General features: G+C 40.9%; 1 protein-coding gene and 1 long non-coding RNA gene across 2 annotated transcripts; one reads left to right on the forward strand and one right to left on the reverse strand.

Annotated features, from left to right (window-relative positions):
* The first annotated feature begins 12,959 nt into the window (after positions 1–12,959).
* Positions 12,960–95,467, forward strand: LOC126190953 (tubulin beta chain). Its single transcript, XM_049931613.1, has 6 exons — positions 12,960–13,016; positions 13,095–13,203; positions 13,808–14,163; positions 14,416–14,615; positions 68,649–68,901; positions 95,099–95,467. Exons 1-6 carry the CDS (start codon positions 12,960–12,962, stop codon positions 95,465–95,467), a joined length of 1,344 nt encoding a protein of 447 aa, XP_049787570.1.
* Positions 59,745–118,718, reverse strand: LOC126190955 (uncharacterized). Its single transcript, XR_007538301.1, has 3 exons — positions 118,473–118,718; positions 93,637–93,748; positions 59,745–59,873 (listed from the first exon to the last, which is right to left on the reverse strand). It is a non-coding gene; the product is annotated as an uncharacterized LOC126190955 (long non-coding RNA).
* Positions 118,719–121,896: the final 3,178 nt, after the last annotated feature.

Consider the following 121,896-nt stretch of genomic DNA (forward strand, 5'->3'; position numbering starts at 1 on the left):
CCAAAGCTTAACAATATCTGATTATTGCTACTTGTTTAAGCATCGCTTCACTGGATTGTCGTAAAAACTTACAAATTTAGTCGGTTGTGGTTGCTTTGGAAACTGGAATTTGGAATTTTGGTGGATTATTGTCGAAACAAGTAACCAACGAATTCCAGACTTAAATTTATCTTGCCTAGAATACTGAACAGTTAATGAGAAACACTTCATTACAATTTTGCGTTTTTGACACGTTCAGATGTAGCAACATAACAAGGATGGATGGGACAAGTGAGTAGGTTGTGGATTAAAGAAAAGAGAAAAAAGTTGTCTGATGTCGGCAGGGTGCGGCTGGGCGTGTCGGGAGGAGGGTGGGTAAGGGGAGGGAGCGACGAAGTCGAAGTTCGCCCCAGACGCTAGCTACGCGCCCCGTTTAAGTTGGACACCAGTAAGAGCCACTACCCTTCCCTTCCGTTCTGATAATCAACTATGGCCTCAGGTGTAAACTATGAATACTTGTTTAAATATTACTGTGACATTTCTTTACTCCGAAGAGATTAGGCTAGTATCATTTTTACGATTATTTGACAATATTATTGTTCTCAGTGAATCATGGTTGTAATTCTCTACTTTTTTTCTCTGTGATGCTGTGGTTGATCAGTCTTCTTGTTCCTTCATCCGAGAATACAGAAATTAAATGTGTCCAAAGATCAGGAAATCCTAACGATTCAAATGTATCAGAAAATAGATTGTAGTTTGATGATATTGGGTATCAAGTAAAATTTGTGACTAGACAGGGCATTTCTTGGTAAAGAGGGCACGCCACTTTATCGTCAGTGGATATTCAATAACAAAAGTAGAAAGTAACTTCAGGCGTGCCCCAAGGTAGTAGTACTGGAACCTTTCCGTTAATGTTGTATACTCTAATTGCTGACTTTGCACGCGACGATAATATCGCAAGAGGTGATGCACGATTGATGTGAGCACTGAGGCAATCATTCCATCGACACACCAGATGGACGACATCCGGCTGGTAAAACAGCATGTCCTTCAGCGAGGAGAAGTTCGTAACTGCCTGCTGTACATTGTCATCCGACAGGAATCGTCGACCCTTGAAGGCCTACTTTGAGGGACCGAGGGCGCGATAATCAGATGAGACGATATCATCGCCATAGGGCGGGTGCTCGGCTGTCTCACTCGTAACTTCTGTGTTACGACATTTGCGATATGCGGGCTTGCGTTACCACGAAGCAGCAGCTCCCCTTGTCACAGAACTAGCCGAACTATTTCACAACGGTGATTTTCGATACACATGATGCCCCGTATACACTACTGGCCATTAAAATTGCTACACCACGAAGATGACGTGATACAGACGCGAAACTAAACCGACAGGAAAAACATGCTGTGATATGCAAATGATTAGCTTTTCAGAGCATTCACACAAGGTTGGCGCCGGTGGCGACACCTACAATGTGCTGACATGAGGAAAGTTTCCAACCGATTTCTCAAATGGTTCTGGCTCTGAGCAATATGGGACTTAACAGCTGTGTTCATCAGTCCGCTAGAACTTAGAACTACTTAAACCAAACTAACCTAAGGACATCACACACATCCATGCCCGAGGCAGGATTCGAACTTGCGACCGTAGCAGTCGCGCGGTTCCGGCCTGCGCGCCTAGAACCGCGAGACCACCCCGGCCGGCCCGATTTCTCATACACAGACAGCAGTTGACCGGTGTTGCCTGTTGAAACGTTGTTGTGATGCCTCGTGTAAGGAGGAGAAATGCGTACCATCATGTTTCCGACTTTGATAGAGGTCGGATTGTAGCCTATCGCCATTGCGGTTTATCGTATCGCGACACTGCCGCTCGCGTTGGTCGAGATCCAATGACTGTTAGCAGAACGTGGAATCGGTGGGTTCAGGAGGTTAATACGGAACGCCGTGCTGGATCCCAACGGCCTCGTATCACTTGCAGTCGAGATGACAGGCATCTTATCCGCATGGCTGTAACGGATCGTGCAGCCACGTCTCGATCCCTGAGTGAATAGATGGGGACGTTTGCAAGACAACAACCATCTGCACGAACAGTTCGACGACGTTTGCAGCAGTATGGACTATCAGCTCGGAGACCATGGCTGCGGTTACCCTTGACGCTGCATCACAGACAGGAGCGCCTGCGACGGTGTACTCAACGACGAACCTGGGTGCACGAATGGCAAAACGTCATTTTTTCGGATGAATCCAGGTTCTGCTTACAGCATCATGAGGGTCGCATCCGCGTTTGGCGACAACGCGATGAACGCACATTGGAAGCGTGTATTCGTCCATCGCCGTACTGGCGTATCACCCGGCGTGATGGTATGGGGTGCCATTGGTTACACGTCTCGGTCACCTCTTGTTCGCATTGATGGCACTTTGAACAGTGGACGTTACATTTCAGATGTGTTACGAACCATGGCTCTACCCTTCATTCGATCCCTGCGAAACCCGACATTTCAGCAGAGTAATGCCCGACTGCATGTTGCCGCTCTTGTACGGGCCTTTCTGGATACAGAAAATGTTCGACTGCTGCCCTGGCCAGCACATTCTCCGGATCTCTCACCAATTGAAAACGTCTGATCAATGCTGACCGAGTGACTGGCTCGTCACAATACTCCAGTTGCTTCTCTTGATGAATTGTAGTATCGTGTTGAAGCTGCATGGGCAGCTGTACCTGTACACGCCATCCAAGCTCTGTTTGACTCAATGCCCAGGCGTATCAAGGCCGTTATTACGGCCAGAGGTGGTTGTTGTGGGTACTGATTTATCAGGGTCTATGCACCCAAACTGTGTGAAAATGTAATCACATTTCAGTTCTATTATAATATATTTGTCCAATGAATACCCGTTTATCATCTACATTTCTTCTTGATGTAGCAATTTTAATGGCCAGTAGTGTACATTCTTCATTCTCCGTCGGATGACTACCGGTGTTTGTCCTTCGGCACCCAAAAAAGGAATAACAGCACGTTGGTCCCGTTTGGACACTTATGGTAGTAACGTCGCCATAGTTCACGTTTCCGCATTTATCGCCTACACGTAGAAAGATACGAATGCCGCCCTAATCCCTTACCCATATGTCAGTGCTTATATACTCGCCTCAGTGTGGCGTTACGTTGCCTATACGCTGTAGCAATGCTCATAGACGGTAACTTTTTGGTCGCCCCTTATAACTTCAGACCTTTTGCAGATAATGCAGTTATCTATAACGAAGTAATGCGTGAAAAAGCTGCCCAAATACCATATCAGATATTAATAAGTTAATAAAGTGAAGCAAAGATCGTCGACTTGTTTTAAATGTTCTGAAATGTAAAATCGTCCACTTCACAAAACGTAGATATGAGGCGCAACTGGAATCAGTTAACTTACACATTTTATGGATATTAAATGGAATAATCACGTTGACTAGAAAATAACTGAGGTAGGTGACGGACTTCGGTTCATTGACACGATACGGCGAAAACGCAGTCAGTATACAAATGAGACTGCTTACGAAACACATATGCGCCTCATCTCAGAATATTGCTCATTTGCGCGGCACACATACCAAACAGGAGTAACGGGGAATATTGAAGGTATGTAAAGAAGGGCAGCGTGAATGGTGAGGGTTTGTTTGAACCCCCCCCCCCCCCCTGGAGAGCGCCAGATTTGCCTAAAAACCAGAAGTGCTAGACGCTTGAAGATAAATCTCAATTATTCCACAAAAACCTAGCTACAGTTTCAACAACCAGTGTACAGTGAATAATCGAGAAATACGCTTCGAATCCTTACGTATTGGACAAATTATGAGGCGTATTCAAAAGAAAACGAGACAGATGGAAAAAAGTAATTAAACTTCTTACTATTTCAAAAATAATCACCATAACTGCTAATACATGAAAAAACGTGTGCAACTGCCATGGAACCACATAATATGCAACACGTACAAGAACCAAGAGGAAACAATGAGACTGGAAACCAAGAACGAAGTCCTCGGATTAAACGGCTGTAACGCAGGGATATAGTCTTTCGACCCTTGTGTTCAATCCTCACATCAAAGAATCAATGACGGAAATAAAAGAAAGGTTCAACGGAAAAGATATCAACGATAAGATTCGTTGATGACATTCCTATTCTGAGTGAAAGCGAAAAAGAATTACAGGATCTGTTGAACGGAATGAATAGTCTAAGGGATAATCGATGAAAGACGAAAGTAATGAGAAGTAACAGAAATGAGACAAGCGAGAAACTTAACATCTGAATAGGCGATCACGAAGTAGGCGACGTCAAGAAATTCTGCTACCTAGGCAGCAAAATAACTCGTCATGGTCGCAGCAAGGAGGACATAAAAATCAGACTAGTACTAGCGAAAAGGGCATTCCTGGCCAAGAGAAGTCTACTGGTATCAAACATAGGCCTTAATTTGAGGAAGAAATTTCTGATAATGTACATTTGGAGTACAGCATTGTATGGCAGTGAATCATTGACTATGGGCAAACCGAAACAGAAGGGAATCGAAGCTACAGAAGAATATTGAAAATTAGCTAAGGAATGAGGAGGTAGCATCGCTAGCAAAGTCGGCTGTACAACTGGGGCGAGTGCTAGGAAGTGTCTCTCGACCTGCCGTGTGGCGGCGCTCGGTCTGCAATCACTGACAGTGGCGACACGCAGCTTTTTCACACGTCACTGCCGAACGCTGGCGGCATATAGAACGGCTCGTCATAAAAGAAGAGAAAATGCTGCGCCTGGTTGGCTTCGCGGATTCTCTTATTGATAGGCTCGTTATCAATGTAGCAGGTGACACTTCCAGAACTGAAATGTATTTCTCGGATTCGGATAAGGAAGGAGGTAAGAGATTACCAGACGACTGACTGTAAGTAATACCTTCAATGGCTTCAATATTTAACTATACGGCTAAATCCTTGAATACTCTCTTACGTAACGCACGGCTTATGCAGAAAAATTACACTGTGGTTAAGTCAGGAATTTTCATCGTTCTTGTTTTTAGTCACAATAGTACGTTAGCTAAAAACGATAACATCTACATCTACATCTACATTTATACTCCGCAAGCCACCCAACGGTGTGTGGCGGAGGGCACTTTACGTGCCACTGTCATTACCTCCCTTTCCTGTTCCAGTCGCGTATGGTTCGCGGGAAGAACGACTGTCTGAAAGCCTCTGTGCGCGCTCTAATCTCTCTAATTTTACATTCGTGATCTCCTCGGGAGGTATAAGTAGGGGGAAGCAATATATTCGATACCTCATCCAGAAACGCACGCTCTCGAAACCTGGCGAGCAAGCTACACCGCGATGCAGAGCGCCTCTCTCGCAGAGTCTGCCACTTGAGTTTGTTAAACATCTCCGTAACGCTATCACGGTTACCAAATGACCCTGTGACGAAACGCGCCGCTCTTCTTTGGATCTTCTCTATCTCCTCCGTCAACCCGATCTGGTACGGATCCCACACTGATGAGCAATACTCAAGTATAGGTCGAACGAGTGTTTTGTAAGCCACCTCCTTTGTTGATGGACTACATTTTCTAAGGACTCTCCCAATGAATCTCAACCTGGTACCCGCCTTACCAACAATTAATTTTATATGATCATTCCACTTCAAATCGTTCCGCACGCATACTCCCAGATATTTTACAGAAGTAACTGCTACCAGTGTCTGTTCCGCTATCATATAATCATACAATAAAGGATCCTTCTTTCTATGTATTCGCAATACATTACATTTGTCTATGTTAAGGGTCAGTTGCCACTCCCTGCACCAAGTGCCTATCCGGTGCAGATCTTCCTGCATTTCGCTACAATTTTCTAATGCTGCAACTTCTCTGTATACTACAGCATCATCCGCGAAAAGCCGCATGGAACTTCCGACACTATCTACTAGGTCATTTATATATATTGTGAAAAGCAATGGTCCCATAACACTCCCCTGTGGCACGCCAGACGTTACTTTAATATCTGTAGACGTCTCTCCGTTGATAACAACATGCTGTGTTCTGTTTGCTAAAAACTCTTCAATCCAGCCACACAGCTGGTCTGATATTCCGTAGGCTCTTACTTTCTTTATCAGGCGACAGTGCGGAACTGTATCGAACGCCTTCCGGAAGTCAAGAAAAATAGCATCCACCTGGGAGCCTGTATCTAATATTTTCTGGGTCTCATGAACAAATAAAGCGAGTTGGGTCTCACACGATCGCTGTTTCCGGAATCCATGTTGATTCCTACATAGTAGATTCTGAGTTTCCAAAAACGACATGATACTCGAGCAAAACACATGTTCTAAAATTCTACAACAGATCGACGTCAGAGATATAGGTCTATAGTTTTGCGCATCTGCTCGACGACCCTTCTTGAAGACTGGGACTACCTGTGCTCTTTTCCAATCATTTGGAACCTTCCGTTCCTCTAGAGACTTGCGGTACACGGCTGTTAGAAGGGGGGCAAGTTCTTTCGCGTACTCTGTGTAGAATCGAATTGGTATCCCGTCAGGTCCAGTGGACTTTCCTCTGTTGAGTGATTCCAGTTGCTTTTCTATTCCTTGTACACTTATTTCGATGTCAGCCATTTTTTCGTTTGTGCGGTTTTCTTCTAGTCGTCTAAGAAGCGTATTGTGGGAGATTTGCAGTGTATTATTTCATGCTGCTTAAAAATTAAATGACATTCGAACCTGTATTGCTCCTCTGTTCGTCTCGTTTCTCGTGTGAACTGCAGCTGGCCATGTCACTGAGGCTAGCTGTATCAGCTGACCTGCCAGTACGAAGTTAAATGCGCGGTAAAGCTGTTGTCCCGTATTATCGCGAGGTCGATGTGCCCATAACGCACAGCACAAAACGTACCATTATTATCGTACTTGACAGTACATGCGACAGATTGGCTGCAGTCCCACTTGAATATGAAATCCAATGAGGTTCCAGAAAACGCTGAAGAATACATAGTGCAATTTTTAAATCAGGTTTATTCTTATGATGAACGGATTATAGTCAGAAGACGGATGCAAACTAATAATAATAATACCCAGGCCTTTACCTCATCGTCTGAAGCACGGCGACGAACATCGTAGTGCCATGCTCTTCAGGGTGATTTGCAAGTATGAAGATGTCGATGTAAACGGTGTCTATAAAATATGTCATTACTTTCTACCTCCTTCGGAGGGATGTAGTTAATACAGATTGCTTTCGTGCAGGCCTAATATTGTTCCAGATTCTTCCTTAAGCACATGTTGGTATTGCTTTCACAAGGGGGGCATTCTTCCCTGAACAGTAATACTGTAAAATACAGAAAAATTTGTACTTCTAATGATTAGAAACACTCATATGCACCAACGGCGTCCCCTCTTTACCGGCCTCAGGAAGTAACAATTGTATAGTCTGTGATTCTGTACGAAGACCTGCCCCAAGAAACCTGCAGTCAGGGAGAAAATTCAGATCCAGATGCAGGAAAGTTTAGATATGTTAAAATAAAGACTATCTAGCAAGAATAAAACTCAGTTAAAGTTATCCTCTTCAATTTTTTAAATTTTTTGCATTGCTCACACTGTTAAAAAAACGTTAACAGTGAAGCTCTACAACCAAACTTAAAACTAAAACCACACGCTCAATGTTGATATATGTTGCAATGATTCTGATAGTACGTATCCTCCATGGAGGTGTAATAGTATTTTCTTGGTTACTTTAACGCTAATTATCGCTGACGAAGCCTACTTTATTGTAAGTAACCGGTGGCGTACAAAGATACTTTATTCTCGACTGCTGGCACAGAACCGAAGGCTTGACTCATGGGAGGCCTTCTGCTGGCAAACTATATCATTAGTGACAGTGTCCTAATACATAGTGCAATTTTTAAATCAGGTTTATTCTTATGATGAACGGATTATAGTCAGAAGACGGATGCAAACTAATAATAATAATACCCAGGCCTTTACCTCATCGTCTGAAGCACGGCGACGAACATCGTAGTGCCATGCTCTTCAGGGTGATTTGCAAGTATGAAGATGTCGATGTAAACGGTGTCTATAAAATATGTCATTACTTTCTACCTCCTTCGGAGGGATGTAGTTAATACAGATTGCTTTCGTGCAGGCCTAATATTGTTCCAGATTCTTCCTTAAGCACATGTTGGTATTGCTTTCACAAGGGGGGCATTCTTCCCTGAACAGTAATACTGTAAAATACAGAAAAATTTGTACTTCTAATGATTAGAAACACTCATATGCACCAACGGCGTCCCCTCTTTACCGGCCTCAGGAAGTAACAATTGTATAGTCTGTGATTCTGTACGAAGACCTGCCCCAAGAAACCTGCAGTCAGGGAGAAAATTCAGATCCAGATGCAGGAAAGTTTAGATATGTTAAAATAAAGACTATCTAGCAAGAATAAAACTCAGTTAAAGTTATCCTCTTCAATTTTTTAAATTTTTTGCATTGCTCACACTGTTAAAAAAACGTTAACAGTGAAGCTCTACAACCAAACTTAAAACTAAAACCACACGCTCAATGTTGATATATGTTGCAATGATTCTGATAGTACGTATCCTCCATGGAGGTGTAATAGTATTTTCTTGGTTACTTTAACGCTAATTATCGCTGACGAAGCCTACTTTATTGTAAGTAACCGGTGGCGTACAAAGATACTTTATTCTCGACTGCTGGCACAGAACCGAAGGCTTGACTCATGGGAGACCTTCCGCTGGCAAACTATATCATTAGTGACAGTGTCCTAATACATAGTGCAATTTTTAAATCAGGTTTATTCTTATGATGAACGGATTATAGTCAGAAGACGGATGCAAACTAATAATAATAATACCCAGGCCTTTACCTCATCGTCTGAAGCACGGCGACGAACATCGTAGTGCCATGCTCTTCAGGGTGATTTGCAAGTATGAAGATGTCGATGTAAACGGTGTCTATAAAATATGTCATTACTTTCTACCTCCTTCGGAGGGATGTAGTTAATACAGATTGCTTTCGTGTAGGCCTAATATTGTTCCAGATTCTTCCTTAAGCACATGTTGGTATTGCTTTCACAAGGGGGGCATTCTTCCCTGAACAGTAATACTGTAAAATACAGAAAAATTTGTACTTCTAATGATTAGAAACACTCATATGCACCAATGGCGTCCCCTCTTTACCGGCCTCAGGAAGTAACAATTGTATAGTCTGTGATTCTGTACGAAGACCTGCCCCAAGAAACCTGCAGTCAGGGAGAAAATTCAGATCCAGATGCAGGAAAGTTTAGATATGTTAAAATAAAGACTATCTAGCAAGAATAAAACTCAGTTAAAGTTATCCTCTTCAATTTTTTAAATTTTTTGCATTGCTCACACTGTTAAAAAAACGTTAACAGTGAAGCTCTACAACCAAACTTAAAACTAAAACCACACGCTCAATGTTGATATATGTTGCAATGATTCTGATAGTACGTATCCTCCATGGAGGTGTAATAGTATTTTCTTGGTTACTTTAACGCTAATTATCGCTGACGAAGCCTACTTTATTGTAAGTAACCGGTGGCGTACAAAGATACTTTATTCTCGACTGCTGGCACAGAACCGAAGGCTTGACTCATGGGAGACCTTCTGCTGGCAAACTATATCATTAGTGACAGTGTCCTGCTGTCGCATATGTGAGGCGCCTTAAAGGGACTACTCGCGTAACTGCATGCTTGACGAGCACGAATGATCTAACGTTTTACGCCAAGTTTGCTTGAGCATGTAGACGATAAATTTGCGTAAATTCAGGCCTTGTAGAAGATGTTTGGTGGTAGGTTTGACTCCTAGTAGCTATTAAATAATCACGTAAAGCAAGGGTTGCTTTTATTACTTTGTCAATGGGCCCTAGTTCCAAATGTAGAGCGATCTGAAAAATCCTAAAGATAATTGTAAATATCCCAAAAACCTTCTCAATAATAAGCCTCAAATGAAAAGCATCATCTCCTATGCCTACACAGTTTTCGTGAACTTTTGACGACTTCTGTCTCTCTGAAATGTTCAATGACACAAATGTCACCTAAAAAATTCTGTATTCTGAAAAGCACGTCCATCCGGTATCCTGTCATTTATACCGAAATTGAAAACACTAAGTCTATCATTTACGTCTACAATTACTAGTAGAGCCGTACTGCAACACGTGTGTAATTAAAATAAAATGAGCCACTAGCAGCTGGAGGAACTCATCATCATCATCATTAGTCGATTTATCAGGACCGAATGACGTGATCTCATTTCTTCATTTATTTCTTAACTAACTGAACCTTCGAACAGACGTCTCCATCCACAGGGATCTTCAGTTCATCTACTTGCTGCTCTTCCTTGTGGCCTTCTGTTTTCAACTTCATCTTGCAAGTTGGTCTTTCCTAAACTATCCCCTTCTCTTCTCAAAATGTGCCCAAGTTACTGGAAGTAGCTTTGACTGACACGGGAAGATAAATTGTGGTGCTACGTTATTCTACAACTGAAGCATTGGTTCTTCTTGCTGACCATGGTACACGTAACATCTTCCTCCAAGACCACATCTCAATGACATCAATTCTGTTCTTGTCAGTGGCTTTCATCGTCCAGGTCTGGCTGCCATATAAGAACACCGGGAACACCAGTGACTCCACCGAGCGCGTCATCCGTCGTTTTGGCTGTTGCCCACTTCTGTCAAATCTTACTGAGCTTAACCATTGCAACTCGGCCAAGGACGATTCGTCGTTCTTTTTTTTTTCTTTATCGCAATGTCCTTTTTCAATGATCAGAGAGCCTAGATATACACAATCATTCGCTACCTTCAGATTCTTTAAGCATTTTGTAAGTTGGATTTGAACTAAACCCTGTCAATCAATAGCCATTAGTTTGGTCGTTCTTTTTCATGCTTATACCTAGACCGAAATTTAAACTAGTAATTCTTCACTGTGGAGAACACATTACTAAGTTCGCCCTCAGTTCTTGCAATGAGAGGTAACATCAGCAAAACGTAAACTGCTGTTTTTCCTGCCGTCGATTGAAATTCTACCATTCCAACAGTTCAATGTGGAATGATGAGATACACCGCATAGATGTTGCAGAGCTGAGGTGACAGTACATTGACTCCGTTTGTCACATCGAAAACTCCTAGTATTCATCATCCATCTTTATGGTTGCAATATGACTGTATTTAAGGCCCTTCAGTAATGATGCTGGGTGTTTCGGAACGCAGACACATTGACCACAAGACACAGTCAAAGGACTTTTCATAATATAGGAAACAAATGAAGGCACGGACACAGATTTTACGATCTTTTTCAGACATCTACCTCAAATACATGATTGTCTCTCGAGTATCTTTACCTATCTCAAAACCTGTCTGTTCCATAGAAATCGCAGAATACAGGAATTTCTTTAGGCGTTGATTAATTATGTGCAAGAGAACTTTGCTTGCATGCGATACTAATGCTGTAGTCCGATAACTGGAGCAGTTCGTAATTGACCGTTTTTTGTGATGAAGAATTAGAACATACGTAACTCTTACATATTAAATGTAAAGCACGCATACATTCCTCTCCTATCACAGTCAGCATTTCTATGGAAATATCATCTATAGATAGGACTTCGTTGTTTTTCAAATTCTTGATGACATTCTCTTGAGGGACTCTCTATGTGTAGTTTCTATCAATACGGCTACCACAGGACGGAAAAGTAAAACTCTTCGCAAAATCTATAGCTATCTTAGATCAGTAATGTGAACGCATTGTGGTATGAACTGCACATATTTCAGGTACGTAATGGTGCTTGTACAAGCATACTTGAGCCATGTGGAAGCATGAAGGATTTGTGCATGCTTGTGCAGAACGCTTGCTCAGGCCTGCTTGTCAAGCATGGAGTTACGTGAGTAGCCACCTTACCGCATAATAGCGCTGGAAGCAACAGTCCGGAAGAAGCTACTCTGCACGCACTAGTCCAATTTCCGATAAAAAGACGAAAACGTTTAACTAACACTTTTAAGTTGTGGCGCCTTTTTCTGTTGTGTGAGGTCAACCAGTACTAATCGAGAGCTACTAGGCAATGGACACTGCAACTGTAATTTTTCCCATGGAGAGAAATCACTATTCAATCAGCGGACACAGAATTTTGTGTTTCTTCGTGTGAACTTAAAATCGGAAATCAATGCCCCAATATGCACTATATATCATAAGTTCGTGGCCTGCTCGACTGCACGCGCTCTTGGAGGTAACATTTCTGACAAGGGTATCCCCATAAACATACTTTTCTAGCCGGTTTCCATTCATCTGTCCCTATGAAATAAACACTGAATTAACAGTTTAAAACAGTAAAGAAAAATACAGTAAAATGTCTTCAAAGACCTAAAATGGCTCTTTCATTGTATCTGTGTTTGTAGGAAGCAGATAAAAGGGGAGAGCCGACATAAATGTTTGCATAAAAAAATTCTATTTGGTAGTGTGATTATAGTGTAGAAAATGCCAAGAAGGGGACAGATGTCTCGCAAAATAAAAACAAAACTAAGAATTCGTAGCTTGAATGTTCCTTCGTTGTATATTTTTATAAAAACTAATGTAAAAAAATCACAAAAAGTTACAAAGCTGTGTTCCTGATTTTAGATTCTTCTTAGATGGATATTCTTTGCTTTTTCAACAAAGCACCAAATAAACCTTATTTAACCGCGTTTTATAGCTACAGAAAGTAGTTCCGATACCATTTAGGTAAATAAACGTCAGTTGCGGCTTTGTAATGGTAAAATGACAGTAGACGCTTTCAGAACAGGATAAAGTACGTTCTGGCGGTGTAATTTCCGCAAGAAAAGTTTTTAACTTCATATCGGATTTTCCTGTTTACTAACTATTCCGCAGTCTATTGTTGTAACACGCACATTTCTAAATTTCGTACAGCAGTCAACACATACTCCAACGCTAAAAGATAGGGAATGCGAGTGGTTTGCGATAGCAAGTGGTAATTTAAGACCGATTAAATATGCGCGAGATAGCACATATTCAAGCTGGACAATGTGGAAATCAAATAGGGGCGAAGGTATTCAAGTAGTTTTATTGCAAGTTATCCCATAAGCTTCGCATTTTAGTGATACAAATAATAATATTCTTTTTTCAGTTCTGGGAGGTAATTTCCGATGAACATGGAATAGATCCGACTGGAACGTACCATGGCGATTCTGATTTACAACTGGAGCGCATAAATGTGTACTACAACGAAGCAACAGGTAATTCACTGTAAATTATAGTTATTTGTGACACTTTACTTGTAGTATACCTTATTAATTACTGAAAATTTTACATCGATGAATATATGGCTATTTACGCAGATAACATACCTCATTTGAGATTACCATCGACTATGAGACTGTTTCATTTCTTTCGTTGTTTCTACTTGCTTATAAATTTGTTCTGTTAACTGTGGGAAACAGTTGCTCTAAATATTTAAACAAATCATTTTTATCGAATTTTGAGCGTTACCATAACAAGACCTGGGGTAAATTTATTTAGGTTTTATTCGACTGATTTTTGTGGAGGGAGATGCATAATCCTTTGCGACAAAATTCATAGTTCGAAAAGCCATCAGAATATCTTGATTTAGAGTTTTAAAATTGTGACAAGCTAAATTCACGGTATTTCTTTCCAAAGGCATTTCTTTCCACAGTACTATAGAGAACATTGCATTTAATGGTCATTCCGGCTGTCTTCTGAAATAAAATAAACATGCATGTGATGAAGATCTCATACTTCAAATACTTGACCGTTTCGGTTTTAGTTACTGACAGCTATGTTTCCAATTCTGAATACCAACAGTCAATTTTTTTCTCATAGGAGGGAAATATGTGCCACGAGCCATTCTCGTGGACCTGGAGCCTGGTACTATGGACTCAGTCAGGTCTGGGCCATTTGGACAACTGTTTCGCCCCGATAATTTCGTTTTTGGGCAGAGTGGAGCAGGCAACAATTGGGCGAAGGGACACTACACGGAAGGAGCTGAATTGATGGATTCGGTGCTTGATGTTGTGAGGAAAGAAGCAGAAAGTTGTGACTGTCTTCAGGGATTCCAGCTAACTCACTCGCTGGGCGGTGGAACTGGTTCTGGCATGGGAACGCTGCTGATATCGAAAATAAGGGAGGAGTACCCTGACCGCATTATGAACACCTTCAGTGTTGTGCCATCACCTAAGGTAAGGGCGGAAGTTGTATTAATGTTGACATGTACTGAGTTAAATACGCTGCAAGCAATGGAGATGTGTGCCAATTAACGTTTGTGCCAGGTTTGGAGGCGAGCTCACGTTACCTAGTGGTTAAGACGATTGCTCGTAATAATCAGGAATTCCCGGTTCGAGTCTTGGCCTGGCACAACCTTTCAGTTGTCACTACATATCCTTTAACATGTACTGTTGTGCCATTCAGTGATTGATGATATTATTTCACAGGTCTCTGACACAGTTGTTGAACCATATAATGCCACTCTCTCCGTCCATCAGCTAGTTGAGAACTCCGACGAGACATACTGCATCGACAATGAAGCTCTGTATGATATCTGCTTCCGCACATTAAAACTCACTACTCCAACTTACGGAGATCTGAATCACCTAGTGTCTGCAGCAATGTCTGGAGTAACAACATGTCTCAGGTACGTGTTCTATTGAAGAAAATGAATGTCGTTAACGCCAACAGCGGTTGCCTAAGTTGCGGAGCTGGTGTTATGCTTAGACCGTTCAAATGTAAATATGAACGTGTAGGCGTACATCAATTTCGCTAGGAAAGGAGGCTAAGAATTTTTGAGCTGCTTGTTGGAGTCATGTACTGTTGTCACACGTTTTGTGATAATTAGATTTTCATTTACAAATGTTTATTTCGCTTTTAACATTGAGAATATTAATAGTGATGTACTAAGCACTTTCGATACAATGATTCTCAAACACAGTTCTTCTAGCAATACGTCTGCGGCCTGACACTACATGTAAACATAAAAGCAAATACTGCATGTGTTTTTATTTGGCCACTTTTAATTTCATTACTGTATTTATTCGAATACCTATCACAATACAATTGCTTGTGAGAAGTCTAGTTTGGTGTGTTGGTTAAAGATGAGTGCCAATGTGCTACCGATGGGTAAAATTGCATCTGAATGCGTTCATTAACATCCTTCTTTTGCTTTTGGAGCATCCACCACACTTTTTTCCGGGTTCCATAAAGGTCTCGTTCCGTACATTTTGTATATCGTTCCTGATGATACTCTTTTATTTTTCGAACATCCGAGTTCGCCCGATTACAAATGACCTTACACTCGCTATAATCGTCTCGAATTTGACTGCCTTTGTATTTTAAAATGCTTTCTTCTTGTGAACAGCCAATTCCGAAACATCTTGATAAAACCATGCTGCTCTGTTCGTAGTAATGCCTCCTGTCAGATTTACTCTTTTCATATCTAAAGCTTCTCTTGTATATTCTATCCACGAGTAGCTCGCCAAGCTACTACATCTGGTTCTTTAAGACAGTGACTGAAATTTAGATCGAACTAACTCAAATACCTTCACAACTTGGATTTTTCAACTAAATAGGTTTGGTGACCGGAGACATCGTTGTTCGTTTATGTGGAGTGGGTTGTCAACGTAATGACGGAATTTTTGTAGTTTCAGAACTGATGTAATTTTAGTTTTTTACGATAAAATAACACACGTAAAGTTAAAAACTATTAGATGGTTTTTATTAAACTGAAAGGCGTAACAGAACAACTGAACAAAAACGCCTGTTTTACTCTTTGATGGTACAGCACCTAAGTCACATAGAGAATCATTAAAATTGCAATCTTAAAACCCCATCTCAGTTTAATGATTTTACATTTAACGTTAACAAAAATTAAAATAAACCCAAAAAGCTCCTCAAAGCAATATCTGCAATCTGGTCCTCCGAACGTACATGCTCGGCCGTGATGACACTGCGGTGGTGAAGTTGACGCACAAAATTATAATTAACATTGACGTGTTTCAACCGTCGATGTTCCCATGTTTTCAGTAACCGTATACAGGACTGATTATCCTCAAATATACGAATTGGTAGCTGGAGTGGAATTTGAATATCGTCCAGCAAATATTTCACCCAGAGTAACTCAGCTGCAGCTGTCGCCAGAGCTACATATTCTGCCTCTGAAGAAGACAAAGCAACACTAGTCTGTTTCTTTGTTGCCCAACAAACGGTGTTTCCAAAACATTTTAATAGATAACCAGAGGTAGATCTTGCGTCTTCTTTTCTATTCCAGTTTGTATCAGCATAGGCCAGAAGAACTGCTTGATTCCCCTTTCGATAATGTAGTCTCATATTGACGGTTCCTTTGATACATCTCAAAATTCTTTTTAAGCTTTTCCAGAGTTGTTACGATGGATTGTTTTGGTATCTGCTCAAGACGTTGACCACAGCACACAAATCAGGCCTTGTTGCTGTCATTACGTACATCAAACATGAACTCTTGGAGGGCTTATCGATCATTTTTCCTTCCTTGATTTTCAGTTTAACTTCCATGGGCGTCTTGAACGGACTACAATCTTGCATGTTGAATCGTTGTAGCAAATACTTCAAATATTATGTTTGGCTCAGATGCATTTCTCCGTTGTTCATAGAAATCTCGATTCCCAAGTATGATTGTGGTTCTCCCAGTTCCTTTATTTTGAACTTCTGCTTTAACTTAAATTTCACTCTGTCCATTTCCTCTCTATTACTTCCTGCCATCAAAATGTCATCAACATAGAGCACAATATAAATGACAACTTCCTTTAAAATTATATAGTAAAGACATTTATCTGCTTCTGACTGAGTGAATCGTATAGACATAAGAAAGGTATGAATAGAGTGATTCCATGCTAGTGGTGCTTGCTTTAAGCCGTATAAATATTTCTGTAATCTGCAGACCAAACCAGTAGTGTCTTTCAATTCTTCTGGAATACCCACTCCTTCGGGAATAGTCATGTATATTTCCTCCTTCAGTAATTCATGAAGAAAAGCTTTGGCGACATCAAATTGTTCCAGAACCAGTCCTAGTTAGATTGCAATAACTAGCATTATTCTAACAGTTGCAAGTCGAGACACTATTGCATATGTTTCATGATAGTCAAATCCCCTTTTCTGTGAACATCATTTTGCCACAAGTCTAGCCTTGTGTCTTATGATATTTCCATCCTTGTCCTTTTTCAATTTGAACACTCACTTACCGCCAATAGTCTTCCTTCCAGGTGGTAATTTAACAAAGATCCAAGTATTGTTTTCCTTTATAGAGTCAGTTTTATCCTGTACAGCTTTATACCATTATTTCTTATCTTCACGATTTTCAATTTCCTTGTAACTTTTCGGTACATCATCCACAAATAAATCAGCATTGAGTGCAAGAACAGCATAGTCTTTCAGATATTTAGGAGGGTTCCTCTTCCTGGTAGAACATCGAACAGCTCCTACAAATTTTCAGCTTCCTCTTCGTCACTGGTCAGTTCTGGTATGGGAATTCTTTCATGACCCCCATCACTTGGTTTGGCATCTTCTTCGACGATGTCTTCTTCATTATCATCCTTCTCTGGTGATTTCTGTACAGATTCTGGGATCCAGTCCTCAGCTGGTTTACTTTCAACGTTAAATCTTCCTTCGTAGAAAACAATGTTCCTTCCTGTGATTATTTTTCCTTCCTTTGGACACCAAAGCTTGTAGCCCTTTAGGACAGTAACCAGCGAAATAGTATTTTAAGGACTTGCCTTCATATTTCCCTGTCCTCAATTCCTTTGGTACCAGTAGATAAGCAATACATCCGAATACTCTCAGCTTACTCAAATTAGGCTTCTCGTTATACCACAAAGCTGCAAGGCACCTTTCCTTCCAAAGCTGCGGTAGGACTTCTATTAAGCAAGTACACGGCATTAAGAACAGCTTCTGACCAGAACATTTTATCTAATTTACACTGAAGTACCATACAACGAGCTTTCTCAATAAAAGTTCTGTTCATTCGCTCTGAAACACCATTTTGCTGAGGAGTATATCTGACTGTAAACTCAAACTGTATTCCTTGTTATTCAAAAAAGCTGTTTCAATTCATTTGGCATGTATTCACGACCACTGTCATCTGCTAATCTTCAAGTTGAAATGAGCTGTAGGCATGGCGTGAAACATCTTCAGATAGTGAGTTACCTCTGACTTCACTTCCAGTGCACAGGCCACTGTGAAATGTGTAAAGTCGTCGACGAACGTGAGCGCTTACTTCTTTCCGTCGAACAATTGCGGTGCAATTGGCCCACACAGATCTCTGTGGATCAACTGAAGAGGTCTGGTGGCATGTTTCCTATTGTGATTGTGTGGCAGCTGTGATTGTTTTCCCTCGACACAATTTGAACATTGTTCCGTTGGGATTGTTGAAGTATCCAGTTCCATACCATCAACTTGTGACTGGAGGCGTTTAATGTTATCATTACTCAAATGGCGTATTCTGCTACGCCACAGTTTCGCATTAGTTGCAGCTGAAGCAGCTGACAAGGCTTTTCGTTGCAAAAAATTTGGAATATATAACTGAGATTCATTCCTATTTGCAATGGCAACAGTTTCTTTCCCTTTTTTAATTAAACCTTGAGCCTTTTCAAACGTGATACTAAAACCGTTCATTTCCAGTTTTCTAACTGACAGCAAATCATACACTACTGGCCATTAAAATTGCTACACCAAGAAGAAATGCAGATGATAAACGGGTATTCATTGGTCAAATATATTATACTAGTACTGCCATGTGATTAAATTTTCACGCAATTTGGGTGCATAGATCCTGAGAAATTAGTACTCAGAACAACCACCTCTGGCCGTAATAACAGCCTTGATACGCCTCGGTATTGAGTCAAACAGAGCTTGGATGGCGTTACAGGTACAGCTGCCTATGTAGCGTCAACACGATACCACAGTTCATCAAGAGTATTGACTGGCGTATTGTGACGAGCCAGTTGCTCGGCCAACATTGACCAGACGTTTTCAATTGGTGAGAGATCTGGAGAATGTGCTGGCCAGGGCAGCAGTCGAACATTTTCTGTATCCAGAGAGGCCCGTACAGTACCTGCAGCATGCGGTCGTGCATTATCCTGCTGAAATGTAGGGTTTCGCAGGAATCCAATGGAGGGTAGAGCCACGGCTCGTAACACATCTGAAATGTAACGTCCACTGTTCAAAGTGCCGTCAATGCGAACAAGAGGTGACCGAGACGTGTAACCAATGGCACCCCATACCATCACGCTGGGTGATACGCCAGTATGGCGATGACGAATACACGCTTCCAATGTGCGCTCACCGCGATGTCGCCAAACACGGATGCGACCATTATGATGCTGTTAACAGAACCTGGATTCATCCGAAAAATGATGTTTTGCCATTCGTGCACCCAGGTTCGTCGTTGAATACACCATCGCTGGCGCTCTGTTTGTGATGCACCGTCAAGGGTAACCGCAGCCATGGTCTCCGAGCTGATAGTCCATGCTGCTACAAACATCGTCGAACTGTTCGCGCAGATGGTTGTTGTCTTGCAAACGTCCCCATCTCTTGACTCGGGGTTCGAGACGTGGCTGCACGATCCGTTACAGCCATGCGGATAAGATGCCTGTCATCTCTACTGCTAGTAATAAGAGGCCGTTGGGATCCAGCACAGCGTTCCGTATTACCCTCCTGAATCCACCGATTCCATATTCCGCTAACAGTCATTGGATCTCGACCAACGCGAGCAGCAATATCGCGATACGATAAACCGCAATCGCGATAGGCTACAATCCGACCTTTACCAAAGTCGTAAACGTGATGGTACGCATTTCTCCTCTTCACACGAGGCATCACAACGTTTCTCCAGGCAACGCCTGTCAACTGCTGTTTGTGTATGAGAAATCGGGTCGGAAACTTTCCTCATGTCAGCACGCTGTAGGTGTCGCCACCGGCGCCAACCTTGTGTGAATGCTCTCAAATGCTAAACATTTGCATATCACAGCATCTTCTTCCTGTCGGTTAAATTTCGCGTCTGTAGCACGTCATCTTCGTGGTGTAGCAATTTTAATGCCCAGCAATGTAATTAATATCAGGCACAGATAAAACATCTTTAATCGTTATCTGAATTTCCTTTTACCACACTAGTGACTTTCTTTAATTTCTTCTTTTACTTTAGCCTCAAGAAAAATGTCTGACTTACCTAATCTGACTTTGGCTGTTCCAGTTTGCTTAAATTAGTGATAGGTATCTTACTGTTAATGAGATGTTCCATTGCTCCAGAGTCCATGAACCAATTTATTTTGTTCGTTGACTGATCTTCATTTGATGCTGCAAAACAAAACCCATCTTCCTCTTTGACGTTAGCTACGATCACAGAGTTGCTGATTCCTGAGTTCTTGTTTGGTACCTTAACTCTACAATTAGCCGTTTTGTGTCCAGGCTCCCTCAACGGTGACAAGTAAAGTTGAAGGCAGTTCCTTGTTGACTTCTTGTTTTACTAGTGTCTGACGAACCCTTTTTTTAGATACCGTTGAGTCTGAAAAGCTGTAGGACGCGGTGTTTCATCAGTTTTGTTTTTTTCCGACGACTCCATTCCGCTTCGATTCTTCATCCAGTAGCCTATTTTTCACGAAACTCAGCGTCATGTCTTTCATTGAGAGCGTTTCGATTGCAGTGACCACTACGTCGTATTCCGTAGGCATCGTTAAAAGCAAATAGCACATTATGTCCGTTACTTCGACGGTAGCTCCAGTCGAACGTAAATCACGAATCAGTTTATCAAACTTCAGAAAGTAGTTAACTAGCAAATTATTTACGATCTTGTTTAGCTGAAAGCTAATCATGTTCCCTTTGGCCGGCCGCTGTAGTCGAGCGGTTCTAGGCGCTTCAGACTGGAACCGCGCGACCGCTACGGTCGCAGGTTCGAATCCTGCCTCGGGCATGGATGTGTGTGATGTCCTTAGGTTAGTTAGGTTTAAGTAGTTCTAAGTTCTAGGGGACTGATGACCTCAGAAGTTAAGTCCCATAGTGCTCAGAGCCATTTTTTTTGTTCCCTTTGCGGCAGGATGTGTGTTCTCCTCTCCATCGACAAATTCCACCTTTGTGAGATAATTCGCTTGCCCAAATGGTAATAGTTCCAATTCCTCAAGGAGAATTTCCATCCTAAATTTCAAATTGTTGAAATTCGTTCCGTCGAATAAAGGAATATGATATTTTTCCACTTCAGCTGCCATCTCGGCTTAAGTTTAGGTGAGAGTACACTTGGGGTCAGGTATTTATTGCAGATTCCGTTTATTTAAAACAAATCTGGGCCCATAACCTGATGTAATTTTGGTTTCTTACGATAAAATAAAACACGTAAAGTTAAAAACTATTAGATGGTTTTTATTAAACTGAAAGGCGTAACAGAACACCTGAACAAAAACGCCTGTTTTACTCTTTGATGGTACAGCGCTTAACGCAAGTCACACAGAGAATCATCAAAACTGCAGTCTTAACAAAAACAGTTACCAATAGTATATATACCAATAAGAGATCATTCGTTGTGTTCAGTCACTTTTTCGCATTAACTTTCGTTCCCGATAGTGTGCAGTAGCACTCAATAAAAGAGGCATTATGTGGGCCTAGCATAAGAGATACATAGAGGCATACAGGTAGTATTTTTTCCCTGGTGTCTTTTTCTAGTGGAAGGGGAAAGGGAGTTGTACTATGTAGAAGTTAGTAATCAAGATGTAGTGTCGTTTGGTAGGTCTGGTAAATCTGAGAATTTTGTCAAATTTTGTTGTTGATAAGCGTAATTCTTGTACCGATTGCAAATAAACCTTGCGTTAGAACTTCAGGAAGGTAACTGTTGGTAGCTGTCTAAAGTGGTTACTGTAACAGCTGCTACGAAACATGGGAAAAATTAACAAGGTTCGGATTACTCGGTTTTTCGATTTAAGGCTTACGCTGAAGGACTGATCAAAACAGTTTAAAATGCATGGGGTTCTACACAAATACTTTTAGATTAATGAGATTATACGTGGCAGTATAAGCTATAAGGATGAAAGATGCTCACTGCCAAGTTAAGATAACTACAACGGAGGTCGATGACAAACACATAACATTGTGATGCAGCATTGCCGAAAGTGCGCAGATAATTGGAATATATCCTGCACAAAAACTGTGTGTGACTGGTGTCAGGTTTGCCAATTGTTGACCCAGAACGCATCCAGCATAATCTTTCAACAGCGCTGTTTAGTCACAATCGATAGGACTTTTGTGTCGTTTCGGAACCGTGAGCGAAACTTGCATCTGTTATTATACATTAGTCAAGACTACACTCATGTTCAGAGAAAAAGAACATCTTGAACGAATAGAGAATGGACGTTCATCCTCACAGGATATGTACATTAATATGTTCTGCAGAAATGATTTGTCATTTCAGGCACCTCGATTCAGCATGTGTTCTGTTGCCTAGTAGGCGGAGGGTACACCATGGGCCCTGATAACTTGCTCCATGCGTGGCGGCATCGACGGGCATAAAGGCGTGAATGGCGTCCTGTGGTATTGCCATTCATGCTGCATCCACCTGGTTCCAAAATTCATCTGTGGTGACTGGCATTGGGTCACAGCACTGCACCCATCGTTTCACCATACCCACACATTGTAATTTGTGGTTGTACCCGATAGCACCCCACACCATAAAGCCTTGAGGTGGCGCTGCATGTCTCGTGTGAATGCAGTCACTAAGATGCAGCTCCACCTGTCTGTGGCTAACCAAAATGCGCCCATCGTTTACAAACAAACACAACGTAAATTCGTCCGAAAACATTATCTGGTGCCATTCCTGTTCCCAGTGACGACATTCCATAGACCATTGTCGTCTAGCATGTTTAAGCACATTAGTCAAATATAGGCGGTGAAGTGGACGACGTGCACATAATCCATGCTGCAATAAACGGCGACGGACTGTCATCCCTGATAGTGTACGGTGTGTTCCACTGTTGCGCCAGAGCCGAGGTGGACACTGAGCTGGCCTGCAGTACCATTCGGATAAGGTGTCGACCTTCTCGGGTGGTGGTCTGGTGATGTAACCTGACGTATCTCGTCGTGTTCTAACGCCTTCTGTGAACATTCTGCACACTCCCGTTTGCGCTGCCGAAATACTTCATTCCACAGAAGCAGCATTATGCGGTATGGATGCATCACATTCTCTTATGCCAATAACATGGTTCAGATAGCTCTGAGCACTATGGGACTCAACTGCTGAGGTCATCAGTCCCCTAGAACTTAGAACTACTTAAACCTAACTAACCTAAGGACATCACACACACCCATGCCCGAGGCAGGATTCGAACCTGCGACCGTCGCGGTCTCGCCGTTCCAGACTGTAGCGCCTAGAACCGCACGGCCACTCTGGCCGGCGCCAATAACATGCCCTCTTTCAAACTCACTGATTTGACAGTACGGATCGTGAGGCATCCTGCACGTCTGCTCGAAGTCACATTGATCCATTATCTTCGGCTCATAGCGACGACAGCCGCCGGTAGCATTCATCTCACGCTAGGAGAGGAGAACGCTACGTCATAATGACGTAACGCTACGTCATCGTGACGTAATTAACCCAGATCGACTAAATGAGTACGTATATCGATCTTTGCAGTTGTACCGATAACGTCAAAGCTAAATGTAAATACATGTGTACAAACGAAGTGGCAGGAGTTGTGTGATATGCTCATCCCAGCTGAATGAATTGTTAAATGTAATCCCAACGATTTGCGATGTTATTGTGTATTTCATGAACATAATTAATGTCTGAGTGAAGGAGCCATAACGAAATAAAAAAAAAGCTTGTCATTCTTTTTAAATCCGATGAATCGTGCATAAATCGTGTGGACAGAAAAGTAAAGTAATTAATTATTAAGCTGCAGTCCAAAGAATGTGGGATGTTATTGTGTGTTTCTAGAACGTAACGAATATCTGAATGAAGGAATCATAACCATAACGAAAGTTAAAAAAGTGTCTAGTCATGTTTTCAATCCGATTAATATTGAACAAATCATGTGGATAAAAACGTGAAATAGGAAGAAATTAAAGTGTTTCGTATTTTTATGAAATAAAATTAATTGTACATAATTCATGTGGGCAGAAACGTTAAACTGAGAAACTTAAGTGGTTCTGAAGATAATTCCGAATGTTGCTAGAAACATTAAACCGTCTAGTTCCAATTAATTTTGCCTTCGTGTTGTAAATCAACTAAGAAAGATAGTGAAATCTTTCAGACTATCTTCATGGATCTGCTCGAAAGTTCTCTCATCTCCGTTAGAGCCCACGTTCAGAACGACGTACACGCTAGCAACACCGGACAATAGGACAATGAAAGCACATAAACAAATAACAATGCAGATTCAAGACGCACACAACAGTCGATATATACAGAATGCACACAACAGTCGATAGGACAACTCGTGAAACTCATGATGACGCGTGCCTACGTCACTATGACGTAGGGCTCTCCTCACCTAGCGTGAGATGAATGCTACCCGACAGCCGCAGGCACATAACCGGCAGGGGAGGATGCTAAGTTCACCGGACTTGGATACGATGTGACGTCATTATGACGTAACACGCTACATCGAAAACGATAGAAACCGTGTATCAACTATTCGACTTTTGTGAACTTTCGAGAGGTTGTGACAGGGTAGCGCTGTGCTCTGCGCCATTCGTTTCGGAACAGTAGACTCCAAAGCAGAACTGAGTATATGATGACCTAACACATTCGTTCTCCGAGTAAGAGACCTTTACTGGTGCCATCTTCTGCAAGCTGCATCCAGCAAAAGTAACGAGACTTCTGCATAGTTTAAGGTATCCGCTCATGTTGTGATGCAATTCGTATTTTGCATAATCTTGTCTTAGCAAATTATACTGCTTACATAAACCACATTGACATGGCCAGGTACATGCTAAAACTATTGTGGTTGTATACAGGACATAATAAACAGTACGTCTGGTTTATCATACTACCGTGGAATGCTTTGACACTGCATTCAATCATTTCATACGTCAATCAGTACTAGACACTAACCTTTGGTTAAGATTACATTGAGAAATCCACTTCCCCTCGCATTTCATCTCCGGTCGACGATTTTTCTTCAACAATGCCTCATATTTTTCTTTTTAAGTTCGAAATTCAATCATTCTACACACCAGTCATTACTGGACACTAAGGTACCTGTCTCTGCGGTCCGAGTGTAAAATTACTTGGAATTATGGTTGATAAAAGACTATCTTGGGATGGACATATAAATTACTTAGCTAACAAACGTGCACGAGTTCTCTTTCAGCTATATAAATTAAGAAAAAAAGTCAGCAAGAGTATGCTGCTACAATCTAATATGTACTGACAAGACCAATTAAATGAAACCATACTAAAATATTGACAGTAAATAAATATTATTTTCGGCGTAAGCATTCAATACAACAATCACACAATCTAATCTGGTCGGGACATAAGAAGACTTCACTTTTTTACGAAACGTATTGTCCGTGGTGTTTTCAAGGCCACGGTCAGGAATATTTCTACTAATATCCAGCTCTTTTACTTTTATTTTGGCGAAATACATATACGCTGCCACACTGAGATGTTTTCAGAATCGCACGTGTCGAAACAAACCACTAGCTGACGACAGTTTAGAAATCTCGAACGTTCGTAAAAGTCGATAGGTGTGTTAATCGACTAAAGCGTAAAAAACGTCATCATGACGTCACATCACATCCAGGTTGGGTGAACTTAGCATCCTCCAACCGGCAGGTGGTGTTGTGCCGCAGTATCGATGTTGACCTCGAACTCGCTCTGTAGATGACGCCGTGTGTAGGTAGTGAACTATACACCTCTGAAAGTAAATAGAAAAATAAAGTAGAAAAGTGTACAAAATGCGTTAATTTTGCTATATATTGTGATGATAAGTGTATTTCATGCTTCTTTGTATCAAAAGTTACTGAAAACATTGAGGGTGAAGCAAACAGAAAAGCGAATTACTCGTGTGATGCAGGCACGTCTTCATATGAGTACAACTGCCAAGTAGTTTCTGAAAATTTAAACGCGGAACTATGCTCCAAAAAAAGAGAACAAATAAAGGTATGGTGTGTTTTAATTGTAAGACTATTTATCGTCTCAGAAATGTGAATGCTAATGTAAGTCAGAAAATATGGTTCTGCTCGAAATGTGAAAGCAAAGAATTAGGCCGACAGCTAAACGAATGCAGATCCAGTACCGAAATTATTTCAGTGCTACTTCAGGAAATACGCACTTAAAACAAATTGTAATACAGCACGAAGTATTTAGTGCATCGGAAGAACTCAATACCGATAAAACTCAAAGTAAATCGAATGAAAACGAAAATGTTTGTGCAAATCTTTGCAAAAAGTGTTCCAAAAAGACAAATGGTGTCATATGTGTGTGCTACAAAAGCACGTTTCATTATCGAGATGGCAAACTAGACGTACAAGTGTGGAAGTGTGAATTATGCACACTCGATAAGAACAGCAGTCCAGATCTCTCCGAGACTTCTGATATAAAATTCGCAAATAAGTGCTCGCCAGGCATACAAGTGAAGAACAGTTCTAAGGATTATAGTATTTAAAGTGACGAAAACCTTTCATCACAATTTATAGGTGAAGACACACTTAATCAGCGTACGACAGACATTCATGTAAGTGGTGCTAAGGTGAATAACAGCTCTGGAGATAATCAGTCCGATCAACACGCAGCTACTCCCCAACACCATCACCCACTATCTCAGAGCTCCAAGGAAGAAAAGTCAACAAGAGAACTGATGTTTAATGCCGACAGCCATGGGCGCGGAATCGCCTCTCATATACTAAATGAGGCATCTGCAACGATTGCTGCTACGGGATTCATCGAACCAGGTGCAGGTTGAGGAAACATGCAAACTCGGCGGTAATCGATAAGTTATACACAAATGGTTACGTTGTGCTAGTTGGAGGATCTAACGATATATCTTTAAAAACGAAACATCAAATGCCTGTCAGGAACTAAAGGAATGTTTGAGTCACTTAACTCATACTAATGTTGTTCTCAACATCCCACATCGTCATGATCTACCACAATGGTCAGGCGTGAATCATGAAATAAGTGCAGCAATATGAATCAATTACTAAATACTTCAAAAACGTTACTGTAATGAAATACTGGCCGCCGATTTCACACAGCTCATGGACTGCATCTAAATGGCATGGGAAAACGACTTATAGCGAATAAAGTGCTGAGTGAAATAGGAAATTAGCCTCAAGAGATAATGGCATGGTCACTATTGTTAGACAAACATCAGCAATCTGTTTCTAAAGCTTTTTTGGGCTAAACGTTAAGACTGGTGATAATCCGAGGTGTAATAATTTTACCAAACAATCCAAGTTTATGGGGAGATGCTAAGTTATTGAAGTGTAGCTACGAACCAAGAAATACCGGTAGCAGTAAACTCTGTGTGTTCCACCAAAACATCAAGTGTCTCAGAAACAAACTGGAATATCTAAAGCTCGACATTATTGATGCTGAATCTGTAAACCATGCACAAGTAATATGTCTTACAGATCACCATGTGACAAATGGAACTGAAATACCTCAAATTGATGGATACTCATTAGCAGCCAGCTATTGTAGATTCATAAAGGAGAAAGGAGTGACTGCAATCTATGTTACAGCTAATGTAAAATATAAGTCCCCAGACACAAGTATTTACAGTGCAGATTCTCACTTTGAAGCCTGTGGAACCGAAATTACTACAAATAATAAGTCAGTTATAATTTTGGCAGTTTACAGGGCCCCATATGGAACAACTTTCGAACCAAATATATTCAAAACACAAGGATTTAATTATAATATTAACTCCTTAACTACAAATAACAGCAGAAGAGAACTAGAACACCTGATGGAATCATTTAACTTAATTTCAGTAGCTAACTTTCCCACTAGAGTAACTAGTACTTGTAAGAGCCTAATTGATAATAAATTCCTGGACAGATACAGAAGCAGCAGTATTATTGTAAGTCAAATTCTCAATGGTCTGTCAGATCATGATGGTCAGCTGCTTACAGTGAATGATATCAAACTGTGTGATAAACCTAAACACTCCTTTAAAGCTGTCAGGCTAGCCAATAATGATAACTTAGAAATCTTCAACCTTCTCTTACAGCAGATCGACTGGACCCCTGTATTTATGGAGAGGAATATTAATGAAAAATTTAATCTGTCCTTTAATGAGTTTGTGTCATTATGTGAAACTGTATTTCCAAAATAATCTTGAGAAACAGTTCTCAGGCCGCAAAATGGAAATCCTGGATTACTAAAGGGATCAGAATTTCCTGTAGATAAAAAGAAATTTTTATGAATCCCTAAGGTTATCTAATGATTGATTCAGAAAGGAGGACTCTACATTGTTGTACTGTAGTATTTTAAAAAGAGTAATAAAAAAACCAAAACTATGTACATAACATCTGAAATTGATAACTCAAACAACAATCAAAAACCATCTGGCAAGTTATAAAAAGGGAGAGTGGTAAAAAAGTAGAATACATGACTCACATAGAATTGATACAGGATGTAAATATAGTAAAAAATACTGAGGAAGTTGATAATATCTTCAATAAACATTTTTTAACAGCTGCAGAAAAAATTGGCTGTGAGGACTCAGTAGATGATGTGATAGCTCTTCTGCATAAAGCTAACAATGCCAGAGTTTGCTAGATGCAGATAACTCACGCAACAGTGAGTGAGATCAATAAGACAATCAGAGAGATAAAGTGAAAAATTCTTGTAGGGTTGATAATATTTCAAGTAAGATACCTGAGCGCTGTCATGGCTACATAAATGCAGTCTTGTGTATTGTTCCTCTTAGATTAAAATAGGCCTGTATGAAACTGCTTTTCAAGAAAGGTGAAAAAACCGATGACAAACTACCATCCAATATCTCTGCTAGCAAGTTATTCAAAGGTCCTCGAGAAACTGGTATACAGGAGAATTGTTAATCACCTGAACAGCCATAACATTCTCAGTCAATGTCAGTTTGGTTTCTGGCAAGGCCTATCAATTAATGATGCTATTTTCTCTTTCACCAGTCAAATTCTGAAATTTCTTAACAGAAAATTGGCACCAACTGGAATCCTATGTGACCTATCGAAAGCATTTGTCTATGTCAACCACGAAATTCTGCTAAATAAAGCAGACTACTATAGGTTAAGTGGAATAATGGGAACATGGACTAAATCCTACCTTACAGATAGGAAATAAAGGGTAATAATTACTGACAGTAGTGGAATCCCACCTTTATCCACGTGGGGCACAGTCAACACTGGAATGCCTCAAGGCTCGTTACCCTTACTGTTTCTTATATTTATAAATGACCTCCCACACTGCACCACGTCAGTGAGTAAGTTCACCCTATTTTCCGATGATACTTCTCTTCTAGTTGACAAAGCAACAGGGAACAACTGGGAAACATCTGTGAACAATGCATTTGATGGCATTCTGAAACGGTTTAACTGTAACGGACTCTCTCTAAATATAAAAAAAACTCATTATGTACAGTTTCACATGGCGCATAAAGAACCGAGACAGCAAATAAAGCAAGTCAACTCGGCTAAGTTCCTGGGTTTGTTCATAGACTGTAAACTAAATTGGTCCAACAACACCCTAGATCTAGAAAGAAGGCTACATTCTGCAACATTTGCCTTACACATAATTGCATCAAGCAGGGCACAAGAGCTGCTTATTTCGGATATTTCCATGCACTTTTTGGCTTACGGAATCATCTTTGGGAGTGACCAGCCCTTGGCAAAAAAAGTGTTTACTGCTCAGAAGAGAGCTATACGTATTGTGAATGGTGTGCAAGCAAGGCACTCATGCAGAAATCTGTTTAGGAAATTACAGGTATTTACAATCATATCTCAGTATGTATACTCCCTTTTATGTTCCATTAATAAAAACCACTCTCTCTTCAAAACCAATAGTGAACATCATGGTCACAACACAAGGTAACAAGAGGACTTTCATAATAACCACTCAAACTATACCCTTGTACAGAAAGGAGTAAATTATACAGGCATCAAAATTTACAATGCTCTACCCAGTGTCATCAAAAGTCTTGTTCCTGAAACACCAAAGTTCAAGAGCATACTGAAGGAATACCTAATATAAAAGTGATTCTATCCAATTAGTGAATTTTTTAGTACATAGGAGCAAGTTTTTATTATACAACCGAGTTGGCCAAGCAGTGTAAGCATAAATGAAACAATTTATTGCTGTAATGTTATATTATTGCTCAAATACTTTGATACTGTTAACCTGAATATGTACTCATAAGTGTTAATTCTGATGTATGTAGTATGCTTTTATTTCTTATAGTGCCCCATGTTGTTACAATGAGTTTTGTTATGAATTAACCACATTGTTTGCTGCTATATTGTTAACATTCTAAAAATACTGACTCGTTCCATATCCTTGCAACTCCATTGCTATCAGGATCAATGGAACTCGCAATAAAATAAATAAAAGTCAATTACTAATCATTTCTGCTGAACATACTAATGTACACGTCTTGTGGATATAAACGACCTATCTCTAGCCATTCATGGTGTTCTATGTTTTTCAGAACATGAGTGTATCAACTAGGACCAGTGTAAGTGTACCGCAGAAGACGAAAACCAATTTATCAGCTAATAAGCAGAGGGCGAATGTTCTTTTTTAGATTTTCGAGGAATGACCCTGATAGATTACGTAAAAAAGGGCATATCCATAACCAGGTCCTGATAGACTTCTTTGTTGGATAGTATGGCATTTGTTGAAACTTCCTGGCAGATTAAAACTGTGTGCCAGACTGGCACTCGAACTCAGGACCTTTGCCTTTTGTGGGCAAGTGCTCTACCAACTGAGCTACCCAAGCACGACTCACGTGCCGTCCTCACAGCTTCAATTCTGCCATTACCTCGCCTCCTACCTTCCAAACATCTTTCTTCCAGGAGTGCTAGTACTGCAAGGTTCACAGAAGAGCTTCTGTGAAGTTCGGGAGGTAGGAGGCGAGGTACTGACGGAATTGAAGCTGTGAGGACGGGTCGTGAGTTGTGCTTGGGTAGCTCAATTGGTAGAGCACTTGCTCGCAAAAGGCAATGGTCCAGAGTTCGAGTCTCGGTCCAGTACACAGTTTTAATCTACCAGGAAGTTTCATATCAGCGCACATTCCACTGCAGAGTGAAAATGTCATTCTGGATAGCATACGTTGGTTGAAATACAGCTATGTTTGGCACGAAAAGACAGGACAGCACACAGTCGCACACTGCGGTGTTGACCATGAAAGTTAATAAACTGAGCGTCACATTGGAATTCGTTTCTGATTCATCCAATTGTCTGTATTTAGTTCTAAATGATTTCTTTCCATTGCCAAATTGCAATATGTCGCTTATCGGGAAGAAATTTGCTTTAAACGAGGAAGTGATTATTGCCGTCAATTGCTAAGTGTGACGAAATCAAATTTTCCAGCGATATGAAGAAATTGGAAACTGGCTGGAGAAAATGCCCAGTGTCCTTGCACTTAATCAAACGACTCTCACACTTTCAACTTTGAGATTTTCCAACTTTGGCTGACCCATTTTAAAAGAATTCAATGTATTTGCCGAAGAAAAGAGCACACGTTGCTCTTTCTGACTGGATAACATTGTATGAACACATTTTCCAATCAAAGTAATACCCGACATACGTACATTTCTTTTTTACAGCTCATTGCCAAATTTAATTCGTTTGTGCATTGCTTATCATAGATGGGGCCTATTTTTTCTAATTTTTTTTAATATGCCATGGACTTCGCAAATGGCGCGGGGGGGGGGGGGGGAGGGGGGGGCGGACGCAAGAGGAGGCACTGGTCACCACCTCCTCTCACCCTCCCTTGGAATCTGGAGTACAACTTCTTATTAACTACAGAACTCTCAGACACTTCTAGAAATGATTGTCTATTGTTCTGATAAGCCGAAGGTTTGAGAAATTTTAGCATAATGTTGACGACCACAATGAAGAAGATTGCTTTATCAAACGGTGCATAACTTATATTTGGTTGTCAGACTGTTCAAGGGATATTAGCCGTTTCCTTCGGCGAAGCTTTATTTTTGTACTGACATAAACTCAGGGCTCATGCGAACCTTTGCAGACTCCCCCATCTTTTATTTCTGTCGATCCCTTGTATCCGATGTTATTTTATACAGACGTGGCGCAATGAGATCACTCAATTTGACGCAGTGGACCGCTGCACTGGCCTCCGATGGACACGACGGAGTTCAGGGTCTGTTTAAGGCACAAACGATATAGGCCGCCGTTTGGGGCGCCAAGCTGAGAAGAGAGCGAGATGCGCCACAGCTGTCAGATTTATGTACAGGACGTATCACAATTAGTAGCGGCCGCTTGGGGCGCCAAAGTGACAGTGTCACCCAAGTACAAGATTTGTATACAGGGTGTTTCACAATTTGCAGCTAAAACTGACACGGATGAAAGAGTACGAGGGGAAGTGGATGGGAGTGCGCCAAATGATAAGTCGTTTGTGTCGGAAAATATTCTCGAAACTGCCCTGACGGTGTTATACAGTAAATATGCTTGTTTCAGTCTCAGCAAAAATCGAACACGTGAAACGTAAAACATACTTTCTGAAATACACAATTAATACACACATTTTCATTTGGCTAATACTCCATAGTATGCACAACATTGTCAATTTTGTCCAAAAACTTGTTTCTCTAGATTTTCCTAAATAGCCATCGTTAAATCTTCCTGTAATTTATTAAATTTTGTATTTGTTTTCTTTTTTCTACGGTATAATCAGTTGTCTTTTATAGGCTGTATGACATGTTGCAATTTATTTTAGCTTGTGAGAGCCAGGACCGGCTTGGCGGTGGGTCTCATCATGACTTTTGACTTGAGTATAAAACGTATGCCACACCTTCGTTAATTCTGTTAACATGGGCGTACGCTGAAATTTATCCAGAGGAAGTAGAAGGGGGAAAGACTAAAATTGCCACATTTTATACAAATGAGATGGTCAGTTTCGAGACGTGGCAAAGCACAAGAACTGAATTTTATAGGTAACAAAACTTATTAAATTTCATAGAATTTATGATGTATAATGTATGAATCAAAACTCTATACTCTAGATTACGTGGGGAAGAATGAGGTACGGAAGATTAGGAATTTAACGTCTAGTCGACATGGAGGTCATTAGCGATGGACGAAAAGATCGGATTGTTTCAAGGATGGGAAAAGAAATCGGCAGCGCCCTCTCTGAGGAACCGTCCCAGAATTTACCAGGAACGATTTAGGGAAATCACAGAAAACCAAAGTCAGGATGATTGGACGACAGTTTGAACTCTTGTCCTCCTGACTGCGAGTCACTGTGAGAACTATACTTCGCCACCTTGCTGGACGAGGGTGGGGTGGGGGTGGTGGAGAGGTAAGTGCAACATCTTGCCCCTTCCCCTGCCTCTGCGGACGTCTACGCCTGTAAATGAGCATGAAATAATAATTTCGACTAAAGAAGCTCTGCTTTTTGGATACGTTGTAATTTGAGTATAATAATATTATGTGCGATCCCCAAAAAGACACTCGGCAAGGTTATTGATGCGATTTGAATCGAACGCCGACAGTGTGTACTGCTTTCCGATCGCTACCAACTTTAGACAATAAACAACATTGTGTTCAATGAGACTAACATGTCACACTTAATACGATTCCAAAATCTGTTACATATAGCATCGTTAATTCCGCCTATCACTCCAGCTCTCACACATCTAGATGCACTGAACAGTGTTTTGCTAGTTTACGTTCGCAGCAGTCAGAAATCAACCAATACCAGATGGTGTCATTTACGTTCTCACGATTCAAATAGTCCCTTCATCTGGCTCCCACAGCAACGAACTCCCTTTATAAAAGCAAGTAGGATGTAGGACTTAGACTATATTTAAGTTGGCCGTATTTTTGAAACAAGAAAACGGGACACTTTGAAAGTGAAAAAGGCATAAAACAGAAAGCGTAAAATTGTTTCGTCATAAATACTATGGATTCGAAGTTAATTAATAAAATAAATAAAAATGTGTAACTTATACAACAGTTCTGAAGTGTAGAATTATTAGAGCAGGAATCATTCCTCGCTGATATTTTGCTGATGAGCGGATCTTCTTCAGTAAGTTCACTTTACCACTCGACGTTCTGTAAAAATTTATGCAAGTGTAATTAAAGTCCACCTTGAATGAGACTTTTCACTCTGCAGCGGAGTGTGCGTTGATATGAAACTTCCTGGCAGATTAAAACTGTGTGTAGAAAGCAGGAGACGAGGTACTGGCAGAATCAAAGCTGTGAGGACAGGACTTTGAAAGTGAAAAAGGGATAAAACAGAAAGCGTAAAATTGTTTCGTCATAAATACTATGGATTCGAAGTTAATTAATAAAATAAATAAAAATGTGTAACTTATACAACAGTTCTGAAGTGTAGAATTATTAGAGCAGGAATCATTCCTCGCTGATATTTTGCTGATGAGCGGATCTTCTTCAGTAAGTTCACTTTACCACTCGACGTTCTGTAAAAATTTATGCAAGTGTAATTAAAGTCCACCTTGAATGAGATTTTTCACTCTGCAGCGGAGTGTGCGTTGATATGAAACTTCCTGGCAGATTAAAACTGTGTGTAGAAAGCAGGAGACGAGGTACTGGCAGAATCAAAGCTGTGAGGACAGGACGTGAGTCGTGCTTGGGTGGCTCAGACGGTAGAGCACTTGCCCGTGAAAGGCAAAGGTCCCGAGTTCGAGTCTCAGTCTGCCAAACAGTTTTAAGCTGCCAGGAAGTTTCAAAGCCCACCTTATTAATCAACATAGCTTGCAAAGTCTGCACTGAAAGAGTATCCTTTTCATTTGTCCACAAACCATTCATATGAGAAAACATTCAGTCGGTGGTGGTGTTAGTCCCAGGTAAACAAAGAAGAAATTCCAATATTCTGAGAAAATTGGTATAAGGCACATTGTTCATGTTACAGTGTGAAATAATTTCTACGCAAGAGTTTCTACATGATGATTTTTCCATTTTCCACTTTTCTAAAATTTTCTAATATTTTCGGAGTTCACAGGCGCTCAACGGCGACGTTGTCAGCGCAAATATTTTCGGTGATATATATTGTTTAATATAGACATACTCGTAATACAGGTCAGTATCGTCAGTTACAGCTGAATGACATCTTCATTGGGGTACTCCTGCCTTAAGTACTACCTAATTGCTGCCTCACAATCTCTCAGTGGGTCCCAGGCACTTATTTAAATATTCAGCTGCGGTCTGATAAAATACATGGGCATATTGTTCAAAATTTGCAACGTCTGATGATAATCCCTCATTTTACAATTTACCGAGAATTGTTCTGACAACTGATGTTATGAAACAGCCTTCATCCTTGGAAACTAAATTAGCCTTTAAATCATTTAACACAGGAATTACTTCCAAAACTGTAATTGTTTCACCTCAACTCTTTGAACTGTATCGTGAAAAGTTGATGTTTGTGAATAAAGCTTTTTTTAAGAAGAATTTTTAAAGAATTTTTTAAAGGATGATTTTTATAGAATGATATAATATGAAACGGACATTTATTTTGAGATTCAAATACGATTTCAGACGAGCAAACGTTGTCAAAAGACGTCCGACTGTAGTGAGTAAAGCAAGCCACCCTGTCTTGCTACAGCCCAAAACTTTTTTATATTAGTTGTCTACAAATTCACAGTACTCTTTAAGATTTTCAGCTCATGCAGTATATACAAAGAAGTACAAATATATTTTAGAAATAATGCCTCCAATATGAAAACGAAGGACATCAGCATTCATGTGGATAGTATTGTGGATCATATGAGCAGAACCCCAACCCCAAGTAAGTTATGACTAAATTTCCTCTCAGTTTTGTGAAGACGTTGATGCCTTTTCTGGAAGCACACCACCAAAACTACATTTCGTATTACTTGCACAAAGAGCGGTTTTTTAAAGTTATTATTTTTCAAACATTCGCTCAGAAATGTGGCAATGAGCTCTGAAGTTTTTCCAGGCAAGGATTTGAGATCCAGTATTTCAACTTGAATCCTCTCAGAAGGATTAATGTACCTAACAAGCAGCGGAAATACTTTTACTTCCTTATGTTTTGATGCATCCATCGTCACTTAAATAAAATTAGCTTTGTGCAGATTAGATTCTAGTTGAGAACTGACAAATGGGGTTAACACATTTAATATAACAGCCACGGTTTTGCTACAGCTGCAAGTAAATTTTTGTTCAAAAGTACGTTGGATAAATTTAGCAATACAGTCCATTGATCTGAAAGACTGGTTTTGTTGGACAGTATGGTAACTGAACGCTCCTTCAATAGCTACTAATTTCATATTTATCACCAAAACTTTCAATTTTGAAAAAAAAAGTCAGTATCGTCCTAGAAGAAGCATTTGCATGCATCATTCTTTTATGTTTTTCACTTTTAACATCTATTGTGATGTATACGATCGCCCCCCCCCCCCCCCATGGCTTATAATGAAAGCAGCTGCACACTTATTGCACCGAATATCTGAGTCAGAAATTATTTTTTTTAACGTATGGGCATTTCTTTCATACGTCACTATTAAGAACACACTTCATTTCGAAGGTGGTATATTATAATCAAGTGTTTTAGCACTCGCAGATTACAAAAGCTCACAGTATTTTATTATTTCAAAATGCAGAACACAGTTTTGTCTCCTACCACAGTCACTACTGTAATGAATTTATTTTGACTCGCTTTTTAGTGATCTACAGCAAGGGAGATTGCATTACCCCAACAGTCAGGCCACGCTTCGTTGTCAACTTGACAACAACACACCATAGAAGGCAATAATAAAGGCGCTATGGCACAGAAGAGCGCGTATCTCCTCTTGTCTCTCCTTCCTGTGTTTGAATAGTACACGAGCAATTTCATACCATGGAAAGGGGAGACAGAATCACAAAGGAACAAGACATGGCATTTTTCGAGCCAAAACGGACAGATCTGTTAACTTACTCAATTCACTCTTCAAAAAAAGTAATAAATGCATGATGATCGGACCTAGGAGCAGTCTGAGGCTCAATGCTACTACCTATCACTTCTCTTAAGTTTTCTTTGTCTCCTATAAAAGTTAGTTCTTGTGGTACGACGCATATCGAAACTGGGCAATTGTAGAGTCTTACACTGACCCCTTCCGCCTTTTCAGCAAATTTTTTTTCAGACGCTAGCGATGTATGCACATGTATTTACACAGCAGGCAGATAATTCCTCCTACATTTACACATTTTACCGGTAAGCATTTGTATTTTCCCATTCCAAAAAAATAATAAATTAGTGACATATTTAGTAATGGAACAACACCACTGCAAACGATAGTTTTCATTGGGGTGCTTATGGTACAGTACTCGTTCGCACAATCACAATCTCCAAGTTCCCTGGCAACAGATTTTCTAAAAACTATTCTTAATATCTGTGGTCTGCAGGAACTACACTCATGATTTGGCTATCAATGATATAACACCAATCGTTTTATGTGAAACGGTGCTGACTGCAGAAGAACAAGGCCAGCTTTTGTATCATGGGCTAGCCTTTTAATTTTGGTATCCCTGTCGTGATGACGAAAAGCAGACCTGGGGATTGAAACACAGAGTAATAACCGCTAGATGTCACGAGAAGTGGACCTACCGTTATAAAAAGACGCAGGGAGTATTGCATTGTCAGTAGTGAAGTCAAGAGAGCTCAGTGACTTCGAACGTGGTCTAGTGATTGGATGTCGCCTGAGTAACAAACCCATTAGGAATGTAGGAAGGATCGCTCATAGTACAGTAAGAACTACTTCCAATCATACACGACGTGGTTAACGTAATGTGTACTTTATTCTCAAGAGCAACTTTACACACATCTTCTCAGTCTATGCACAGATCGTCCACTCTGTGCCGGCCCGAGATGTTCGAGCCTCGCGTAGAGGTCGATATCCCCACAGAGTCCACCACTGGGATCACAGAGTCCTGCGGAAAGCAGTAGTTGGCGGATGTCGGTGTGCGCAGAAGCACGCAGGGGGAGCCCAAATAGCATGCGCTGATCGCTGAACATTTTGTCGTTCTGTGGATGTCGTCATCACAGGAGCACATATGGACATGCAGCTCCATTCTGTATCGAAGCGCATAACAGAGCTGTGTTGTTTGCTTTAGTTTGTGATGTTTTGCGATGCTTGATACAAGTTTTGCCTTAAAATGCTTGGCTGTGATGTAACAGGGTGCCTGTCGTATAGTTGGAACACAAAACAGTTGGGTATAATTTATCATTCGTCCCCAAAAGACTGTCAATTGCAGGAAGTCTGGATAACAAAGTGCCACCAAAAACATTCCTTCAGTGTTATGACATAAACAGTGTGTTTGTTGCATTTCCCACTTGATGATTACATCCATGACTTACAAGCAGAACTTATTAATCTACCACATATGAAAGTACTTAAACCATATTATTGTAAATATATCAGCAAGTGTTCCCAATGTTAGTGGCAGTTCAAGTGCAGTGATGCAGTTTTTCCAAATAGGACAGAAAGGTTGCAGGCAAGGATGACAATGCAAAGTGCAGTTGAGCACCTGGTTAATGTGCCTAAAAAAATTAAAAAAACTGGGCAACAGCTACAGATGAATGTGAGATTGACAGTAAGCAAATCAATGAACTTAGTAAACCCAACACGAATTAGAATATAGGAACCGCAGTCTGAGAGCTATATGTGCAAAACCGAGGTATTATGAGAACTGCATGAAAATAAAAGTGAAAGCTTGTGTTGAGAAAATAAAACACCAGCACAAGTATCGAAAGATGTGAGTGCAGAAGACAGTGATAATTATCAGGCAAACTGTTTTCAAGAATGCAGATAAACTACTTGCTGAATGGAAAGAAACAAGTGAAATGGCAAAGAGAAGACATTTGCAGAGGAGTTATTCTTAGTGCTATACCAAGGAAGCTATTATTTATTTTTGAGAAATCAGGTTGGTTTCCCACTTCCAGGACAATCAACACTAATAAAGATGGTCATCTCTTTCAGATTCTTTCCTGGTGTGCTTTCAGACGTTTTGCAGCTAATTAAAGTTCATTATTGTCAAAAGCTGAATGTACATGTGAGCTCTCATTCGACGAAGTGACTGTAGTGTTTCATACGATTCTGTTGAAGATCGTGTTGTAGGACTGCACACTAAGGTGTTACTTGTTCTGAGATGCGTTTGTTTTCAGTGTGGAGGCAGCCAGCCTACTATGATTTTGTCTCACAGATGAAAGCTGATCAGTTAAACACTACCATCTGCGCCATACAGGATGTTGGCTACAATACTGTTGCGGCGGTGTGCGACCTCGGCGCAAGAAATCGAATTGTGTGTAAGGGTTTTAATGTAACAGATACAAATTCCTGCTTTCCAAATCCGCAGTATGAAAACAAAGAATCTGGGTGTTCGTAGAAATTCTACATTTATTTAAATGAAAGAGGAACCACATTCTAGATGATGGAATAAGGCTTCCAGGCGGGAAAATTGTTAATAAATCTGTTGTATGAAGACTGCTCGGAATAGACACGAATGAAACAAAGTTGAGTACCAAACTGTCACAGATTCACCTCACTGTGAGGGCAGAGAACTTCAAAGTGTTTATTTAGCAATGTAACTTTTTTCGAGATCACGGCTGAAGCCACTAGGTACCTGTGCCCAAAAAAGAGAATTTTTCTTAACTTATAAATGACACATTTGGCACACTCAATGCTCGTAGATTCAAAGAGCACGTTATGCTGTGGTATGGGATGCACAAAAATGTTCAGGAAAGAATATAAAGGGAACGCTGCACGTGTGACGAAAAAATGCTCATAAACAGTACAAATCGTTTGCTCCCGTTCCAGAAACACATAATGACAACTGTTCGCTCGTTATTTGGACTGTCTTCAGACCTTCAGCCACTGCAGATATAATATATTCAAACTGCATGGTTGAACCAAGATGCACTGGAAATTTTTTTTTCACACTTAAGAGGGCTTGTCATTGCCACTTGAATCGTCCTCCAACAGAAGCTAAATATCGATTATGGCTGCTACTTTTCGGGCACAATGCTCATGATATTCCTTTATCAAATGAAACTTCGGTAGAAGCAGATGACAGCGACTTTCGATGACACATCTGTTCAGAGGAATTTTGTCCGACATGAGCGAAACACTGGAAACGGTAGATGATGAAAGAGAACTGCAAGATAATAACTTTCGTCTTCAACTTACACCAGAAGAGTCAGCTGTCAGGGAGGGACCTGACTGCTTCTCAGGAGGAATCAGATACCTGGCCGGGTACAACGTGTTTTGTACAAAGAAGTATGTCGACGCACCGGGAACACCATCTAGCGATATCTTAAGATTTACTGCTACTTGAGGGTCATATCAGCTGGATTGATGTCCTATCTCGCGGTGGGCTTGGCTACATAAAGTGCCGCATTTTGAATTAATTTTTTATGAATTCACCAATTTGGAAAGTGTTTACGAAAGAAGGATATAGTGAAAACAATATGCGCTGCTTTCCAAACCACTTGTGCCGATTTTTCATTACAAATTAGCAAATTATATTTTAAAACAAGGTTTTTCATTTGCATTGGCTTCCTCAATATGAAACTGAAAATGCAAAATGCAGCAGCAACAACACAAAGACAAAAATCTCGGCAGTGGTGCTCTTCATCAATTGCCAACAGCTAAACAGATAAATTGACTGTTTTAAACAATTTCCTGATAACTTATTGCGGTTATAAATACTTATTTGTGCTTGAGAGCCGCTCGCTGCGCCAGCCACTGCCTCGCTTTGCTCCTATAGTGACGTCACTGCGCTAGCCAATCGCAGTCCGTTTCAGGCCCGATTTCCTTTTCAATAACAGTGGATGTGCGTGATTGATCGTATCACGTTGGAGGCCATTTCTCGTGGTGCTGTAAGACATGCTGCTGCTTTTCATGTGTTACTGTACCAGATGTTATGGAAGGAGTCTGACACACACGTATCATGACTCAGATGTTGCGATGGGTGGAGAACGTGGCAGTGGAAACTCGTAGAAGTCCTGCCCATCTCACATCGAATCTGAGGGCGGTGGTGATGTGAGCAGTCTATGTTAATCGTCTTTCTCGTTGACCGGGATGTTGACGTCTCAATTGGTTGAGGTGGAGTTATCCTGGAGCACCCAAGCACGTTTAAATCGAGCGAGTGAGACAGTCATAGATTTGCTGCACTCTAGAATGTCGACTATCTGTGGGCCATGTTTGAGCACCCTGTATGGGCTTGATTATGGGCTGTAGAGTTGCTCGTACAGCATCGTCTAGCAACATCACAAAGTTGCAGGAGGCAAGGTTCTTTGTGTATAAATACTTTTGGGGTCAAATGAGCTGACGGTGGCAGGACATGCATGTTCCGGATATGTTGCTGAACATGACAAACTAGTGTAGGCAAGTCCATCTCATCTTTGCTGGCTGTAGGCTAGGCAAGTCTGCAGGAAGACCATCGGCTCTGTGTAGACGACCTCTGCCTGAGACACCATTGTACGCTGAGCAAATGCCAAGCGGGACTCGTGGGAGTGCCTCAGCCCAGGAAATGCTGTGTCACATAAGGGCCACCTTAACGACCTATGCCACCTCTCGACAAGGCCATTACTTTGCAGTTGATATGTGGTAGTCCATGTGTGGGTGATCTCGCAGAGGTGGCACAGGGTGCTGAAGAGGACCAATTCAAATTGGTGGCCCTCATGAGTGGTAAATAGTTCAGGTATGCTGAAGTAGATAATCCATAGCTCAATGAATGCACATACAGCTAATTCGGCTGTAATGTGACACACAGATATGATTTCCACCTATTGTGACGTCCTGTAGATCATGGATAGGAGGTATCGAAATCCTTTTCACTCTGGCAGAGGTCCAATGATGTCGAGGTAAGCATGCTGGAATCAAGTCTAAGGATGGGGAAAAGTGTCCAAGATGAGGCTGGGTGAGGCTGCCTGTCTTGCAGTGCTGGCACATGAAGGAGCTTTCCACCAGTGACGACAGTCTCATTTGACTTTGGCCTGTACAAATCCATCCATCACCATAGCCTTCACACCAGATTCGCTCATGTTATGTAGTTGCTCAAATATTTCGTGGTGCATAGTAAGAGGCACCAGCGTTTGTGGCTCATCCTACAAAACGCCACAGAGTAGTGTTGCTTGAGACATGGGGAGAGACTGACACTGGACACAGAGTTTTGTGTAATGGTCGTTGAGGAGATCTTCGATGCTCGGGTCGTTTGTTTGTTCAACTTCAATGTGCTCGTTGTCATACTGAAGAGAAATTGCACTGTTTCTTGGAAGGTAGCTTGCAGTTATATTGTCTGCATCATGGATGTGACGTTTGTTAGTGGTGCACTGTGCAATAAGGTCCAAATGTCTGGAGCATCATAGACTGGCATCCTGAGATGGGTTCTTGATGGCATCCCCCAGAGGTTCATGATCTGTGTACACAGTCACTTGGTGGGCTCTTGATTTCCTCGCAGAAGTATTTTACTGGTGCATGTCCTCTCTCGGTCAAAATATTATGACTTAGATTGTGAGGGAGATAGTTTTTTCGAGAAGAACCAAAGTGATTGGGGCACCTTGTCCACCACCTGCTGAAGCACAGCTCCCATTGCAGTGTCACTCACGACAGTCATCTTGAGCTTCGGGTTAGGGTGTGTCATCGTAACACTTCATACAAAACAGATCTTCGCTTGATGGAATGCTTCTGTCATCTCTGTAAGCCACGTGACTTCCTTTTTTCTGTGTCAGTCTTTGCCAGCTAAGGCCTTTGTGAGAGGAGACTGCAATGCAGCTGTATGGGGAAGGTGTCGCCGAGAGAAGTTGATTCCAAGGAATCAATGCGGGTTGTGAAAAGTTTCTGATTTAGAAGGTTTTTCGTCATATCCATACATTCTGCTGTTGGTTTGATGCCTGGCGCATTGAGTGTGTGTCTTAAGAACGTCACGTGTGTTTGCCAAAGTTTCGAATTTGTTTTGTTAATGAAAACACCACCTTGTCATAGTGCAGCTAGAAATCGTTCTAGGTGATGCAAATGTTCATCATTAGCACTGCAGAAGATGAGTATGACTGTGAGATAGCTGTAGCAGTATAGAAATCGAAGGAGTAGTCCATCAATAAAACGTCGCCACGTTTGTGTAGCGTTCTTGAGGCCATACAGCATGAAGAGATACTTGTACAACCCAAATGGGGTGGCGATCGCCGTTTTCAGCTGCAACAGTATTTGTAAATACGATCTCTTACAATCGGTAACAATGAATACTATTGCACAAGCGAGCAACTGCGTAAATCTTGAGTGTTAGCTATAGGTAAACTATCATGTACAGTTCTGGAGTTGAGTATCCTATAGCCTGCACAAAGTCAGACTAAACCATCTTTCTTAAGTACAAACTTAATGCGTGAAGCCCATGCGCTGTCTGAGAGTCAGACAATGTCCACTTGCAGAAGTTCCTGTATTGCGTTTTTAGCAGTCTGTGGGTCTGAATGGCACAAGCTGCTAGGTTTGTGACGATCTGCAGGACTATCAGTGGTCAATATTCAGTGCGCTGTTCCATCTTTCACTGCACACACGTGGGTCCAAGTGCAGGAGGTAGGTAAGTCAGGTTCACTGTTCACAAACACTGTGTGCTGCAGTGCACTGACCTTGTTGTGAGTGTTGTTGGGCATTGTCAGTGCATGCTGCAGTGAGGTGACTGTTGTACGTGGAACGTGGCTGGGCATAGGGGGTGTGGTGGGAGGCAATTCCCCATGTGCTGCAGCCAGCTGTTGAGGGCATAGGACATATAAGCGTTCGTGCACCAATGTGAGTGCTGCCTGTGTCTCCATAATGCAGTGCTGGAGGTCTGTTTTGTCGATGCATAGTGCCTGTGTTTGTGTGTTGCAGTCGATGTGCCGTTGGTGGGTAGCGAAAATATCATCTATCAATCATCCGCATTCAAGGAGTGTTCCGGAAGAAGAGTCTTTGGTGGTGAGACGTGAGAGCAAATGTCACCCAGTAGGCATGCTTGTAGCAAAAAGTCCCTCGATGCTCTGCCTGGTAGTATGGCGTGTCAGTGCTACGTGTATTACATCGGGCGAGAGCTGATAGAACTGTAGAAAGTCCATGCCAACGATTAGTTCACTGATGTGTGTCACATAAAATGCACAGGTGCATTGAAGGTTTGTCGCAAGGGGTATGGTGCAAGTAGTAGCGCCGTGGACTGGTCTCTCCAAGTTCTTTGCCAAGTGAAGTAGGAGTGCTGATGTCAGTTCAAAGCCTGATGTGCTGCAGTGTGGTAAGGAGCTGATTTTGAAGCCCATGTCAACTAAAAAGTATTGTTGAGTAGTGAGGTCTGGCACAAAGAGGCATCCTTGCATCGCTGTTGTGGTGACGACACGAGCTTTCACCATACATGAGTGGGGTAGACGATTTTCCTCATAAGGTGGGATGAAGCGTCTACTTTGGTCCACCGCCATCGTTTGGGAACTTGCAGGGAACAAGACATTTGTTAGCAGTGTGTCCGAATTGACAGTGGGACCGGTGGATCAATGTCCATGGGCCAGTTGTGATGGCAGGTGTTTCGTTGCTCAGCAATGCAGGCAAGTTGGTCGTGTTATGGCGTGCTGTCAGTTGCCGGAGAGGTGTGACATCATCAAGTTGTGTCAAGCTGGCTTGAACGGGACATGGTGGTGTGCAAGACGTTGTCAGTGCAGTGCTACGTGAGGGGGCACCTGTCTACTTGTTTAGCAATCGCTGGTGACATATAACCAAGAACATGTGAACCGCTAGTGCAAGTCATTTTTCTAGAAGTGCGGACTCGAGTATGATCGTCGCCAGCTGCAACTCGGTCGGTAACTTGACGATCCGTAGGGTCCACAAGGTCGTATCCAGCATAAGCAGTAGCTGTATACAGACGATACCAAAGTTTTGTGGACGTGTTGTCGTGGAAATACTGGTCATAGATAGCGTCTTGCAGCTGTTGTTTGGTGTTTGAGGAAGTCTCTGCGCTGTATTTGTTTGCATGTGGCAGTGACAGGATAAGGTCGCTGATTAGTTCAGCCTGTCCTGTCAGATGGGAGAGCAGGTTAACGTATTTTAAACTATCGTCTAAAATTCTAGTTTCTGCGAAAATTGTTCACTGCAACAAACTACAAACCAGGATGACTTGGTCAGACTATTGCAGTTTTGGTTGCAGGATGAACCTCTGAGCTGAGGCTGAAGACATGATTGCAGCATTGCTCAGTGTAGTAGGCAACCTGGCTGCTGATTATTCATGGCACACTATTGGTTGTGATGACATGCCAAGCAGTTGCTTATATCCAATTTATGGGTCAGAAACTGCAGAAGACACGAAAGCGGCGCTAAGATTATGTTGTTGGTTGAAAGCACTGTCTGTGGCAGCATTGCTCTCTAAAGTCCAAAAGCAACTTCATTGTTGACCACCATTCTTGAGATATAGTTAGGCCAGTGAATGTCCATACGTAAGAGGCGCGAATTGTCAATGCTCTCGGTTTTCACGACTGTATTTGCACAATGACACTGCACATACTGTACTGCAATCCCGTTGGAACTGTAACCCAGGTGAGGTGTGATGGGCACTGCATTGCGCAACGGGCACACTGCCGTGATGTAATACACCATACCATCCTATATTCTTACATTGCTCAGTAATTGATGGTTCTTGAAACTTTGTATGTTGTCTATCTTCAGTTAATGGGGCAGCGAATTTATTGTGTATTTTATGACAGACACGGGGTTACCAGTGTAGGAAGGACTGGTCATGGTACAGTAGGAACTACTTCTAATCACACAAAGCACAGTTAATGTAACGTACACTTCATTCTCAAGAGCAACTTTACATACATCTGCATCAAACACTACTGCAGAATGGACTGTCTTTCCTCTAAACCCGTTCAAATATCGCTCACTCCACGCCATCCAGAGATATTTGAGCCTCATGTAGAGATCGAAATTCCGACAGGGACATTTCAGCCTTTCTAAAGCTGCCCAATCTACTTTTGAAGTGGATACATGAAGGAACAAGCGTTGCTAAATGGAGACCAGGCACTCCTCATATGTCAATGGACACAGACCATTGAGCCTTGTGAAGAATGATCTAAAAAAACCTCATGAAATCAAGGAAGGAATAACTGCTACCAGCAGTCCAGAAAGCACAAAGTACATGGGGAGTTTAAAGGAAGGGGTACAATAGTCAAGCACCTCCTCATAAGTCACATATCGCTGTAGTACTCTTTTCATTGATCCCAACAAATTTCTAAGTGCAAAGTGTCTTGCTAAAGATGGTCTACATCTGAATGGGTTGGGCTCCGTAAGATGTTTGAGATACTTGCCAGATCATAAAAAATAAGGGAAACTTATAAGTAGTGATGGGGGTTAAAAAAATGTGTAGCATTAAGAAAGACAGAACCAAACCATTATCTGAAAGGAAATGTGCGAAAGCCTGTAAGTGATAGTCAAAGTAGGTATGTTATCCACTGGAATATAAATGGGTTAAACACTGATGCTTCTAACAATAAAAGCTCCAAAATAGATGAATTCAGAATCATTCTGTCAGAATGTGCAAATATTAAAGTTGTTTGTTTACATCTACATCTACATTTATACTCCGCAAGCCACCCAATGGTGTGTGGCGGAGGGCACTTTACGTGCCACTGTCATTATCTCCCTTTCCTATTCCAGTCGCGTATGGTTCGCGGGAAGAACGACTGTCTGAAAGCCTCTGTGCGCGCTCTAATCTCTCTAATTTTATATTCGTGATCTCCTCGGGAGGTATAAGTAGGGGGAAGCAATATATTCGATACCTCATCCAGAAACGCACCCTCTCGAAACCTGGCGAGCAAGCTACACCGCGATGCAGAGCGCCTCTCTTGCAGAGTCTGCCACTTGAGTTTGTTAAACATCTCAGTAACGCTATCACGGTTACCAAATAACCCTGTGACGAAACGCGCCGCTCTTCTTTGGATCTTCTCTATCTCCTCCGTCAACCCGATCTGGTACGGATCCCACACTGATGAGCAATACTCAAGTATAGGTCGAACGAGTGTTTTGTAAGCCACCTCCTTTGTTGATGGACTACATTTTCTAAGGACTCTCCCAATGAATCTCAACCTGGTACCCGCCTTACCAACAATTAATTTTATATGATCATTCCACTTCAAATCGTTCCGCACGCATACTCCCAGATATTTTACAGAAGTAACTGCTACCAGTGTCTGTTCCGCTATCATATAATCATACAATAAAGGATCCTTCTTTCTATGTATTCGCAATACATTACATTTGTCTATGTTAAGGGTCAGTTGCCACTCCCTGCACCAAGTGCCTATCCGCTGCAGATCTTCCTGCATTTCGCTACAATTTTCTAATGCTGCAACTTCTCTGTATACTACAGCATCATCCGCGAAAAGCCGCATGGAACTTCCGACACTATCTACTAGGTCATTTATATATATTGTGAAAAGCAATGGTCCCATAACACTCCCCTGTGGCACGCCAGAGGTTACTTTAACGTCTGTAGATGTCTCTCCATTGAGAACAACATGCTGTGTTCTGTTTGCTAAAAACTCTTCAATCCAGCCACACAGCTGGTCTGATATTCCGTAGGCTCTTACTTTGTTTATCAGGCGACAGTGCGGAACTGTATCGAATGCCTGCCGGAAGTCAAGGAAAATGGCATCTACCTGGGAGCCTGTATCTAATATTTTCTGGGTCTCATGAACAAATAAAGCGAGTTGGGTTTCACACGATCGCTGTTTCCGGAATCCATGTTGATTCCTACATAGTAGATTCTGAGTTTTCAAAAACGACATGATACTCGAGCAAAAGACATGTTCTAAAATTCTACAACAGATCGACGTCAGAGAGATAGGTCTATAGTTTTGCGCATCTGCTCGACGACCCTTCTTGAAGACTGGGACTACCTGTGCTCTTTTCCAATCATTTGAACCTTCTGTTCCTCTAGAGACTTGCGGTACACGGCTGTTAGAAGGGGGGCAAGTTCTTTCGCGTACTCTGTGTAGAATCGAATTGGTATCCCGTCAGGTCCAGTGGACTTTCCTCTGTTGAGTGATTCCAGTTGCTTTTCTATTCCTTGGACACTTATTTCAATGTCAGCCATTTTTTCGTTGGTGCGAGGATTTAGAGAAGGAACTGCAGTGCGGTCTTCCTCTGTGAAACAGCTTTGGAAAAAGGTGTTTAGTATTTCAGCTTTACGCTTGTCATCCTCTGTTTCAATGCCATCATCATCCCGGAGTGTCTGGACATGATGTTTCGAGCCACTTACTGATTTAACGTAAGACCAGAACTTCCTAGGATTTTCTGTCAAGTCGGTACCTAGTATTTTACTTTCGAATTCACTGAACGCTTCACGCATAGCCCTCCTTACGCTAACTTTGACATCGTTTAGCTTCTGTTTGTCTGAGAGGTTTTGGCTGCGGTTAAACTTGGAGTGAAGCTCTCTTTGCTTTCGCAGCACTGGTTTACTGAAGACACAATTAAAATGCTAAATAAAAAAACTTCAGATTAGCAAGTAGCTTTTGCAGAAGAAAGTCATGTGGAGGCTCATGTATACGTCTACATAGTGATATAAATTATGAGACCAGAAACTGTTTTGATTATTTAAATGAAGAATGTGTGTTTGAGGGCTGTTGTGTAGAAATAGTGGACTCACTAGCAAATGTTATAATAATCTCAATATACAGAATTCCAGGGATGTCAACAACAGAACTATTCTTATCTAAACTTCAAATTATGCTAGAAGACCTTTGCAGAGAAAAAAAGAAAAGAGTTTTAATAGCTGCTGATTTTAATATTGATATCACATGTAATAGTAGTCACACTTCAAGTTTCACTGACTTAGTAAAGAAATATGGTTTCAAATTGAATTTCTTTGAATCTACCAGAGACAATAGGCTATCAGCAACATGCATTGAAAATGTCCTAAATAATTATGTATATGAAGATGTGTATAAATTTTGTCTAGATCTAGGTATTTCAGATCATTGTGCATTGTTCATTGAGCTGCCACGGACAGACAGGAACATTTCACGTATGAGAATCCATATGAGCAGGAACTTTAGCAAAGAAAATGTACTAACATTTAGTGAGAAGCTAAGAGATAAAACATGGCATTTTGATTATTGTATCTCAAGTGATGAAAACTTTGAGAAATTCCTAAATAGCTTTCTTGGAGACTTTAATGAAACATTTCCACCTAGACTCTGCAGCAGTAAAATAACAAATACAGTAAAGTGGATTACCCAGGGCATAAAAATTTCCAGTGTAAGAAAATTGCAACTGCACAGAGAACTAAAATATAATAAAGATATTTATTTCATTAAATATGTTAGACTCTATAAAACCATATTTAAAAGAGTTGTCAAAGCAGCAAAACAACTGGCAAATAACAGGTTAATTTTAAATCAAAAAATAAGACAAAGGCTGTGTGGTCAGTCATTAAATCTGAGTTAGGAGTTAAAGCCTGTAACCAAGAAATTCCAAAAGTTGACATTGAAGGAAATAACTATTGTAAATCCAACTCAAACACCAGAGTACTTTAATGAATTCTTTATAAATGTAGCAAAGTCTGATGTAGATGTAACAGATTTCACAACAAAGTAAATCCCTTTGGCCTAGGCAAAAACTCTGAAAACTTGACAAAATTCTCAAAAGTTTCTGTGGAGGATGTAGAAAATGCTATTCTAACATTAAGAAACAAAAAATCTGCAGGTTGGGATGGAATACCCACCAAAGTTATTAAAGTGGTACACAATAGAATTGCAAACTCACTAGCTCAGATAATAAATCAATGTTTTGAAGAGGGCTGTTCTGAAATATGCTGAAGTCAAACCACTCTTCAAGAAGGGATCAAGAGAGATCATGGGAAATTATCGTCCTATATCGATTCTCCCAGTCCTAACTAAAATATTTGAAAAACTTGCTGTTACAAAAATCCAAAACTTCATTGCAAAATATTCTGTTATTCTAAACAATCAATTTGGTTTTCAGCAGGGTAAAAACACCATTGATGCAGTAAACACTTTCATTGAGAAAATAAGTACATCATTAGACAAGAGAAATAAGGTGGCAGGAATTTTCTGCGACCTCACAAAGGCGTTTGATTCCGCAAACCATGCACTGGTTGTTTACAAACTTGAAAAGTATGGCATCAGCGGCAGTGCCCTACGATGGCTTAGATCCTACTTATCGAACAGAAAGCAAAGAGTTAGCATTTCTTCAAATGACACATATTATTTTCCTGACTGGAAACAATATCACAGGGTGTTCCACAAGGCTCCATATTAGGCCCAGCCCTATTTCTCTTTTACGTTAATGACTTACCATTAAATATCAGCTCCCCATCAGTTCTGTTTGCAGATGATACTTTTGTCTTAGTTGAGGATCAGGACTCGAAAAAAATTCCCAAATCTGTGATCAGTACCCTCACTACCTTAGAAACTTGGTTTCAGGTAAATGGGTTGAATCTAAACATATCTAAGACTCAGGTGATGCAGTTCAGAACCAAACAGTCAAAATGTGAGCAGATTAAGATTGTACACAACAACCAAGGTATAGAAGAAGCTGACTCAGTCAAATTCTTAAGTTTAAATGTAGATAAAAATTTGAGCTGGTAGGCACACATTGAAAACCTGGTAATCAAACTGAGCAGCTTTGCATTTGCAGTGCAAATATTATCAACTGCAACTGACATGGACACATGAAAAGTAGCATATACAAGCTACTTCTAATCCATTATCAGGTATGGTATTGTTTTTCGGGGTAACTCAACAAACATAGTGTGGATATTAAAAATATAGAAAAAAATCATATGAAATATGTGCACTGCAAATCACAAAGAACCATGTCAACCATTATTTAGAAAACTTAAAATATTAACTCTGCCATCCTTATGCATATATGAGATTATTATATTTTTGTGCACCAGACATAAATTATTTGAGGGAAACCATTTTGTTCATTCAGATGATACCAGAAACAAAGAAAATTTTATGCTCCCCACCCATCACCTCAGACTGTATGCCCACGGACCTCTCAGTACATGGGAATGAAAATTTGTAATAAATTAAAAGGGAACAAGTTGGTGCAGATGAATTTAGGTTCACTTAAAAGAGAGCTATACGAGGTACTGACACTGAAGTGTTATTACTCAGTGGATGAATTCATATGGGACAAACTGGATATTTGAGCTGGGTACAATGTGCTATCCTTATATTGTCATTATTTATTATAGTGCTATTATTTATTAATGTAAAAATCATTGTTATTGTCTTATAAATTTTTGACATGTCTCCTGTATGCTAACCAAATGGATTGCAAATGTACGTCATGAGATGTATAAAACACAATTCACAATACGCAATAAGTGATGGTGGTTTAAAGGGTGACGCCACTGGATGGTGGATGACTCGAAATGAGTCTTCTATTCACCTTTGCCACTACTGATTTTATTTGTGTATACCATTTATACTGCTTCTTAATATTACACTCAGTGCCTCTGTTAGCTTAACACTGATGGACAAAAGTCATGGGATAGCGAAATGCACATATGCAGATGGAGGTAGTATTACATACACAACATATAAAAGGGAAGTGGCCTGGTGAAGCTGTCATTTGTAATTAGCTGATTCATGTGGAAAGGTTTGTGACATGATGATAGTCACATGACAAGAATTAACAGACTCTGAATGCAAAATGGTAGCTGGAGCTCTCTTCAGACATTTTATTTGAAAAGAGGTGTAGTGGTTGAATCTCATCCCCTACAACATGTTACCTGTGTCACTGGTGTCTGTGGTAATGGGGAGCTGCGCATTTAGAATGGGATGAGCCAACATAATACCTCGCCATAGACAGTCCTTAGCAAGTTCTAATGCATTGTTCGTTTTATTCGTCAAACTACTCGTCTTTTACCGCTGCTTGTTCGGCTGAGCAAGGGTGTCAATTACTGGTGCCTGGGTTGCTGCTGCTTGCAGTAGGTGATGCTGATAGAAGTTCTCAAGTGTCGAAGCTTGTGGTAGTTTAGAGGGAGGGAGAGTTGTTTGCTGAGATCAGTTCAGTCAGCTGTAAGTCTGATTCCTGCAGCATTTACTTTATGCCCTTGGATGGTTACTTCAACCTTCCACAGCTGAGACTTCTCTTCATTAATGACCATGCCTACGTCCTGTAAGGCATTGAAAACTTTTTTGAGGAGCTGGTTGTGTTGCTGGGCTGTGGCTGAAAAAAATGAAGATAGGTCAAAGCAGGCATAGCAGAAATCAAATTTAAAAAGTATCCTGTCTATGAAATACTGCCACATTTGGGGTGGATTCATCAGATCGTATGGCGTGAGGACACATTCAAACAAGCCAAATGGTGTGATATTGCTGTTTTTGCTGTACCATCAGTGTACATGAGAATTTGGAGGTGTGCCTTTTTACAGTCCACTCTGAAGATGGTAGCACCTGCAACTGGGCAATTTAACACAAAGTGTGCTGTCTAGCCCCAGCAACCTGCATGCTATAAAGACAGCAGTCAAGAGCTGTCCACTCTTTGGACTGCTCATGGGAATCACCAATAAAACTCATGTGGAAGAAAGATTGTGTGGTGACTATAGAGCTCTCAGCTCCTGAATATGTATGATAGCTACCTGATACCAAATATCCAGAACTTCACAATCTCAGCAGACAACACTTGGCACAATCTAATGCTGGATGCAGCTCTGTCAACGTCGTGGGTAGTGAAACTTACATCACACATCTTGAGGCAGAGCCTGCTAGGGGGGGGGGGGGGGAGGGGGGGGGGAATTCTGGCTGATAGGATGTTTACCATGATGCAACACCATCGACGAATAAATGTCACAGCTAATTCCACTCCATACACCACATTGCCACAGAAGAACACCAAAATCACTGACACACTTCTTGCAACACAGGTTAGTACAGCGCATTTCATGTCAGCATGCAGCATAATGAATGTAGGCACCTCAGCCACAGCAAATTTCACGCATTCCACGGCGCAACTATACATGATCTACAATGGCACAGTGCAACCCATTTTAACAATTGCTGGATCAGTAGTTGTTAAAATGGGTTGCACTGTGCCATTGCAGATCATGTATAATTCTACCTTGGACTGTGTGAAATTTGCTGTGGCAGAGGTGCCTACGTTTTTTGTACTGCATGGCGACATGGAATGCACTGTACTAGCTAGTGTTGCAAGAAGCATCTCAGTGATTTTGGTGTTCGACTGTGACCATGTGCTGTGTGGAGTGGAATTAGCTGTGGCGTTTATTCGCTGATGGTGTTGCATCATGGTAAATGTCCTATCAGCCAGAATATTTTTTTTCAGCAGGCTCTGCCTCAAAGAGTGATAATTGCCACTTGTAACTGTGATGTAAGTTTCACCACCCACAGTGTTGACAGAGCTGCATCCAGCATTAGATTGCGTCAAGTGTTGTCTGCTGACACCTAAGCTGGGATGGCATCTTGCCAGCGAGTTCTCCTCATATATTCCTTGTTGTAACTGCTGTTCCAATGTCTGCTACAGGCCCTGCAGAAGGTCTGATTTTGCCCATTGTATTTGTTTTGAGTGGATGGTGTGAGTAAGTCATCATTGATGAGATCAACATACTCTGCCAGATGGCAAATTAGTGTCACAAATTTGGTATCATCACCCAGAATGCCTACAATACCAAAAATACATTCTTCAGTTACGAAGCAGAGAGAGGATTGTTCTCAGCAAAATTGCAGTACTTTGGGTTGAGGGCCAGTCTGTTCATGTCATGTGGTAGTGGTATAACAGTGGCTGAGTGAAATGGCCTCAGATGCAAGCTCATCTGTAGTACTCATGTCACAGTTGTGAACTGGCTAACAATAGTGTAGTGGGTGGCCAACTGTAGAGCCACGTGTGAAGTAATTGTATTTCCAACCACTATTCGTGGCACAGTTGATGTGGGTGTCTTGTGAAATGCACCACAGTTCAAAAGTTGTACTGTTAATTGCACTGGTTCACACACTGATGCACTTGGAGGCAGTTCATGTCCAAAATCTAACAGAAGTACATCTGACTCTTACCTTTGTTGAAGAGGGTTTGGGCTGGACCTGTTATGTAATACAGAATCCAGAGTCACTGTGCAAGTGTTCTAACAGAAGAATATCCAGCTGTTGTCATTGTTGAGGAGGGTTTGGGCCGGGCCTGTTATAGAAAACAGTACCCAGAGCCATTGTACTCTCAGTTCTTTAATCGTATTTTCTATGTTTTGACCACATTCACTCCAATGAAAGTGGTTGAAACATAGAAAATGTGATTAAAGAACTGAGAGGTAAACTGAGACACTCACTCTCTCCCAGTCTCACTCATGATCACCCACTCAGTCACTCTAGTTCACAACATGGAAAACGACACCACAAATGAAGAGATGTTTGAAAACTATCAAATAAAAAAACACTAAAGACTGGAATAACTAAAACAGATTCACAGCAATATGTGGCTGACTGATCATTTACCAAAAACAGGGATGAACCAGCCAGCCTAAAATTTCAGAGAAAAAGTTGGAAAATTTACAAAATTTTAAAAGTCGTACCACATTCGTTTGATTGTCAGCTAAAATAGTCGGCAAATGAGCCACCGCACTGTGGTTCAAAAATAAAACGCAGCATAATAAAATGTGGTGCACTATGAGACGTATGTCACAAGCACCACACATGGAAGGGTTGTATTGCCAGAGAAAGAAACCATGCATCATAGAGCTGTGGCCTATGTGAAGACCTATGAGGGGGACGCCATGCTGCCTGCGTGGCTGGAAGGAGGTACGCCATGGCCACATTGCTGACTTAATGAGATGCAGCATCTGTCACTTCCAGCCATTCTTCTTCCCATCAACACATGACTCTGTACCTCAACAGTGAGGTGAGAGCATGTAGAGGGGTGGCGGACTGAACTAATTGAGGATCGTGACACACCTTCTCGGTTGGTACATCTGTCCTTTAATTCCCTACAATACCCATGTGCCCTGGCACCCAGCACAAAGATATTTCCTTGCTCAGTCTTTGTAGTCGGAGGAGGGCATCCTTGATATTTTGGACCTACTTTATCTGCTGAGTCCATGTGAAGTAGAGAGTGAAGGGCATTCAAGGAATCTGAACAGACAAGGAATTTAGCACTGAAAACACATCTTATCTGTTCCCGTGCCTGCAAGATCGCATATAATTCCACATTGAGGACAGTAAAGTCTTGAGACAGTTGGATCTTGAGAATATAATCATGGAAAACAACGGAGCAATCAAAGGGGTCTGCTGTTGAAACCTATCCTGAAATACAGCTGCAGAGTTGTAGCGCTCAGTTACAACGTCATAAAACAATATACTGAAAACATATGCAGGAGTGCAATCTCTCCTTTACTGCACAAAACCTAAAATCACTCTGGGCCTCTGCAATAACCAGGATGGCAGCCAGTTAAAACCCTGGAGTTGAGGTCGTACTTGCTCCACACCAAGTGACTCCAGCACATACCGTATACAGCTCCCAAATGGCATTGTTGCTTGTGGACAACTGGAGAAAAGACGTTCCAGACACTGACAAGCAACAGTATGGTGTGCAGGTGAATTTGCAGCAGCAAGGAGCTTAACATGCCTGACACACCATGAGGAACTTTCGCTGGATGGTGAGTGGCAATTCCCCAGCCTCAGCACAGAGACTGGGTATGAGGCTGGTCCCATAAACACCCGTGACCAGCCTAATCTGCTCATAGTGGTTAGTGTCAATAATCTTTGGGTAGGAAGGCTTTGCTGACCTGTACACCATGCACCCACAGTCACACAATAAATGCACAAAAGCCCTATAAAACTGGAACAGCTGTGCCCCACCTGATCCCTAAGACCTGTGGCTAAAAGCACTTTAAGATATACGGTTTCTTCTGTGTTCTGGTTTTCAGGTCTCTCAGATGAGGTAATCATGACAATTTGGAGTAAAAAATGAGGCCCAGAAACCTCACCGAAATTTTAAAATGTAGTATGGTGTCCCTCATATGCAAGTCAGGTAAATTAAATATACAATGCGAATGATCAAAATGAGCACATACACACTTATCTGCAGAAAACTGAAAACTCATTTTTGTAGTCCATTCCTCTAACCTCAGCACTGTAAGCTGTAACTCATGAGTCACTGTGTCAACATTTGAAGAGAAACAGAAAACAGAAAAATCATCCACAAATAAGGAGCATTCTACAGGATTCTGTACGGGAGACATGATACTGTTTATGACCATGGCAAAGAGGGTAACACTTAAAACACTGCCCTGAGGGGCACCATTCTCCTGCTCAAAACGATCTGACAGCATATCACCAACTCAGGATCTAAAGCAAAAATATGAAGATGGGGAGGTTGCTGCAAAAGCCCCATTGATAGAGTTGCTCTAAAATACTGTGTCTTCAAGCAGTGTCATTTGCCTTACTGATGCCATACATTATACCAAGTCAGTGGTATTTACATAAGAAAGCCTGCTGAATAGCCACCTATAGCAGCTTCATGCTGTCGAAGGTGAACTGAAATCTCTGGGATCCACACTGAGAGTAGGTAAGGAGTTGCCTGTTCTCTAACACCAGACCAGATGATGATTAACCATTCACTTCAGGGTCTTTCCTGCACAGCTCATTAAGGTGACGCTCTGGTAACTACTACAGCAGGTCCAGGTATCAAAACTGCCTCTCTCCACAAACTGGGAAACTAGCCTGTCTGCCATATCAAATTAAAACAGTTGAGGAGGATTTCCTGTGACACTCTTGGCAAATGTTGGAAGCATGCAGTACCAGGTTTGGTCATGATGGGGTATAGTATCACGAGTCTCAGACAGTGCTGAATCCAGCTTCCACATGGAGAAAGGGTAGCTGTAAGATTCAGAATTGTTACATCTGAATTCCAACTTGCCCCTCTCAACAGTCCCACAGTAATGGCGGAACATTAGATCCTGGCTGTCACTGGCCATAGTCACTGCAAAATGCTCTGCCATCATATGAGCAATGCTTCCAGGCCATTTTAGCACTGTTTCTATTGGAAAACCACTGTGTTTACTGTAAATCCTCATGGTGGCTTACCAGACCTTCATAGAACAAGTGGAATGGTTGGTGGAATCCAGGAACAGAAGTCTGTGAGCTTGTTTTCTGTTGGGTGGTATTTAAACTGTTGAAGAGCTGCACACCTGTCATAGTTTGCTGAGCAGCACTCATCAGGTACAGGTTTCCTCCTAAGTGACCTGAGGATGGATAAGTCAGCAGCATGATGGATCACTTGTGTGATGTGGTACACCTGTTCCTGGATGCTGCCACGGTATTCAAACATGGCCAGCTCGCTGAACAATGTCCAGTTAGCTCTTGTGACATCCTGTTCGGTGTTTTCTGTTCATGTAATGCTCCAGTAGGTGCATCCAGAGTGGGAACTGTTCATTGGAATGAAGTTGATTTTCTTCCCACTGAGCAGAGTCTACAAGGGCTGGAGAGCAGAAAGAGAGGTCTTTGGCTGAGGATAATCCAGTAGCAGCCAAGAAATGAATGGGACTGCCTGTGTTGAGGATTCTGAGAAATCATGAAGTCTTCCAAGACTTGACCCCTAGGGCAAGTATAATTCAAGCCCCATAATACATTATGGGCACTGAACTCAGCCCGTAGGAGAAGGTCTGAGAGAGCCTCAGCCTTAAGCACAGGGGGCATTGCAGTGCTAAGCTTTTCAGTTCCTCCATGTGTGTCCTGAACCCATTAACATTATACTGTAGTATGGGAGACCTTTATCACAGGGGTGTACTTTCGCTCGGTCTTTCTGCTGGGAAGGGGACCTCATAGTGGGCAGAGCTTCAGTCTTGGTGTGAGACGAGTGCTCTAAGCCAATATCAGGGTCCTTTAGCTCTGAAGAAAAATCATGAGAGATGTCAGAGAGAGAGAGAGACATCCACATCATCAGACTGTTTACTTCCTGTTTCCAACAGTGACTGGTTATTTACCTTGGACTTTGATTTTTTTTTTTTTTTTTTTTCCCCTCTCGTGGAGAGGCTTTCGAGCCACAAATTTGAAGGTGGCACAGCTACTAATGCTGACACTAGCAGCCTCTGTTTGTGCAGTAGCAGCAGTCTTCTGAACTGGTTGTTTAAGAATAGAAGGAAAAGAGGTAGCAAATGTGGAGGGCTGCATAGCTTTATAGATCTTTTTGGCCTCATCATACTGGATGCACTTCTTTGTTTAAATTTCCAGTATCTTCCTTTCCTCAAGGCAGCCCCTACTCCAGACTGGATGATCCCTAGAGCAATTTACACTGTTCAGAAAAGATGAAAACCAAGTTCGTCATGGGCGGCCTGACAACATTGCTACAAATGGCTTCCGCCTTACAACCAAGAGTAGTGTGGTCAAACCACTGGCATTTAAAATAGCCACAAGCTTAGATGAAGAAAACCTTGATGTGCTCTGGAAGTTTTGTACTGTTGAAAGTCAGTAGAAATGAGTCAGATTTCACTAGATCGCTTCTCATCCTTTTCATAATGTTTTGCACATCAACAATGTCTTGTTGGGTCCACTCTGCTTTTAGTTCTTCTATGGGAATGTTAATCACATCCCTGCAATTCACACTCCTTTGTTGTAGTCCAAGACATTGTGCTGTTCAGTTTCCATTGCACATTCTCTGAGGTATTGAGCCATCTGGATGTTCTTCACATGCTGGGAACTAGATGTTTCAACCAACAGTGTCCCAATGTGCAAACAGTTGAAAGATTTTAAATGTGCAGCAATCTTCTCTAAACCCTTTTGAATGTGAGAAGGGGAAAATTTCTCGAAGCTGCTCTCTTTCCTTGTAACTATTATGAACACTTCTGATCACAAGCATTCATTCTGTTACTATTACCATAAGTACTCTGAATAATCCCTGAGTCAGGAGGAGGGACTACATGAGTGCCCTCATTGGACTAGTGGTTGTTACCCAGCAGCAGCCCACTCATTCTGCTAGGAGGAGAAGGAAAGACTTAGAGGGTTCCATCCAAGTCCCATGAGGAGCTAGGGATATAAAAATCCACCTAGACAGAGTTCTGCATGCCTAGGTAAGCCTAATATAATTGAGGTGCATTAGGTGTCCCAGAGGTTAACCCACTGATGACTGTTACACCTCAACATTGGTGTGCAGCATGCCTTGAGACTGAAGGGTTTTTATAGGGTTTTTATCATCCTCGCCAGCTGGGTGGTCAAGCCAAGATCCCCAGTCCCTGTGACAAACTATGTTCCACTGCCACACCATACAGTGGTCACTAAAGCATGCCCAGATTCTACAGTGACAAGAGGACTGGCAGCACATACCAGTCCCCAGCTCAGGAATCCAGGGGCTCCAAGCCCGTACCCATCAAATGAATGCTGAGCCCCTGAGGGCTCCATGCAGCAGATTCACAAGGGGTTGGTGAAGTGGTATGTCCAACAAAATATGCCTGCATTGTTAATGTGCATTAACTGAAATGAAAAAAACACATGCCATCATGGTATATGGTATGCCATTGACACAGGGTCACCAATATGGGAAATTTATCTATTGTGTGTAAGGAAAGTTCTGATAATGGAGACAAAATAGTTTTGAGCAGACAGTATCTTATTGCAATCAAATGACACAAAAGCATAATTGCACATGCACATGTCTCACAGCATGCTGAAGTCTTCATTTATTGCACAGATATTCCTGTTCAGTGCCCCCCCCTCTCTCTGCCCAGGGATGCTTATGACTCTGAGCAGCACTATCGATGTCAGTATTCCCTTAGCTGCATCATCTGCAAAAAGTCTGAGATTACTATTAATAATACAACACTGAAGAAGGGCACAAACACTAAAAAAAAACCTAAACAACAATTCTAGGAGGACCAATGAAAAGAGAATGAAATGGTCAATGTAGGGAAGCCAAATTGTGTCTGTAAATCAACTAAACATTGATTAAACAGTTCTAAATCTAAGTATACATATGTACCTGCAAGTCACTATACAGTGCATAGCGGAGGGTACCTTATACCACTAGTAGTCATTTCTTTTCCTGTTTCACTCGCAAATAGAGCGGGGGAAGAATGACCGTATTTGTGCCTCCATATGAGCCCTAATTTCTCTTATGTTCATGGACCTTACACAAAGCATACTTTGTCAGCAGTAGGATCATGCCTGTTTTCTAAATTTTCTCAATGAAATTCCTTTAAAAATAATGTCACCTTCCCTCCAGGGATTCCCATTTGAGTTCTCAAAGGTAATACATATGTGTTGATTGAACTACCAGTAACAAATGTAGCAGCCTGCCTCTGAATTGCTGTAATGTCTTCCTTTAATCCAACTGGCTAGGTATCCCAACACACAAGCAGTATTCAAGAATGGGTTGTACAAGTGTTCCACGTGTGGTCTCCTATGCAGATGAACCACACTTTCCGAAAAATGTCCCAGGAAACTAGAAGTCCACCTTTCACCTTCCCCATTAGGATCCTTGCATGCTCATCGATTTCATATCACTTTACAGTTTTACACCTATATATTTAATGAACCCAACTGTGGCAAGTAGCACACTGCATTTTTAACTTACATATTCCTACATTTAGAGTTAGCTGTCATTCTTGTATCTTCCTACAGTCAAGTGACACCTTCTCATTTGCCATAGTATTAACAGCAAACAGCCAGAGATTGCTGCTCACCCTTGTGTATGTGGAGAATAAGACAGTTCATATCACACTTCCCTGGGGCACTTCTAATGAGTGTGTGTGATGAAAGCTCACCATCAAGGACAATGTAAATAGGTCCTATTATTTAAGAAGTGTTGAAGTCAGTCATATATCTGGGAACCTATTCTGTATGCTTGCACCTTCATTAAAAATCTGCAATAAGGCACCTTGTGAAATGCTTCCTGGAAATCTAGGAATATGGAATCTGGATGTTGTTCTTCATCCATAGTTTGCAGGATATCATGTGAGGTAAGCACAGCCGATTCCTGTGCTGATTCATGGACAGAAGTTTTTTCCATCTCAAGGTACCATATTGCATTCACAGTGAGAACATGTTGAAAAATTCTGCAGCAAACTGATATTAAGTTAATTTTGCGGGTTCATCCTTTTATACATCTTGTGCATAGGAATCACCTGTGTTTTTTTCAGTTGCTTGGGACTTTGTGCTGGGTGAGAAATTTGTGATAAAGACAAGCTAAGTAAGGGGTCAGTGGTGTAGAACACTCCTTGTAAAACTTGTTTGGGATTCAATCCAGAACTGGCAATGTATTTGTTTTCAACTCTTTCAGTTTCTTCTCTATGCCACGGATGCCTACTACTACATCATACATACAGGAGTCTATGCGATGTTCAGTTGATGGTATGTCTGTGTGATCCTCCAGCATGAATGACTTCTTAAATGTGAGATTTAAAAATTCAGCTATTGTCATACCAGATTGGTCAATGAGTCACTGGATAGAAGACTTTGACCCACTTAGTGATTTTATGTAGGACCAGAATTTTCTTGTGTTCATGGCTAGATCCTTTGCTAAGGTATGACAGTTGTAGTTGTGTATGCTGTGCCATTGATCTTTTTAGTTGCACAGATTTCTGTTAACTTTTGTCTGTCATTTGAAAATTCTCTTTTGAACTGAGAGTGCAATAGTCTTTGCTTCTGCAGCATTTTATGAATTTAATTATTAAACCACAGTGGATCTTTTTCATCCTTAAACCTCTTCCACAGCACATATTTCTCCAGAGTGTGATTTACAATCTGTTTAAACTTTCCCCATAATTCCTCTACATCCATCATCTGGAACTAAATGCAGCTTAAAGACAGTTGACCACAGCCAAAGTACCTTCAGCTGTTTGTGAACTGTGGCCAGCACCTCCTGTATCTGTACACAGCATGCACACATCCTATCCATTCCAGCACTTGTAAGAAAACACAGAAAAGCTAAGTATGTAACTTGCTGCTCTGCAGGTGTGCAGCAGGTGACACTTGAAACCTGACTGACTGTGCTGAAGTAAATGATCGCTGGCTTCTGTGGAAGTAGATGAATAAAATGCCACAGAGTCCAAAGTGAAGATAGAATATTATTATATGAGCAGAAAGACATAGCAGAAAGAAGGGAACAACACACTGTAAATCTGTATGCAGGGAATAATGAAAATTTGGAATTGGGGAATGCTGAGGAAGTTGATCCAGGAAGAGAGGAAGATTATCTTGTGTGATGAGTTCAACCTTGCAGTCAAGCAGCTAAAACCTGGGAAAGCTGTTGGAGTTGGTGATATACCAGCAGAATTCATCAAGGCTGCTGGAGGATAGCTACATGAAGAACTGTTCTATCTTTGCAATTTATATGTGAAGCTGGTGAGCTCCAAAGAGACTTTAAAAACGTGTTACATAGCCATTTCCAAAAAAGCATCTGCAAACAGATGTGAACAATATAGGACCCTCAGTTTGATAACAAACACCTGCAGGCTCTTAACCTCTATATCATTCCAAGTTAGATCACAGGCAGGCAGGGCCTATTTCGGGCCCTAGAGACACAAGGTGCTGCTTGGGGCATCAACTGGAGAAGGGTGCCGGGGGCACCCAAGTGCAGGATTTGTGGACAGTGGATATCAAAATTGGTAGTAAAAACTGACATGGGTGAAAGTGTGTGATGGAAAAGGGAGAGAGGGAGACGCAAAATAATAAGTTGCTTGCGTAGAAAAATGTTCTTGACCTGACCTGAGTATGGTGGAGATGATGGACAGTGAAGTGATGCAGGTTAGATGGAGGGCATGGAGAGGTGGGGAGCATGGGGGGGGGGGGGGATTAATGGAAAAGGAGACAAGTAAACAGACTGAATATCATGATATGCTGTGTAGTGCTGGTATAGGAACAGGGAAGGGGCTGGATAGGTGAGGACAGTTGACTACCGAAGGTTGAAGCCAGGAGGGTTATGGGAACATAAGAGTATTGCAGGAAGAGTTCCCACCTGCGCAATTCAGAAAAGCTGGTGTTGGCGGTAAGGATCCATATGGCACAGGATGTGAAGCAGTCATTGACATGAAGGATGTTGGTTGGCAGTATGTTCAGCTACAGGGTGGTCCACTTGTTTCTTGGCCACTGTTTGTCGGTGGCCATTTATGTGAACAGACAGTTTGTTGGTTGTCATGCCCACATAGAATGCAGCACAGTGGTTGCAGTTTAGCTTGTAGATCACATGACTGGTTTCACAGTAGCCTTGCCTTTGACGGGATAGGTGATGTTCATGACTAGACTGGAATAGGTGGTGGTGGGAGGATATATGGGACAGGTTTTGCATCTAGGTCTATTACTGGGATATGAACCATGAGATGTGCTACCCAAATTAGGCAACACAAATGTAGCTGTTGTAAATCAGCCCCACAGATACGACCTTCCTCCTTGGTCATGTGTAAATAAATTAATAGAAAGAGTAAACAAAGAGATAGATACTGTATGCAAAAAATTTCTGTACGTGAACTTAATAAATGTAAGCTCGTTAGACAGGTCCATGCACACCAGCCATGGCCTTCATTTAAATCACAGTGGGAAACAATTTTTGGGTGAAGAAATCTGTCGTCTAGCAAATTGGAGTCACAGTAGGCCTAATATAGAAGCAGCCAAAAGTACTTTGGACAAATGGGTCATAAACAAAGATGTGATGCCTTATAAAAAGGGTGAAAAACATTTTTTTAGGGAAGTAGACTGTATCACAAAAAAACGTGATGCAGAATTAAATTGCAAATATAGACTGAAGATTGTACACCAGAATGTGCAGTCACTAACAAACAAAGTTGATGAAATAAATATACTCCTCAGTAGTGATTGGAAAGATGTTTCAGTGTTATGTTTTTGTGAGCATTGGTTATGAAAATGAGCATTTTCAGTACTTAAAAATATTACATTTTAACCTTGCAAACTGCTTTTGTAGAATGGAATCAAAACATGGGGGAACTTGTGTATATGTAAAAGAAAATGTAGGTTATAAGAGTATAACGTCTGTTTGCAAACTTGGTTGTGAAAGAGACTTTGAAATCTCAGCTGTTGAGTTAATGTCTGAAAACACTATTATTTTATGTGTGTATAGATCTCCTGTTAGCAACATAAGTGTTTTTTTCAAAAGCACATGTAACTAAAACTAGTGTCACTCTCCTTGACCAGGTATGTGTAAACATGGACAAGTGTACATCAGAAAACTTTGATACCAGCTATAGTGACCACCTTTCGCAATTACTGACCATACCTGTAAATCACATTTCGACCAGTATAGAAAATGTTATCCATAAAAGGATTTATAGTGGGAAAAATCTTGAATACTTCCAGTACCTAATCAGCGAACAATCTTGGAGAGAAGTATAAGATACCTCTAATACTAACGAAAAGATGGAACATTTTTTGAAAATTTTCAAGCATAATTTTGACATAGCTTTTCCACAAAGGAAAGTTATTTCCAAAAGCACAGATAGATTCAAAAACTGGATTACACCAGGCATCAGAGTATCTTGTAAAAGGAAGCGGGAACTTTTTCTGCGGTCAAAAACTCACAGCAGTCCAGAATCTATTAATTATTTCAAAAAATACAAGCTAGTTTTGAAACGCGTCATAAAGGAGGCAAAAATTATGGAAAATGACAAATATATTATGAAGTCATCCAATAAAACTAAGTCCATGTGGAAAGCTGTGCAGGATCTTACAGGGAAGAAGACAACTCACAAAAATATTGTGATATCACATGATGGCAAGAATGTCACTGACCCTAGGGAAGTTTCAAACAGTTTGAATTCTTACTATGCAACTGTTGCTGAGAAATTAGTGAAGGAATAATTTGGAAATCCACCTAATACAACTTGGAAAGAACTTTCATTTATTGAAATAAATAATATATCCATGTTTCTCAGTCCAGTAAGCCCAACAGAGCTCCTAATACCATTAATTCACTAAAGAGTAAGTACTCAACTGGTATTGATGATATTCCAGATTATATTATAAAAATAACAGCAAGACAAATACTTTCACCCTTATTGGACATTTGCAATTCATCCTATCATGTGGTGTCTTCCCTCAGCAACTGAAAATGGCAAAAGTAATACCCCTATACAAAAAAGGTGATCATCAATGTATGGATAACTATAGGCCTGTGTCTCTATTGTCAGGGTTTTCGAAAATTATTGAAAAATTGTTCCTTTCAAAACTAATTACATTCTTCGACAAGAATAATATTATTTTTGGATGTCAACATGGCTTCAGACCACAGAGATCAATTGAAACTGCCACTTTCAATCCGATAAACCATGTCTTAAATGCAGTGGACAACCACAGAAATATCTCAGGTTTATTCTTGGACCTAACAAAAGCTTTTGACATGATTGATCATTCTATACTCCTGAGGAAGCTCGAATGGTATGGTGTAAGAGGTGTGCCAAATCAGTGGATTAAATCATATTTGGAAAATCGCTCTCAGGTAACTGAAATTAAGTATGTGGAGGGAAATGAACTCCAGGTACACCTTTCAGAACCATGTGGACTAAGTCATGGTGTCCCACAGGGCTCCATTTTAGGTCCCTTTCTTTTTTGGTCTACATTAATGATTTCCCATCATATGTTAGGGATTCTTAACCAGTACTGTTTGCAGATGACACCAGTCTGTTGATTGAAGGGAATAATGGAGTAAATCTTACTGCATCTGCAAAAGATATTACAAAAGGAGTGTCTGAATGGTTTACCAGAAACAGGCTAATAGTTAATCCCCAAAAAACGGTACTCATGAATTTCCACACTGATCAAAATAAAAATCCGGCACAACCTGTAATATGTATAGATAACCAAAACATTAGTGCTGTCAATGAAACTAAATTTCTTGGGATTCATATCCAGGAAAATCTTAAATGGAACACTCATATCACAGCCCTAAATTCAAAACTAGCAAAAATGAGCTATGTGGTAAGAATTATCTGCAACAGTACTAGTGCAGAAACAGTTAGGGCTGTATACTTTGCTCGAGTACATTCAATACTGAAGTACAGTATCATTTTCTGGGGAAATATACATCAGGCCATAACAGTTTTCAGGAAACAAAAGGCAATTATAAGAATAATGAAACAAGTGAGTAGCAGAAAATCATGCAAACCTTTCTTTAAAGATCTAAAGATCCTACACCTTCACTGCATTCATATACTGGAAGTAGTCACGCATGTCAAAAAAAGCATACTGACAAAAGAAAACCTTTTTCCTCAAAACAAAAGTGTCCATGATTACAGTACCAGGTCAGACAGTGACATACATGTTAATCATTGTAACACCACATTATGCCAAAAAGGTGTATATCATGCAGGAACAAAACTTTACAACAGATTACCAAGACATATAAAATCTCTTACTGAACTACAAAGCTTTAAAAAGTCTGTGACATCCTACCTTCTGAAAAACCGCTACTATTCAATCTCTCAGTATCTTATGCAAGAAAAAATGTAATTTGTATCTTTAATTGTAGAAATAAGTTATAAATATACAGTATTTCAAAATTTATAATTATTAACTGTATAGATCCAATTTGTCATAAAAATTTATAAAATGTATGTTTGACATTTGAAAATCCAATAGCTAAAAAGGATTTCAGTCCAATATCCTGTGAACAATATGTGTACTTAAAAAGAGATTTACATGGACAAATAAATAAATAAATAAATAAAAGATGAGGTGTTGGGAGCAGGGGTTGTGTACGGATGGACAAGTATATTGTGTAGGTTCGATGGACGGTGGAATACCACTGTGGGAGGGGTGGGAAGGATAGTGGGCAGGACATTTCTCATTTCAAGGCACAACAAAGGTAGTCAAAACCCTGACGGAGAATGTAATTCAGTTGCTCTAGTCCTAGGTGGTATTCAGTTATGAAGGGAATGCTCCTCTGTGGCCAGGCAGTGAGAGACTGGAAAGATAAGGCTCGGGGGATTTGTTTTTGTACAAGGTTGGGAGGATAATTATGTTCTGTGAAGCCTTCAGTGAGACCTTCAGTATATTTCAAGAGGGAGTGCTCATCACTGCAGATGCAGTGACCACAGGTGGCTAGGCTGTATGGAAGGGACTTCTTGGTATGGAACGGGTGGCAGCTGTCGAACTGGGGGTATTGCTGGTGGTTAGTAGGTTTGACATGGACGGAGGTACTGCTGTAGGTGAGGTGGAAGTCAACGTCTAGGAAGGTGGCTTTTTGGGTTGAGTAGGACCAGGTGAAGCAAATGGGGGAGAAGTTGTTGAGGTTGTGGAAGAGTGTGGATAGGGTATCCTCACCCTCAGTCCAGATTGCAGTAATGTCATCAATGAATCTGTACCAGGTGAGGGGTTTAGGATTCTGGGTTTTAAGGAAGGATTCCTCTAAATGGTCCATGAATGGGTTGGCATAGGATGGTGCCATGTGGGTGCCCATAGCTGTACCCAGATCTGTTTGTAGGTAATACCTTCAAAGGAGAAGTAATTGTGGGTGAGGACACACTTGGTCATGGCGAATAGGAAGGAGGTTGTTGGTTTGGAATCCGTCGGGCATTGCAGAAGGTAGTGTTCAATAGCGGTAAGGCCATGGGCATTAGGAACATTAGTGTAAAGGGAGGTGGCACCAATAGTGATGAACAGGGCACTGTGTGGTAAAGGGATAGGAACTGTGGAGAATCAGTGGAGGAAATGGTTGGTATCTTTTATATAGGAGGGAAGGTTCCAGGTAATATGTTGAAGGTGTTGGTCTATGAGAGCAGAGATTTTCTCAGTGGGGGCGCAGTAACCAGCTACAATGGGGCATCCTGGGTGGTTAGGTTTATGGACTTTAGGAAGCATATAGAAGGTAGGAATGTGGGGAATGGGAGGGGTGAGTAGAGAGATGGGCTCTGGGGAGAGCTTCTGGGATGGGCCTAAGGATTTGAGTAGTGGCTGGAGATCCTGCTACATTTCCGGAATGAGGTCACTGTGGCAAGGTTTGTAGGTGGAAGTATCTGACAGCTGGCAGAGTCCTTTTGCCAGGTAATCCTTGCAGTTCAAAACAACAGTGATGGAGCTTTTGTCTGCAAGTAAGATTATAAGGTCAGGATCAGTTTTTAGATGGTGGACTGCAGTTTTTTCAGCAGATGTAAGGTTAGTTTGCATGTTGAGGGCGGTACTTTGCTGTCCACCATCCCCATCATAATATCCCTCCCCTCCCAGCTCCAGCCTCCTCCTTACCCCCTCCAAGTCGCTACTCCCATCGTGCACTGGTGCTGCTGCTCGCAGTGTGGTTTCAGTTTCCTGAGACTACAGTCATGTGTGTAAGTTGTGTGTGTGTGTGTGTGTGTGTGTGTGTGTGTGTGTGTGTGTGTGTGTGTGTGTGTGTGTATTTGTATTGTTGACGAAGGCATTATCTGTGACTCAGCGTCTCCTCTATATGGTGAGTAGCAACTTTCCTTTTCATAATATTGTTACATTCAATCCTGGATTTTCTATTGTATTTTCTTTAGCTTTTTAAACATATAACATTTTTTTTATTTCTGCTAGAAGAAGAAGAAGAAATTATTTAGATTACAAATACAAAATACTATATGTTTACTTTTAAATTTCAGGTTCCCTGGACAGTTAAATGCTGATCTTCGCAAGCTTGCTGTAAATATGGTCCCATTTCCCCGTTTACATTTTTTCATGCCCGGATTTGCTCCCTTGACGTCACGTGGGTCTCAGCAGTACAGAGCTTTAACTGTACCGGAACTCACACAGCAGATGTTTGATGCAAAAAATATGATGACAGCTTGTGACCCCAGACATGGTCGATATCTCACTGTGGCAGCCATCTTCAGAGGGCGCATGTCTATGAAAGAGGTGATGTTTATTTAATTAATTAACTTGCTTTTACATATAACAAGCAGACTACTTTGTGTGTGTGCCTCCGTTACAGTAAGTCAACAGAATGGTATCTGTCACTTGTATCACATTAAGAGTATAATTTCCCTTTTTAAACTGTAGCCAGAACTCATATCACAGGTGACTGCCAAAAATTGATAGGACTGAGATAGGTCTGTAACTAGAAGTTGATTTCACAGTCCCAGCCCAAATCCATAATGTAACACCTTCAGTCCACACAGATCGGGGTTAGAGACTGCCTGCAAAGACATCTCATGTAAAATTAGATTGAATCAACATGGGATTCTCACACTCATACCTAGAGTTACTGCTTTTTATTATTTAGTGATTTTTTGTAATTACAATGTTGGTTTATTGGTAGCATAATATTTTCATTGGTATAGTTAGCTTCATCTGTAACAACAAATAAATGTTTATAATGCATTGTTACTTGTCATGCACCTTTAAAATGAACACAGATACTTCTATTGTAGCTATCAGAACTTCCAATCATGTAATGTAAATAAAATGGCAATTTTTAGAAAGAGTGGCTAATGAGAGGAGTTTTTGATTTTGTTTTTAATTGATAAGAATTCTGAGTTTCTTGCTTCGTGTTTAATGGGAGCATAAGAAGACCTTTGCACCAGAGAGCATAAATCCAATTTGAACTCTAGATAAGGTAGCAAAGTCTACATGAAAATTATTTTTGTCTCTTCTATTGTTATTTTGTTGATCACAGTTTATTTGAAACTGACTTTTTTGAGCAGCAACAAAAATCAGTAGGAGTAAATGTATTTTGAGTGTTAGAACTTCAAGATCATTATAAATTCTCTGGCTGGTTCTCAAATTGACTAACTTGTATTTAAAGAGCTTTTATCTGCAGCATACAACCTATTACCTTCTTACAAGTCAAACATCCTCAATGATGGCAGGAAGCATAAGGAGTAAAAATAAACAAAATGGGTGTTCTGGATTCAATCAATGATCTCACTACTCATTCCTTTTGTTGAATAAACACTTTTTTGCACTACCACAGAGGATGATTCTGTAAGACAACCAGGAATGAAAACATACAAAATAAGACAACACATTTGTCTTTAGCTGAACCCAGTGAGTTTATCTATATGTTGACTCACTTTTCAAGAGTTATCCAACTAGACCCCAAGGAAATTTGCTCACAGTATTTCATGCAGAGTACAATTAGTAAGGTGCACTTCAGGTGCTAAAGAAAGGTCATTTTTGGTTGTTTGAAATAGTGTATGCATCTTTGTGAAATTGAGATTTAAAGTGATTGTTTTTGGGAATCAGATATCGTTATTAGAAAAAGAGTAGCTAATCATGAAGCTTCAGGCTGATTTGGCAGTAGCACAAGAAGAATTACCACAATTGTGACCTAGAGTTTGAAGTAGTAATGTTAAGAATGGTTCAGATGGCTGGATTTCACTCAAGCTTTCCAAGTCAGTGAAATAATATAGTTGGTGCTACAATGCTAATAACTTCAGTGCTTTGGAGATGAAGCATTCAAACTACCTAAGACGTTCAGAAGCACACACATAGGTACAGGTACACTTGCAGAGAGAGATAGAGATAAATGGACTGTGGTGTCATTAGCCACATGCCCCATGCTAGAAGTGTCACTTCATAATTCATAGGTTGGCACCAAATATTCCACACCCTGCTGCCAGAGGCACCTACATAGCGACCATGGCCACTGGCTGACAGCTGCCCTCCTCAGCTGAGGGTATACCGCAAGTTATCAACAGTCCACTAAATATTGTGTTATATGCCTCTCTCTGCCAGTGATTTCAGGGTATTATGGTCTTGGCTAAGGACTTGAATCTGTCTGGATTGTACTTAGGAACTGCCTGCAATTGTGGACTGATGAAACAGATATTAAGGTACAAACTAAGACTACTTCTACATCTACATCTACATGGATACTCTGCAAATCACACTTAAGTGTCCAGGAGAGGGTTCATCAAACCACCTTCACAATAATTCTCTATTATTCCACTGTCAAACAGCATGCGGAAAAACAAACATTTACGTCTTTCTGTGCAAGCTCTGATTTCCCATACTTTATTATAATGATCATTTCTCCTATGTAGGATGACATCAACAAAATATTTTTGCATTCAGAGGAGAAAGTTGGTGATTGAAATTTCATGAGAAGATCCCGCTGCACTGAGAAATGTCTTTGCTTTAATGATGTCCATTCCAAATCTTGTATCATGTCCTTGGCACCTTCTCCCCTGTTTCTCAATAATGCAAAATGTGCTGTCCTCCTTTGAACCTCCTCAATGTAGTCTGTTCATTCTTTCTGGTAAGGATCCCCCAATGTGCAGCAGTACTCCAAAAGAGGACAGAGAACACAATGTAAGCAGTCTCCTTTGTAGATATGTTACATTTTCTAAGTTTTCTGCCAATAAAATGCAGTCATTGGTTTGCCTTCCACACATAATTTTCTATGTGTTCTCTCCAATTTAAGTTGTTTGTAATTGTAATTCCTAGGTATTTAACTCAATTTATCATCTTTAGATTTGATTGATTTATTGTGTAACAGAAGTTTTACATATTTCTTTTAGCACTCATCACTGATGATCTCTCAACTTCCATTATTTAGGATCAACTGCCAGTTTGTGAGCTATACAGGTATCTTATCTAAATCTTAGGTATCTTATCTAAATCTCCCCCCCCCCCTGGTACCCCCCACCACCAACCCCACCCGCCACCCACGCCATGAACCATGGACCTTGCCATTGGTGGGGAGGCTTGTGTGCCTCAGCAATACAGATAGCTGTACTGTAGATGCAGTCATAATGGAGGCATCAGACAAACATGTGGTTCCTGAAGAGGGGCAGCAGCCTTTCAATAGTTGCAATGGCAAAAGTATGGATGATTGGCTGATCTTGTAAGATCATCCAAAATGTCCTTGCAGTCCTGGTTACTGCGAACGGTTGAAAGCAAGGGGAAACTACAGCCATAATTTTTCCCAAGAACATGCAGCTCTACTGTATGGTTAAATGATACTGCCACCCTCTTGTATAAAATATTCTGAAGGTAAAATAATCCCCCATTTAGATCTCTGGGTGGAGACTACTCAGGAGGATGTCGTTATCAGGTGTTCTATGGATTATGGATTGGAGCATGGAATGTCAGGTCACTCAATTGAACAGGTAGGTTAGAAAATTTAAAAAGGGAAATGGATAGGTTAAAGTTAGATATAGTGGAAGTTAGTGAAGTTTGGTGGCAGGAGGAATAGGACCTCTGGTCAGGTGAATGTGTGTTGTGGTCTTCAGTCCAGAGACAGGTTTGAGGCAGCTCTTTATGGTACCCTATCCTATGCAAACCTCTTCATCTCCGAGTAACTACTGCAACCTACATCATTCTGAATCTGCTTAGTGTATTCATTTCATGGTCTCCCTCTACGATTTTTACCCTCCACGCTTCCCTCCAATACTAAATTGGTGATCCCTTGATGCCTCAGAACATGTCCTACCAACTGATCTCTTCTTTTAGTCAGGTTGTGCCACAAAGTCCTCTTCTCCCCAATTCTGTTCAGTACCTCCTCATTGGTTATGTGATCTACCCATCTAATCTTCAGCATTCTTCTGTAGTACCACATTTCGAAAGCTTCTATTCTCTTCCTGTCTAAACTATTTATTGTCCATGTTTCACTTCCATACATGGCTACACTCAACACAAATACTTTCAGAAAAGTCTTCCTGACACTTGAGAACCAAATAGGTCAGATTACAAATGATTTAGAAGTGGAGGTAGAAACCAAGTGTGCAGTAGTGGTGGAGGAAAAACTGGTAAAAATAAATAAAAATGTTGATTCAGAATTGGCTGAAATAGAGAAAAAGATGGAAGAGGTACAAAATCTAAAGTATAGTGTATGTAGTGTCCCAAACAGTCCTTCATTTGTTAACTGTAAGAAATTTATTAAATTTTGAACTATATGGGGAAGATGCTTATGGATGGGCAGTTCAGGTAGCTGATAGCTGTACTTTGTGGCATAACTTTAAGAAAACATTTTTAGATGGACATTGGTCCAAAGCGAAGCAGCAGAGAATTTTGAGTGATTTTTGGGGAGGAGAGAGATTGACTCTAGGAAGGGTACTGTGAAAGGTTTCTGTCATATTTGGATAAACAAACTGAAATATTTGGACAAAGGGCTAGGTATTGAATCAATAACTATGGGTTTGGAAACTAAGTTGCCTCAGAAAGTTAGAGAATTGCTTGTACCTGCCCTTAGGGGTAATATTAGTCATTTCTTGAATTATGTTGATAAAGTGGAAAGGGTGAAGCCCTCAGTGGAAGATCGTAGGAGGAATTTTGATGACAATAATCAATCAGGGTGAGTATTTCAGGTAAATAGGATGAACAGGACTAATTGTAGTAGAAATTCAAGTAACGGTTGGGTAGATAGCCAGAATGGGCACAGAAATGGTAGGAGAAATTCAAGTAACAGAAATGGAGGAGATGATTTTAACTCTGTATCGAACCATTTAAACTAGATAATGCTCCAGCTTTGGCTCACACTAGAGCACGTAGTGATAAAGATCTACTTGTGTATAAATGTGCTGTAATCACAGATAAGGGTAATGTAAATGACAGGAGTAAGATGAGTGTAATTTCTAATTCTAGTGAGATGTTGAATGATGGTGTGGGTAGCAATGCTTAACACATAAAAGAGGAGGAACTTACTACAATGTGCATCGTTTAGACAAATAATTCAGCCTAACTCTTGTAGTAGAAGAAACTGTTAAAAAGATGGAATTTTTCAATGTATTCAGTTAATTTAATGAATTAAGTTCTAATTGTAATCTCTGTAAATTAAACAACAAACAATGTGGAGTTTAAGTGCCTATTATTGTGATGAAATATAAGGGCCTAAATTTTGGTCTCAAGACAGTCAGTCCACAGCCAAGTTTCAGACGAGGAACCCGTATTGGTTAGACCAACAACAAACAATGCATCAACTTAACTGTGAAATAAGTGTAACACAATTACGCCATGTGTTAAAACAATGACAGTGTCTGTTCAATACATACTGTATTATGTGGCAAGAACTGTGTGGTAGGTTTTTACTGCTCATAGATGTTCAACAGTAAACTATTGTAGCATTATGTGGATGTTTGCCTGCAACCTATTAATGAGGCCTATCGAAAGTTAAACAATAGTGCACTGGCTGTATAACTGTGTATTATTTGGGGAGGGGGGGGGGAGGGGGGGGGAGTTGTGAACAGTGAAAGTAAAGAACTGTGAAATGCAACTGTCGGCTACATTATTTAAAGTAGTCAGTGTTGAACTTCCACTCCCCATTATTCAGCCAGTATCACAACGCAGTACATTGATACCAAGGACTATCAAAGAAGAAATAAAGCAGGCAAATGTCACAGGCTGTCTTCATGAGAACTGGCAGACAAGTCAAGTGCCAGTTCCCCCAAGTACCAAGGACTAACAGTTTTTAAAAAAAGGAGGGGGCTAATGTGGTTGCATCGTGGATTGACCACACTGGTACTATCACAACAAGTGAGCACACTTGTCTTTGACAATAAAGAACAGCCTTTGCTTCAGTATGCATGTTTATCTCTCTGCAAAAGTACATAGTGCAAGTGTGAATAAATGTTATCCATTGTTAACTACACAGTTATCTATGAGAAAATTACCTATCCTATGGATTTTACCAAAGTGTCACTCTCTCAGCTTTGTGATAAACCTTGGGTGAAGCATTCTGTGAAACATGTTACAACAAAGCTCAGAATATTTGTAGTATACAAAAACATTCTCACATGAGTGTGACTGATGCATCACCCCTCACTCTTTTACATCTGAATGCTTTTGGTAAGGGTCTGCTTGCACATATAATTGCCAAAAGCATCCAATCTGAGCAAAGTAGTAGTCATCTTAACTCAGTGATATCCATCATGTTTCCTAGGACTCTTTTTTAGCAAATTTGTCCAAATGACAAGAGCTTCAGTTTAGAAATTGTTGTGATTGAAACGGAAACTAGCAAAACTAAGTACTACACATTGGAAAAAGCCATGAGTATTAAAGAAAACACATTTAGTGTCTTTTAACCAAGTATAAGAAGTCTCATTAATAAAAAGGATTGATTTGCAATATCTATACAGGAAAACAAAAGAGCAGATGTAACATTAGAGATGTATTATGCTTATCAGCAGATTACATAGAAGTCACTAAATTGAGCATAAGAACTTGCCCCCCTTCTAACAGCCGTGTACCGCAAGTCTCTAGAGGAACGGAAGGTTCCAAATGATTGGAAAAGAGCACAGGTAGTCCCAGTCTTCAAGAAGGGTCGTCGAGCAGATGCGCAAAACTATAGACCTATATCTCTGACGTCGATCTGTTGTAGAATTTTAGAACATGTTTTTTGCTCGAATATCATGTCGTTTTTGGAAACTCAGAATCTACTATGTAGGAATCAACATGGATTCCGGAAACAGCGATCGTGTGAGACCCAACTCGCTTTATTTGTTCATGAGACCCAGAAAATATTAGATACAGGCTCCCAGGTAGATGCTATTTTCCTTGACTTCCGGAAGGCGTTCGATACAGTTCCGCACTGTCGCCTGATAAACAAAGTAAGAGCCTACGGAATATCAGACCAGCTGTGTGGCTGGATTGAAGAGTTTTTAGCAAACAGAACGCAGCATGTTGTTATCAACGGAGAGACGTCTACAGACGTTAAAGTAACCTCTGGTGTGCCACAGGGGAGTGTTATGGGACCATTGCTTTTCACAATATATATAAATGACCTAGTAGATAGTGTCGGAAGTTCCATGCGGCTTTTCGCGGATGATGCTGTAGTATACAGAGAAGTTGCAGCATTAGAAAATTGTAGCGAAATGCAGGAAGATCTGCAGCGGATAGGCACTTGGTGCAGGGAGTGGCAACTGACCCTTAACATAGACAAATGTAATGTATTGCGAATACATAGAAAGATGGATCCTTTATTGTATGATTATATGATAGCGGAACAAACACTGGTAACAGTTACTTCTGTAAAATATCTGGGAGTATGCGTGCGGAATGATTTGAAGTGGAATGATCATATAAAATTAATTGTTGGTAAGGCGGGTACCAGGTTGAGATTCATTGGGAGAGTCCTTAGAAAATGTAGTCCATCAACAAAGGAGGTGGCTTACAAAACACTCGTTCGACCTATACTTGAGTATTGCTCATCAGTGTGGGATCCGTACCAGATCGGGTTGACGGAGGAGATAGAGAAGATTCAAAGAAGAGCGGCGCGTTTCGTCACAGGGTTATTTGGTAACCGTGATAGCATTACGGAGATGTTTAACAAACTCAAGTGGCGGACTCTGCAAGAGAGGCGCTCTGCTTCGCGGTGTAGCTTGCTCGCCAGGTTTCGAGAGGGTGCGTTTCTGGATGAGGTATCGAATATATTGCTTCCCCCTACTTATACCTCCCGAGGAGATCACGAATGTAAAATTAGAGAGATTAGAGCGCGCACAGAGGCTTTCAGACAGTCGTTCTTCCCGCGAACCATACGCGACTGGAACAGGAAAGGGAGGTAATGACAGTGGCACGTAAAGTGCCCTCCGCCACACACCGTTGGGTGGCTTGCGGAGTATAAATGTAGATGTAGATGTAGATACTGATGGATGCAAGATAATGTTATGCTTCAGTATAACCAGGAAGAAGAAAGTGAGAATGGCTATGAATTTAAAAAAATTAAATTTAAAAAAAGGTCCTTCAGCTAGATGACTATGCTGTGCTGCAATGATGGATTAAGAAACACTGACAGTTTACAAGCCATCAGCAAACACCTCTGCGTAACAATTGCAACCTGCATCCATATTAACCTACATCTACATGAGTATCTTACAATTCACAATTAAGTGCCTGGCCAGAGGAGTCATCGAACCACTTTCAAGCAATTTCTCTACTGTTCCACTCTCAAACACATACCTGATAAACAAAAATTAAATCTTTATGTGTGAGCTTTGATTTCTCTTATTTTAATATGATTATTATTTTCCCTTTGTAGGTGGGCACCAACGAACACTGAGGAGAAAGTTGGTGACTCAAACTTCATGAGATCATGTCAAAACAAAATATGCCTTTGTTTTAATTATTATCACCCCAATTTGTGTATCATATCCATGGCACTCTCTCCCCTGTTTCATGATAGTACAAAACAAGCTGTCTTTCTTTGAATTTTTTAAATGTCCTCTATTAATCCTATCTGATGCAGATCCCACACAGCACAGCAATACACCAGAAGAGGGTGGCCAAGCATAGTGTAAACGGTCTCTTCAGTGAACCTGTTGCATTTTTGAAGCGTTCTGCCAATAAATCACAGTCTTTGGTTCTCCCTCACTACAATGTAATCTATGTGATCATTCCAATTTAAGTTATTTGTAATTGTAATAACTAAATATTTAGTTGAATTTACAGCATTTACAGTTGTTTGATTTGCTGTGTAATTGAAATTTAATGGATTCCTTTTTGTGTTATGACTTCACTTTTCTCATTGTTTAGAGTCAATTGCCAGTTTTCATGGCATACAGATACCTTATCTAAATCATTCTGCAACTGCATTTGACCTTTTGATGACTTTACTAGACAGTAAATGACAGCATCATCTGCACAGAATATAGATGTATAAGTACAGCTGGCCATACTTCTTGACAAAGAATTGAGACAGTTTTGAATAATGTGGTACTGTGGAAGATTCATCTGACCTATCAACTCACTCATGGAATGCACACTTCAGAGATTGCAATGCTTATTTAATTTTATTAATTAATTTGTTTCAGATTCGAGTGATCTGTTTGCAAATACATTATAGAATATGGAACACATCACTGGGAGTTCTGGTGGAAGAATAATTTTCATTCCTACCATAAACCACCTGCACTTCATACAGGGATTAACAAGTTCCTGTCCTGTTGCATTCGTACAAGGACAAGGAAAAATGGACTGACTGTATGCTTCAGTACATGCCCTAATTTCACTTCTATTATTCTCAAAATGTTTTTATAAACACATTAATGCAATTTGCAACAAGTGGTTGGAGTTTCTCAAAATGTTTTTATAAACACATTAATGCAATTTGCAACAAGTGGTTGGAGTTTAAGGCCCGAATAGCATCTTCACTTAATTTCAGTGTCAACAGAGCACAGGTTCTCCGAGAAATTTGTGTCCACTTTTGACTTTGTACAATTAGGAAAATAAATAGTTAATTCTATCCCTCCTTCGAAGCTGCCAAAATATGTTGCCAGTACTGTATTGATTCACTTCAGTATCGTGTCTTTTTCAGTTATGAAGCCATGACTGATGTGAGTGGACACACACTGTTGAGGAGTGATTTGTTACATCTGTGGGGTGCACAGATGTCAACAGACATGCAAAAGTAACAGAGATAATGAGTAAGTTTAGAGATCACTTTGGCAAAACTCCGCCTCACAAGGCACTCCTACTTGATTGGAAGAAATGTGGTTTCATTTCAGGCAGCATCAAAAGCAAGCCGCATAGTGGATATAAGATAACGTGAGAGGAAATGTGTGCCACTGTGGCTCAATGAAGTGAGTGGTCTTTAATAAAATCCATTTGCGAAAGAGCAACTGAACTTAGTTTTGCAAGACCACATGAAAAAAGATTTAAGAATGAAAGCATTTAGACCAGTGTTTGTGAATGGATTTAGACCAATGTTTGTGACTGAATTACCTGATGACAGCATGGAGCAATGATGAATGGGCAATATATCCTAGTTCAGACAGGAGGGAAAATCATTTTTTTGTCACATGAAAAATGTCATTATGAGTGTGAGCTGGAAAGAAATGTTATGATATAGACCAGGATGCAATCATGAAACTTCTTTATACACTATTTTTTTAAAGGTTACATGAATACTAAACCATATTTTGACATGTTTCAAATATGGTTAATACCACAGCTTAACAGAAAGGGAATCATAGATTCTACATGGTTGCAGCAGGACTGAGCTCTAGTACACACTGACTTTTGGTTATGCAAGTTCTTTGATGAGCAGTTTTGAGACTTCTGGATAGTATGTGGTTCAGAACCATCTCCACCCTCATTGAAATTGCCACCATGATCTTACCATACCAGACAACTCATTATGGGGAGTAATTAAATCCTCTGTGGCTCATTGTTGGTACATGGCTGATGACGAATTACTTGGAAGTGTTGATGAAGCGTAACTTCAAAGATGTTCTGCAATATGTCAAGGAGGGCAGGGAGAAACACAGACCTCTGTGTAAAGCACAATAGCACACACACAGATCCTTTGGATGTATAGCTCTTACATGTCAGAACTCCAGTTCAAGATACTGTTTTGATAAAGAGACATGGGAACTTCTTAGACACACAGTAATTCAGGCATCAGTCTAATCCACTTGTGCCCATCTATCTACCATTGTCTAGTGTTATTGATTACAGAATAAAAGCTTCTCCACTGTTCAATGATATGTTGTTCATACTGTTCTAAGCAAAAGCTTCTGGGCAACAACATGGCTGTTAATCCTCTGACTGCCGTTGATGATTTATCTCATCATGCTCTTCTGTTCCCCAAGTGCTATTGATGAGTTTAAGCATGGGCTCTGGATTTTTGGTGACCACTGTTGATGAGATAACTTGAACCTCCTTGCCATCCCATGATACTAATGACAGTATGGCCACACCACCACTCAGGTACCTGCACTGTTGATGAGTTCAAGTGTATAGTGGATTTGCTGTCCCTTATCTGATTAGTTTTTCATAGTTCTGGTGCCTAAGGTGTATTTGTACACTTTATCTATTATGATCTCATTGAACTACATTCTATTTCACTTTACATCTTACTATTCATCAGGATGGACATATTCATCAGGATGGACATCAGAAGGTTTTTATCATCAGATATTCTATTGAGGAAAGGCAACAGTGAGGATAAATTATTCAGTTTTAATTAGACAGTTCCTCTACAGGTTTCAAAAGCAACAGTCCTGAGCCATCTACATCAGCAAGTGTAACACTACAGTCTCATGTCTCAACAAGAATGAAATTGGCAGTTAGTCCGAATCTAAAAGTGATAGCAAAACACAGTTTAGTGACAAATGTGAATGCAACAAAATTATTTTTGTCCACTTAATCACACAATTCATGATTCACCTTTAGGACACAACTGTTAACTAGGGAAAGATCCAATAATTCTGTCATTTCTGAAAGAACATATTGTGCAGACAAATTCACAGACCAGAGGTTTGAAGTGTCATGATCTATTTTGTAAGTGAAATCAACAAAAATAAAAATACAGCATATCCTGTGTCAGATAGACAAATATAATAAATGATCATCTATGTATGATTTTGAACTATTTTTATATTAATAAAAATGCCCATACACCTTGATTTCCATTGCCTTAAAGACATTATTGCACAAAAAATGTACTGTTTTCATGCATTTCCATAAACTGTTCAGGCAGGTACCCATCTTTCACTTTGTGGCTGACTTTGGATGAATTACTGTGCCAGAAAACACATATGAAAAGATGAAGATTTCAGATTATATATGCCTGGTCTGAAAAGTTACATTCAGGTTATGAAATATTACTGACTGTGTGACAGAAAACTATGTTGCCTGTTTTCAGTGGACAAGTAGTGATCAGAAATATAAGTGACACATTACTGTTATAACCTTTAATCACCAATAATTGTGTGGATATTCAAACACACTCACTTAGAAACAATAGCTGGTTACATGATAACAACTCAGTATCTCTCATTCGACTGACATGCCGTGACATGTGGCCAGCGCCGTTCGTAGCTAGGTGGCGCTCCCGTGCTCAGCCAAGTTGCGGAGTGCCTCTATCGCCGTTTGTGCGTACTGTCATGGTGGCACTGTTAAATGTCGTGGCACTGTCACAACACTTTTCTCTCCTTGAAAAAAAAAACATTCACTTCCTTGGAGACATGGACAGTGCGTCCATGGCCTCTTGTGAGGCCCTGAGTAGATCCCGCGGAGAGACACGAGAGCATGGTCGAAAATGTCCAGGACGGAAGCTCGTGCATGGAACGTGCCTCCTGGATGAGATGATGGGTGAAAACTCCGGAGCAGCATCTATAGGTGTCATGGACCTGGGGGTGTGCCCCAGCGAGATGGGTCCCGGAGAAGGTGGCGTCGCGACTGTGGCAGGTTCCGGCATACTTTGAAACGGTAGTGACGTCGGCTGCATCAACACGTACGGCAGATCGGCAGCAGCGACAGGACGGGCTTCTCGGGCTGGTGGAGGCAAAGGAAGGGGTGGTGGCACCGGCGTGGCCACCACTCGTGGGCGCATCTGGTCGTAATGGCGAACAACCATGCCGTCGTCCGTACGTATTTCACAAAGCCGGCAGCCGCGAAGAGCCTTGACCACCCCTGGAATCCATTTAGGGCAAGATCCATACCTTCGTGCCCACACGTCGGCACCCACCGAGTATTTACCCGCACTAGGGGACACAGCACAAGACCTGACAGGGTGAAGCAGGTGCAGTAGAGTGCGCGGTTGGCAGCCATGCAAGAGTTCAGCAGGGCTGCGATCACCCAGAGGCGTGAAGCGATAAGAACTCAGAAACTGCAGCAGAGCGTCATCTGTGGAAAAATCACTAAGGAATTTTTTCATCTGGCTTTTGAAAGTGCGGACAAGGCGCTCGACCTCCCCATTCGATTGCGGATGGAAGGGCGGTGCTGTAACATGATGAACCCCTTGTCCAGTACAAAAATCATGGAAGGCCTGCGAAGAGAACTGAGGGCCATTGTCTGTGACGATCGTGGATGGAAGCCCTTCTAGCGCAAAGATTTTGGACAAAGCCAGCGTCATCGCCGCAGTGGTGGGTGACGGACATCGAACAACAAACGGAAACTTCGAGAAGGCATCAATCAACAGTAGCCAATAAGTACCGAGGAAGGGGCCGGCAAAGTCAGCATGCACCCGTTCCCATGGCTGCGCCGGATCAGTCCACGGAGAGGGCATTGTACGAGGTGCAGCCAGTTGTTGAGCACACTGACCACATGCAGCAACCATGTGGGCGATGTCCAAATCAATACCGGGCCAATAAACGTGTCTGCGGGCCAGGGACTTAGTCCGAGAAATCCCCCAATGGTCTTCATGCAACAGTTTGAGAACAGCTTCGCGAAGAGAGGCTGGCACCACGACCCGTGGAGATATGCCATCCGTGGCCAGAAGAACAACACCATCATGAACAGACAGATGAAGGCGCAAGGCATGGTAGTTGCGAAGGGGATCTGATGCCCGGCCCTTGGTCCTGTCCGGCCAACCCTGTTCAACAAAACCGATCACCTGACACAGGACCGGGTCCTGCGCAGTAGCCAACACAACCTGCGAACCTGTAAGTGGAAAACCCTCGACCACACGACGTTCTTCCTGATCAATGTGGAAACAGAGTAGTTCATCACGATCGAAAACCGTGTCAGGGCCCATTGGCAATCGCGACAATGCGTCAGCGTTGGCGTGCTGGGCCGTGGGGCGATAGTGAATCTCATAGTGAAAACAAGACAAGTATAAGGCCCAACGTTGCAGGCAGTGAGCTGCCTTATCCGGAGGCGACGCTGATGGGCTGAACAGAGAGACCAGCGGCTTGTGGTCGTTGATGAGGTGAAACTTAGAACCATACAAAAAAACGCTGAACTTTTTTAGAGCATAAATGATAGCGAGCACCTCCTTTTCGATTTGAGAGTAACGCCATTGCGCATCGTTGAGGGTCTTGGAAGCATAGGCGATGGGTCGTTCCAACCAATCCTCATACCGATGGGCGAGAACAGCCCCTAGGCCATACTGTGACGCGTCAGTCGCCAGAACCAAGTGCTGACCCGAACGGAATGTGGCAAGACAAGGCGCCGACTGCAAATGAGCCTTCAGGCAGACAAAAGCCTGCTCACACTCATCGGACCAACAGAAAGGGACATTTTTGCGTAACAGCTGATGCAGAGGATGAGTTACCGCCGCCGCGGATGGAATGAATTTGTGATGGTAAGCAATCTTGCCTAGAAACGCCTGAAGTTCTTTGACCGTAGACGGCCGGGGTAGAGGGGTAATGGCCGCAACATGCTGACGTAGAGGACGTATACCCTCACGGGACAAGTGGAAACCAAGATACACAATGGAGGGTTGGAAGAACTGTGACTTGTCCAGATTGCACTTCAACCCAGCCGAATGCAAAACCCAAAACAGTGAACGCAAATTGTGAAGGTGCTCCTCAGTGGAGGCTTCCGTGACAACAATGTCATCCAGGTAGTTTATGCAGCTGGGAACGAAAGCCGTGAGCTGTTCCAAAAACCATTGAAAAATGGCCGGCGTGCTAGCGACGCCAAATGGTAACCGCTGGTACTGATACAACCCACAAGGAGTGTTGATGACGAGAAATTCCTTGGAAGAAGCATCCAACGGCAACTGATGGTATGCCTCCGATAAGTCAAGTTTGGAAAAGAACTGGCCCCCAGCGAGCTTGGTAAATAACTCCTCAGGACGGGGGAGAGGATAAGTGTCAATGAGGCTTTGAGCGTTGACGGTGGCTTTAAAATCACCACACAATCGCTGATTCCCATTTGGTTTAGAAACCACCACGATTGGCGATGCCCATTCGCTGGAGGTAACAGGAAGGAGAATCCCTGAAGCTGTTAACATGTCTATCTCAGCCCTGACATGTGCACGCAACGCCACCGGAATAGGGCGTGCCCGGAAAAACTTAGGGCGAGCTGTAGGTTTAAGAGTAATGTGGGCTTCAAAATCCATGGCAAGGCCCAGACCAGCAGAGAACACAGACGAAAATTCAGAACACAATCCATCCAGCTGTTGATACGGAATATCCTCAGATATGAGGTGCACAGCATCATCAATGGAGAACCCGAACAACTGGAAAGCATCATAACCGAGCAGGTTTTCAGTGCCCACATGATCCACCACATAAAACGTGAGGGGCCTAACAACAGACTTGTAGGCAGTGGAAGCATCAAACTGGCCAATGATAGGAATTTTCTGTTTATTATAAGTTCTCAGATTTCGCGTAACTGGAGACAAGGGAGGGGAGCCCAACTCCAAATACGTGCAAGAATTAATGAGAGTTACTGCAGAGCCAGTGTCTACTTGCATGCGAATGTCTTTATCCAGAACACGAACAGTAACAAACAACTTATTTGTTTGAGAAAGCACACATTTAACATCCATGTCCGATGCCTCGTCCTTGTCAACAGAAACTTTAGGGGACTGGCACACAGAAGCAATGTGGCCTTTTTTCCTACATGAATTACACATGGCCCAACATTTTGGACACACAGCCCTGTCATGCTGTACAAAACAACGTGGACAAGAAGGAAGTGCGGAACAAACCTGCTTCTGTGGTTGCTGTTGTCGCTGCGAGCATTGCGGCCCAACGCGACGTTGTTTACGCGAGTGAACCGCCACCACATCTTCATTCTCCTGTGAAACAGGCAAATTGTCTGTGTCGAAAGTTGACTGTAAAGCGCCTACATCACACCACGCATCTATTTGTGCGCCAGCAGCGTGAGACACTTCAAAGGATTGAGCGATGCTTAGAACTTCTGACAACGACGGGTTTGGTAGTTGTAGGGCACGTTGCCAAACTTCTTTATCAGGAGCAAGCCATAGAATAGCATCCCTAACCACTGAATCAGCATAAGACTCATGATGAGTGTCCGTGACAAACTGACATTTCCTACTCAGACCGTGTAGTTCCGCCGCCCAAGCCCGGTAAGATTGATGGGGCTGTTTACGGCACTGGTAGAACGCCACGCGGGCGGCAACAATGTGGGTGTTTTTTCGGTAATAATTAGACAATAAGTCACACATTTCTTGGAAGGACAGAGAGGCAGGTTCCCGCAGAGGGGCTAACTGAGATAGCAGCTGATAGATCCATGGGGAAATCCAAGATAGAAATAACAACTTACACATAGGAGTGTCAACAATGCCGAAAGCCAAGAAATGTTGCCGCAAATGCTTCTCATAATCCTCCCAGTCTTCAGCGGCCTCGTCGTAAGGAGGGAATGGAGGCAGAGAAGGGAAAGACAGACGATGAGTAAGCTACGTTGACAACGCCTGAATAGCAGCCGTCAGCTGTGTTTGTTGTGCCTGAATAGCAGCCATCAGCTGTGATTGTTGTTCAATGAGCGCTTGCATAAGCTGTTCCATGTCTACCCCGTCACAAACACACACATCCACAACGCAGTGAAAATATCCGACCTCGTCGCCAAAAAGTGTTATAACCTTTAATCACCAATAATTGCATGGATATTCAAACACACTCACTTAGAAACAATAGCTGGTTACATGAAAACAACTCAGTATCTCTCATTCGACTGCCGTGCCGTGACATGCGGCCGGTGCCGTTCGTAGTTAGGTGGCGCTCCCGCGCTCAGCCGAGTTGCGGAGCGCCTCTATCGCCGTTTGTGCGTAGTGTCGTGGCAGCACTGTTAAATGTCGTGGCACTGTCACAACAATTACCAAATTTTCTGTAAGAAGAGAGTTGTTTCATAGATGTATTGCTTGCGGGGTGTACTTATTATAGATAGGCTATCTGTCCACCTCCAATGATTAAGCACTCAATCAATTTGGTGAAAAACCATTCATGAAACTACTAAATAAGTCTCATGATATAATAACATTGAAATTTAAAAAATCTCATGAAACAATAACAGTGGAGTTAAAAAGCTTTCAATGTGGCTCAAAATAAATGCCAATACATGAATGATATTACAGACAATCAGTATATTTCATTCATTGGGCAGTGTATCATGATGCTTTTTAATTTCAAAAATACTATAAAGGAAAACAGTATCACTGATGGCTTTCATCACTCACATGTAATGGAACAGTATTGTAATCTGGACAGACAATGTGCAATCCAAAAATATCTACTTATTTAAGATCAAATTTGTTTATTCCTTTATTTAGTAAAATGAAGAATGCATGCACTACATTACATATTATGAATTTATAGCTATGAAGGGGTACTGAACTACTTCTATGTACTGAAAGTGACACATAACAATCAGAATTGGTTACCAAAATTGCATCATGAACTATTGGAGGATAAGCCAGCTTTAAATCTCCGCAGATCTGTATCAAGTGTTAATTCACATACAGTCCTCAAATTCAGAAAATAATTTTACATTTGCAGTGTTCCTCATGCTGGTGACAAATCTTAGAGCAATAGAAGGAGACACAACAGAAAGCACTCAAGGAGTGCTCAGCACAAGGTGAAGCAGGAAACTGTGGTAGCTCTGGCTGAGGTAGATGCTTAGATACAGGCCATTAAGCACATTAGGTGACAATGATACAAAACTCAGTTAGGGATGTAGTACACATGTCTGAAGCACCCAAAAAATTAAACCTAAAACAGATACGCCAGCAGATATTTTTTCCAGTCTTTTGTAGCTGAAGTCACATGCTTTAGTTGATTGGTAGTAAAAATGGCCATCATTCTTTTGAAAGAACTATTCTGCCATTTGAATGGAGTACTTTTGGGAAAATATTGGAAAACCTAAATCTAGTTAGTAGGATGAGAATTTCAGTGCTAGTACTTCTGGATACAAGTTCAGTGTATTAAACACTATACCACCTTACACAGTAAAATTTTGACCAATCATTGTGACTGGTTTTAGTACTTTCATGACACTTTAATTTCATAGTTACATAATTAGTAGCATATCTGATCATGTGTGACTGCTTTGCTGAAATCTCTCTGTTGGAATAACCAAACTAGTTGTCCTTTTGCAATGTGTTGCAAGATACAGAATTGCTACAACGTGAATTCTCCTTCTGGTGTGTGTGTTTTCAAGGCAAACATCATTATGTATTTTGCTGACTGCAGCAGCTGTGCTTTCATCATTCGGATGAATACATAATTATATTTTTTCTTCTTTTATTTTCTTGATTTAGTCAAATAATTGGTTTCTCACATAAATATTGGGGCTGTTCAGAAAGTATCTACTTTTATTTCTAAAGTTAATTTTTGCTCAGATACAATTGTTTGGCACTAGTCATCTTCAAAGTAGTCCCCTTTAGCTTCTACACACCTCTCATAATGCTGCTAACATTGCTGGAAAGCCTCCTTTGATATGGGGCACAGCTGCTTCATCAAATTCTGAATAATGTCTTCCCTGTTCTGAAATCTGGCCCCTTTCAGAGTCTTTTTGAGTTTAGTGAAAAGCCAGGAGTCACTCAGTGCAAAGTCAGGAGAATAGGGAGGCTGACAAACCATAGTTGTGCTGCATTTGGTCAAAAAATTAACTTAGAATGATGAGTGGGTGCATTGTTGTGATGAAGGTACCAACTGCCTGGTGCCCACAAATCCAGCCTTTGCACCTCACTACTTACTGCTTTACGAAGGCAACCCAGAACCTTTTGACAGTACTCTTTATTGACAAGAGTACCTCCTGCGGTGTACTCGAGATGGGCCAGACCATCTGAGTAAAAAAAGACAGTCAGGATGACTTTCACATTGCTTTGGACCTGTCTTGCTTTTTTAGGTCTCAGGGATGATGCATGCTTCCATTATAATGACTGAAACTTTGTTTCTGGGCTGTATCCATTAACACAGAACTCATCCCAGTGATCACTGTGTTAAGACAGTTGGGATGGCTGTTCACAGTATCCAGCACGTCCTGTGTGATCTTTGAATAAAGGTGCTTCTGCTCGGTTGTTAGCAGCTTTGGCACAAATTTTGGTATGATCCTTCTGAGGTTCAAATGTCCTGTTAAAATGTAATGAATGGAGCCAATACTAATTTTAACCTCATCTGCAAGTTCTCTAATCTTGCTCTGTCAATCCTGCATTGCTAGGATCCTTACATGATCAATAACAACCTCACTTACAAATGTTGAAGGCCGTACCTGCTGCCGTTGGATAAGCAGCTGCCAGCAGCAAATTCTATACTCTTAGCTCACTTATTTGTTACATAGTTTAATTCTTAATTTCTTTGCGTGTTTTTGGTACTTGCCTTGTTTAATTCATAAATTTCGGGTGTATTATAGTACTTGAGAGTTGTAGCATTGCGTTTTAGTACCTGAATAGTGTAAATTTGCATAGTCGTCTGTCTTCTGTTTTTGTTTTGAACGGCCAGTGTCGGTTGGTCACAGCCAGTGTGCTCCCTGCCGCCGATGGATAAGCAGCTGCCAGCAGCAAGTCGTATACTCTTAGCTCACTTATTTGTTACATAGTTTAATTCTTAATTTCTTTGCGTGTTTTTGGTACTTGCATTGTTTAATTCATAAAATTTGGGCGTATTATAATATTTGAGAGTTGTAGCATCGCGTTTTAGTACCTGAATAGTGTAAAATCGCGTAGTCTCCTTCCGGTGCTGAGCACTGTGTCAGCAGTGCGCAAGTAGCAGCATTACTGCATTTACTAGCCAATCTTGTATTTTAATAACTGTTTAAATTTTGTGTCAAATTGTTTGTGCTCTCTGTAGATTAGTTCAGACGTTCTTTGCACAACAGTTTTTAGCATGGATAGGGACTGCAACTGCTGTGTTCGGATGCAGGCTAAGTTGGCATCCCTTCGCTCCCAGCTTCAGGCAGTGTTGGCTTCGGTCACACAGCTTGAGGCTGTTGCCAATGGGCATCACTGTGGGGGTCCGGATGGGGGTTTGTCGGGGACGGCCAGCTCGTCCCACGCATCCCCCGATCAGACTACGGCTGTGGCTGCCCGAGATACTGCCCACATTGAGGCTGATCCCTCACCTGTGGTAGAGTGGGAGGTCGTCTCGAAGTGTGGCAGGGGGCGAAAGACATTCCGGAGGGCTGAACGGAAGGCCTCACCAGTTTGTCTGACGAACCGGTTTCAGGCTCTGTCTCAGGCTGATACTGATCTTCGGCCGGACATGGCTGCTTGTCCTGTTCCAGAGGTTGCCCCTCAGTCTGCAAGATCTGGGCAATCACAGAGGGTGGGCTTACTGGTAGTTGGGAGCTCCAGCGTCAAGCGCGTAATGGGGCCCCTTAGGGATATGGCAGCAAGAGAGGAAAAGAAAACCAATGTGCACTCCGTGTGCATACCGGGAGGAGTCATTCCAGATGTGGAAAGGGTCCTTCCGGATGCCATGAAGGGTACAGGGTGCACCCATCTGCAGGTGGTCGCTCATTTTGGCACCAATGATGTGTGTCGCTATGGATCGGAGGAAATCCTCTCTGGCTTCCGGCAGCTATCTGATTTGGTGAAGACTGACAGTCTCGCTAGCGGGATGAAAGCAGAGCTCACCATCTGCAGCATCGTCGACAGGACTGACTGCAGACATTTGGTACAGAGCCAAGTGGAGGGTCTGAATCAGAGGCTGAGACGGTTCTGCGACCGTGTGGGCTGCAGATTCCTTGACTTGCGCCATAGGGTGGTGGGGTTTCGGGTTCCGCTGGATAGGTCAGGAGTCCACTACAAGCAGCAAGTGGCTACACGGGTAGCAGGGTTTGTGTGGCATGGACTGGGCGGTTTTTTAGGTTAGATGGCCTCGGGCAAGTACAGAAAGGGCAACAGCCTCAAAGAGTGTGGGGCGAAGTCAGGACATGCGGGGACCAAGCAGCAATCGTTATTGTAATTGTAAACTGTCGAAGCTGCGTTGGTAAAGTACCGGAACTTCAAGTGCTGATAGAAAGCACCGAAGCTGAAATCGTTATAGGTACAGAAAGCTGGCTGAAGCCAGAAATAAATTCTGCCGAAATTTTTACAAAGGCACAGACGGTGTTTAGAAAGGATAGATTGCATGCAATCGGTGGTGGCGTGTTTGTCGCTGTTAGTAGTAGTTTATCCTGTAGTGAAGTAGAAGTGGATAGTTCCTGTGAATTATTATGGATGGAGGTTACACTCAACAACTGAGCTAGGTTAATAATTGGCTCCTTTTACTGACCTCCCGACTCAGCAGCATTAGTGGCAGTACAACTGAGAGAAAATTTGGAATACATTTCACATAAACTTTCTCAGCATGTTATAGTCTTAGGTGGAGATTTCAATATACCAGATATAGACTGGGACACTCAGATGTTTAGGACGGGTGGTAGGGACAGAGCATCGAGTGACATTATACTGAGTGCACTATCCGAAAATTACCTCGAGCAATTAAACAGAGAACCGACTCGTGGAGATAACATCTTGGACCCACTAACAACAAACAGACCTGAACTTTTCGACTCTGTAAGTGCAGAACAGGGAATCAGCGATCATAAGGCCGTTGCAGCATCCCTGAATGTGGAAGTTAATGGGAATATAAAAAAAGGGAGGAAGGTTTATCTATTTAGCAAGAGTAATAGAAGGCAGATTTCAGACTACCTAACAGATCAAAACGAAAATTTCTGTTCCGACACTGACAATGTTCAGTGTTTATGGAAAAAGTTCAAGGCAATCATAAAATGCATTTTAGACAGGTACGTAAAATTGTGAGGGATGGGAAAAACCCACCGTGGTTCAACAACAAAGTTAGGAAACTACTGCAAAAGCAAAGAGAGCTTCACTCCAAGTTTAAAAAGCAGCCAAAACCTCTCAGACAAATAGAAGCTAAACGATGTAAAAGTTAGCGTAAGAAGGGCTATGCGTGAAGCGTTCAGTGAATTCGAAAGTAAAATTCTATGTACCGACTTGACAGAAAATCCTAGGAAGTTCTGGTCTTATGTTAAATCAGTAAGTGGCTCGAAACAGCATATCCAGACACTCCGGGATGATGATGGCATTGAAACAGAGGATGACACATGTAAAGCTGAAATACTAAACACCTTTTTCCAAAGCTGTTTCACAGAGGAAGACCGCACTGCAGTTCCTTCTCTAAATCCTCGCACCAACGAAAAAATGGCTGACATTGAAATAAGTGTCCAAGGAATAGAAAAGCAACTGGAATCACTCAACAGAGGAAAGTCCACTGGACCTGACGGGATACCAATTCGATTCTACACAGAGTAAACGAAAGAACTTGCCCCCCTTCTAACAGCTGTGTACCGCAAGTCTCTAGAGGAACGGAAGGTTCCAAATGATTGGAAAAGAGCACAGGTAGTCCCAGTCTTCAAGAAGGGTCGTCGAGCAGATGTGCAAAACTATAGACCTATATCTCTGACGTCGATCTGTTGTAGAATTTTAGAACATGTTTTTTGCTTGAGTATCATGTTGTTTTTGGAAACCCAGAATCTACTCTGTAGGAATCAACATGGATTCCGGAAACAGCGATCGTGTGAGACCCAACTCGCTTTATTTGTTCATGAGACCCAGAAAATATTAGATACAGGCTCCCAGGTAGATGCTATTTTCCTTGACTTCTGGAAGGCATTCGATACAGTTCCACACTGTCGCCTGATAAACAAAGTAAGAGCCTACGGAATATCAGACCAGCTGTGTGGCTGGATTGAAGAGTTTTTAGAAAACAGAACACAGCATGTTGTTATCAATGGAGAGACGTCTACAGACGTTAAAGTAGCCTCTGGCGTGCCACAGGGGAGTGTTATGGGACCATTGCTTTTCACAATATATATAAATGACCTATTAGATAGTGTCAGAAGTTCCATGCGGCTTTTCGCGGATGATGCTGTAGTGTAGAGAGAAGTTGCAGCATTAGAAAATTGTAGCGAAATGCAGGAAGATCTGCAGCAGATAGGCACTTGGTGCAGGGAGTGGCAGCTGACCCTTAACATAGACAAATGTAATGTATTGCGAATAGATAGAAAGAAGGATCCTTTATTGTATGATTATATGATAGCGGAACAAACACTGGTAGCAGTTACTTCTGTAAAATATCTGGGAGTATGCGTGCGGAATGATTTTAAGTGGAATGATCATATAAAATTAATTGTTGGTAAGGCGGGTACCAGGTTGAGATTCATTGGGAGAGTCCTTAGAAAATGTAGTCCATCAACAAAGGAGGTTGCTTACAAAACACTCGTTCGACCTATACTTGAGTATTGCTCATCAGTGTGGGATCTGCACCAGATCGGGTTGACGGAGGAGATAGAGAAGATCCAAAGAAGAGCAGCGTGTTATTTGGTAACCATGATAGCGTTACGGAGATGTTTAGCAAACTCAAGTGGCAGACTCTGCAAGAGAGGCGCTCTGCATCACGGTGTAGCTTGCTCGCCAGGTTTTGAGAGGGTGCGTTTCTGGATGAGGTATCGAATATATTGCTACCCCCTACTTATACCTCCCGAGGAGATCACGAATGTAAAATTAGAGAGATTCAAGCGCGCATGGAGGCTTTCAGACAGTCGTTCTTCCCGCGAACCATACGCGACTGGAACAGAAAAGGAAGGTAATGACAGTAGTGCATATAAAATCATTAATGATAGAGTAACTGTTTTCTATTAAATAAGTTCTGAGAGATTTTTTAAAAATATTCTTCTCGTTTATCACTCTCAAGTTTGAAAGTAGATTTTCTAGGGCTTTTGGGCCTGCATATGATGGCATTGTTTTGTATTTCATGGAATTTTGTATGGGCTCATGGAAGAGGTCCCATTTCTTTGTGTTGTGGTTGTGTTGTGTCTTGTTATTTTGAGTATCAGGAGAATATTTGAATTTTGTCCAACACAGAAGCTTGTGTAGGTCAGTGATGGCCATGGTGTGCCAAACTTCACACAGCTGGGTGTGCAAGCCAAGGCTGTGCATGAAATGCCTTTGTTCAATCCTTCCTGGAAGTACTTGGTACAACATGACATTTAATTTAGTTTGTATGAATACATGGGGTCCGGTCTTTTGGATATTCCCAAAAGGCCAGACATCACACATTCATATAATGAATTTGTTCAGTAGGCAATGAATCCACAACCTTCAGTGCAGATGCAGATTTATGTTTGACCTCCACCAGGAATCTAAAATTAGCAAGCAAGGAGGACATGGATGGAGACTGTGAATAGGTAGTGCTATGTGGGAGTTAGTCAGCTGGGGAGCATGCTGAGACAGTCCATGTACTCGTGGTAAACTCTGTGTCTAGGCAGTACAACGGTTAATGGAACTGCTTTGTAAGCAGAAGATCCTGAGCTTGAGTCCTGGTCCAACATACATTTTCACTCATCACTGCTGGTTCTGCATAAAGCTCTGATGCAAGTGATATCATTAGTTCCTTCAATTTAATTCCTCCCCCTCCACCTTCAGTTTACATAATTTCATTTAATATTGTGGGGTAGCATTTTCGGTTGGTGCAATTCTCTTTAGTTCAGCAGAATCGTGGTGTCAGCATTGTTTACCCTTCACTATTTGTTTATGGTATGAAGGACAGTCACAGGTCCAGGGAGTGTTGCCACAAAAAGAAGCAGTCTATCATCACAAGCGTTTAAACTTGAATGGGAATGACAGAAGAGAGGGATGAGAATTCTCAGTATGTATTATGCGGTCGCACAAGTAAGGGGTATCCCAAATTTGCTAGGAAGCTATATTACAATACCATGCAGAAAGAATTTAAAGGTTTAATTGACAATGAAAGAGCAAAGAATTACAATGATTGAAAGATGGGATTCATTGTTCAGTACATTAAGGAGTACTTTGTGCTAAATTTGCAGGCATGCAGCATGTGAAGATATTGTTAGTATAAATAGCAAAATATCTGAAGTACACATACTGCTCCACTGTCAGTTTCAACTGTTTTTAATGAAACTGAATGAAGAGTATGAATATTTTATATATTACTGCAAAGTACATTGGTTAAGTCAAGGGGTAAGCCTGAAATGATATTTCAATTTAAAACTCACTTTTGTTGCATTTATGAAGGAAAAAGTGCATTTTAAGGGGACTTGACTGCACACATCCAATAGTAAGACACTGAAAGATGAGGAACAACTTCTGGATTTCGTGGAGATACATCTGAAAAGAAAATAATATTATAGAAGAGGAACATTTTGACAAACATGATTCAGTTCCATAAGCTCACTGTTGTTATAAAAGGACATGATGTTTGAAGAATTCATTGTGGCCTTGAAAGAATTACAAAGATAGTTTCCCAAATATTTAGAGGACACTGTCAATCTTACATCTGTTTTTGAACTGTTTTTGAGACCCTTTGTTCTTTCAGATAAAAGCACCCCTGTGCATGTACAGATGTAAACGATTGATCTGCAAGGTAATTCCCAATTTAATGACAAATCCTTTTACAGTACAACTGTCCAGGATATCTACATTGCATCCCTCAGATAGTTTTTCTACATCTCTGTAATGAGATGATCGACATATTTGTGTAAAAGGCTTTTTTTTTTTTCAATCATGAAACTAAACAAGTCACAATTATGTGACAATGTAAGTGTGAAACTCTTTGAAATTGTCTGTGTGCCAATGGTCTGTATCACATAAAAAATATATTACGTCTTCAGCATGCCAAAAATAAATAATACTGAAAATTTGTTCCGTTTGTGGTCTACATTGTTGGGAAACCTGAAATATAAAACCAAGTTATATGCAGTGCAACTGCAGTGCCATTTAAATATGGCACATTCACAGTTTGCCCCTCTGCCCCTGCTCCTGCTCACACTGAGTGGCATGGCAGTGGGGGAAATGTGCTGTGAAGGCGAGTGCTTTGGCACTCTTGCCAGTGCCCGGCCTGCAAGCAGAAATCATGGCTGCTTCTGATAAAGGTATATGCTAAACAATGTTAGTATCTTACAAAATTTAACAGCTGGCCTACGTTATCCTCTACATTTAAAGTTGGCTATCATCCTTATTCGCCCTTTTTTGTGGTTTGAATATTCTATTGATGTTTGTTTTTGAGATGTCTCCCAAAAAACTATACCATAACTTAATGTTGAATGAATTAGTGTGTAAAACATCATTTTCATAATATTTGTGTCTTTGTGGTAGCTAATTTTACCACTTATATGTTCAATGTGTTTATCCTAATTTACATTTTCTTTATTTATTTTCCAACTAATTTAGCATAGTTGTTGTTTTCTGCTATACATTGATATATGCAAATATTGACATCCTCATGGTGAAGGTTTTTTAGTTTTAAATGGCATGTTTTCCATAGGTTGACTTCTCATTGTCTTTCATCAATATTCATTAGTAATAGGCATCAACTTGAATATTTGAGAAAGCTATCAGTACATAATACAAGATCTCTGTTCATAGAGCAACAACACAACTGACCACAATAAAACAGTGTTTATTAAAATAGTACCTGATGTATGACAAACCAGATAATATGCATGATGGGGTTTGCAGGTGGATGAACAAATGCTGAATGTCCAGAACAAGAACAGCAGTTATTTTGCTGAGTGGATTCCAAACAATGTTAAGACTGCAGTGTGTGACATACCACCTCGTGGACTTAAAATGTCAGCAACATTTATTGGGAATTCCACAGCTATACAAGAACTCTTCAAACGTTTAGGGGAACAGTTTTCAACAATGTTCAAACGTAAAGCTTTCCTTCATTGGTACACAGGTGAAGGTATGGATGAGATGGAATTTACTGAGGCTGAATCAAACATGAATGATTTAATCAGTGAATATCAGCAGTATCAGGAAGCAACAGCTGAAGAAGAGGGAGAATTTGATGAAGAGGAGGAAGGAGAGGGAGAAGAAGCATAAATCTAAATTTTCATGGCAGTAAATGCTGTACTTATTTAATTCTGAGTTTTTAGTGTTGCTCAAAGAAATTAAAACCTGTTAACTTGTTACTGAAGATCTGCAGAAATAAACACTGAATTTTTTACCAGAGTATTTCATTTGTATCTTTGTGTGTGTTAGACACAAGAATGCAGTTTCACCAGTCAAAGAGTGTGTCTGGAGAGAGAATGGTGTGTTTATGATTTAGGTGTTGCATTGCAGCATATAAAGCTTTTTGTGCTCAACAATTAGAATCTTCTGCATAAAACAGACAACACACAGAGCAACCACACCAAGGCAGTTCATTTTTCAATTTATGTTTACATGTTTTTTGCCAGTAACTATTTTTGTTTTCAGCAATCCTCAGACATTCTTGTTCCTGCAGCCCATCCATCTCTGTGACTGCTCCATTTTCACTTTGTACCAGAACTGCTCCATCCCCATCTCAGCACAATATAGTACAGTAGTGCCCTTGTCATCAGGCAGACACTACACTTAGCCAAGTTATAGGCAGAAATACAAGCAAACAGAGATACATAAATAAAGACATATATAGTTATGTCACTTTCCTCTCATAAAAAAAAAACATTGCAAATACTGTTGTTACTCATATAGTAGTATTTTTCATTCTACATTAACAGTGCAGATCAAAGAGTTCCTCATCACTTTACAAGAAAAACTGTTGGAACCAACTACAAGTTACTATTATCAAGCATGACGAAAACATAAGATGGAAGTCAGCATACTAGGGAGCAGCTACTAGTTAACTGGAAAAGACCAATCACTCATAAGATTCATATATATTCAAAAGTTTTGAGTTATGGAAATATAGACAACTATTCACCAAATCGAAGAGGCCCAGAATGACAATCAAGCTTATAAAAAGTATGATAAACTGCTTAGATTCTTCAAAGGGAAGAAATCGATCTGAGTATAAGGGGAAGGCAAATGAAAATGGGACATATGGGGAAAAATTAAACTGTTTATTATTTCTAAAGCAATCATCATACTTATTAATACATTGATCCAAATCTGAGACAAGATGGTCAATGCCTTCATGGAAAAAGACTTGCAGTTGCCAATAGAACTGTGATTGTACCAAAGTACATATCTCTTTGTCTGAAGAAAATCGATGGTCACAGAGTCTTTCTTCAGGGCTCCAAAGATATGGAAATGGCATGGGGGGAGTTAGGGACTGTATGTAAGATGTGTAAGGACTTTCCAGTAAACTTCTGCTGCATACCCAAAACAACTTTGGCAACCTATGGGCAGGCATTTTGCTGGCAAGTTTTCTGACTACACTGAAGAAGCTTTGCCAGGAATCTCTTACACATCCTTCATACAGTTTCGGAAAACCATGTTTAATGACAGTGCCACTAAAGTAGAGTCATTAAACACCAAAGAAGATGAAGTAAATATTCCTGAATTCCATTCAAGAATAACTGAGAAACATAGAAGTAGATATCCTTGATGTCGCAAAGGAGCTTAAATCACTTAATAAAGGCAAGGCTTCTGGTCCAGATTGTATACCAGTCAGGTTCTTCTCAGAGTATGCTGATACAATAGCTCCATATTTATCCACTCGCTCACAAAAAGATTCATACCTAAAGACTGGAAAATTGCTTAAGTCACACCAATACCCAAAAAGGGAAGTAGTAGTAGTCCACTGAATTACAGGCCCATATCACTAATGTCAATTTGCAGTAGGGTTTTGAAACATATATTGTATTCAAACATTAAGAAAACGATTTATTGACACATAGTCAGCACGGATTTAGAAAATATAATTCTTGCAAAACACAACTACTTCTTTATGCTCTTGAATTAATGAGTGCTATCGACAGCAGATGTCAAATTGATTCTATATTTTTAGATTTCCAGGAGGCTTTCGACACCGTTCCTCACACGCATCTTCTAACCAAACTGCGTGCCTATGAAATATCGTATCAGTTGTGGGACTGGATTCGTGATTTCCTGTCAGAAAGGTCACAGTTCATAGTAATAGATGGAAAGTTGTTGAGTATAACAGAAGTAATATCCGGCATTCGTCGAGGAAGTGTTATAGGCCCCCCTATTGTTCCTGATCTATATTAATGATATAGGAGACAATCTTAGAAGCCTTCATCGATTGTTTGCAGATGATGCTGTCATTTACCATCTTGTAACATCATCAGATGACCAAAACGAATTGCAAAATGATTTAGATAAGATATCTGTATGGTGTGAAATGTGGTAATTGACCCTGAATAAAGAAAAGTGTGAAGTGCTAAAAGAAATCCACTAAATTTCGATTACGTGAAAAGTCATACAAATCTAAAGTCTGTAAATTCAACTAAATACTTAGGGATTACAATTACAAATAACCTAAATTTGAATGATCACATAGATAATGTTGTGGGTAGAGCAAACCAAAGACTGTGGTTCATTGGCAGAACACTTAGAAGGAACAACAGGTCTATTAAAGAGACTGCTTACACCATGCTTGTCCGCCCTATTCTGGAGTATTGCTGTGTGGTGTGGGATCCATATCAGGTGGAACTGAAGGACCACATCGAAAAAGTACAAAGAAGGGTGGCTGATTTTGTATTATCGCAAAATAGGGGAGATAGTGCCACAGACACGATATGTGAATTGGAATGGCAATAATTAACACAAATGTGTTCTTCGTTGCAATGGGATCTTCTCATGAAATTTCAGTCACCAGTTTTCTCCTGATTGTGAAAACATTCCATTGGCACCCACCTACATAGGGAGGAACAATCATCACAATAAAATAAGAGAAATCAGGGCTCACACAGAAAAATTTAAGTGCTCGTTTTTCCCACGCACCGTTCGAGAGTGGAACGGTAGAGAGACAGCTTGAAGGTGGTTCACTGAACCCTTTGCCAGGCACTTTATTGTAAATAGCAGAGTAATCATGTAGATGTTGATGTAGATGCAGATGTACACTCCTGATCTCTACCCATGTAATTTTGACATTTTTGGACCTCCGAACAAAGACATTCATGGCTGTCAGTTTGATTCAGACAAAGAGGGGCACACCTGGGTACAGTCAAGGTTTTTCAGGTACAGTAGGATAAATGTATTAACAGTTACATTGATTACTTTTGATATAATAAACAGTTTACTTACTTTTCTTCCAACTGGCTCATTTTCATTTGACTGCCTCTTATAAATTTGTTGATATTGGCACCTAAACTGATTTTAAAAAAAGCTTTTGATAGTACACACTTAGAATCATTGTGAAATATTGTAGAGACAATATGGAATCCCTGAACATCTCAAACAATGGAAACTCCAGGTTGCAGTATCAACAATAGAAGGAAAAGGAGAGATTGTTCTCACCATAAAGATGACATGTTGAGTTGCAGACAGGCACAATGAAAAGACTGTTACACATTTAGCTTTTGGGCAAAGGCTTCTTCAGAAAAGGAAACACACACACACACACTTTCATTCACACAGGCAGGCACACCTTAAGCACACATGATCATCTCCAGCAGCTCAGACAGGAAAGCACCTGTCATGTGAACAAACCAGCAATCTGGAGGGGACAGGGAATGGTCAGGATAGTGGGGTATGGTTCAAGGGAGAGAAAAGCGCTGTCTGTCCAAGCGTGCAGGGACTATGGGGAGGCATGACAAGACTGCCATAAGATGCAGCATCAAGAGGCTGCAGGGCAGGGATTTGGGGAGGGGGGGATGGAGAGTGAAAAAGGGAAGGAGCAGGGAATGGGAAAGAGGGTGGCACATAGTGAGGGTGGGGCATGAGAATAGGGAGGAGGTGATAGGAAAGACAGGGTGGAAACTGGGTAGGGCGGGGCTGTGTTGACAATAGGTTACTGTAGGTTGAGGTGATGATAATTTTGGGAGTGGAGAATGTTTTGTAAGGGTAATTACCATCTGCAAATTTCAGAAGAGGTGGTGGTGGAGGAGAGGATTCAGATGGTACTGGTTGTAAAGTAGCCATTGAAATCAAGCATGTGATATTGAGCTGCACGTTGTGCCATAGGGTGGTCTAATTTGCTCTTGCCCACAGTTAAGCAGTGGCCGTCCATCCTGGTGGACAGCTGGCCGGTAGCCATACCAATATAACAATCTGTACAAAGATTGTTGCAGCAGAGCTGGTTTAAGACATGGCCACTTTCACAAGTGACCTGGCTTCTGATTGGGTAGGATAAGCCTATGACAGGACTGGAATAAGAAGTGATGGGTGGATGTATTGGAAAGGTTCTGAACCTGCATCTTCCACAGGACATGATCCCTGTGGCAAGGGTTGGGTTGGGAGTGGCATAGGGATGGAATAGGATGTTTGTGGAGGTTGCAGAGGTTGCATGGCTGATGGAACACCACTTTAGGAGGAGTGGGAAGGATCTTGGGTAGGGAAGGGTCTTGGGTACGACGTCCATAATTTCAGGACATTATGATAGGTAATCAAAGTCCTGATGAAGCAAGTGGTTGAGCTGTTCCAAGTACATTGGTAAAGATCGTGTTCGATAGCAGCAAGACCATAGGCGTGAGGGATGTTGTGTATAGGGAAGTGATGCAACAGTGATGGGTATGGCTCCAGGATGTAAAGGGGTGGGGATCGTGAAGAGTCAGTGAAAGAAATGGTTGGTATCTTTGACATTGAAGGCTAGATTATGGGCAATTGGTTGGAAGTGTTGGTCAATGAGAACTGAAATTCTTTGACTGGGGTCACAACAACCAGATACAATTCCAGGAGCACTCTTGTTAACCTTTCCAGCAAAACCCTCATCCCCACTGAAGTTTCAGTCCCATCCAAAGGCCCCACCTTTAGCCCTATACCCAAATGTGACCATGCTGGACTTGTCAGAAACATACCATCCTTCTCCTAATCCCTGCAGTGAGAACACTTCTTTGCCATCAAACCCTCCATCCAAATCCAACCTAATCCCAATACTGAATCCTGCCTTTGCCAATTCATATCACCATCCAATCATGACCCTGCCCGCCTCCCTCACCTAAGCATCCCCTTGTCACCTTTCAGGAATTCCATACCTGCAACTTGGCCTCACCATCATTCCCCATGTCCCTTCCTAAGAACACCAATGTTTCAGCAGAATCCTAACTGCAGACAAAGGTTTCACCACTTTATGATTCATAGAGACTAACTGGTGGGAGGCCTCTCCCATTAACTGACTCCTCCATCTATGAACACTGCCAGAGTGATCCATCCCAGAAGTTCAACATAACCTCCAGTCCCAGCTTAAAGCCTCAGGTCCTTTGCAGAACTTCTCCCCTGAATCCATTCCCCTCCTAAACCCCATGATACCCTGCATATCCACCTTATACATGCTCCCAAACATCCACAAACCCAACAACTGTGGACACCCCACTAGAGCTGGTTATTGTGCTCCCACTGAAAGAATTTCAGTCCTCATTGACCAACACCTCCAACCAACTGCCCAAAATCTACCCTCCCACATCAAAGATAAATACTTCTTCACCAACTTTCCAGTATTCCCATCCACTATCTGCTGGATCCATACTTGTCACTCTTGACACCACTTTCCTACACACCAACATCCCTTGAGAAACATAAATTTGTGCAGTGAAACATGTCTAGTCACAGCAACACAGCAAGATGCAATATTCACAAATGGGCAGGAGAAAATTTTTTGCCCAACTACACGAAAATGTGTTTGGGACACAGAGATAAATTTCTCACAATTTTCCTGCCCTGTACAGACAAATACAGAGGGTGGGTATGCTTGTATTGGGAGCTCCAACGTTAGGTGGGTGATGGAGCCCCTCAGAGAAAAAGCAGGCAAGGTGGGAAAGAATGCCAGTGTGCACTCAGTATGTTTGTTGCTCGGGAAGGGGTCTCATCCATGATCCGTGATGAGAAGGAGGCCCTGCCACATGCTATCAAGCACACTGGGTGCAACTGGCTGCATATAGTGACAATGTCGGCACAAATGATGCCTACCACTTGGGTTCTGAGGGCATCCTTGGCTCCTTTTGGTGAATGGCTGATTTGGTCAAGGCAACTATCATTACATGTGGGTTGCTGGTAAGCTGTCTATGTGCAGTTTTGTTCCCAGGGTTGATTGTGGTTCTCTGGTTTGGAGCAGAGTGTAATGTCTAAACCAGAGGCTCAGATGAATCTATGACAATATCAGATGTGACTTTCTCGACTTCCACTATTGAGTAAAGAACTGCAAGGTTACCCTTAAAAGGTCAGCCGTGTTCTACAAACAGGAAGCATCTGCTAGACTAGTGGAATACATATGAAGTGCACTTGGAGCTTTTTTAGTTTAGATAAACCCTCCCTTGCCTGACAAAGTAGCCTCTGAGGACATTCATCACATATCATAAATAGAAAAGGTTAATATGATTTTAAATATTTTCAACATTTCGCAGTCCTGTCAGCAACTGTATAAACATTAATTTTATTTTAAAAACCAACAGCCCCAGTTGCAAAGTTTACCTAGCTTTACCTAGGTTTCAATCAGGATAACCCAATCTTCTTCAGAATAAAAGTAACTACCATTTGTACACAGTGGACATTGTCAAGCTAAAACTATGAATCCATGAATTATCGTCAGACTGTAAAAACTTATCTGAAACTGCCTTGGCCTCACTTCATGACCACGATGCAGCAGCCACAAGTGCTGTACTAGAACTCAAGTACAATTTGCAGAATGATCTCCAGAAAATTGATGAATGCTGTAGGCTCTGGCAGTTGACTCTGGATGTAAATAAATGTAACATATTTTGCATACATAGGGAAAGAAATTCACTACTGTATGCCTACACTATTGAAGACAAACTACTGAAAACAGTAAAGCTAAAACTATGAATCCATGAATTATCGTCAGACTGTAAAAACTTATCTGAAACTGCCTTGGCCCCACTTCACGACCACGATGCAGCAGCCACGAGTGCTGTACTAGAACTCAAGTACAATTTGCAGAATGATCTCCAGAAAATTGATGAATGCTGTAGGCTCTGGCAGTTGACTCTGGATGTAAATAAATGTAACATATTTTGCATACATAGGGAAAGAAATCCACTACTGTATGCCTACACTATTGAAGACAAACTACTGAAAACAGTATCTGCCATAGGAATAATATAGGAATATATAGGAATAACTATCTGGAGTGAACTTAAGTGGAATGACCATATAAAACAAATAGTGGGAAAAGCAGAAACCAGACTCAGATTCATAGGAAGAATCTTAAGGAAATGTAACTCATCCATGAAGGAAGTGCCATATAAGGCACTTGTTTGACCCATGCTTAGGTATTGTTCATCTGTCTGGGATCCTACCAGATAGGATGGATAGAAGAGATAGAGAAGATCCAATTAACAGCAGCACATCTTGTCACAGGATCATTTAGTTGGCATGAGAGCATTACAGAGATGCTCAACAAACTCCACTGGCAGACATTACACGGGAGGCACTGTGCATCAAGGAGAGATTTACTACTGAAGTTTCAAGAGAGCACTTTTCGGGAAGAGTCGGATAACATATTACTTCCCCCTACATCCTCTCCTGGGGACACCACCTTGAAGCACTGTCTGTGTGGCTGGAGAGGCTTGCGTATCTACGTGATGCTGAGGACTATGCCAAAGGTAGAGGACTTACTGCCGGAAAGGCCTTAGCTGAGTGTCCCACAATGCCCTGTCACCCTTATCCACTCCTAGTCCTTACCTAATTCCTTTCTCCAACCCAAGATGTGATGCAATCTGTGCCAAGAGCTGTGTGGCACATGGGAAGATGTGTCGCAAACAGAGCCTCAGGGATACCGGGTGACCTTGCTGAGTATGTAGCCTTACATTGCATGGGGTTTCTGTGGTGTGGACCACGTAGATCCCCAAATCTCATGGGACCAAGATGGACACGACAGACAAAAATAAATTAAAACAAACTGAGGGGCAAACTGAGACCTCAGACACCCAAACATCAGGGTAAGGACTGATGGAATGCACTCCCACAACTGAATCAGGGTCTAGACCTGAGCAAGAAGTGGGAACTTTATCTGAGAAGTTGGACCAGATCAAAATTAAAGCCTTGTTTGGGCCCAGAGGAAGAAACTTCTCAGGGAACAGAAACAAAAGGAAGGGAAAGAATGGCTCCCCAAACATAAGTGGAGGGAACTAAAAGGGCTTGAGACCAAGACCCCTGAGAAAAAAGCTGTCTCAGGTTGAAGGGGATACGCAGACACCCACAATGTTGAAGACAGATAACAAGAGGATAAGGGAGGAATCTAAGACTTTCTCCTCTCAGGATAAGTGAGCCCAGAAGAAGGCAAGGCAGGAAATAGGGAAACAGACCTATAGTACAGCAGTCTCGGTTTTTAAGATGGCAATTATCCAGGAAGGCTACCCACTGGTAGGCATCACCTCGCAGCAGGAAGAGCTAGTACAGATGGCCCTCTTTGAAAAGATTTAGGGGGAAGGGGGGGTGGGGGTGGGGGGAGAGATGCTGGTCCAGGACCCAATTTCAGGAGTGTCTATCTAGATATTGCAGTACCCTTGTTTTTGTCTGCAAGGGGGTGCATACGGCGAAATGGCACAAGAACAAAGTGCCCATGATATCCCCAGAGGAGGATGCGAAGCTGCTGGTCAAGACAGTAGCTGAGCTTATTAAGACCACAAAGGTAGCAATATGGATACCAAAGATCTTTAAGAATGTCTCTCCAAAGACTCTGTTTGAGAAAACAGGCATCAAGAACCCAAAAGTCTCAACAGAGAATTGGAGAGCAATCAACCAGAAGGCTGTACCAGAAGGATGAATTATAGTAGTGGTGGTCAGAGAGAAGTCCCTGAAGGTGATGCGAGGGCAAGGCCTGAAATTGTTTTTATGGTTCTCGCAGGTCACCATCAGGGTAATCAAAGACCTCAAAGGCAATGATGGCAGCAAGACGGAGACTGGAGGTGCTTCAGATTAATCTGCAGCATGGTAAAGAGGCCACTGCTGCCCTGAGCTGTTGCCTGGGGAGACAGAAAGTAGACATGGCCCTGATACAAGACCCCTACTTATATAAACGGGACATATCAGGCCTTGGTGGCATTGGAGGTAAGCTGGTTTATGTTAGAAATGTAAGAAACCCCAAAACATATATCTATGTGAGAAATGGAATTTCTTTCATGCCAATGATGGATTTCTGCTCTGGGGACCTGGTGAACATCAGGATGCAGCAACATGAGGAAGGTACCGTGAGGTTGAGGAAGGTATCACGAGGGAAATTGTTTTGGCCTCAGCATACCTCCCTTACAAAGACAACTCTTCTCCTCCTTTGAAGGTGAGGAGACTGACAGAAACTTGCCATTGGCAAAGTGACCAACTGTTGGTTGGATGTGGTGCCAGTGCCTACAACTTAGTGTGGGGCAACAAGAACACCAACAGTAGAGGTGAGTACCTTCTTGAATTTCTCTTGTCTAACAACTTGGAGGTCCTGAATAGAGGTGATGAACCTACATTCAGGAATAGCAGAAGGGAAGAAGTAATTGACATAATCTATGGTTCCATGATGATGGGCATCTACGTCAGACAATGGCATGTGGCATTAGAGCTGTCCTCATCAGACCACATGTATATTAAATTCAAGGTTGAAATGGGAATCAGAAGGACCAAGGCCCATAGGAATCCCAAGAAAACAGACTAGGGGACATATAGGTTATCGGAAATTAAAACCTCGATAAGGAGTCCAGTAGAGTTTGAGGAAGTAGCAGAAACTGTCACTTCTGCCATAATGACCTCATAGCAGGACCACTGCAACCACCAAGAAGTGCAAAAATAGGAGTGTGCCTTGGTGGAACAATAACTTGGAAATGCAAAGAAAACAGGTACGAAGACTGTTTAACCTTGCGAGACATAAAGGACAATGGGCAAAATATCGTGAGGCCCTTGCCAACTACAACCTTGTAATTAGACAGGCAAAGGAGGCATCCTGGAGGGCATTCTGTGAGGAAGTGGAGGGCATGGCTGCTCAAGCCAGACTTCACAAAATCCTCACTGGAGTACCAACTAATCCAGGAGGTATGTTGAGGGAGGAGGATGGGGAATATATAAAGACAGCAAAGACAGAGCATGAGACACTGGAACTACTCCTCAAAACTCACTTTCCTTAATATTCTCTGCCAGATAACATAGGCCACAATGCGATCCCTGAGAGACAATGGTTCTCAGGCACTCAAAGCAAGGACTGGGAGTCGGCCAAGGAGTGCATCAACTTCAATAAAATCCAATGGGCGGTGGGAACATTCCAACTTTTCAAGTTACCTGGCCCAGATGGAATCTTTCCATCTCTCCTGCAACAGGTAGGAGAGAATCTCATAAGAGTCCTATGCAGGTTATTCATGGTTAGCCTAGCATCAGGAATCATTCCCAGTGCCTAGAGGGCAGTGAAGGTTGTTTTTATTCCAAAGCCAGGGAGAATTGATCTTACCAAGGCCAAGGACATGAGACCAATCCATCTGTCCTCCTTCATTCTCAAAACATTGGAAAAACTGGATATTATACATGCTGCGGAGAGGAGGCTAACTAGGGCTCCTCTACATTCAAACCAACACACATATCAACCAGGTAAATCATGTAAGACAGTCCTCCATCAACTCATTGGGGAGGGGGGTTGGTGGAGACAGCACTTTACTTTCAAGAAATAGCCCTCTGCATCTTTCTGGACATCAAGGGGGCCTTTAGTAACACAACCTCCAATTCCATGGTTAGGGCAGCATAGGGGCATTACCTAGGGACCACCATATGAAGGTGGTCTAGGGCCATGATTAGTGGAAGGAAGGTAGGGGCCACCATGATGAAAGAAAAGATGGTAATTAACACCACTAGCAGCTGTCCACAAGAAGAAGTTTTGTCCCCTTTACTGTGGAATCTAGTAGTGAAGGAACTCTTTTGAGGAACGAAATTCCAGACAATGCTTTTGCCAAGGATACGCAGATGACCTTGTCATAGTAATACTTGGCAAATTTACTGACGCAGTTAGGAACATGGCACAAGGTGCATTGGGCATTGTGCAAGACTTGTGTGGTAAACAGGATCTAAGAGTTAATCCTAAGAAGACTGTTGTGATACCATTCACAAAGAAGCATATCCAATACTCAAGTTGGAATATAAAGCTCTTCAATGAAACTCTGCCTGTGAAGGGGATAGTGAAATATCAAGGGGTAACCTTAGATGAGAAACGAACATGGACCTCTCACTAAAGAGCATCTGCTTCAAGGTGAAAGGTACTCTTGTGAATACCAGAAGGGCTTGTGGCAAGAACTGGGGCCCAAGCCCCAGAGGTATGGACTGCATATACACCACAGTGGTTAGACACAGAAGCAATGAGAGAAGTGTTCAATGACTCTGAAAGTAAAACTTTGCCAACCAACTCTGAGTAAAAACTCTAAGAGGTTTTGGTCATATCTAAAATAAGTAGGTGGGTTAAAATAATCACTACTCATTCGCTCAAGTGTCCATACTGGCACTGAAACAGAAGGTGACACACAGAAGGATGAAGTACTGAATTCGGTCTTCCACAACTGTTTCACTGTGGAAGATCATAATACAGTCCCTCCTTTCAGTCTTCATATGAACATCAAAATGGCAGATATTGAGATAACTGATCTCATAGCAGAAAAATCGTGTAGTAGTGGAAAGGCATCAGGACCATATGAGATATCTATAAGATTCTACATAGTTTATGTGAAAGAACTTGCTCCCCTTCTAGCAGTAACTTACCTCAGATTGTGTGAATAACAAAGGTTATGTAGCGACTGGAAAAAACTGCAGGTCATTCCCATTTTTAAGAAGGATCACAGGACAGATGCACACAATTATAGACCTATATCTTTGACATCAATCTGTTGCAGAATTATGGAACATGTCTTATGCTTAAGAATTCTTGCAAAAATAAAAATGGATTCCACAGACAGAGATCCTCTGAAACTCAGTTCACTCTGTTCCTCCATGAGATCCACAGTGCTGTAGACAATGTCGTTTGGGTTGATACCATGTTCCTTGACTTCATGGACGCATTTGACTCCATCCTGCACTGCTTTTTAGTTGTAGAAATAAGAGCTTATCAAGTATCATAGCAGATTTGTGACTGGATTCAAGACATCCTTGCAAACAGAACTCAACATGTCACTCTTAACAGAACAAAACCAACAGCTGTAATGGTAGGTCTTTCCTTCTCATCCAGTCCAGTAAGTCTCCCCTGACCCAAGGTTTTGGGTGACCTTTCTACACTGTACCCCTTTCTCTACTTCGGTGATCATGAGTTATTTTGCTTCCCAAAATAAATTATAAGTGGAAAGGATATAAAATGTAGACTGGCAATGACAAGGAAAGCGTTTCTGAAGAAGAGAAATTTGTTAACAACAAGTATAGATTTAAGTGTCAGGAAGTCTTTTTTGAAAGTATAGAGTGTAGCCATGTATGGAAGTGAAACATGGACGATAAATAGTTTAGACAAGAAGAGAATAGAAGCTTTCGAAATGTGGTGCTACAGAAGAATGCTGAAGATTAGATGGGTAGATCATGTAACAAATGAGGAGGTACTGAACAGAATTGGGAAGAAGAGGAATTTGTGACACAACTTGACTAGAAGAAGGGGTCATTGGTAGGACATTTTCTGAGGCATCAAGGGATCACCAGTTTAGTACTGGAGGGCAGCGTGGAGGGTAATCGCAGAGGGAGACCAAGAGATGAATACACTAAGCAGATTCAGAAGAATGTAGGTTGCAGTTGTTACATGGAGATGAAGGAGCTTACACAGGATAGAGTAGCATGGAGAGCTGCATCAAACCAGTCTCTGGACTGAAGCCACAAGAATAACAACAACCCCTTTTCCTAAATCTCTCCAGTCCTTTTCCTTCACTCCTCTTCCTACCCCTTCAACTCTTCTGCCAGAAGAAGAAACCACTGGCTATGAAAGATTGTAAGAGTTAAATCCGTGTGTGTGTGTGTGTGTGTGTGTGTGTGTGTGTGTGTGTGTGTGTGTCTGTGTTCCCTTGCTGCTGTTTGGTGAGAAGATTTTTTTTATCTATACATTTACATTATATTATCAATAATCAATTATTTTCATTGCTACAAACATATAATGGGTTAACCATGGGTTGCTGTCTTGGTGGGACTCCGGTCAATATTTTTATGGACTCCATAAGAGGACAAGATCACGAAATGTGGATCAGAAATTTTCATTAGAACGATTTGTTATAGAAGGTATGTGGATGATACAATTATTCTGTTTAATGGTAAAGAAGAGGAGACACAGAATTTATTAGAATTGTATAATATTGTTCATTGAAAGTTGATGTTGTGGAAATAGATAGAGATTGTAAATAGATAGAGATTGTAAAATTAACTTCTCAGACCTGACATTATCAATAACTTACAATAAGCATGCATTCAGCATTTACAGGAAACCAACTGCAACTGACATACTTATTCATGAAACTTTCTGTCACCCAAACCAATACAGATATTAATATTTCCACCTGTTAGTTGAATAGTGGTTGAAATAACACTAAAAATACCTATGACAAGTGAACAGTTGAACACTGAATTAGATGCACTAAAGTACATAGGTGTCAGAAATGGGTATAACCCCTCTACCACAGGCAGACTAATAAAAAAGAAGGTTAGGATGAAGCAGGCCATTAATTCTGGAGAAATTACACTCTCAAAAATTAATACAAAAAAGAAGAACAAATATATCATTTTTCCATATATTGGAAACATTTCAGATAAAATATGTGTAATTTTGAAAGAAATTAATGTCTCAATTGTCTTTCAGACACAAAATAATGTCAATGTTTTGCTGAAGGATAGGTCAAGTAAGAAAGCAATATTCAAAGAAACAGGAGTTTATAAAATCACTTGTGAGTCATGCAATAAATTCTATATAGGTCAAACAGGAACACTGGTTTCAAGAGCACATCCACAAGTCTAGTAATGTAGCCGTAAATGGGCATCTCAAGGCTTACACCACAGGCCACATGGACAGGAATTTGAAATTGCTATATAAGTTATACAAAGAATATTACATGGCTTTACTGGAGGAAACTGAAATTTTTAATTAATTTAAAATTATATCTGAAGTGTACCTTGAATGAACAAAGAATGTGAAGAATAAAAATTTCGTTGAGAACTTCACTGGCATTTTATTACACTAGCTTCACACATTCACCTACCTGAAGACCAAATTGGCTGCTGTGAATTCATTGACTGCTCAATGTGTTCTTTGTTCCTTTTTATGACCCATAACTTGGTTCAACCATGTTACCGTATTTAAATATAGGCAGATAATACAGACATATCTACCAGCTACATTGACACATCCATTATGATGCTACTAAGATTCTGTTATACTCATTTATTTTCTTCCTTTTAATTATTTCTATAACTCAATCCTCATCTAGCAATGATATTAAAATCTTTTTCCAAGAATGTACTGTAATGACTACTGAAACCACAGTCAATCCTAATGGTTTTGTTCAATTGTGTCATGGTGAGTATAGTGGCTACACAACATTTTTCTTTCATATGTCGTTATATTTAATGAACTCGTAACTATGTCACTTCACATAGAATGGATTTTGTTATAATATTGTATACATGTCTTCATTTCAAGATTTGGGCAATTTTGGAGGCAAGTAAAAAACTCATAAGTCTTTTAGTCCGTCAGTTCTACCTAGTGTTGACCCTATGGGATTGGTTTTATAGAAGCAGATATCATATATGTTCCATTGTTTATTACATTCTATTGTTTGTTATCAGATGCAGGGTATGATGGTATGAAGTCTCATTTTACATACATATGACAATATTTTTTGCATACTTGTTTATGGTTTTCATCAAATCCATTTCCAAATGTTTTCATTCCCTAGGTACATATCAGTAACCATTGTGACTCCAAAAGGCAACAACAGGTATTGGTATAGTTCAAAAGAGGTATAGACAACTAACACACGTTGTAACTCTGTATCTAAAGGGCATTGTAAATAGGCACCCAAAAACTCTGTAAAGAGTTAGTCTGGTTGCAGTTTCAGGTATGTGCCAACTATAAGCTGTGTGTTCACAGAAACTTTAAAATCACCACAGGGGCACAATTGTCCTGAAGAGTTCTTTACTATGACTGAGGAAGTACATCATTCACTTGATGCAATAAGACAGACAATCCCGGATTCCATGGGACGATCTAATCAATCTTTGACTTGTTCCCTGAGTGCCACTGGAACCAGACAGGTCCAGAAGAAATGACACTGAACAGAAGGTTTCATGGTAACTTGCACTTGAAAATTGTTGGCACACCTCAGTCCAGAGAAAACAAAGAGGAAAACTCAGAATGCTTTAACTGTGTATATGGCACTTGTTCAGACATTAAATTCACCTCACCTGAAATAGTAAAACCAAACAACTTAAAAGCATCTAATCCAAAAAGATTCTTTGTATGTGCGTTAGCCACAACAAGAAATGTAAGTGACTGGACTACTGACTTGTAGGTCACTGAGCCAGAGAATTGGCTGGGAATAGGAATATTCTGTTTATTGTAATTTACTAACTTTTGTGACACAGGGGGAAGCAGAAAGGAGTCCAAGTACATATAAGTTTGTGAGTTTAGCAATGTTACACAGCTCCTGTATCCATTTGCATGTGCAGAACTTTGCAGAAAAAAAACATGTTGTTGTTGTGGTCTTCAGTCCTGAGACTGGTTTGATGCAGCTCTCCATGCTACTCTATCCTGTGCAAGCTTCTTCATCTCCCAGTACCTACTGCAACCTACATCCTTCAGAATCTACTTAGTGTATTCATCTCTTGGTCTCCCCCTACGATTTTTACCCTCCACGCTGCCCTCCAATACTAAATTGGTGATCCCTTGATGCCTCAGAACATGTCCTACCAACCGATCCCTTCTTCTGGTCAAGTTATGCCACAAACTTCTCTTCTCCCCAATCCTATTCAATACTTCCTCATTAGTTATGTGATCTACCCATCTAATCTTCAGCATTCTTCAGTAGCACCACATTTCAAAAGCTTCTATTCTCTTCTTGTCCAAACTATTTACCGTCCATGTTTCACTTCCATACATGGCTACACTCCATACAAATACTTTCAGAAATGACTTCCTGACACTTAAATCTATACTCGATGATAACAAATTTCTCTTCTTCAGAAATGCTTTCCTTGCCATTGCCAGTCTACATTTTATATCCTCTCTACTTCGACCATCATCAGTTATTTTGCTCCCCAAATAGCAAAACTCCTTTACTACTTTAAGTGTCTCATTTCCTAATCTAATTCCCTCAGCATCACCCGACTTAATTCCACTACATTCCATTATCCTCGTTTTGCTCTTGTTGATGTTCATCTTATATCCTCCCTTCAAGATACCATCCATTCCATTCAACTGCTCTTCCAAGTCCTTTGCTGTCTCTGACAGAATTACAATGTCATCGGCAAACCTCAAAGTTTTTATTTCTTCTCCATGGATTTTAATACCTACTCCGAAATTTTCTTTTGTTTCCTTTACTGCTTGCTCAATATACAGATTGAATAACATTGGGGAGAGGCTACAACCCTGTCTCACTCCCTTCCCAACCACTGCTTCCCTTTCATGCCCCTCGACTCTTATAACTGCCATCTGGTTTCTGTACAAATTGTAAATAGCCTTTCGCTCCCTGTATTTTACCCCTGCCACCTTTAGAATTTGAAAGAGAGTATTCCAGTCAACATTGTCAAAAGCTTTCTCTAAGTCTACAAATGCTAGAAACGTAGGTTTGCCTTTCCTTAATCTTTCTTCTAAGATAAGTTGTAAGGTCAGTATTGCCTCACGTGTTCCAGTATTTCTACGGAATCCAAACTGATCTTCCCCGAGGTTGGCTTCTACTAGTTTTTCCATTCGTCTGTAAAGAATTCGTGTTAGTATTTTGCAGCTGTGGCTTATTAAACTGATTGTTCGGTAATTTTCACATCTGTCAACACCTGCTTTCTTTGGGATTGGAATTATTATATTCTTCTTGAAGTCTGAGGGTATTTCACCTGTCTCATACATCTTGCGGACCAGATGGTAGAGTTTTGTCAGGACTGGCTCTCCCAAGGCCGTCAGTAGTTCCAATGGAATGTTGTCTACTCCGGGGGCCTTGTTTCGACTCAGGTCTTTCAGTGCTCTGTCAAACTCTTCACGCAGTATCGTATCTCTCATTTCATCTTCATCTACATCCTCTTCCATTTCCATAATATTGTCCTCAAGTACATCGCCCTTGTATAGACCCTCTATATACTCCTTCCACCTTTCTGCTTTCCCTTCTTTGCTTAGAACTGGGTTTCCATCTGAGCTCTTGATGTTCATACAAGTGGTTCTCTTATCTCCAAAGGCCTCTTTAATTTTCCTGTAGGCAGTATCTATCTTATCCCTAGTGAGATAAGCCTCTACATCCTTACATTTGTCCTCTAGCCATCCCTGCTTAGCCATTTTGCACTTCCTGTCAATCTCATTTTTGAGATGTTTGTATTCCTTTTTGCCTGCTTCATTTACTGCATTTTTATATTTTCTCCTTTCGTCAATTAAATTCAATATTTCTTCTGTTACCCAAGGATTTCTACTAGCCCTCGTCTTTTTACCTACTTGATCCTCTGCTGCCTTCACTACTTCATCCCTCAAAGCTACCCATTCCTCTTCTACTGTATTTCTTTCCCCCATTCCTGTCAATTGTTCCCTTATGCTCTCCCTGAAACTCTGTACAACCTCTGGTTCTTTCAGCTTATCCAGGTCCCATCTCCTTAAATTCCCACCTTTTTGCAGTTTCTTCAGTTTTAATCTACAGGTCATAACCAATAGATTGTGGTCAGAGTCCACATCTGCCCCTGGAAATGTCTTACAATTTAAAACCTGGTTCCTAAATTTCTGTCTTACCATTAAATAATCTATCTGATACCTTTTAGTATCTCCAGGCTTCTTCCATGTATACAACCTTCTTTTATGATTCTTAAACCAAGTGTTAGCTATGATTAAGTTGTGCTCTGTGCAGAATTCTATCAGGCGGCTTCCTCTTTCATTTCTTAGCCCCAATCCATATTCACCTACTACGTTTCCTTCTCTCCCTTTTCCTACACTCGCATTCCAGTCACCCATGACTATTAAATTTTCGTCTCCCTTCACAATCTGAATAATTTCTTTTATTCCATCATACATTTCTTCAATTTCTTCGTCATCTGCAGAGCTAGTTGGCATATAAACTTGTACTACTGTAGTAGGTGTGGGCTTCGTATCTATCTTGGCCACAATAATGCATTCACTATGCTGTTTGTAGTAGCTTACCCGCATTCCTATTTTCCTATTCATTATTAAACCTACTCCTGCATTACCCCTATTTGACTTTGTGTTTATAACCCTGTAGTCACCTGACCAGAAGTCTTGTTCCTCTTGCCACCGAACTTCACTAATTTCCACTATATCTAACTTCAACCTATCCATTTCCCTTTTTAAATTTTCTAACCTACCTGCCCGATTAAGGGATCTGACATTCCACGCTCCGATCCGTAGAACACCAGTTTTCTTTCTCCTGATAACGACATCCTCTTGAGTAGTCCCCGCCCGGAGATCCGAATGGGGGACTATTTTACCTCCGGAATATTTTACCCAAGAGGACGCCATCATCATTTAATCATACAGTAAAGCTGCATGCCCTTGGGAAAAATTACGGCCGTAGTTTCCCCTTGCTTTCTGCCGTTCGCAGTACCAGCACAGCAAGGCCGTTTTGGTTATTGTTACAAGGCCAGATCAGTCAATCATCCAGACCGTTGCCCTTGCAACTACTGAAAAGGCTGCTGCCCCTCTTCAGGAACCACACGTTTGTCTGACCTCTCAACAGATACCCCTCCGTTGTGGTTGTACCTACAGTACGGCTATCTGTATCGCTGAGGCACACAAGCCTCCCCACCAGCGGCAAGGTCCATGGTTCATGGGGGGGAAAAAAAACGTAAAATCAATGAAAAGCTTGTTCGGCGCAGCAGAAATAGCTGATAAATTTGTGTCTGTATCCATATCGGTGTTGAACTGCTGAATTTTTGCATTACAAACAGAAGCAATGTGATATTTTTTAAACAATGTGACTTTTTTCATTGCAGTTACGACATGGCCCAGCATTTTGGGCAGTCAGTGCACTCATGGTTAATGGAACACTAATGGCAGGATGGGAGCATGGAAAGCATATGTTGATGTTAACTGGCCTGTTTACTTTGTTGGTGCAGCTGCTGTTGGGAGAGAGGTCAACTGCTTTGACCCTGTGATCATATGTGGACCACCACAACTATGTCTTCCTTCTGAAAACTAACTGAAGCTTGGTGTGAAGGAGAGGGTTGGATTGCTAGTACCTCACACCATGACTTAATTTGGTAATCTGCAGCTCGCATCACCTTGAACAACTGTGTTATAGCTAAAACAGTGGACACGGATGGATTTTCACATAGGAAGGCCTGTTCTTGCACCTCATGATCCAGAGCTAATTGAATGATAGCATTTCTCACCATTTGATCAGTACACAGCTCTTTATGCACATCAGACACAAAATGACAATGATGACTTAACACATGGAGTTCAGCCACCCATGCTCAAAAGGACTGATGTGGTTGCTGCCAACAGAGATAAAACTCAACCCATTATGTAATAACACAGATGCGCTTACAGTAATATTTTGAAAGAAGTTCATACATTTGATTAAATGTTAAAGAAGGCAGATCCTGCAAAAGGCAAGTTGACATAGGACTTGATACATTCCTGGCAGTATCAATGAAAGGAACAAGGCATGACATAAAATAGCATCAGTAATCCTAAAAGCTTGAAAGTATTGTCGCAGACATTTGTTGTATGTGTCCCATTCCTCAATGGACTCATCGTATGTAGAAAAGGGAGGTGGGTAAACCAAGGGGGCCATGGAGGCCAAAACAACAGGTGATGCAGACTGATGTGCCTGCCGTCTAGACAGGACAGAAGCCAATGATTGAAGTACCTGAGTTTGATTGTCCAGCATCTGTGATTGCTGGTGCAATGCTGTGGCAAATGATTCTTGCTGTTTGACCAGCTGATGTAAAATGTCCTCAATAACACCCTCAGCCATCGTAAGAATGAACCAGAGTAGAAATCTGAGTGGAGAACAGGACCATACTCATTGCCACTTGTGTTGTAGTTAGTTAGGTTCAGTACAACATGACCAGTAGACTGAACACAACTTTATTCCACAGAAGCATTAACAACTTGAACAAAGTATTTTAAGTTACATTTAAGCATAGCCTGGCTAAACTTAAATAGACACTGGCTCAAGGTGAGCTCTGATAATCATCTCTCTCTCTCTCTCTCTCTCTCTCTCTCTCTCTCTCTCTCTCTCTCTCTCTCTCTCTCTCTCTCTCTCGCTCCCTCCCTCCTCCCCCCCCCCCCCCTCTCCCCACATACATGATGCACCATTGTGCTATGAACTCCCACAAAATCAGCAGTGTGCTTGATGGATGTAATTGTCAGTTAAGTACTTTGAATTATTGAAACTGATATCACTGTCCATACTGGCATGTTAAATAATGAAAAACAATGGAAATAACACAACAAAACACAAATAGTGACAGCACAGTTCAGTGACAAAGCTGGCAACAATGGAACCGTTGGATACTGCATAAGAAGCAAATGGAAATTAAACTAATTGGAAGATCAACGCATGCCAATAAGCAAATAATTTCACTGAAGTACAGGACCTTCAGCTGAATTTTGACAAACAAGACTGGTTGTACAGTTGTGATATGAATATGCTCTGTTTTATTTTCTGTCTGTACTATTTTGAAAATTTATAGAACTATTTTACTATCCACATATCTAAAATCTTCTCTATACATAAAAGGCAATGTCCTGACTTACTGACTCATCATCGTCCAACCACAACCTCTGAAGATTGGAACTTGAAATTTGGAGAAGGTGTGCATTTTATAGTGTACACATCATTTAAGAAGGGATTTTTTGAAATTTTGATCCTAAGGGGGTGAAACAGGAAATGAAAGTTTCTTTTTTTAAAATGTCACCTTTAAGGCAGTTTTGAAGCTAGACCTATGAAAATTGGTATTTGGTTTCTTGGTCAGAAATAAAGAAATATGTGTTTCAGCATTTTTGGAAATTTAACCAATGGGGGGTGAGAGAGTGGGTGAAAGCTTATTTTTTAAAATGCATCATCATTAAAGAACTACTAAACTATTTTTAAAGCTACATCTATGAACACTGGTATTTGACTTCTTCGTTACAAATAAAAAAAGTATGTGGACTCCTAAGGGAGTGAAATAAGAGATGAGACTTTTTATGAATATATTTTATTATAAAGCATTTTTAAAGCTAAATCTTTCAAATTTAAATTTGGTTTCTCAGTTACGGAAGAAAAACGTGTTTCACTGTTTTTGGAAGTTCAACCACTATGGGAGTAAAACAGGAGATGAAAGCTTTTAGGGAAATACTTCATTTTGAATCTTAATCTCTGAAAATTTGTATTTGGTTTCTCTGTTAGAAATAAAACATACACGTCACTGGTTTTGGAAATTCAACATCTAAGGGGGTGAAAGTGTGGATGAAATGTTTTATGAAAATATTTCATTGTGAAAGCATGTTTAAAGCTAAATCTTTGAAAATTAGTGTTTGGTTTCTCAGCTAGGGACAAAAAAATACAAGTTTCACTGTTTCTGAAAATTCAACCCCTAGGGGGTGAAATAGGGTCAGAATGATTCACTGACTCATCATCACCCAGCCCAAACCACTAGGGATAGAAACTTAAAAGTTTGGAGAGTGTTTCACTCTTACACTGTAAGCGATTGTCCAGAATTACACTCCTAAGGGAGTGACATAGAGGATGAAAGGCTTTTTGAAAGTATGTCCCTGTTAAAGGAATTTTGAATCTAGAATTACAGAAACTGGTATTGGGTTTCTCAGTCAGAAAATAATAAATACGTGTATCAGTGTTTTTGAAAATTCAACCAATAAGGAGTTAAAACAGCAGATGAAAATTTTTTTTGAAAATAAATAATTACCTCCTAAAGAATTTTTAAGGCTATATCTATGGCAACTGGTATTAGATTCTTCAGTTAGAAATAAAAAAAATACATGTTTCAGTGTTTCTGGAAATTCAGCACCTAAGGGAGTGCAATATAGGAAGAAAATTAAGAAAATATTTTTTTTTTAATTTACAAAAATTTCAAAGCTAAATTAATTAAATTTGGTATTTAACTTCTCAGTTATGTATAAATAAATATTTGTTACAGGATGAAAGTCGCTATGGAAATATCTCTACAAGAATACAAAGGCATGATTACCAAAAACTTTGGGCTCCAGCTACCAGAATGACATTCTGGTCAGAGGCACATTCAGAAAACAATATGACCTTAATTAGCATGAGAAGCTTAGAAGGTGGTGCAATTTGTGAGCAAGATAAATATCAGATTAAAGAAAACCAAAAAAATCTCTGCAGGTCATACACGCTATGTGAGCGAAGCAGCAGACACTAAACTAGTCCACGTATACATCTGGTAAGAGCCCGAACTCGCAGAAAGTATCAAAGTTGACAGTGATGGCAATATCATTTTTGTTACAAGAAGAATGTAAGTACATATCAGTATTTAATGCATTTGAAATACCAGTAAATATTTCACTATGCAAACATTCATTGTTGTAAAAAGTACACACCACACTGGGTGTTCACTGAACAGCATCGATGAAACAGAATAAATTCTTAAAACTGGTAGAAAATTGATGAAGGACTGAAACATTCAACTGGTTACATGCCTGCATCAGTCAGGAATGGAGTGAATAAGCACAACCTTTGTAAAAAACTGCAAGTGTGTATCTATAATGCTAATTAAAATTAAAAATGTACAAAAGACATGATCATTCTCATTGCTTACTTTGCTCATGCTGACTAAATGATCCTGTGACAAAATGTGCTGCTCTTTATTGGATCTTCTCTATTGTCTCTTCTATCAGTCTTACCTGGCATGGGTCCAAGATTGATGAACAATATTCAAGAATCAGTCATACAAGCACCTTGTATGCTACTTCGTTTGTGGATGAGTTATATTTCCTTAAGGTTCTTCTATGATTCTGTCTGGCATCTGCTTTCCCCACTATTTGATTCATGTGGTCGTTCATGGAAACTGCATATTTTCATCATACTCAAGTAGAAATAAGAAAACAACAAAATACAGCATGGCTGCTTAGTTATCTCATGTTCTCTTCCGTTTGCTGCAGTGCCAATGTTTATTTGCAGGCACAAGTATGGATGGTGGACACTAGTGAATCCTTGCACATTGTCCACATGAATGTGTATTTGCTTGTGTTTGCTTGTGATGACCTTGGTATAAATTGGGCTTGAGAGATAGCACCTTAGCTCAAAGAAGAAAAGTCGCAAAAATATGAAATCTCATACTTACGTTAGCATCCACAGAGAATGCTATATGAAGAGAGTCATATTTATTTATTCCAGGTATTATGCAACAACCTTCCCCAGGATCATTATGAACTGTCCGATACCACCTTTTTTTTTATATGCATCCGTGTATTTATTGTACGATTCAGTGCTTCCTAGGGCCTTTTATGTGTATTTTTATACGTATTGTTCAGGCTCAGTCTGCCCAAAAACCTATTTTTCTTTGTAAATACATATAGAATATTCTGGAATGATGTACATTCTCGTAATTGTTAATAGAATTTTGTCATTAACAAAAATATGTACTTATCCCAAATTAAATATCAGATTGTGAAACTGAAGTAATAAATGTTTAGCAAATGTTAGCATAAACAACTAATGCCTCTAATTTCCGTAATTGCAATTGGTGAATTTGCTAACACAAAAACCTCATTACCATTCAGATGAAAATAACAATCATTATCCAGTGATGTAATTCCATTCATTATTCATTTTATGTAATTCATTGTAATTAATGATGCTTGTACATTGAGCAGATATTTACCTCTTGTTAGTTACACCACCCAAATTTATGATATTCCGGTATTTGAGGAAACGTGTGTGTATTAAATTTATGCAATCTTGCAAAGCACGAAGTATATACTTGAAACAAATGTTAGCGATAAGATCCTTACAGTCACTAATTACAAAGTTAAAGTAAAATCAAAATAATTCTTGAAATCAGATTGTGAATTAATTTTTACACATAAAATCAAGATGACGATAAAAATATTATGTTATCTGACATTATATTTTATAACCTGTACAAATGTAACAGCAGTTAGTTTAGATGAAATTGTTTTTAATTGTTATTACAAAATAATAAATTAACAATGGTAGTGATTGTTAAAATGGTATTTAAAGCAACGCAGTGATGCTGCGCAGGAAGTCAGTCAAGTTTTGTTTACTACACGAGTCAGTGCAGTTCAGTTCGGTTTAGCTCAGTTTCGTCAGTTGTTTTGCAATTATGTCAGTTCTGTCAATTAGCTGATGTCAATAAATAATTTGTCAAGCTTGAAATTTTCATGGTGTTCTCATTATTCGCAGCATCCACTGCATCGATAAGCCACAGGCCAATGTAAGTTAAGCAGTAATGTTTAAAAATCATTACACAGGGAACGATTTACCTCTCTCAATTAAAACGGAATTTATTGTTCTGCGGGTAAGTGGTAAAATTTTGAAGCTCAGATACCCCACTCCCTGCCCTAATCACACATTTATCATCTACATGCAGTGTAATTAACAGGCTCCTGTGTATATGCTCTTGTAGAAACATGTTGTTAATTGCCCTATTTTTAGCTTCAGATACTGGAAACTAAAGTAGTTGATTCCTAAATTTTTCAGGGTGACTGGGGAGTGGAGTTTCAGTGGAAAATGGCTACAACATGACGACTCAAAAGTGTCATATGATGACAGTTTAAGAAAAGATGTCCAAAAGGAGCAGATGGATTTGGTGGTTCATTTCTCGGATGAACAAAAACAGTATGTATCTAAAAGATATTTAACATCTATGTTTTCTATTTCTGTCACATCTTCCAATTTACAGTCAAGTTTCCTGGAGGGTCTGAATGGTTTGAATTCATCACCTAAGAATGTAATTCAGATTTCAGTGTATGGGCCACTTGTGAACTTTAAGATGTTGCATGATCTGCAAGCATTTCTAATAAGTGAAGAAGATAATCAGCCACAAATGTTTCACTATGGCACTTGCTCACTTCATGTAATGAATGGAACTATGAAAACTGCCCATAATAAACGTGGTTGGAATATTTATGAATTTCTTAGGGTGATCTGAAACTTTATAAAGGATTTTCCCTCATGAAGGGTAACCCTCTCAAATATCATTGTGTTTTCCTCTCATATTTTGTGTTATAAGATGGGTTGAAAATACTGAAGTCATGAAGAGAGCACTTGAGCTTATTCCACATTTGAAGAAGTATGTTACTGAAGTGCATAAAAGACCATCAGGAAGTAGAAACTTTGAAAAAATTAAACATCACTTAGAAGATAAATTGCTTTGGGCAAACTTTGAGCTTCTTACATCATTATCAGTGGAATGTGAGCAGTTTTTAAATAAGTATCAATCAAATGACTCTCTCTTCCCCTTTTTGTATGAAGATTAGTTCAATTTAATACATAGCACTGCTTTTCAGTTCCTAAAGAAAAGTGTTATGGGAATGACAACAAATTCTGGCAAGTCACTTGTTATAGATGTTAGCACAGCGTGTAATCATAAAACAAGTCATTGTGTAGATTTTGGAGTTGGTGCCACAGGTGCTAGCAAGAATTACACAGAGAAAGAGATCCTTATTTTCAGAAATGAGTATACAGGTATTTTGCAAAGTTTGTATCAAAATATTGTTGAGAAGAGGCCTTTGAAATTAAAGATAGTCAAAGGCGGCTTATATTTATTATCTGATGTTATGCAGAGCTCCATTTTGGGAAATTCTAAAATGAGAATTGCACTGGAAGAATTTGTGTCAAAAAAGCATGATGCCATCAACAGCTGACGTAGTGAAAAGAGAATACTTTAAATTTTGTGACTGTTCTGAAAAACAAATGAAACAATTCAATCACAAGGACAAGAAATTTGATCACTTTCTGATGAATTTACTGCAAAGTTTGAACCATGACTTCATCAAGTTCATGCAGAAGCTGTTATTCAGGTTTAATGGAATTGCTGCAGTTGAAAGCTGCTTTTCTATTAACAAAGACATTTTTGTTGAAAACTTAGGGTGTTTACAATGCGATTCACTTGCTAGGTGGTTTACTTAATGGTGAGAAACAACTGGGTGTGGACGTTACAAAATCAGTGATACTAGCTGTGAAGAATCAATTTGTTGTGCCTATCTTGTGACTTAGCATCTCTGCTACATGGTGAGTAGCAATTCTCCTTTTCATAACATTGTAGCTGTGAAGAAGAGTAGAAACCTTAAGACAGAAGAAATG

Source organism: Schistocerca cancellata, chromosome 6 (genome assembly GCF_023864275.1).
Source record: "Schistocerca cancellata isolate TAMUIC-IGC-003103 chromosome 6, iqSchCanc2.1, whole genome shotgun sequence".
Classification (NCBI taxonomy): Eukaryota; Metazoa; Arthropoda; class Insecta; order Orthoptera; family Acrididae; genus Schistocerca; species Schistocerca cancellata.

Excerpts from the sequence above, each read along its gene's own strand:
- LOC126190953 (XM_049931613.1), top strand. The coding sequence starts at position 12,960 with ATGCGCGAGATAGCACATATTCAAGCTGGACAATGTGGAAATCAAATA. Across the intron at positions 13,017-13,094 it reads GAAATCAAATAGGGGCGAAG|TTCTGGGAGGTAATTTCCGA; the intron begins GTATTCAAGTAG and ends TTCTTTTTTCAG. Across the intron at positions 13,204-13,807 it reads GTACTACAACGAAGCAACAG|GAGGGAAATATGTGCCACGA; the intron begins GTAATTCACTGT and ends TTTTTCTCATAG.